This window comes from Theobroma cacao, chromosome 1 (genome assembly GCF_053813885.1).
Source record: "Theobroma cacao isolate CCN51 chromosome 1, ASM5381388v1, whole genome shotgun sequence".
Classification (NCBI taxonomy): Eukaryota; Viridiplantae; Streptophyta; class Magnoliopsida; order Malvales; family Malvaceae; genus Theobroma; species Theobroma cacao.
The window spans coordinates 9,858,942-10,003,120 of record NC_142639.1 but is presented as its reverse complement, the minus strand read 5'-3'; the positions used below and the strand labels follow the sequence as shown (position 1 = coordinate 10,003,120).

At 32.2% G+C, this 144,179-nt stretch overlaps 14 protein-coding genes, 1 long non-coding RNA gene and 1 other non-coding gene across 25 annotated transcripts in view; 9 read left to right on the top strand and 7 right to left on the bottom strand.

Moving 5' to 3' along the window:
• Nucleotides 1-1,628: 1,628 nt before the first annotated feature.
• On the top strand, nucleotides 1,629-6,544 carry LOC18612176 (putative receptor-like protein kinase At2g42960). The gene is made up of 8 exons (XM_007048815.3): nucleotides 1,629-2,115; nucleotides 2,665-3,408; nucleotides 3,496-3,600; nucleotides 3,788-3,910; nucleotides 4,216-4,386; nucleotides 4,475-4,604; nucleotides 4,745-4,954; nucleotides 5,918-6,544. Exons 2-8 carry the CDS (start codon nucleotides 2,744-2,746, stop codon nucleotides 6,038-6,040), a joined length of 1,527 nt encoding a protein of 508 aa, XP_007048877.3. The 5' UTR covers nucleotides 1,629-2,115; nucleotides 2,665-2,743; the 3' UTR covers nucleotides 6,041-6,544.
• A 2,245-nt stretch (nucleotides 6,545-8,789) lies between these two features.
• LOC18612175 (uncharacterized) lies at nucleotides 8,790-9,794 on the bottom strand. Its single transcript, XR_001927812.2, has 2 exons — nucleotides 9,297-9,794; nucleotides 8,790-9,090 (listed from the first exon to the last, which is right to left on the bottom strand). It is a non-coding gene; the product is annotated as an uncharacterized LOC18612175 (long non-coding RNA).
• Nucleotides 9,795-15,287: 5,493 nt separating this feature from the next.
• LOC18612173 (WRKY transcription factor 28-like) lies at nucleotides 15,288-17,956 on the bottom strand. Its single transcript, XM_007048811.3, has 3 exons — nucleotides 17,286-17,956; nucleotides 16,701-16,838; nucleotides 15,288-16,104 (listed from the first exon to the last, which is right to left on the bottom strand). Exons 1-3 carry the CDS (start codon nucleotides 17,735-17,737, stop codon nucleotides 15,744-15,746), a joined length of 951 nt encoding a protein of 316 aa, XP_007048873.3. The 5' UTR covers nucleotides 17,738-17,956; the 3' UTR covers nucleotides 15,288-15,743.
• A 10,291-nt stretch (nucleotides 17,957-28,247) lies between these two features.
• LOC18612172 (forkhead-associated domain protein) lies at nucleotides 28,248-39,428 on the top strand. Of its 7 annotated transcripts, none has more exons than XR_001930056.2 (7): nucleotides 28,248-28,473; nucleotides 28,781-28,980; nucleotides 30,498-30,970; nucleotides 31,111-31,186; nucleotides 35,812-35,944; nucleotides 38,645-38,743; nucleotides 39,239-39,428. XR_001930056.2 is itself a non-coding variant. In XM_018129977.2 (5 exons), exons 1-4 carry the CDS (start codon nucleotides 28,326-28,328, stop codon nucleotides 31,148-31,150), a joined length of 861 nt encoding a protein of 286 aa, XP_017985466.2. In that variant the 5' UTR covers nucleotides 28,248-28,325; the 3' UTR covers nucleotides 31,151-31,186; nucleotides 35,812-36,087. The 7 variants fall into 7 exon arrangements, 1 of the variants encoding a protein (XP_017985466.2); XR_016027104.1 differs by lacking the exon at nucleotides 39,239-39,428 and adding an exon at nucleotides 38,821-38,932; XR_001930055.2 differs by lacking the exon at nucleotides 38,645-38,743.
• Nucleotides 30,998-40,745, bottom strand: LOC18612171 (two pore potassium channel c-like). 3 transcript variants are annotated; one of them, XM_018129976.2, is made up of 2 exons: nucleotides 39,592-40,742; nucleotides 30,998-31,415 (listed from the first exon to the last, which is right to left on the bottom strand). In XM_018129976.2, exons 1-2 carry the CDS (start codon nucleotides 40,617-40,619, stop codon nucleotides 31,412-31,414), a joined length of 1,032 nt encoding a protein of 343 aa, XP_017985465.2. In that variant the 5' UTR covers nucleotides 40,620-40,742; the 3' UTR covers nucleotides 30,998-31,411. The 3 variants fall into 3 exon arrangements, with proteins under 3 accessions (XP_017985465.2, XP_088663615.1, XP_007048869.3); XM_088807489.1 differs by lacking the exon at nucleotides 30,998-31,415 and adding an exon at nucleotides 35,274-35,515 and having other exon boundaries at nucleotides 39,592-40,745; XM_007048807.3 differs by lacking the exon at nucleotides 30,998-31,415 and adding an exon at nucleotides 36,294-36,693 and having other exon boundaries at nucleotides 39,592-40,737.
• An 8,686-nt stretch (nucleotides 40,746-49,431) lies between these two features.
• Nucleotides 49,432-53,893, bottom strand: LOC18612169 (Magnesium transporter CorA-like family protein). Its single transcript, XM_018117234.2, has 7 exons — nucleotides 53,204-53,893; nucleotides 52,522-52,710; nucleotides 52,323-52,414; nucleotides 51,260-51,319; nucleotides 51,085-51,154; nucleotides 49,971-50,174; nucleotides 49,432-49,818 (listed from the first exon to the last, which is right to left on the bottom strand). Exons 1-7 carry the CDS (start codon nucleotides 53,891-53,893, stop codon nucleotides 49,432-49,434), a joined length of 1,692 nt encoding a protein of 563 aa, XP_017972723.2.
• Nucleotides 53,894-59,542: 5,649 nt separating this feature from the next.
• On the top strand, nucleotides 59,543-66,227 carry LOC18612168 (uncharacterized). 2 transcript variants are annotated; one of them, XM_007048804.3, is made up of 10 exons: nucleotides 59,543-59,903; nucleotides 60,507-60,550; nucleotides 60,650-60,767; nucleotides 60,862-60,979; nucleotides 61,314-61,978; nucleotides 63,252-63,585; nucleotides 63,666-63,918; nucleotides 64,360-64,518; nucleotides 65,088-65,525; nucleotides 65,636-66,227. In XM_007048804.3, exons 1-10 carry the CDS (start codon nucleotides 59,699-59,701, stop codon nucleotides 65,921-65,923), a joined length of 2,622 nt encoding a protein of 873 aa, XP_007048866.3. In that variant the 5' UTR covers nucleotides 59,543-59,698; the 3' UTR covers nucleotides 65,924-66,227. The 2 variants fall into 2 exon arrangements, with proteins under 2 accessions (XP_007048866.3, XP_088661738.1); XM_088805612.1 differs by lacking the exons at nucleotides 59,543-59,903; nucleotides 60,507-60,550 and having other exon boundaries at nucleotides 61,358-61,978.
• Nucleotides 66,228-66,575: 348 nt separating this feature from the next.
• Nucleotides 66,576-67,511, top strand: LOC18612167 (Putative AT-hook DNA-binding family protein). The gene has a single exon (XM_007048803.3). It carries the CDS (start codon nucleotides 66,576-66,578, stop codon nucleotides 67,347-67,349), a length of 774 nt encoding a protein of 257 aa, XP_007048865.1. The 3' UTR covers nucleotides 67,350-67,511.
• An 89-nt stretch (nucleotides 67,512-67,600) lies between these two features.
• LOC18612166 (Pentatricopeptide repeat (PPR-like) superfamily protein) lies at nucleotides 67,601-69,450 on the bottom strand. The gene has a single exon (XM_007048802.3). It carries the CDS (start codon nucleotides 69,382-69,384, stop codon nucleotides 67,768-67,770), a length of 1,617 nt encoding a protein of 538 aa, XP_007048864.3. The 5' UTR covers nucleotides 69,385-69,450; the 3' UTR covers nucleotides 67,601-67,767.
• Nucleotides 69,451-71,899: 2,449 nt separating this feature from the next.
• Nucleotides 71,900-74,744, top strand: LOC18612165 (uncharacterized). The gene is made up of 4 exons (XM_007048800.3): nucleotides 71,900-72,346; nucleotides 73,113-73,556; nucleotides 74,215-74,245; nucleotides 74,323-74,744. Exons 1-4 carry the CDS (start codon nucleotides 72,286-72,288, stop codon nucleotides 74,489-74,491), a joined length of 705 nt encoding a protein of 234 aa, XP_007048862.3. The 5' UTR covers nucleotides 71,900-72,285; the 3' UTR covers nucleotides 74,492-74,744.
• A 154-nt stretch (nucleotides 74,745-74,898) lies between these two features.
• LOC18612164 (Plant basic secretory protein (BSP) family protein) lies at nucleotides 74,899-76,246 on the top strand. The gene has a single exon (XM_007048799.3). The coding sequence runs from the start codon at nucleotides 75,054-75,056 to the stop codon at nucleotides 75,930-75,932; it is 879 nt and encodes a 292-aa protein (XP_007048861.3). The 5' UTR covers nucleotides 74,899-75,053; the 3' UTR covers nucleotides 75,933-76,246.
• Nucleotides 76,247-87,962: 11,716 nt separating this feature from the next.
• Nucleotides 87,963-90,321, bottom strand: GPAT1 (glycerol-3-phosphate acyltransferase 1). Its single transcript, XM_007048798.3, has 2 exons — nucleotides 89,440-90,321; nucleotides 87,963-88,974 (listed from the first exon to the last, which is right to left on the bottom strand). The coding sequence occupies exons 1-2, from the start codon at nucleotides 90,178-90,180 to the stop codon at nucleotides 88,093-88,095; spliced, it is 1,623 nt and encodes a 540-aa protein (XP_007048860.3). The 5' UTR covers nucleotides 90,181-90,321; the 3' UTR covers nucleotides 87,963-88,092.
• Nucleotides 90,322-94,996: 4,675 nt separating this feature from the next.
• On the top strand, nucleotides 94,997-100,731 carry LOC18612162 (Phosphoribosyltransferase family protein). Its single transcript, XM_007048795.3, has 7 exons — nucleotides 94,997-95,325; nucleotides 97,051-97,366; nucleotides 99,186-99,281; nucleotides 99,462-99,530; nucleotides 99,626-99,754; nucleotides 100,183-100,282; nucleotides 100,364-100,731. Exons 1-7 carry the CDS (start codon nucleotides 95,174-95,176, stop codon nucleotides 100,495-100,497), a joined length of 996 nt encoding a protein of 331 aa, XP_007048857.2. The 5' UTR covers nucleotides 94,997-95,173; the 3' UTR covers nucleotides 100,498-100,731.
• A 3,685-nt stretch (nucleotides 100,732-104,416) lies between these two features.
• On the bottom strand, nucleotides 104,417-112,094 carry ML2 (MEI2-like 2). The gene is given in 14 exon segments (XM_007048788.3): nucleotides 104,417-105,049; nucleotides 105,052-105,129; nucleotides 105,939-106,118; nucleotides 106,392-106,460; nucleotides 106,550-106,634; nucleotides 106,736-107,648; nucleotides 107,780-107,871; nucleotides 109,158-109,309; nucleotides 109,409-109,525; nucleotides 109,618-109,776; nucleotides 109,982-110,451; nucleotides 110,536-110,679; nucleotides 110,791-110,844; nucleotides 111,698-112,094. Coding segments are annotated over 13 exon segments (2,601 nt in total). The 5' UTR covers nucleotides 110,834-110,844; nucleotides 111,698-112,094; the 3' UTR covers nucleotides 104,417-104,950.
• Nucleotides 112,095-122,919: 10,825 nt separating this feature from the next.
• Nucleotides 122,920-123,012, top strand: LOC148764517 (small nucleolar RNA snoR8a). The gene has a single exon (XR_016024348.1). It is a non-coding gene; the product is annotated as a small nucleolar RNA snoR8a (small nucleolar RNA).
• A 19,683-nt stretch (nucleotides 123,013-142,695) lies between these two features.
• The window catches only part of MPK20 (MAP kinase 20), an 8,137-nt gene continuing 6,653 nt past the window's right edge, over nucleotides 142,696-144,179 (top strand). Inside the window, exon 1 of the mRNA XM_018129138.2 lies at nucleotides 142,696-143,319. Within this exon, the coding sequence (XP_017984627.1) occupies nucleotides 143,296-143,319 (24 nt within the window). The 5' untranslated portion in view covers nucleotides 142,696-143,295. The remainder of the gene's footprint in view (nucleotides 143,320-144,179) is intronic.

The window sequence follows — 144,179 nt, the reverse complement described above, 5'->3', positions numbered from 1 at the left end:
CTTTGAAATGACATGATTACCCTTGAGAACCGTTGCAAGAAAATCATTCAAAAACTCTAAAAAAATACTTTGTTTTGGCTGCTCAAAAGTCTCACGATTATTTTATTTATACTCGATAGAAATGGGCTTCTGAAGTATATCAACCAACTTTATGCAATGCAAATATTAATACTACTAGTATGACTGTCAATGCTTGTCAGGTTTAATTAGAGATTAGAGTTGATTTATAGTTTTGGATAAGATAGAAATAATTTGGACTTGCAGTACTAAAACAAATAATTTGGACCTATTGGAGAAATTTCATACTACCATGCCCTTTATTCCGAGGTTTCTTTGATGAAAGAAAGGGTGTTGAATTCAATACACCATGTGTCTTTGATAAATACAATCAACTCTTTTAGCTAACTTTTCTGTCAATCAATCAACCAAATATATTTTCCAATTCTAAATTTATTCTACATGGGATCTCATATGTAGTAAATCCATAATTGATGAACTCCGTTTTTTAATTAATAGTGATCTAATCTTCTTTCAATATCAAATATTTATATTGTTTTTTTTATTAAAAATAATAGTATTTTACTACGTATCTGAATCAGATATAAATTTATAAATTTTATTGGAATACTTTTTAAATTTTATTACCCACAAATAGTCAAAAAGGCAAATTATTAAATATTTTAAGATTTTTCTCTATCAAAGTACTACAAAACAAATTCATGATTATTACTAAAGAAAAAAAAGAAAGAAATTGAATTCATTAGAAAGAAACAAAGAACCGAGGATGCTTTTTCTCCCTTCAATTGTTTTTTAATATGTGCATTCAACAAAGTTTGGTTCTCGAAAGAAAGCAAGAATGGAAATGGAAGGCCGAGAGCATACAATCTTGGATTTGTTTGCGAAGGTCTAGATAGTTATAAATAAAGTTGAATTAAATGGCCCCAATGTAGCACCAATAAATGGCATCTTTTTCTGTTTCCCAGTGGAAAGTTGGGTTCCTACCAAATCTCAGTGAGATGTATTAGTTGAATGGTTGAAGATAGTGACTACTCTTGCAATCTAAATAAAAATATCTTTTGTTTTTGTGTTCAAATGACACTTATTTCATTTATTTATTAATAAAACATATATCTATATATGTGTGTGTATGTGTGTAAAACAACCTTACGAGTAAGTAACTTCAAATGAAATGCCAAAGAAGAAAATAATGACAAGTACAGTGGAGTTGTCTATGGATGGAAGGGTTGAATCGTACTCTACAAAGCCATTTTCATGACAGATGAAGACATGCTAATTACTTGCAAATGAAATTTTTTAAGAATTAAATGAATGGGAGACAGAAGGACAATTTGGTAAGTAGAGATTAAGCTTAGATTAAGTAGAGATCAAGGTAGGCTTAGATTTTTATTTTTAGGAATAGTTTTCCTGTGCCACTTTCCTCCAGTTGGATTTGGGTTGACTCTTCTTTTTCTTTTCTAATGATTTTCTATCCATTCCTCAATTTCTCTCTTTTTCTTTAACTTTCTTTAACATAAACTTTTGTGTGTGTTGTTCTATGCTTTCAGTGGAATTTTTTTTTCTTTACCCAGCTATAAATGCCCACCTTCCTTGTTCACGTCATTTTTGCTTTTCCTTTACTATTTTCTCTCTCTCTCTCTCTCTCTCTGGTTTCCTCCATTGCAAACTAAGCTTCCTTTCCAGCTTTCTCTCAAACACCCAAAGACCCACCAACCATTTTACCCACCTCTTCCCTTTTCTTTTTTCTTTTTTGCTTATATATGTAAGCTTCTATCTTTCTCTTTCTCTCTCTCTCTACATTTTTGCTTGAAAGATTAGATTTTTGTCTGGCCTTTTCTTGCCCATTTCTTTTTATCATTAGCTGAATTCTTTTTTTGGCCCACTTGGAAGGCCACAACCAAAAAAAAAAAAAAAAAAGGAAAAGGCTTCTACTTGTATACTACTCTTCTCTTTGCAATTGCAGCTATACCTCTTTTCAGGCCTTTGGGTTTTGTTCTGCATTGGCTTCTTATCTTTTGCTCATCGAGAGTCCCTCTTGGATGCTAAAATAAAAGGCTTTTTCTTTGCTTCTGTGAATGCTCAAGGAAGAAGATCAAGGTAAATGCTTTCTCTTTTTGAATTACTTTTTCTGTCTGTTACTTGGATCATAAGTGATGCTTTTTCACAAGTTATTCATTTTTCAATAGAAATGGTGTTCTTTTTTGGGGTGTATTTTTATCATGGAATGTTGAGTTTATTGTGAAATTTTTATTGGTCTGCCTTGTTTACAGAATGGTTTTTCTTGATTTGTCAAATGCATAAAAAGAGTTGTTTTTTTATTACTCAAGAAACTGTTAAAAAATGTCACGAACGTCATTACATGTGGTATCAGATTCTCGTGCTATTTTTTTTCCTTTTCTTTTTCATCTTTTTGGTTCTTGTAAGTGGGTGCAGATTAAGCCAAGAATCTTATGGAATTTATTATCTTTTTGGGTCTTCAGATTTGAGTGTAAGGATGGTTTTGATGAGCATGGATGAAATGTCAATCACATATAGCCTATTCTGCATAAAATTTGATAAAAAATGCATCTATGGACTTTGAAAATTATTAAACATGTTGCTCATTTTGATATGTTCGGTGTTAAATGACATGTTTCTGGTATGCAGATAGGAATGCATTAAAGTTTTGGTCCGGTGTACAAGAGACTACATACAATTTTGACTGTTAAAACCCAGAAGATCAGATATGTCATCTGAAGGCGCCTTAAATGCTGAATTATCAAAGAAGACATCATTTTTGGGTCTAAAACTTTGGGTTTTGATTGGTATATCTGTTGGGGCATTTATAGTGTTGATTCTTTGTATCTTATCTATATGGGTTACATTTCGAAGGAGATCCAGAAGATCAGTAGACAAGTTCCCACTTTCTCAAATACCAAATGTCTCAAAAGATATCAAGGTTGACAAGGTCGGGGTTCAGAGCTTCAATGATCATCCTGAAAGTTTATTCCTTTCTGTTCATGATAAATCAAGTGATAAAAATTCAGAGAAAATGCTAGCTCATTTGGGGGTAAGCAAATCGAGTGATCCTGATAATATCAGTCAATGTAGTTCCATTTACCATCATGAGAGAGGTTTTAGTTCCCATTCAGGGGAAGAAGGGAGCTCTGGAACGGTCCGAAAGCAGTCTGCATTGTCATATGGAGGACTAGTAACAGCCTCTCCCTTAGTTGGTCTGCCAGAAATTTCACATCTTGGGTGGGGTCACTGGTTTACTCTTAGGGATCTTGAGCTCGCCACAAATCGTTTCTCACCAGAGAATGTGCTTGGAGAGGGTGGATATGGGGTGGTTTACAGGGGCAGACTGATCAACGGAACTGAAGTAGCAGTAAAGAAGCTTCTTAATAATCTGTAAGGATATCTTCTGAGACACTATCTTAGATCTTTTAATGCATTTTTTATTTATTTTGTAGTAATATTGGTGAATTGGATCTGTAGGGGACAGGCAGAAAAAGAGTTTAGGGTTGAAGTGGAGGCCATTGGTCATGTTCGACATAAGAATCTTGTGCGGCTTCTGGGTTATTGCATAGAAGGAGTTCACAGGTGAAATTTGAATATGTTTCATCGATTTATTCGTCGATTTCATTGCAGTTTCACTTTTAACCATAATTGTGTATTAATATGTTAATGCATGCTAGGCTTTTCTCATCCTACCCCAGTCTTTATAGTTATTTGAGTTTGATTTGACTACAAATCAGATTATAACTTTAATTGCTGGTTGATTACATAGGATGCTGGTATATGAATATGTGAATAATGGTAACTTGGAACAATGGCTACATGGGGCAATGCGCCAGCATGGTACCCTTACTTGGGAGGCTCGCATGAAGGTTATTCTTGGTACTGCCAAGGCGTAAGTTCACTGTTCAAACTTGAAGCTTTTCTTTTTTTAATAATTTTTGTTGGATTTAAAAATTTTGAAGTGTGAATCATTAAATGCTTTTGTCATTCAAGTAAAATATAGGTTTTATTCAAATTCTAACCATTTAACTCTCTTCTCTGGTTAAAGTGAAAAACATTAGATATTTTATTATTGCTAGAAATATGTTTCATCTTCTGATTAGTATTTTAATTGACGCCAGAAATAATTGGAAAAAGTTATCATTTGCCTTAAAAAACTGAATGAGATGAAAAGCTGGTTTATATAATTGGTTGCAGGCTTGCTTATTTGCATGAAGCAATAGAACCGAAAGTTGTTCACCGGGACATAAAATCAAGTAACATCTTGATTGATGATGATTTCAATGCCAAGGTTTCTGATTTTGGACTGGCCAAGCTCTTGGGTTCGGGAGAGAGTCATATCACAACTAGAGTTATGGGGACATTTGGGTAATTCTAAATTCTAATTCTCTCCAGGAACAATCTGTCACTGTATCTGAGTATCTTCTGATTGAAATTTTTCTTATGTGAATTTCAGTTATGTGGCACCAGAGTATGCTAATACTGGGTTGTTAAATGAGAGGAGTGATATCTATAGCTTTGGTGTCCTCTTGCTTGAAGCTGTCACTGGAAGAGACCCTGTCGACTATGGGAGGCCAGCTAATGAGGTACTATTCAATTCAGACTAACACTGTTTCCATCAAACTCTCCGCTCTTTCCCTCTCACGGTGTTTAGTTCCTTCTGTTCATATAACTCAAGCTAATTTGTGCAAGAATTTCTCATCAGCACACCATATGCATATTGCAGGTCAACCTTGTTGAGTGGCTTAAGATGATGGTTGGAACAAGAAGAGCAGAGGAAGTAGTGGATCCAAATCTTGAAGTTAGACCCACAACACGTGCTCTCAAGCGTGCTCTTTTGGTGGCACTTAGATGCGTTGATCCTGATGCAGATAAGCGACCCAAAATGAGTCAGGTTGTACAAATGCTTGAAGCTGATGAATACCCATTTCGTGAGGTACAAGGATTCTATTTGGTGGTTGATTAATATTATTTTCATGTCTATTTCTTTATGGCTTCTTTTTTCATGAAATATTTGTGTAATAGGTGTAGTGCGTATCTTTGGCATTGAGGTGCAAATTTTAGTGCGTGAAATAGTTAGTTCTGTAGTCAGTATCTTTGGTACAGCATCAGTCCTTTGCATCCCCTGTCCTCCCTTCACTATTACATACTTTAAGGGAGAAATGAAAAGAACATAGGAGAATCCCACTAGGCAGAGAACCTGTGTTATCCTGAGTAGGTGCTGGTGGGGATAATCTCTATATTTGTTATTTTAGTTTAATAACCATGATATGATGCCTCAGCACAATTCGTGAAGTCTGTGAATTGTTTTTGATGTTATATGAATTTCCGATGCTCAAGCTTGTAGTCATATTCTCACATGACATTTAGTATGATCTGGTCTTTACTCTTATCTATTACTTTATTTCTCTTGAATGAGCACATCCTATCTTGTGAAACAAACAGTACGATTCTTTTGATTTGGAAACCTGATCCTATCTATAAAACAGACAGCTAGTACTATAAAGGCTTTCATAACTTTCTACCCGCTTGACTGATTCAACAAGAGGAAACATGAATCATTATATTATTTGTCATGTCTTTATCCTGTGGAGCTTTGTGGTCACGTCTGTACTCTGTTTAAAGTGAGATGATGATCATCTAGTGGAGATTTTTCCTTCAATGATAAACCAATAAATGACAAAATTATGTGGTTTTGAATGTCCTCGAACTTTTTCCCTAGCTTGTGTTGCCTTTTTTGTAGTTCCTTGAACCTTTCCCAAATTGGTCAAGATATTTCCATTCATTAACTGAGATATAAGGTTATGTTTCTTTTTAGCTTTTGCTTAGATTTCTATGATCATCATGCAACGAGTTCCATTGACAAAGCCCTGATATAGAATTCTAAAATCTTTTTCAGGACCGAAGGAACAGAAAGAGCCGTACAGCCAGCATGGAAATCGAATCAATGAAGGAATCAACCGATATGGAGAGCAAGGCAGGGGAATCACAGAGCAATGTGACTGAGACGACTCATAAGTAGGACTGACAAAGCATGACTTGGTGAATAATGGTGTCAATTTAAAGCTTTTCAGTAACCCATTGATACATGTACATCCCAAAGTTTGTTTGTTTTGGAGAAATTTCCTGCTTCCATGAGAGGAATCAGCTTGAAGATAGCCCATTAGGATTTTGAATTGCTGGCAGCTGTTTCTTTACTTTTTCCTTGGGCATGTCACACATTTGGTCACCGCATCAGGATGAAAAGCTGCTTTCAAGCAGATGAAAGGGTAACATCAGAAAGAGAAAGAGGGAGATAGGGGTTCTTGTTGTACAGGTGTGTCTCGGGGACCGGTGGGCTGTCTTTTATACTATTATATGATTATTGTTTTTTGTTTCTTTTTTTTTTCTTTTTTACCCCGGGGATTCAATTACTGTTCTTTGGATGGTAATTGAATTTATATTTTATATCACTTTTTTGCTTTTTTTTTTAATTTATTATTTTGTACCAACCATCAAAGTATTGAAGAATCAATGATCATTTTCATTTCCCTTTTTGCTCTTTATACAGCAAATGCCTTGCACTTTGTTTACCCTTTGTAATGATGCAAGAAAACCACTCCCACTGGCTTGGTTTCTCTTTACTTCACCTGGTCAAATTCTGTCTTAGAATTCATTTGCCATTATGATGCATTGTCCTCCTCAGAGCTTACAGTAATCAAGCAGTGGTCTTAATGAATTGACTTGCTGTATAAGATTTCCTTATTAGCTTTGATGATGCTTTTCTTGATCGCTGACCTCCCCACCGAAAGCGTATATATGAAAAAGAAGCAGACGTTAAGAATAGAAAACCTTTCGGAAGCTGAAACTTATATCAGACAATACACGGTGTTTCTTTAGTTATGGTAAAACGTCATTTTAGATTAGACTTAACGTTTTTAATTTAATGAAGTTAGATGGAATAGTTTGAATTGTAAAGTGTTCCATGTATGATGATGTTTGAATTATACCTTAAACCAGTTTCAGTTGAGTGGTCAAGTTGCCGTTTGCATTAAGCAATTACATTTTTCCTTTGGGGTGTGGTGTGCTACAATTCTCGCTTAGTGACCCTTTATCAAATTGAATAACTTTTTATCAAATTCAAATTTGGTTATAAAATATTTAATTTTATTTAATCGAATTAGATAATATAAAATATCCCCGATTATAAGAAAAATATCTTTTTTTTCCTTGGCTTCTAAGGTTAGTTTTCGAGCTCTCTTGTCAGGGCTCGTATGAAGCCAAGGAGCAGGGTTTTGTTGACATTTTTGACTTTGTTTGGATCCTGCAGTCTGGATTGGCACGTCGAATAACGTTGTCACTGTTGGTGCTTCTCACGTACATGGTAGAATGCGTTACATGTTGCATATCCGAATATTTTGATAAACAGTGATAAAATAAGTACATGTATTCTCTCCATTTAAAAGAGTCAAATTTAAATCCCATTCTCTAAAACAGAAGAATCAAACCGATCCTAATCATGGGAATTCTATTAAAAACCCATAATATTATATAAATATATAAATTTTAGAGGTACATAGTTCGTTGTATGCCTGCACTATCCTTTTATGATATTTATTATTAAAAAATTAGATATAAATCTTGTCAACTTTAAAGTTTAATTGGTGATGAACATTTAAGAGTCAGAATGTTACAAAATTTAATATTCCTTATATTATGAGTGCAAGGACATCAAATTTTGTTATATTCCTAAATTATCCTTCATCATTATTTATAATATATGTTTATATTATACTTAATTACATTACTTGGGCTTTTCTCATTTCTTAACACATGCATTTCTTTTTCTTATTTATCACCCTGTGATTTTTTCCGGTTTTAAAAAAGATTAAATCATTAATTTTTACTGAAAGAATTATATTTAAAGAGAGATGGGCCTCAGTAAGAATTAATGGTTTTATGGACAAACATAGAAGTCAGGATATCTATCACAGTGGATGTTGAGGTTGGACACAAGGGAAAAGGGTTAGAACATTGACTTGGACTGCTCCCCAAACGCTAGTAACTGCTTCAACATCTGTTAAACCCGCCCGGACAGCGCAGCTTTGGCCATTTGGGTTGAGTCTTATTCGTACGCCAATTCTCATCTGGGTCACAGTCGAACAATCACCCAGCTCTAACATATCCCTGGACCTGGACCAAGTTACCTCAATTTCTTTGTCTTTTTGACAAGCCAATAAGGATTTATTGAGCCAGATTATGTTCCAATAGATTTCAAAATCTTGCCTTTATTTTCTGGTCCCAATTGATTTCAAAATCTAACCATGCAGAGTTATGTGCCATGGATTGAAAAGAATTCTTTGGTTATTGAGTCTGATTCGAGGGTGGCAAGATGGGTTCTTGACAAACATAAAAGATCATGGAAATGGTGGAAAACCTTTCAAGCTGTTGACTTATTACGGGATGCTACAGAGTGTGCGCTGTTTTGGCGTGCCTGCAAATCAATTTGCTGATTCTTTAGCAAAACAAGGGGTGGACCGTAACCAATCATTCTTGGCGTGGCTGTAAAGGTAATGTAGGCTGGAAGAGCTACTGATCAAATGTGTATGGGTGCTATTGCAATGATATGTGTCTTGCAATGTGGCCGGTTGCTATATATTTGTAATGTCTATTCGGTTGGGTGGTTAAGACTGGAAATGTTATGTGGTGATCTGGGTGTTGATGAGGAACTGAGTTGTTGCATTAAGCTTAATGAACATTTCTGGGTGCCAAGAATACTGGAGAACAGAAACTGTGTTATATCCCTGTTTTCTAATTTCAACAAACTTGTATCAAATCAATAAAACTATTCACTTAACCAAAAACAAAATGAAAGAAAATTCAATTTGTGAAACGTATAAACATAGAGCTAAACTTGAAATCAACTAAAACCTAATATGACCAAAATCCTAAATAAAACCAACTCATCGCAACCTGCCCAATAGCCACCTCTGCTTACTTCCACAGTCCCATTCATATCTATCAAAATTTGGAGGTTTTGTCCAATCTAGCTCAGCCAACCTGGTGGTGGATGGCATCTGCACGTTTGTCTTACTTGCAGAAAGAAGCAAAACAAAAAATAAAAAGATTCATGTGGGATTTTAAAATGAAAGAAACAATATCAGTTGCGGGGCTTTACTTTTGATTAGCACAAAATATGCTCATCAAATCCGCTTGATAAACTCTTATTTATCAGATGATAATTAAGTCATATACCTATATGTGTGAAAGGCTTGGAAGAAGAAAAGGGGGCAACTCACCAACCGAGACTGCTTTGTTCCCTTGCTGGCGTTTTGGTTTTTGCTCTCTGTTCCAACTGAGCTGAGCAGGTATGTTTGATATCCTCCAGCTCTTTCCAAAGGAGCTGTGTAGTGGAGTTCTCCCAGAAGCAAGGCACCGTTCTCACATTGCAGCCTATGGAAGCTTGGTGGTCTTTCCTCATGGAGCCTGATAGTAAGCTGTTTCGAATGGTTGCTGTGAGGCTCTGAGTGTTTGGTCATGTTCGATGAGTACAAGGGCTTCTGGCGAATGATTTTTCCGAGCTTGCGTGAGGGGATAATGCTGTGTTGCAATGTTTAGGAATGCCGGGGGTTGTGTTCCTAAGTGATTGCCTTGCTTGCTTTTGAAGCTGTAATTTGTGTTGTATTTTAGGTGACACAGGTGTTTCTGATACTCTGCAGTGTCAGTGTTATGATCTGTTGTATGCTGAGTTCCGCACTAAGTCTGCAGCAATTTCATGGCTAAAGACTTCAATCGGTATTTTGATGTTCCTATTCAGCATACATACATACATATATATATATATATATATATATATATAATTCACTTTCAAAAAAAAAGAAGTCATATATCTATGTAATAACTTGGCTTCTTTTCGTTGAGAAATCAGAAAAAATTAACACAAGCAAACTTGTATAAATTGTCATTTTCTTTGGTAATGGAATTAAAATAGAATGAAATTAACATAGGGATTACAGATCCGGCTCTCCATCAATTAATTTTCTCTCCATTAATTCATAATGAAAAGTAATTGATAGAAAAGTAACGAAGGAGAGCCAAATCCAGTAATTACAATAATAGGACAACTAGACTGCCAGAACAGCATTAAGGGCTTGGAAATGTATTGGAAAGATGTTTATGCCTGAGAAGGAAAAGTCCAGGGAATATTGAACACGTATAGAGGTAGCATTCAATTAGATCCCATATCAGACATAAGGAAACAGCTGTAGTATGTAAGAAGAAACTACCATTGAATTAATTAATCACTGGTAGAAATAGGATTGCACCCCTCATAATTTCTTCCTAGGTGCTAGCAGGTTAAATTTTGCTGCTTGAGTTTTTTGGAGAGAAGCAAAAATGGATTGGTTTAGATATGGTCATGGGGTCATCTTCACCATTGCTACTCAATTTCTCTTGCTTGTTTTTCTGCTGTCGTCCAAACCTGTTGAGGCAGAGGATGACAAAACGCTTGTCCGAAAGATATGCAGCCAAACCTTGGAACCCAATGTTTGCTTGAATTGTATATCAGCAGATACTGGTAGGGGCACCAGTAACATTACAGACTTGACTTTTTCAGTCCTTTTTTGCATGTATTCTCAAGCAATCTATGCCCATCAGTGTGCAGACCACCTGTTCCAAAACACCGCAGCAGTCCAGCTCAAAAAATCATTCCAAGTTTGTAAAGACGTATTATTTTCAGCTTCCAACACCCTCTGGGATGGCCTAACCAAGCTGGAAGTTTCGGATTACAAGAATGCTCATCTTTCTGCAGGAATTGCGCATTTGGACCTGTTTCAATGTGTCTTTGCATTTAGAAGGTATGCTAATGTTCCCATCCCATCAGTGCTGCTAAATTACATGGTCCAAACCAAACGTCTATTTGATGTTGCTCAGTTTATGTTTCTCCTCATTTAATGAGTTAATAATGCTCTGTCTGGTTTAATAATTGTTGTAGTTGATGTCTTGTAGAGATATATATGAGCATTTGCCAGACTCAAAAATGTTTGAAAGCTGAATCTCTAATATAACATCAAATTTGCTAAAGATATTAAGTTTTCTGGTACTCTAAATCATCATCAATAGCTGTTAGAAAAATAGTACAAGAAAAAAGGAGAAGGCTTGAGACGTGCTGTAACATGCTGCAGACAATTTTAAATCCTTTCTTTGCAAGTAAATTAACAGAAACTAAATTTTTTCAAATTTCAAGAATAGATTGTCTATATGACCTTTACTTTAATTTGAAGACTCTAAAGGACATTTAAGTAGTCTTGGAGACTACTTACAAGAACAAAAAATGAGATACTAACAAATTTTTATTTTTAAAATATTTTGAATTTAAGATAAGTGACAATCTGTTTATCATGGATTAAGTATATAAACTATAAGTTTTTGTTTCAAAACTAAAAAACCTTGAGGATAAGGTTCTTGATGCACTATAAATAAGTGTAATTCATTGTGAACCATCATTACGGAAAGAAAGTTTTACATTTTGTTGATTTTATATCAGTAAAACAATTCATGACTCAGATGCAAATAGAATGTAAAGCACGTGTCTGTGATGCACTATTTCAACCATTTGATTCTAAGTTGAATTTTATGGGTCAAAATTCCAATAATTTTGAAAAGAATTAGAATTCTAACAATTCTACAAAATTCAAATCATTTGTACTGAAAGTTTCAAGATAGACCTTTAAGCAAAAAAAAAAGAAAAATATAAATTATTTCTACTGTGCAAAGAAAAGCCATATGATTAGTGAGTGCAAATCAAGGAAGGTAGAAAAGAATTTAGATTCTAAAAATTTTGAAAAAGCAAACATAGTAGAAGAGGGCTAAAATAATGCATCACGTATATGTGTTTTACATTCTATTTGCATCTAATTTATGAATTATTTTACTGATATAGAATCAACATAATGCAGAACTTTTTTTCTGTAATTATTGTAAGATTGAGACAGTTTAGAAAGAATTACATCTATTTGTAACACATTGGGAACTTTAACCTCAATGTCTTTTAGTTATGAAACCAAAACTTATGGTTCATATGATAAGTAGATTGTTTTAAGGACTCATTTTTCGTTCTTGTAAGTAGTCTCCAATGCTGTCTAAATTTCCTTTGGAGTCTTCAAATTAGAGTTAAGATCATATAGACAATTTGTCAAAGTGTTTAGGATATATCCACTACATATATCAATTCTTTACATTTTTTTTCCTTTATGCCTTTTGTGCATTAAAATCTTCATCAATTGGTTTTGGAAGTGCAATAAGAATCGGATTCAGAACATAATAAATCTTCAAGGCTGTGAGCAAAAAAAACATTTTATCTCTATAACGGATGAAATTGGTTCCATCAAACCAATCAAGTTTTATGAATTCTTGATTCATGAACTGAAATCTCGAATTTAGATTAGACTCCATTGAGAACAACTCTTTAAAAATTATTAGAAAAATACTATAAGAAAAAAAGAGAAAGGCTTGAGGCGTGTTTTAAAGAGTTGTTACCTACTATGGAGATTTGCAGATAAGGACTCTTTAAGATACAATAAGTCTATTGCATAATGCTTTTGAAAAATGAAGTCTGTCTTTGAAGTATATGTTCCTTTTATATACACTAAAAAATTGTATTTGTTGTTATTTCAACATATGTGTTTGTTTATATATATGTTGTGTTGCAATATACGTATCCACTAAACAATTTTCAATAATTGTATTTGTTAAAAACACTTGTCTTATTTTAAGAGTTATATTTAATCTTGAATAATCACATTTGAATAAAGCTTCAAATATTACAAACTACCTAACAATAGCAACTCCTCAACCAATAACCTCCAAAATAAATAAATAAAAGCTTTTATTCACTAAATTTTGTTGTTCTTGTTTCTAACTATTCCAAGCAAACAACCACTTTTGGGATCTGTTATACTAAATGCAGAGTGCTCATAAAACTTGAAGTTCAATGTGAATCTCAAGACTTGATTAATATGGAATAACAGTAACGGCAATAAAACAGATAAGTAGACGAACTTGTCACATAAATTTGATATTATATCAAACATCTAATCTAAAATCAATTGATAAAAATTGAAGAGATGTTGCTTGAAAATAAAACTAATCAACCTGAATAAGACTACTCAACAAACATATATAATTAGTGGAGGGAGAAAACTTCTTTTTTCTTGTTATATTGAACAGAAAACCGATATCGCTAAAGCTCAGGAACACAAAACCATAGTCTCAGGATCTTTGACAAGAGAAATAAGTTGAATCTGGTCCTCTTTTGTTTCTCTATCAAGTCTGAAACCTGCCTCTATAGTCATAGTTTTATGATTATTAATTTCATAATCAATGTCAACCGCATCAGGTTTAACTTTGGGCAAGTTGGCAGTTTCTGGGTTTGGAATTTGCAACTTTTAGCAACAGGTGGTACCTAAAAAATTTTTGTCAGGTTAGATATGAAAGTAATTTTAAAAAAAAAATTGTAATTTTCAAAAGAAAGCCTACACTTAAGTGTGAACAGTTTGAGAATTTATGTTCTTTTGTCCATTACTAGGAGGTGGTTTGGATCTCATGCAAATAATTTAATCCAACCTTTGTGTTTTTATATAGGGTATGAAAGGGTTTCTTTTGTACTTTAATCTATATTCTACCTATAATCTGATGAATGCCTTCCAAATGCTCATACTAAATAAAGGTGAGTTAGGTGGATGTCACTGGCCCTCTGACTTGAACAAATCTCTCAATATATCTATGCATTTGAACACTATATTTTTTTAGCAGATCACTAAACAGAATAACATAGTTTGAAAAAAGTCCACCCCAATAATTATTCTTCCCCTATCTTATTGAATTAATCAGTGTAAGAGACTAAGATGTCATTTTCTGTATATCTGTTATTAAAAACCAACATTTGAAAATGTTTTCTATAGGATTCTCATATGAAAAGATTGCTTATAATAATAAGAAACACCCAAAAGAAAAGAAAATCAATAAGAATGGGATCACTGTGTAGATCTAATCACTTTCCTTTTCATACAAAGCAGTTTCAAAACATCTTTTGCATCCATACAGATTAGTTCAGTTGGTAAGGAAAGAAGTCCTTTTTCTTTTTTGTCAATATTAGGGTTTGATTATTACATGAAGCGCTCTATAAGTAAAATCATCAATACGCATCACATTGATATAAGAGAATGTATCCTTAAAATCTCTCGGGGAAAGATTAAATTCAAACAAAACTTAAAAATACCCCAATGATATTAAAAAAAATATTAATCTTTTGTGCAGAATTCAAACTTTTTGTTGAAAATTTCAATTTCATTATCATGACCCTAAACTAATTACTATATATGAAAACATGCAGGTCTCTTAAATGCTTTAAAATGGTTGAATGGCTTCCTGTAAAGATAATCAACAAGCATGCAATACATACATGCATACATTAATTAAGCCCTTCTTAAATGGAGAGATATGGCTACCGGTTAGGTAGTGAGTGCCTTAACTACTCTAATATAAGAATCAATCATAGTAAATTAATTAAGCCAAATAGTATACAAGTATCGTTACATAGGCCTGCATTTAATTTTTTTTTTTTTCTGTTACAAGTCTAATTCTTACAGGCATTTAAAACTAAACAATGTTTGGTTATGGATTCCATTGATTAAGATGACTTTGTTTTTAGGTCAGAGCCTGTTAATTATTCTTGATTTGACTTCCATTCTTATACAAGAAATCAATACTTCATGGTGTAAACCAAACTTTCTATTCTTGGCTGTATTTATCAAGGAATAGGCATGCATGAAACAAGAAAGAACATAAGGTCGTGATTCAAATTAACCTATTAATTATCAAATCTTATTTTAATTTACAAAAAAAAATAGACTAAATTAATTAGTTGAAACTTCCATATGATGCTGATTTTATACATTTTTAATTGTATATACCTACATATTAATGCAAACTTTAATCAAATGGAAAGTTATTGATTAACCCTCTTTAAAATGTTGATAAACCAAACAAAAAAAATATATATGTCATGTTGAATCTTTTGAAGTCTTCAACAATTTACTTTGACAGACATGATAACACTTTTTCTCCATCTTCCCTGATAAGCCAAGGCTTGAAGTCAACTTTTCTCTCTCTTGTTTTTTCCCGCTTGATATTCAACACTTGCTATTATTATATGATCCTCATATGCATAGAAAGAGGATCAATTAAATGGAGAAGAAAAGCTAATTTTCAAGGTACTTGCTCTAAGAACATGAGATAATATGAAATTTATAGTACAAAAGAGAACAAAAAACAATCAATCTTCTCAAGAATTTCCAATGTTTCGACTTCATCTCTAGGCACATGAGTAAGCGACAACTATCACAATAATTGCAATTGCATATATAACAAAAAAAGCATAGACAAAATGGAGTCCCAAACTTCATACTTGGACCAATCCCATCTCCTCCATTAGAGCTTTGCATTTCCCATATTTGGGGGCCACATATATCACAACAGATTGATATTTCTTGAAGAGAATAGCCATCATTCAGCCTTTTGACGAAAGGAGAGTGCAGAGAAATTTGCAAGATGAAAAAAGAAAATGCTCAAACTCCAGCTAGTCAGAGATATTCATCAATGCTCTAAGTGAGCCATACTTGAATTAGTTCATTTATATATATATATATATATATATATATATATATGAAAGGACGGGGGAAAAGAGCTCATGGCGCCTGCCGGGTGAAGGAAGAAACTAAATCTTGTAACAAGCCATAATCAGGAACTTGAAGCTGCTGCTGGTGAGGAGCAAGGCCTTGATAGTGCAAAGAGTTAGTGTCTCCTCCTGGATTGCTTGTTGATGGAAGCAAATGACTTAGGAACTCATGAGGAAAGCTGGGACCCATTGATGCTGATGATGCCAGAATTGAAGGTGAAAGCACCCCAGCTGCATTGCCTCGGAGCGTTGCTGGGATGTGATGGTTATGCTGTCCTTCATATGTTGTGATCACGACTGATGGGTCTTGAAATGATCTTTCAACACGCTTCTTAACAGTACATTTTTGGCTGGTGCACCTGTAATAACTTCTGCAGTGGCCAAGCGATAGGAAGTGAAGATAGTGAGATCACAAAACATCTTGTTTATGTTAACATATAGTCGTAACATGTTAGCTTCTTTTTTGGGGTCAGAACCTAAGGTAACTTCTTCATTTCCTAGAAATCATTGCACAACAATGGAGTGATTTCTATGTGTAATCTATCGTCCTATATATGGAGCATACCTTGTAACCTTCATTATAAACAGTTATATATCCTTCAGTTTTTGCAAATAAATAAGTATCATTTTGATCAATAACATTTCAAAAGAATTTTCCCGAGTACTAAACTCACCAGTTATCGCAAATGATAACAGATGACAGATGAAATTTACTAGGAGTCTCGGACAAGGATGATTTGCATTTAAAGCAATTTGGACAAGATTATACTATCAAAACAGAATGATAATCATGTGTTGCATTAAACAGAATGATAATCATGTGTTGCTATAAACTTATATACTATATATATGTATGCACTGTTTATTTTGGCGTAAATATGCTAATTAATTAAGATATCAATCAAGAATTCAATCATTTGGACTAAATTAAGCGCAGAAATTTGAATAGATCAATCAATAGAACCACCTTGGATAAGGGCTATTCTTGACAGCTTTTTGCCCGTACTTCCTCCATCTGTATCCATCTTCAAGATGATCAATCTCACTCTTGGTGAGGAAGGCAAACCTTGGCTCTCGTTGCCGTTTCTCCTTTTTTGGTTTGTTCCTGAAAATTTAACACAATATACAACTAATTATGTCCGTAAAAGGGTAATCATGTATTAGGGTTTTGTAGCTTCTCAGTCTGTATTTCTTTTTTCTGGATCCCTTGCTAATCCCTAGAAATGGATGTAGCATTCAAACACTGCTGCTGGTCAAGGGAAAAGCTGATGATGATAATAAAAAAATATAACTTGAAATTCCTTCCACCAAAGGGCAGAGAAAATTTTTATTAATAATCTAAGTTGAAGAAACTGATCAAAGAAATATACGATGGATTTTATATTGAAACCATGAGCTAGTCCTCTCCAAGACTTTGAAAGTTTGTCAGAGAAAAAATGATAGTAGCTAGTACGAAACCTATTAATCCAAGAAGCCAGAAAAGAAAGCAAGTTCTGAAACCTCTCAACCTTTACCATGAATCAACAACCAAATAGAGCTTAAAATAACCTACACTTTCTTTGACTTGTCATCTCCATCTTCAGCCCCTTTTGGCTGCTTATCTTTCTTGCTCTTGCTTGAATCTTCATCAGCTGCTCCCTCGTTAGAAGAATAAGACACTGAGGAATTTGGGGTGGATGGGTTTTCAGTAATATTCCCTACTGAATTATCTGCAGTGCCAATTTTCTTGCAGTTACTGTCGTCGATCGGACTGACAACATCAGATGAAGAACAAGATATGTCAAAGGCTCTTGAAAAGGAGTTATAGTCGACGGAGCCATGTAAGCAGTCAGTGAAGCTCATGTAAGAAGGATCAAAGCCCTGAAAATTTTGGGTTGGAGCTGTTAGAGCTGCAGCAGCTTGGTTGTGCATAGAAGGATTGTCGTCAAAGAATGGAAAGGTCGATCGGTTGAATCCTTGGAAAGGATCATAATGATGTAGATCTTTCTTTTCATTTGACGACATAGAATTAATTACAATAACAAGAATGAAGCAACAAGATATAAAGATGAAGAAGAAGAAGAAGAAGAAGAAGGATAAACCACACTGAACCAAGTTCAAAAGAGAGAGAGAGAAGAAAAGGGGGCTTTGAGTTAGAAACTTTGTTTTATTTTATAAGACTAAGGAAGAGTGTAGTGTTAGATTTTTCTAGTGTTGTTGTTGTTGATTATGAGAGAGAGAGAGAGGGAGAGAGAGGGAAGGGGGCAGAGAGCTGTGAGGGAATAGATAGGTTTGGCTTTTTTCCACTCTTATTTAAGTCTTCACTTTTAAAAATCTAATTTAACAATCTTTTCATGGATCATTATAGCCTATTTGACTATTTACATATTTTCCTCTAAATAATTGAATGCTATCTTTCCCTCTAAATATATACTTTTTGTCAAAATTATCAACCTATCTCAATTTATGCAGAGAGCTGCACATTAATATGAGGAAAAAAATTTTATACTAAATAATTACATCTTTATACCCTTTTCTCACACCACTCTTTTCTTTTCTTGTTCTTTATTAGTTTTGATGTGTGCCAAAATAAAGGGGGAAAAAGGAAAAAAGAAAAGTCATCACAGCTCAACAAAAGCAATAAATTTCTACCCATTTGGAACATCATCAACCCACAAAGATACAATTATGCAATCTCTAAATATATATTTGAAGGGAATATTTCATATCTTCGTTTTCGTTTTACTTCTTTTTTCTTTATCTTTATTTGACTTTCATGAAAATTAAAAAAAAAGAACTTAGTATATATTTTATATTTACAATTTAAAAATGTTATAAAATTGACATTTCCTGATTTTCAATCCCAAAAAGTTTTTTAAAAAATCATGAAAACGATATTTAAAAATAATAAGAAAATATAAATGTATTATGTGTTCAAGTAAGTGAAAAAAATATAATTTTAGAAGATTAAAAAAATGGAATGGAGAGGTAACTATTCTTACCACAAATAGATTTAAAAGATCCTTTGAAAAACTATTGTTATGTATTTTAATTATCCATTAAATATGATTTTAAAGAGAGAATTAGTAAATTCAGTGATTGACCGGCAATATTATGTTGGCAGTCACAGTCAAGTAGATGTAGGAAATGGTCAACGTTCCAACTATGCGGTTTCTTTACATTGGAGGAAGAGGCTTACACGTGTCAGGGATTGGGCACCGCCCTTTGACCGTAGGTAGCACGTGGGAGATATTTCTGCAGCTTTTTTTCACACCTTTTGTTTAATTATTTTTGCGTCTGCACTTTTTCGTAATTACATTGGAAAAGAGTTACAGTGCAATTTTTTTTTTTAAGGTTGGAAATTCCCACATGGATTCAGTTACTTTGTTAAAATTTTATTAATAAAAATATAAAACAAACAAAATAAAAAGAGACATATACCTTGCCTCCCATTTTATATGAATAATGAAATAAATTTCACCTAATAAAGATATTATTTCACTTAAGTTACAGTGCAACTTAAGTCCGAAAAGATAAAAAAATTATTTTTAAAAATTAATATTATCACTATTATTATATATTTTTGGATCAAATGGTTATTTACGTTACCTTTTTATATTTAAGGTAGTCTAATATGTGCATTGTTTGGCTGTTGTTTTTTTTTTTTTACATTTTTCTGCTGAGTAGGCGATGACGTCATCTTTTGTTGATTTCAAGGGCACCGTTAACATCCGAATTTTATGGCAGACTTTTGGTGGATAAAAGCTTAGTCAAACATAACAAAGCATGCTTTTCTATCTTTCTTTGTTCCCATGTTGTTTTGGGTTATTATTGCTTTTAAGAATGTTTTGTTCCTCAATTTTCACTGTAATTTATTCATTCAGCATGCCATCTGCACATGCTCTAGGTTTTTGAGACAAGCATCCTAAATTTTATATTGATAATTTGCACGTGAAATATATATATATTTATATACATATACATGTAAAACGATAGTAATAATAAAGAAAACGCTTACTATATATAGCTAGTTCAGTTTAGGGTAAGTCTTTTGGTTATTAGGGAAAGCTAAAGACTTACCTCGGCATATCGTAGTCCATGACTTCTATCATTACAGCAGAAATATTTCTGACTTTTCAAACAAGAAAATTGGCATAGCTATATGTTTGATTTGGAACATGAATGCAAATGTAATACACGGTTAAGTATGATAAAATGCTTTGTGCTCCTCTATATATATATATTTCTCCCTCTACAATTAATTGAATCTCCCGACAAATTCTTAAAACATAAATTTGCTCATAAAGTAAACGAAAAATACAAAGAAATTAACATTCCAATAAATATTCCACCAATTCCTTGACACATAAGGAGTCAAACACAAAAGAAAGCCAACAACTTAACCCAAATTTCTGTTGCCGACGCCTCGATTAAGGAATCAATCTTTGTTTATTACATATACAAGTAAAAAAATTCCCAGCTAGCTCCAATGAGAAAGAATGTCGTCTCCCTTCCATTAATTTTTCGATGGCATGATTCGCATTTTTGTCTTACTAAGGAATATGATGTAATATCGAATCACCACTAGAATTATTTAAGCGTGGAAAAGGAACAACCTCTCCTTCGACAAAAGTCAAGGCACAGCAGTATATAGTGCCAAAAAAAAAAAAAGTGGCTAGTTGATGCATAAAAGCAGGTAATAACATGATGAGTATGTTTAGCCTGAAAAGAAGAGATCAACATTATTATACATTCTCTACAAATTAAAGCATTGTAGAGTACACCAAAGGACAACGTTAAGTAATCTGAAAAAGTAGTATCCGAAAGTAGGGAGATAGAAAGAGTGATATACACAAGGAGTAGATGACATCAACTTTAGAGGCAAAAATTGCATGTATCTCTACAGATGTGGACTGATCGAACTGTGCTACTTTTTTTTCGGACTGTTTAACGTTTTCCCACACAAAAATAAGTCCCCAAGGCCGGCCAATTGATAAGATGTACATTGTAGATTGTAGATGAGAGAGGGCCACGGAATAATGTGGAAATGATTTTTGATGTCAAAGATCTAATCATGAGATGGTCCGCGCACTTCTTTTATGAATTATGCATATATGGTACATCAGGTCCCTGTGGTACCAACAGGCTGCCCTCTCCCAACTAATAATAGAGCTGGCAAATTGAAAATAAACGAGGAAAAGCCTGCTTAAAGCTATGCTCCTAATGTTATATATTTGACTTGACCCAAAGGTTTCAAAAGTTTGCACGAAGAATTTAAATGTAATGATAACAATTAATGGTGCTTTTTAGTACACAAAATGATGAAAAAATAGGATAGATATATGTTATGACCAAGAAGAGGGAGAAAATCTATCAAATTAATCAATGTGTTTATGTGTGTGTGCCTGCATATTTGTCTCTTCTGAATATATAGTGCAATAAACAAGAACTTAAAACAAAACAGCATAATTAACATGCAAGGACCAAGTTACACTATTATATAATAAGTACATCGCCAATACATGTATGAATCTAACTCCCAAGAATTAATGAATTATGGATAATTAGTCACTATGCATAAAAGTTTAATTCAGCCTACCTAATGGAATATATATATACATGGCTTTTGAAATTATGGACATTTTGAAGTCAATAATTTGCAGAAAGTAATCACTCTGTTCACTTAAATTACTCTGCTTTATGTTTAATAAATCCATAGCCGATAATTACAACTTAATTTATTGCCAATCTATGTTCAAGTGAAATTAGGCTTGAGTGCTCTAATCTTCGAATTAATCATGGTGGTACATATTGAGTGTAGCTGGAATATTTGGTATACATAGGTGCGACTTTTCATATGGAGAATAGCAAAAATAAATATTAAAACCCCCACGGGTACGAGCGAGCTAGCTTGAGATTGCTGACCTCTTTGTTCCCCTCAAACCCAAAAAATAAATAAATAAAAGAGAAAGAAAGAACGAACCATGGTTACTGGCATTAATCGTTTATGGAAACGTTAGTCAGAGGAGAGCAGTTTTTTTGTTAGGTGCAGACAGTACGGTCAATGCTACAGTACTGACCATATATTGGCATTAATTCTGTAGACATAGGATGGTTAATTTAGCTTTTAAGAATTAATCTGAGTACTGCAATTTGTTTTTGGCACATTAATTTGTACATTCAGCGTTTGGAAAAAATGAATGCAGCACGACCTGATTGAGATGTCTGCGAAGAAAATATTGTATGACATGATTGCTCCACGTTTGTGCTCTATATCCACCCTTTCTTCCGCTTAAATATTTAACGATACAGTCATACACAGGAAAGTAGACCATGATTTGAACTTGGAATCTTTCGTAAGTCCAGCTAGCTAGCCTCTTAACGTTTTTTTTATGACTTCTCCTTCGATCATGAGGAAACAAGTTTCCATTGACAGCTGCATACATGTGTACAGAAAACTACTCTCCACGGCTCCACCTGACTATATATATATATATCTGTAAGGCTGCGGCTTTTGTGCTGTCGTAAGATGGCTGCTGCTGCGGCTTATATTCATTTTCAGCCTGCCATTGTTTCTTTGATATTCAAGTTTTCAAGTGTTGCACGCTTTCCTGTGACAAAAGGCAATTAATGTGAAACATACAGTTTTGTTTCTGAGTCGTCAAAGATAGCAGGCTGATAAACCTTGCAATTACAGCCGCATATATGCGGACTCTCTCTCTGTCTCTCTCTCTCCCTTTCCGTGCAGAAACATGTGATGCATGTATATGTGACATTGTTCTATATTTTTAGCCGTTGAGAATGGGAGATTTATATTGCACACAGCACACAGCACACACAAGGAAAATTGTTGTACTTCTTCTTATATAATGATAATTTCATGTTTCTACTTTCAATGATACGCAAAAACCACGTTTTCTCGAAAATTGTTATCATAAATAATGATTTTGCAATTCACTAATTTCTGTCCATATATTAAGTGCAAGAGCTTAACGAGACAAACGGCATGAGAGAACTTTTGGACAAAAAAATTTATCCTTATAGAAACTTTTTCTTTTTGTAAAAATCAACCCACAAAATAGATTGGAGTGATTCTAAAGTCAATAAACTCTTTATAATCAAAGATATTTTTTGGTATCACTTTGGTTGTTCAAGGCTTCTCTTGACTGTTCGCTATCGGATGTCTCTTTTTAACAGTACAATGAAAAATGTAACTGAGGCATGCAAACGTGAAAACACCCCTAAATCTTAGTGTCCTTTTATACCAAAAAAAAAAAAAAAAACAACAATCGGGAAAGGATGAAATCCAACCCCCAAACACTCTAGCAGTCGTCACACACACAAACACGCACTTTCTTTATTTTGAGAAAGGAGAATTTCAGTTCATTTCTCACTCAGTGAAGGAATACATGCACCTAACATTCCAACTTCCTTTTTGAGTGTTTTCTAACCATAAAACATCGAGTAGAATAAGTTTTTATACTTAAGTTAAGCTAAACCTTTAATAACTAATTAGGTCGACTGATAATTAGGCCCATTAGCATATTAAAGTACAAAAAAAAACCAAACTTGGACTGGGATATCATATCTAGGTTAATTAGTCAAGTAAATATGGTTTAATTAAGGAGTAGTTAGAAATCCTAAATTCAGTATATATATATGCTCTTTCTCTTGTACTAACTAGAATGAAAATAGAAAATATGACTTCACTAGTTAAGAAATCAATCGTATTAATTAGCTCATCTAATCATTACATATATATATATATATATATATTTACACACACACAAATACATATATATTGTCACCCATCTCTGTTGCAGAATATCATTTTGTACATATTCTTGTGCATGATTGTAATTTCTCATTGAAAAATTCCATTTGTTCTCTTTTCTTATTGATTTATGTCCATGTCAAGTTTGCATGCAGTTGATTTTATGTAAAGTTCAATTTCAAATGTGAAATTTTCCATGTTTTGAACCATTCTTGACTGCCTCTTTCAACCACTAAAGTGTAGTTTAGGCAAAGAGGGAGAATTTATTCAACCCAAAGCTTTTTCCAATATGTTTCGTTCAATCATCTGCTCCACCAATGCAATGAAGATATTATTCTTTTCTCATCAAGAGGATGAAAGGAGAGATAGTGACATTTCTGCAGATTATTGTATTTTATATATAGTGACTCACCAAATGCAACAACTTGGTGAGTTGACTGGTTCATGGTTTATTTATGCCCAGACATTGGAGGTAACAACGGTCAAATTTCACTTAAGAGATTTCTTAAGATGTTTTTCAAAAGGGAGCTGTTTCACTGCACACCATATGGAATATTTAATTCAGTTCAGGAATATTGGAAGAAAGAAAGAGAGATCCTGACATTGTCAAATTAATTATCTTATTTTAGGAATAACAGTCTAATTCTAAAGTATAGTTTAATTTTGCTCTTCGAAGAGAAGAGAAAGGTACAGCTTGACTTGGTTTCAATCTGTGCAACTAAAGATTTGATCAAGTTTCGTTTGATTTATGCTTTTTTTACTTGTTTTTTATTGGTGAGTGGTGACTAATTGAGTAACTTACCCTTTGATTTACTCATTAAATATTTCTTCTGCGAGATGTGTAACTATGGTATATGAGATAATTACGTGAAAAAATTATTACATGAATCTTTCCTATCACACCATTTATAAGATTGACAAATCAAGATATAGTACAATTAAAATTGATCACACTGAACACGTACGAGTTCATGTGTTTTTCATTAATTTGAAAATTATTTACCATATTATTAAAATTTGGAAAAAAGAAATCTTTTGCCCAAAACAACTAACAAAGGAAGTCATATAAGAGGAATTTTCCCAATTTTTTTTTATCAAATTATATACTTATGAAATTAGTCAAATAAAGTTAAATGTCATGGTAACCCCATTTCTCACCTTCTTAGAACCAATCAATGTGTAGAATGATCATTCGTTATAAGTTCATTTATTTTATTTATTAGCTCATGTGGTAAAGGCAAGTTAGGGGTGGAACAGACATCCTAGGTTGGAGTTAAAACACTCCCCCCTGTACTAAAAAAATTATTAGTATTATATTGTATAGGTATATGTATTGTCGTAAAAAAGAACAGGAGATGAAGGCATGGATTTCTCTAGACCTCTATTAATTTTCCATTAAAATATTCTCATATAAGTGACAGAACATGATAAATCCCTTACAAATAAACAGAGTTTAGGAAAGTGCTAATAAAAAGTGTATTTTAATAAAGATGTTCGTGGGTCGGGTTCGAGTTGCTTTCTGATCGAGCTATCGAGCCTTCCTTTTTATATGTTAAGCTTGAGTCAGCTCGATCCGTCCATTTACATATATTTGTTAAAATAATAAAATACTATTTTATATTAATATTTTTAAAATTAAAAATAAATAAATAAATATTATTAAATAATAAAATAATAGGCTTGGGTATGTAGCCCGGCTTGGACACCTCTGGGTAGGAGAAAATGTTCTTTTCTCTTCATTCAAAAAATAAATGAGATATTGAGATTAATCCTTTTTCCTTTAGCATGATTTCTCATATAATTTATTTACTCTATTAATTGGAATTTTCACCTCTTGATACATTTTGCATGTATGTCAAAAATTAAAACTTGGTCAAGAAAAGAGATGGAACAAAACTTAATGATTATGGCATAAATCATCATGAATTAGGAGGTTGTCCAAATCACATTTGTGATTTTGAGTATAGGTGGGCAAGTCTTTGATGGGAAATTTGTCACCATTACAGTTATAGTTGTATACGAGTCTCAGAAAATGACAGTTGCTGTTGAGTGTTATTATTACATCAAATGATGGGCTCAAACCCTCTTGAGGGGGTTCTTTTATGTGGACCCAAATCTTGATGGCCTCTGGCTACCAAATCTGCAGAGATACATGCATCGAAAGGAATAGCATATGCCAACATTGGAGGTTTGAGCTTGAATTAGGTATAGGTCTGATTGATAAGTGAAAGAAAATACAAAAAAGAAAAAAAAAAAAAGCTGAAAAGAAGCCTTTGGTGGGTCAAGACTCCATGACTACAACACTTATAGTTTTGTTTATATGTTTGGGTATTTCTTTCTCTCCTTTTGTTTCCACATTTAGTAACTACAAATGCAAGGGTTTGTTTCCAAAGGGTCATTCTTGAGTCTTGTCCTAAAGTGTGGCAGTGCAAAACATTAATTGCGGGATCCAGAGCTGCTTCCACAAAGAGATTGGGGTCTGCAAGCTTGTCCATTTGCATTATGACTGTTTTTTTTGGAAATGATTGATTGGATGGCTTCACGTTTTCATAATCTTAATCTGGGTGTTAATGTTTTCCAGAAGCCACCTAAGGATAACAATTACCAAATAAAGAATGTTACATCCTATTTAAAATAAATAAAATAACATGTTGAATAGTAAAATGAAGGTTTTGTTACTTATTAGATCCCAAAATGAGTAATTAACCCCTTTTTTTAGCAATTTTCTTGAGGTTGCTTGAGTAAGATATGTTTGATGCCTAGTTGTTGTCTTTGATGAGTTCTTCTACAAGGCAATAAGTTAAAAGTTAAAAATTGTTCATACTAGGAATATATATGCCCCCATGATGGTTGGGTCGACTTTGTAATATTTAATATACCTTAAGGTGAGAAATCAATATTGATATTTTGGTGAATACCTGTTCTTGGAGTATTGCAAGATGAGTGGGCTTTTGATACACTTGAAGTTGGCTTGAATATATGCTGCTTTAAGCTCTAGAGGAAGAGAGGAAAAGTCATGTTTGATTTGTTAAAGGCTGGCGCTAAATGCCATAAGCTTTATAACAGGCTTAGAGCTTGCTCAAGGTTACAAATGCAGAACTTGCAGCTGCAGGATCGATGGATGAGTGCTTAAGAGATAAGTCAAGCAATTTTTGTACAGAGGACAAGAGGTCTTCGATGGGTACTAATAGTGTAGTTGTATGCCTTTGTAAGCAACAAAGTTGGTCTGTGTAAAGATATATCTTTGTATTTAAGTTTTAATTATTTAAAAAAGACATTCTTGATTTTCAAAAGAACTTATAAATATCGATTGATTGAAATAAAATTTATGGAATATCGTATGTTTTGCACAAAATATTATAAAAAGTTGTAATTATGAGAACCTTATATTGCATGAAAGAATTATTTTTAAATAGTTCCAAATCAAAGTTTTATATAAAATAAAATGGATATTGATAAAATATAGAAACCGATACATGATTATGTTCTTAACTTATAAAATGAGTAATTCATCTCATAAATTGAACTATGAGGATACATGAACTAATATGTGGGTATTTGTTATAAGGATAAGTTCACTCAATATAACATGTCATTAAAATTTCATTTGGCATGTCACTTTGGTGTTTATGGAATAATTTATCATATGACAGTTGTGTAAGTGATCTTTATATATGAGATTATTAATTTATCTTACACGTGGAATGTTATGCTTTGATACAATATAAGGGGGTTCTAACCAAAGATATTTAAAAAGAGAAATGGATATCGGAAATAGCATGAAACACATCAAGATAACTCAATAATTAGTAAAAGATTAATCACTTTAAAAAAATACGGAAAAAAATATCTCAATGTAACTTGAATAGTAATATTTAATTCATGGAAATCCTTGATTAAGGCAGCTAGAGAAGTGGACAAAAGATTAGTTCATTGTCTAAATACAATTCCAATATTTAAAAGTTGGGATTGAATTACTTGTTCCCAAATAAAGAAAAAAGGTAAAACAAAATTAATGTAGCCCAAGAAAAAGTGGAACAGAATTAGCAATAATGGGTGAGTGATGGTGGCCCATCCAACAAGGCTGATGCGTTGTTTTATTCAATTTTGGCCCAAAATAATGTTGAGCGGCTTTGGGCCTTCTTCCTATAAACCGGCCCATTTTCCTCACAAAAATTACAGAATGTTTTACTTTGCCAGAAGAGGTTGATTATTGATCAAGTAGCCTACGGTATTTCGTATTGACTTGACAAAATAATGACATGACACTAAGGGGAAAAAAATACTTTTAAATTAATCATATTTATCATATTTTTTATTAGTATTTTTGCTTGATAGTTTTAACTAAAAAGTAAATGAAATTATAAATAATTACATAAAACAAAAAAATTAAGAGTATTGTAAGTTTTTTTTATTTGAGAGAAGAAATCCGAATTCAATTTTTTAAATAAAAGATAATATTACTTTATAAGCATTTTAAAAAATATTTTGGATGAATGGTTCAATTTGTAATGGAAAGTGCATTAGTCTAAAATTGACATTAATGATAAATTTAAAAAAAAATCTCAAAATCATATTTAACCTTTTAATTTTTCTATTTTCTATATTAATCATATTATAATTTATCTAACTTTTTATATGAAAAATGATTGAACATCGATATTAAAAAATTAAAATTTTTAATATAAGAGATATTAAAAAAAATCAATGCTTTCTTCTTAAAAAAGACCAATAAAAGATTATAGGACAGGGGACTAATCCCTTATCTCTTTTTTAAACATATTATTTCAATGTTTTATGGTAGGGAGTGAAAGTTGAGACGAAGAAGCAGCCAAGGCGATGACGAAATGTGCAGCAATGGTTGTAGTAGGTTACAGGCCCCTGCTGAGGCCCACATGCTTGGCTTCAACTTCCAAAATCAACACAGAGCAGCTTCGTTACCAGCTTGACCAACTACATGCCGAAGCTGAGACGACCCGAACCAAAGGTAACTACTGCTGTCCACTCTTCTTACCATTTTTCATCGAAACCACCATTACCCATTTCCCCTTTTACATTATTAGATTCATAACTCTATACCCATTTCAATTTAGAGCATTTTGACTTTGATAGTTGGTGTTTGAACATTAGTCGACAAACTAAATAAATGCAATTTCTCACGGGCTGAAAACAATTTAAGGGATTCCTGGGATCATATTGGAATAACTTTTGTAACTGGTTGTAATTGGGATTAATTTGATTGGTGAAGAATGAATGTAAGAAAATTTGAAGTTACTATGTCTTTGTTGATTCAGCTAGCAATGCTAGATTGAGGTTTTTGCGGTTATCAGAGGCAGCTGAAAAGCTTCGGCGCCAGGCTGCTGTTAGTATTCAGAGGGGAAGCGAAAATGAGGCAAGGGACCTGCTTTTTCAGAAGAAGAAGGTTCTGCAAGCGTTGGAAAAGTCTAAGAGTCGGATTGAGTTATTGGATAAGCTTTCTACAAAGTTTAATGAGGTATAATGAGATTGTACTTGATAATATTCTTGCTAATATAAAGAACAAAGAATTCAAACTAACATTTAAAAGATAAAAAGTATTAACTGATGAGTTTAGACAGTATCAGCAATAAATGCATTATTATTGTGAAAAGCTTAAAATAAGGCATTCCATTAACTAATTTCATGACAGTTGCTATGCGTCACGTGCAAACTTTATAAATGATACGGTGCATGGAGTTTCTGTTTATCCATTATGTTGAACAACCATAATTTCTATTTTTCACTTGCAAGAATTCAGTGAAATTATCCTTAAATATATTTTTTTAACTGTGTGTAGTAAAACATCAAAGTGTCTTGAAAGCTTCCATTTTTATTTATGGTTTTAATAGTTGTTTTATCTTCCCAAATTTGATATTGCTATTTTCTGATCAATAGAAACTTTGGGTTGAAATGTTTAAAATCAGTTAATTACAATTTTGTTCTTTTCCTCTGAGTAGTAGGGTGATACTGTAATATATTTCAAGAAACTGTAGATTACTTAAAACTTGAACCAATGTGGGATTAATGTTCTCCCCCCTTAATACTTAATAATATCAAATTTGTATCATAAATCTTATTGCATCATGGATAGCATTTCCACATAAAGGGGATATTGAATCTGCTTGAGGAGCTCAAATGATGGTTACCAATCTGTCTTTTCTTTGTTAGTCTGACTGTTTTACTTATCTAGTTCCACGTAATTTAAATGCATGACTTGCATATTTATGATTACAGTCATTGAAATTCAAGCCCACAATTGTTTTTTATTTTTTGATGGATTCCTCAAATTTTTAGTGTACCATATAGTCCAAATAAGCCATGATATTCTGATGCTGCTTATGCTACTGTTTTATGCAAAACTCAAGTGGTAATTGGAAAATGATGCTGGTATTGGTGGGTGCTGGTGACTATGGGATGTGTACCACTTACCCAAACATAAAATGCAAATTCTAAATTTACAAAAATTCTAAAGATACTTTCTCATCTCTTTCTGGTTACATGCTGTCTGAAATGTTCACTTCTTCTTAGTTCTTTCTGTTACATAAATGAACAGCTAATGGTCAATGGTTGGAAGTGTTATGTAAGATAAACACTTCATTTTACCTGTATTCTGCAAAACAAAAATTTGGTAGTTTCAGAAGTAGTTTGCTCTTGTCCTATGGAGCCATGCTAAGCACTCCCAGATATTATTAGCTGATATGTATATGTTATTTAAAGATCCATATACTTTACATCTTGTATGTAAACATAAGTTGCTGTTTTCTTATGGCTTTTGTTTCCATTTCCACCAGGAGTTGCCACTTATAAACTATTATTAATTGCTGCTCAAGGCTGTGATTTTCTGATTTTGATTCACTGTTAATGCAGTCAGTCACCCACAATATAGTTTGTTTTCTTTAAAAATATTCTCTATAAATTATGAGTTTCCTTTTTGTTGATCTTATTGAAGGGCTCAATGGTTTGAGCTGTATTAACAAGTCACCTTGATTCCAGGCAATAACTGTCAAAGAAACTCAACTAATTGGGAACATTGCGTCAGAGACAGAAATTGGTAGAGAAGATGATTCTACTCCAGTTTGGATTGTATCTCCAAAGGAGCGAACTGCAAATGATAAAATTCAGAATAAGGACATTGCTCATGATGCCCGAACACTCTGTGAAGATCAAAAGTTGCTGCTCCATACAGATGATCCGGTGGAGCAACCTGCCAATGAGGAGCTAGAGGAACATCAAGCATTTCCAAGTTTCAGTGCATTTAATGAAGACACTATAAATAGTAGCTTGGCAGCAATATCAACTTATGAGGACTTCTTGAAGCATTTGGAACAACAGCTCAAGAAAATTGAACAAGAACTTGTTACAGTATTGAATGTTTCGACATTGTTACTGGACGATGAGAAGCCAAAAAATTTGAAGGTGCAGCAAACAAGGGAACTTCTTGAGAGTATCCTTGACATAAGACAGAGGTAACATTTTAACTAACTTAAAAATTGGTGAAACTTCAATCCCTTTTCTGCTTTTTCAACTTTGAAACAATCAACAATAACAGCTTAGACATTTTATACCATAGATCATTGTTACATTTCTCAAACCTGTATCTTCACAGAATTACAAATATGAGGCAGACGAAGGTAGAGATCAGTTAAGGCTTCACTATATCTCAGTCAGGTTCCTACTACCAGGTGAGGGCATTTTTTTAGCAGAAATTATTTCATATAAGTAAAAGTTTCTACATTGCAAGTTAGCATTTGCTTTATGATAGTTATAGTTATTGCTGACAACAAAAGCACCAACTGCATCTGTGACCTTGTCTAGGCCAAATGTGGAACCCTTACATTGTACACTCTTTCTTCCATTTCTTTGGTGTTACTTGACAAAGATGATGAAATTTAACATGTGTTGTGATTTTACCTGAAAAAAAAGAAAAGGATGGGGGGGGGGGGGGGGGGGGGGTGGGGGTGTGGGGGGCACCAAAGTTAGAAGTTTTTTGTAGGCGGAGATCATATGCTTTATTTCCACAAAAACAAATAACAAAATATTTATTAGTGTTGACAAATGAACTCAAAGCTGCAACCTGATGTCGGACAGAGTGCCCTGCAATTTAGGAAAAGACTATGATGGGCGCTGGGGTTGCTCCAGCATGACCACTCCAACAGTCAAGTCAGTGCCCACAAACCAAAAATGACCATAAAAAGAGAAATTGGATAGTCTTTAGGGAGAGAGTTAGCCAGCAAGCTTGGGGATTGTTTGGTTGATCTGGATGATGCCATTTGTCTGAATTATAGTGAGAGACACAATCTGATTTGCCAGGGGACAAATAGTATTTGAGGGAGCCTCCTATTTGTCCCCTGGTGATGAGCTGTGGGAGAAGCACTTTGACAAATTTCTTTTTTAATTATTCAAAAAGATATTTTTTCTGAAGTTTCTAGCAAAATAGATCAAATATTGGTAAACAATAATTAAAAGCAAAATTTGTCGAAGTGCCGAAATGTCAGATTTCATGGCTGTTTGGATTTTGGCCTACTTTATACGCTTATAACTTACAACCTAGGTTGAATCCAGAGGTGTAAATTATACCAAAATGAAGGCTACATGTCATACTTCAACACGCAAATTTAAGTCAGAAACCAAGGTGGCCAAACACCCATTTTATTACTGATATGCCCAAAATTTACAAAATTATTACTGATATGCCCAAAATTTCTGGGTTTCATGGCCATTTGGCTGTCTTTAAAGCCTCTATTCTCTTAGCACATAAAGCCTCTAACTGAGCATTGAAACCAAAATAAAGACCACATTTCATACTACAAAAAGAACCAAAGAATTGGCAAAAAGAATCACCGGAAAGTGGTTTTGCTGCCACTCAAAGTTGAGGTTTCAAAACTGTTAAAAATCTATTTTCATAATATTCAAAAATTGATTTCTCCAATGTAAACCTAAATGAGAGGCCACAAAACCTAATAGGAAGATCTCAATGAGACCTTTCCATTGGTAACCGTCATGTCATCAGTATTGTCAGAAAGTCTATGAACACTAAACTAATTCATGGGTGTTATATTACAAAGCTAAAATAACTAAATCTAAAAGATTCTAAGACTAATCTTACCCTAATCTCAAGTCTAAAAAACTATTTTTCCAAAATTTAATTCTCCCTTTTCCTCTAGGGTTTCTTCTCTTTCCCCAAATTGTTTGTTTGCCAGGAAAAAGTGAATTTTTTTTTCCCTTTTTTTCTATTCTAAATACGGGCTTATTGGCTCTAGCCCAAATATCCATCTTGTGCCGGGAAGTACAAATTATGTTGTGGTCATATTGGAAATGAATGCTGTTTGCATTTAAAGCCATATAGTGACTAATGCTGTAGAAAAAGCAATTTTCATTTTGAATATTTTCCCGTGGTATCTCAATTTTGTCAAAGAGAAAGGTAACTACTACCCAGAATGTAGATATCCATGGCTTTTGACCTTAACACTTTACCTAATGATCAGGTACGTGTTTTTAAATGTGAGAGTTCCTACAGTCTAGACTAAAATCCAATCCAGTGTATCCATGGGCATCTCTTCCAATTGCTTAACAAAAGAGATAAGAAAATACTAGTTTGTGGTCTATGACAAATTTTTCAGCCACTTATCTTTTTCTCCCCTGCTCAAAACGTGTTTTTTTCTGGCAACAAACTCTGATGGAGTTCATATAAACCAAAACCATTCTGTGTACCAATATTTTAACTTTCCATACAACAAAGTTTTTGTTTAATTGTTGGCTTTGTCTCTGTAGCATACCACATAGTAAATAAAACAGTAGTTACAGTAGAAAGAAATAAAAATAAAAATCTCAGCATACAACATAAGGATATGGCAGCATGTGGGCCAAGAATCAAATACACGTTTATTAAATGTGTCAATATACGACACGACACGATTAATAATACGTTTAATACGATTAACACGTTTAACACGATTAAATAAAAATATTTATAATTAAATATAATTTTATTATTTAAATTTAAAATCTATAATTATAAAAATAATTATAACAAAAAAATAATAATAATAACATCAAATATAATAAAATTTAATATAAATAACATATATAAAATTCATTATCATATATAAGGTTAAAATACACATCAAATAATTATTAAAAATTATTTATATAAGGTTAAAATAGTCTTTAACTATTAATGTTTAATAGGTTATTAAACGTGTCATGTATACACATTTAAACACGTATACATGTTTAAACACGATAACACGATTAAGTAAACGTGTTTAAACGTGTTTTAAACATGTTTGTCTTGTCTGACACGTTAAGACACGAAAATTTTTGTGTCTTAATGTGTCAGACACGAAACACGTTAAGGGTAAACCCAAAACCTGTTTAACTCGTGTTTTCTTGTGTCGTGTCCAAAATTGCCGGGTCTACTCAGTAGCATACTCAACCACATTTGCTCTACTTATACTTCTACGCCTCCAACCATGTTAAATGCTTACAGTTGGTACATTCATAATTACATTGATTTGGATTGATTATGGTATATGAAGTTACTTGCTATTTTAATTATTGCACTTTTCACTAATTTGGAAATCAAATCTAAAATGATGCAGACTTCCTTATGTGAATAAATATACTGATCGATGAAGATCATCTGTCTTGAATCTTTGTCCTCCTAATAAAAGTTTCCACCTCAGCAAGCACCTTAACCCCAATCCAAGAAAGAAATAGAAAATTCCCATAATTATAGAACATCAATAATATTGAAAGAATTATGGAAAGAATATCAAAGTTTATTCTTCTTTTAATTGAAGTTCTTAAAAATAACCATCTTACGATTGTTTTTGGACAAACTAAAAGCTTTTGGAGGGATGTTTTACTAAAATTTTATCAAATGAAGATTTCTTACTGAACTTACCATTTTGTACACAAATTTATTTTCTTATATCCAATTCAAAGGTGAAAACCTTCTCTTAATATATTTTTAGTGATTGTCCACAAAAAAGAAAATTAAAAAAAAAAAGAGACAGAGAAAATTGTTGCCAAAATGATTTTGAAATGTTTCCAGCAATCATATTGATTCCTGCTTTGGCATGAATAACCTCATTTAAGGATAGTAGAAAAATGTTCAAATGATGATGTCTGCTGGGTGCATACAGTTCTGATAGTTTGTCTGCTAATAACAAACTGTTCAAAAGATGAATTGCACTGGCTGCATAACAATTCTGATTGTTTGTGGAAGGGACAATATAAATGTGAAAACTCTCAGGAGGGTTGGTCATACGTGTATGTAACAGTCCTAACCAAAAAATTCATAGAAACAGGCATATCAGATTAGTGGCAACTAGGACTAGACATTTCCATCTGGCAATCTAATGAATTTGAACTATTATCTGTTTGCCTGAATTATCTTTCCTCCATGCTTTTTTTTTTTTGGGGGGGGGGGGGGGGGTGTGGTGGGGGAGTGTTTTTCTTATTGTCTTTGAGAGTGGATTTGAAGTAGTTACCTTATTTCTCAGTAGAATATGTGGAAAACCATTTCATAATGATTGTAGTAACTAAAATCTTTTCTTGTCAATTTCTGAATCAGGATTAAAAGACAAAAGATAATACATATTTTATTGCCAACTTAGAAATCACAATAATAGGAATACCTCATTGTGTTGACAACTTAGAAATCATCAGAAAATTTCAAAATTACCTTGTAAAACACAACGGGAATATAGTTGGATGGTATGTAAAGTAAAGATATGAGTATAATTGCAACGACAAACCTATGCCAACATATTTCTGAAACAGGAAATAAAATCCATGAAGCTCTTCATTCACCATATCCATGTTTTTGTTCCTAAAAAGTGTTTCTGAAAGGACAAAATGGTAACCAGGCTGGCAGTTCAATTCTACTTCAATTTTGTCCAAATGGAGTTGCTAAATAAGACTTGAACTCCCCGAAGCAGCTACTGAAGAGAGAATTCAGTGGTCTGTGCTCTTTTCATTGTTCAACCTTCAGGATCATTAGGCTACTGGTAACAATAAAGGCTTCATAAGCTGCATGGACTTTGTCTAGGCTTAGCTTATCACACATGCAGTAGGACTTCCCTCTCTACTGCCCTCAGATTTTGTGATTAATGCTCCTCATGGAACCGTGATCAAAGTAAAATGAAAACCTTTAGTGGTCATTGTAGTTTCTATAATTTCATCTCTCATTTTATTTCAGCTATTATAACTGTTTCTTTTCTGATTTATGTTTGAGTTGTTGTTTCCTATAGCTAAACAATCTCTTTTAGCTGACACCTGCTATGACTATTTAAAATTGCAGTTACTAAAGAAAACTGAGGCTATCAGCATAAAGTTACTTAAAACTGAGACACAATTGGGACAAGTTGTCAATGGCTACTCTTTATTCACGATCATGATGTAAATATTTTGGGACAAGCAGAAGAAATCTCTTGGTGAGTTCCGCTGCATTTATGTTTCTGATTTCAAGCATGTGTGCTGGGGTTGTTTGAGTTCTGCTGTGGATGATGTCATATAAGTGATTATCCCTTTGGGTTTTATTACCTGTATTTTGTGCAAGGAAGCATCTTTTGGTGAATCATTGCTTTACATTACATATAGAACTAAAAGAACTCTTAAACCTGAGTAACATTAATCCATGGAATCACTGCAGTTTCATCATCAAGTTGACCTACTTTATGAATTTTTCTGCAACGAATATTTTATACTTTCTCTAGTACCAATTGAAATTAGACATCTTCTTTGTGAATTAGCAAAGGATAACAAATGACATAGAAGTAAAACTACTGAAGATCCCTTTGTTACCACTTGCAAAGAATTGCTCAAATTACTAAATTTTCAGCTAATATTCCACCTACAGGAAGGATGTAGCACTAACTTCTTGCTTCTATACAAGTTGAAAAAATGATCATGTACTATTTGTGGTTCTGCTTCTGTACAGTATGAAGAGATTGGCAATTAGGCCATCTCCATGTCAAGATCCAATCAAGAAATGATTCCTGCCTTTTTCCCTTTTAAAATATGGAAATGACATTACAGTCAATCACTATCCATGAGATCAGCAACTGTAATTTTGCCACAATTGCTATTGTCTAGTGCATCAAATTGGTTGCAGATCTGCAGGATGTCTTTCTCTGCTATCTTTCCCATCTCCTTGAGCTTGTAGATTACAAATTCAGATTTACTGCAACCATAAGAGTATTAAAATTATTTGATTTACATTTAGTAACTACCAATAAATTGTTGTAAATTAGGAACCTGACAATGCTAATGTGTTAGCAAGATGAGAGAAATGTCCAAGTGGCCAGAACAGATATGACACCTCAAACAGAAACCAAGGGAAGGAGAGCTGATAAGAGATGGTTGTTTCCTTCTTGGTTTGATTGAATTAAATTGTAAACATGATAATGCTATCTAATTCATGGTGATTTAGAAACTTCCCAGATCATTGTTACTTTCCTAATGTTTGAACTCACTGACCTGGTTATCATTCATTTCAATAGTTAGCTTATGGCAATTGATTTAAAATTAAATGGGGATAGTGTGCATCTGAGCCATGTTTTTTTTTTATCTGTCTTTTCTATTGGAATTGCTTAAAAATAATCTGGTTTATATGTTAGAACATTCCTGCATGCTCTTTACTCCAGCTTTGTTCCTGTCTACTGTTCATTGGAGTCTCTGCAGGTCTTTAATAAAACTCAAATGTACTGATTTACTCCACAAATAATATGTTAGGAATAAATTTTCTTTTGAAAGGCTCAAAACTTACAAATATCCAACAATATTATCAGGACCTATTATTATTACCTTCATAAAAAATTACAACATCTCTTTTGCCAAAATTGTTATATATTTCCCAGATGCCATGGAAGCATGAAGTAGAATTCTATAGATATGACACATGCCTCTATGTATCTATCTCGCTCTCTCTTTGTAGCCAAATATTGTTATAAGTTTCCAGATGTCATGGAAGCATGAAGTACCATTGTATGCATAAGAATTGCTGACTTCTGACATCTCTGGATCCATTTTTTATCAGCCCACTGCTAAAACAGAACAAAGGATCAACCTGGCAAAAGCCTAGAAGGTTGCATTGTTCTTCATAGGTTTAGGCTTTGGACTCCTCAGCCTTTTTCCTCCATTCCTATAAAATGTATTCCTTGCTATTAACGGGTTGAAAATATGCAGAAATTCAGGTTTTTCTGCAGTCGCATGTTGCGCTATCAGATTTCTTGCTAACGTCAACCTTTTGCAAGCTTGCAGTAGAAAATTTGACTGTGAACATTTGTGGATATAAAATAAGTGAAGTCCTCAACAATAATGACGCTTAATGAAAAGCTAAGTACCACACTGCCCTGTGCTTTATATGGATCCCATCCTAGATTATGATCATGACCTTTCCCTCCAATCTGATTCAAGTAACAACAGTTTGACCAGATAAACACTATATCTCCTTATGTTAGTCTTGCTCCTGCTGATCTTTGTTGCTCTTTCAATTATCAGAAGAGGTATTAATCATGCTGGTTCATTATACATATGAACTTCATTCATTCTAAACTGTCATGGCAGCAATTGAGGGAATCTTTATGACCATGAATTTTAATTTTTCTCCCTTCTTATTTAATGGCATTACTTAATGTGCTTTATATTGTATTTTATTCTATATTGGCTGATAAGAAGTGGCAAAGGTAGAGTGCGGCTGGCAGCCCCCCATCCCAAGCTTATGATAAATGTTGTTTAGTTCAACAACCTAAATTAAAGGGTAAATCATGTATAGCCCTCCAAAAATTATAAGATGGCCTGCTTTCATGAAAATTTTTAGCTGTTTACTCGTTTTTCAATCACTTTAGAACTCTTTCACTTAAGCACTATTGCATTCGAATTTAACTCATTAACTTTAGTATCGGTTTGCTTTTTGATCAATCAAATAAGTACATTGGGACAATTATTTTTGTTTCCTAATTTTTATTATAAACAATTTCTCTCTTATATTTGTTATCATTTTTTTTCCCCGTACGTAAGGTACTTAGGATTCTTATTGTCACACTTGAAAAAAATCCCTAGTTCTCTTATTCTGATATGCTTCTTTACTTGCACGTTGAAATATGCTTCTTTTGCAAATGACAAATTGATAGGACCCTATCTTGGTAGGCTGATAATTCCAAGTCTCACACAGATGATAGCAATGTATCATTAGGCTTCATCATTGTTATTAGGAACAGTCTCTGAAAGAGGTATGACCAAGTATTGTACTAATCTTTCAAATGCTTCATGAGTAAGGAGGGTATAAAACTGTTGATCATTTTCTTAGATCTTTGTTGGTGGAGAGATTTGAAATATGTTCCTTGGGAGTCTGTTGGGTTATGGTGAAAAACTAGTGGAAAGGAATGATATGCAAGGATTACTTGACTGTTTGGAGTTTGGTTGAAGTTTGCAGCTAATGTCAGTTGTTTATGTTTTCGTATGCTCTTTTGGTATATACCTGTGTACCATCAATGTACATAGATTTTATATCGTTTCTTTCTAAGATTGTCAATGAAGAACAATATAATTACTTTCTTTTGCCCCCAAAATATCTACAAGAATAACTGTGTAATAGTTTGCATATTCTTCAAGCCATCTTAAACATGTTAACGTGTCTTTTAGAATAATTATGATTTCTCCTATCTGAAAGTCTTAGCTCTCATTGTTCCGAGCATTTCTATGCATTCATGTTAAACTTGTTGTAGAATGGAGAATTGCTGCGGACATTCTCAACAAATGCAATGTACTTTCAAGACTGATGCCTTGAGAGCTCCTTCATCGTGTCAAAGATCAATTAAACCAAACAACTAAATGCAGAGTAGCACTTTGAATTAGCTCCCTTTTAGTATTAAACCCTTGATTGCTGGTATAAAGGAGCCAATTCTTTCTTGTTCATTACGCTGGGCTGGATCAATTCTTTGTAATATCATCCTATTTCCTGTCTGATGAATTAATAATCTATGAAAACCTAAAGGAAAACTATATATCCTGGATTTACCTAAAAAAACTAGAATAGATTGTTCAAAAGTGCAGATGAATGTTAAGAGATCATTAGTACCTGATGGATCCATCATTGTCAAGGTCTGCTGCAACCAAATCCCCCAGTGTCATCTTCTTCTGAAGAACCCACTTTGCAATTTTGCGATTCCTCCTGTCAATCCTAAGCTCTGTTAGGTATAAGAATGCCCTGGCAACAGCGAGTGTGCTTACTAGTAGCCAGAGGATTGCAAAACACCTCCCTGTTACTGTTCTGAAAGCGTAATCACCATAACCTACGGTGGTCACAGATGTAACAGAGAGATAAAAACTATTAACCCAGTCCAAGTTTTCCAGAAAATGCACTGCTATGGTCCCTATAGCGATGCAGATGACGACGACTGCAAGAGCCAGGCCTACTTTCATTCTTATTCTCATTCTTCCTTTTGCTTTATCTATCATGTATGTCTGAACCATTGTGTTGAATCGATTCTCATCGACTGTGCTCAGCAGAACTGCCTCTTGTCTATCACAAATGTAAGTAACCAATCCGTTTAGCAAAATATCAATGAATCCGAAACCAATCAATATAAAGAAGCAGGTGAAAAGCTTGGTAAAGGTTGTGTCCGGGACAATATCCCCATAGCCAATCGTGCAGAGAGTAACCACAATGAAGTACAAGGCATCTACAGGCTTGAAAGTCTCGGTGCCCTTGAAACTTGCACTAGCCATGTACATCAAAATACCAGTTAATATGTATAAAACCAGCCAAACGAAGGCTTGGCGGACAATGAAAGGTGCTGATTTTGACGACGGCCTCTGCTCACTGGAATCTTGAAAAGCTTCCCTAACATCAGTGAAAACAGATGGTGCAGAATACGAGCGACGAGTGATTTTTCTCTTCTTGTTCAAGTTGGCAATGAGGTTAACATAGGAGGAAGAATTCGGTGTAGTTATGATGGGGATAATGGCATCATTAGTGATGAGATGTGCGGTGGACTGGCGTCGTGCAGGGCCGAGATCAAGGTACCCGGGTGGAATCCTTATTGATGGCCGCCTGCTACACTCTTCCTCTTGTCCTGTCTTAGGGAGAAAAGGTTGATCCGTCATACTGATTGAATTTCTTACATGACATCAAAAGAGGGCTGCGACTCGTGTATGGGTCACAGTTGGCTTGTCCCTGACACAAGTATTGGAAGCTCCCGAACGTGAAATCTACTAGTCAAACCCATTTTAAACTCAACACAAGTTTGGTTTTCTTGGTTGTTCATCTAACAGTCATAAATGATTGGTTTTAGGGTTGGGCTGTAACTACTCACGGTTGGTTAACACTTTCACATGAAACATCCCATAGTTCCTGCAGATGTTTAGCTTTTGCCATAAAGAAAAAGGGCAATTTGTTGGTTATATGTGCTTTTCTTATTACACGGTTTGAAATCGATTCACCCTGTCTCTCAGAAAACAATTCAATTATTCAAACTTCAACTTTTAATTTAAAATATTCAAACCTTAAATATCGGGAAAAAAATATTATAAACTTTATAAGATAAGAGAACAATATTTTCCATTAGGTGGTTCAAAGTCATATATATTAAAAGTAATATTGTTGTATTAAGTTTTATAAGATTATACAATATTTAATAATTTTTTGGTCTTTTAATAGTGATAGAATTGGAATGTTTTAACTTGTTCGAGGTCTTTCCAAAATCCCTTAAACATCTCAATAATCTTTATAAGGCACTATTATCACACTAATATATATATATATATATATATAAAGATGCAGCGAATGAGATGAACTTAGTCTATTGTGTTATTTATGAATTATTAAGTTTAACTATTAAAATTATTTTGATGAATTTTTGGTGATTCCATTAGTGGACTTTTCTAGTCTTAAAATTTTGATAGTTTTGCTTGTAGAACCAATACTCCTTATAATGTGAACAAGATTTCTTTGGGTCACGCACAATAAATACATTAAAAATGTGCAACACAAGGCATTTTGTTTATTATTGGAAAAAGCATGTGACACAAGGCATTGACTAACTCTTTTCAATTTCCTTCTTTATGGTAAATACTAACTATTAATATGAAATAATAAATGCTCTCAAATGCCACTTTACACCATAATACCGAATCTGATTTAAATTTAATTTGAAAAACAGTAAAATAAGAACTAAAGGAAACATTATTTTATTATAAAATAAAATTATACACTCTTCATCTGTTTTATTTGTTTTTATTTGATTTTTTTACAGAGTTTAAAACAGAAAAAAATTGACTTTAGCATATTTATATTTACATTTAAAAAATTATAAATATGATGCTTCATGCTTTTTAATGTCAAAAAACTAATAAAAAAAACAATAATTTTAAAACGTAAAAAGAAGAATATTGGATATTTGAATTTTTTTTAAAAAAAACATAATTTTAGGAAGCTAAAAGAAATTAAATGTAAATGGAAGTGCTAAAAAGCAACCAGGACTAGCAGCAACAGGTGGACTTATTAGAGACAGCTCTGGATCATGGTTAACAGGATTCACCTATGAGATTGGTATTTCATTCTCTCTTACTACAGAGCTCTGGGCAATTTATCATGGATTGACGATATGTTGGTCTAAAAGTTATAAAAAAAGTACAAGAAGAAACAGATTCGCTTCAAACATTGCAAAAAATACATAACAAAAAAAATGCCCTACAGTCAAATATCTAATTATTGCAATCAATTAGACAGTTACTTAATAAGGAATGAGAATGCCACTTATCTCACATACATCGTGAAATCAATCAGTATATCGATTAAATGGTCACTGTAATGAGGATTTAAGTATAGGATTACAAGTTTATGATGTATTTCCTGTAAACATTTCTTACTTATTAATTACAGACTCTTTAAGTGTCTAGCGGTCTAGAATGTTATTTTAAATTAATTTAACAAAATTTTCCTTCATATAAAAAAAACAAATAAAAATAAGATTGAAGGAGTACATGCCTAGAAACTATTTAATTGGAGATTAGTCTTACATCAACCGAATCAGGGTTGGTTTGACTTAGTAGTTTTGGAGTCCATCAGCTGATTCACCAAACTGAATTGGATTTGGCCGCAACATGTCGGCAACAATAATTGCCACTCAATTTTCCATGTGCTTCGACTTTGTCAATCGTACAGGCCTTTATTTTATTTTATTATTTCCAAGGAAAATTCCGATTTAATTTTTTTTTGTTTATTAAGATCCTCAATATCCTGCCTCCAAAAAGAATAAGAAGACCTAGAGTAACAGTAAAACTGTCCATTACCTAGAAAAAGTCTATTAAGATTTTACTAAGAATTAGTGTTAATTAGATTTTTAATATAAAATTAATTACATGGTTTTGTTGAAAATATTTCTCAAAATATTCTTCCAATTATGAGATTTTAATACTCTTTCAATCCCATTTTTTTATCTTTTCTTTTTGAGATGTCTCAAAATAATTTTTTTTATTTTTAAACTCTTGATATTTTTTTTTGAATCGTTAAATGCTTATAGTATTACTCTAGTATATGATCAATTTAAGATTTATACGACCTTATCCTTTGACTTATCGTTAGTAGTTTCACTTCGATGTGAAATTTATGATTCTATCCATTAAGAACATATCTCTTCGATATGAGATTCATATGACTTTTCATAAAGACCATGACACTAAAACTTCAATTGGTGTAAAACATTTTGCTCATATTATGATTATGACCATGAATGTTTTCTTCACTTCGACGTAAATTCTAATCAGAGGACCGAATTGACCAAAATTGACCTCAAAGTCCAAATGGATATCCAATTGGTATAATCCACTAGGAAAGCCTCATATTGCTATTGAATCGATAATTTTGCCTTCACTTTGACCGAGCTAGGCAATGAAATTAGCCTGTCGGTTGCCTGATGACATATTCTTTCAAATCCGAAGATACCCTTTTCCTTTCTTTCATAGATGTGAAAAGTTAGCAGAAAGAAGTGTAATGTGAATGAAATATATCTGTACATGGACATTCCATATATAAATGATATACTATTATTAATTTTAATCCATATACTATATCATCATTCATGCCAAATTTATTGTGAGGCTAAACTCTTATACTTTTGAAAATCGCTTGTCCAAACAAGATTGTCGCAAGCTATGAGTTATACTTTCATCAGCAACGCTTTTGAAGGAATTTTGTTGTTTATTTATACCCGTCTTAAATTCTATAATGATTGCTTTAATGATTATATAGTTACGATTATGGCTTCTTAATATATAATTAATTTGTTCGTATTCTCTTGTTAAATTGACAATAGTGTATAAAAAATATTAAACAAAAGATTGTCATTGTATTTCGTAAGAAAAAAAATTAAGACAACAATCACTAGCTAGAAATAAAATAATAATTGAATAAAATTTAAATGACAATATTCTAAAGGCTACATAAACCAAGATATAAAATTAACATATAGTTCAAAAACTAAAGCTACCACATCATTAATTTGAAGGTAATTTAAAATCAATCGGTGGTAGGATCTAAGTATTAAGAGGTAGATATTTATCCTAAAGTTTGAATCGATAATGTTTTCTCACATTTTCATTTTTTATGTTGAAAAAATTAATATCTCGAGGATCAAGTGGCCGATAAATAGTAGCAATGAAATGATTATCGATAAACTATGTAGAATTAGATTCGGTTCAGAAAAATTCAAAATTGAAACAATTATGGTCTGACTATCATCCACAAACATTATATCTTCATCTATATTCTATACCTTATTTCCTCTAACAATTCACGTTTTTTATTATCCAAAACCAACTTGAAAATCTTTAAATTTGTAGGAAAATGAGCACAACAATGAAAGTCCTCAATATCAATATCAATATCAATTTCCTTTTTGATAAAGAATAGATCTCTCTTATATGCTTCAAAAAGATATGCTCAATCAACCTTAGACATGGCAACATGAGTATTTTCACCTTTGGTGATTTTAAATTGTTGTTGAGACTACGATTAACATCAAAAAGAGAGATTATCAAGCTTCGAGTTTTGATAGCATAAGCCAAATTTTTATAAAAAAATAACATCATTGAAAGTCGTTAGATCTTTATCCAAATATATCCAACTTCTTTGTCTGGGTTTGTATAAGGCTAATATGCATAAATATATGCAACTTCTCTGTCTGACTTTGTAGAAGGCTAATATGCATTTAAGATTCAAGATAACCACAACTATATAACTATTCGGATGCGATAAAAGGTTTGTTAACAAGATAACCTTATGAAGGTTATATTCGTGACCTACTTTCATTGGATTGGGAACGTCAATCTCAGGAAGATCAATTGTAATCTTATCCTTAAAAAGATTTAAGAGAGTTATGATCACGTTTTTATCCACAACGGCTAACCAACCATAAGAAGAACCACAAAATCTCTTGGTATGACATTTTAGTAACTTAATGTTATAGGTTTTTGTTTTGGCTTGTAGGCTACATAATTGTCGAACTCTGTTGCACATTCTCATTGGAATCAACAAGATTGGAAATAGATTAAGTGATGATCGCCCTTTTGAATCAAGAAAATCATTGAAAACGGAATGCCAATACTTACAAATTACACCAAGTCGAATCAGATTGTTGAGGATATTTAATTTGTCAAGAACCAAAAAAAGACAAAGTGTTGGAAAAATTTCTCAATCTACTTTAGCATTATCCATACTTTTCTAGATCAGCAAACGAAAAAAACAAGAAATTCTAATTTGAAAATAGGAAAAAACAAACACTTACCTAGCTTTGTATTTGATATGTTCTTGAGTTACCCAATTCTAGTAATGGTATTTAAATATACAGAAATTAGGTTTTTATATTATTGACATGGTAAGTCTCAAATTAGGAATTGACTTCAAGAGTTATAACACAACTGCATTATAATAATATAATTAAAAAATAAACAAACTTTAACTTTTATTTGAATTCTTAATAAAATTTTGTGGGCATTGAGAACTTTGAAAGCTGCATATTTCAATGACCTTGTTTTGCTTTGGACGTGTCAATATGGTTGAAGTCTTATGGGCCTGGAGCTCCAACTTCCTTGGATATGCGATAAAAAAATGGTTGATCATCATTATGGCTCATAATTAAGCTTGTCGAATGTCCATCTAATTTAGTTATTCCATGTCAGAATATTAATTTCATGCATGTTCAGCAACGTACCCTACATATCCATAATACATCAATTTCGAGTAGAACAAGAGAAAACGAGGTTCTTCATATTCACAATATATATATATATAGCATAAAAGATACATAAAGCTTGTTTGACTTGTTTTTTTTTTTTTTAATTTAAAAGTTAATATAAAATTTTTATAAAAAATAATAATTTTTAAAATTAAGTTAAATTTGTTTAATAAATTTCTTTTTATAAACTTTTTTTCTATAAATAAGTTGTTTGGTAAAATAATTTATATATATTTTAATTTTAGTTAAAATTACCATAAAAAGTATTTGATAAATAATTTTTTATTAATTATAAATTTTTTTGTTTACAATGAAAAAAGTTAACTTTATTTTTTTATTTATTTAAAATAAGTTTTTAGAAATATAAAAAGTATTTTTATATAAAATAAAATTTATAATTAATAATAAATCATATAATAATAAAAACGGATAATGTTGAAATTATTTATAATAGATAAAGACATTTTTGAAACAAAAAGAAAAATTCTCCCGAAAAAAATGCGTCTTTAAAAGAAAAAAAAAGCTCTTTTTTAGAGCTTTTTCTGAAACTTTTTTTTTTAAATTTTATTCTCTAAAAAAATTATTTTTTAAAAGAATTTCTCAAAATCCCTATTTTGTCTGATTTCTGATTTTAAAAATAAATAAATTGAAAAAAAGTCAAACCAAACATACGAATCACTAAAACTTTATTGCATAGAGCTCTTCTCTTGTTTTACACTTGAAGTAAAGCAGTTGGACAAATTAATTGCCAGTTGCTTTCAAAATATGAATCACTAAAACTTTATTAATAAATTTTTGTTGTACAACAATCCGAAGATTTAAGGATATCCTAAATAGAATGCCCCCACAAGGGCAAGCTTTTGTAATAATCTACATTAATCTCTAATTTTTTATAGTTAGTTACTTCAACCCTTAGGGTCAAGAGGGAAGGAGCTACCTGGTGCTTTTCTTCCTAGTTTGTTCCCCTGCCCACATCTAGTTGCCTCTGAAGCTGCAACTCCAAAAACAGGATGCAGCTCATGCATCATCAAATTTTCTTTAAAAAGAAGAGTTTAATCATTATAATCTTCAGAAACTGCTAAGTTGGAGCCAATCATCATTTCCAGTTTTATTTGCTGCTACATTTGATGCATCACTCGTCTCCAAATCTCCACCTCTCAACTGTCCAACACCATTATCGTCCCCATAAGGATCATCATCTTCATCTTCATCACTAGCTTCCATTGCTTCTCCATTCCATCCTTTAAAAGCACCATTATGGTCCAGGTCCCAATTTTCTTTTAGGCGAATAAAAGATTTTGCATTAGAGGTGACTAAAGGGTAATTATAAAACTAATCATATTATGTATATCAAGTTTTATAACTATAATAATAAAGAAAATTAAAAATTGAGGAGTAGAGGTCCGCCACCACTCGTCACTCTCTTGACTCCGCCCGATTCATATCGCTCACCGTGGGTATTGTCATCAGATTCCTCTTCCACACGATTATTATCAGGAGGATTCAATCATCATCATTTAATTGCTCCCTATTCTACCTCAAGAACTTTAATGTCCATATTAACCACTAAATTGCAACAAAACATATAATATCTGTTGTGTAACTACCATTCCTTCAATGTTTATAAGCTTTTGAAGAGATGGAATCCCCTGCATATCCAATCCGAGCTAAGTGCTCTGCGAATTGCAGCCGAACTAATTGAGTGAGAAAACGAGCTAATGCTTGCAGCAAATGCCCTCATTGATCAATGGGCTTACGATCATCTGACTTTGATTGAAAACGATCATTTTGTAGAAATGAGAAGGTTTTTTTTTTTTTTTTTGTTTCTTGATGTTTATGTATGCCCCTGATTCTATAATGACTACTGTAATTATGAATTATGGCTTTTTAATATATCGTTAATTAATTCGTGTTCTTTTGTTAAATTGACAATAGTGTATAGAAAATATTTTAAAAAAATATTGTCATTATATTTCATAAGAAGAAAAAGTTAATGCAACAGTGGTTAATTAAAAATAAGATAATAACTAAATAAAAAAATTAATATATAATTCAGAAACCAAATCCATTACATAATTGATTTCAACATAATTTAAATTCAACTTTTGGTTAGATCCAAATGTAAAGAGATAGATATCTGTGCAAATGTTTTAATTGGTAATGTTTTCCCACGTTTCCAACTTTCATGCTTAAAAAACCAATAACTTGAGGGCCAAGTGGCCAATAGATAGTAGCAATGAAATGATCATTTGTAAAATATATAGAATGAAGTTGGGTTTCAGGACAATCTAAAGTTGAAACAATGACGCTATGATTATCACCCACAAATGCTACATCTCCATCTACATTCTTTACCTCCTTTTCCTCTAACAATTCACCACTTTGATCATCCAAAACTAACTTGAAAATCTTGAAACTCTTAGGAAAATGAGCTCAACAATGATGGTCCTCAATATCAATGTCCTTTCTAGTAGACAGTTCTTACATCAACCAAAAACCATTTAGTTATTCCATGCATGTTCAACAACGTACCCTGCATGTCCATGCTACCACATCAATTTCAAGCACAACAAGAGAAAACGAGGTTCCTGCAGAACTTTTATAAGGAGAAGAACTACAATTCAGTTTCACAATTTATATACAGCATAGAAGATACGGTACAAGATATTGCATGAACTTCTTTTCTTGCTTTACACCTGAAGTATGTTTTGGAAGTGAAAAGAAAGGAATCTGCCGTGGGGGAGTTTTGAGTTGTTCAATGCACTGATAATCAACTTGTTTGTTAATCTTTATTGATCTGAGATTCTGAACAAACACAGTTTTCAAACTGATCTATAACCCAGGAAAGCAAAGATCAGTTAATTCACAAACAAAAGATACTGATTCAATGTCTATATCAAACTTGACTTTCTACTAGGGAACTCTCACTAGGTCATGAACTCATGGTGTTCAATGCCCTTCCAGTTCAACTACCTGCAATCAAGAGCTACATTTCCATGACTATGATGAAGACTTGTGGACCAACCAATTCATTCCACTAAACTTCTATGAGATAGATGAATAAAAGTATAGTTGTCATGTTAAAGAAAGATAGCCCAATGAAACAAACAAGTAGATTTCAAACAGTTTATTGAATTATGCTTTATTCTGTCAATCTAGAAGCTTAAAACAGATTAAACCAGTATGCACTGCATTAGACGTTGCCACCAGTACAAGATTACACGAAACTCTTCCAAACACACATCAACAATTTGAAATATGCATCTTTCATAATGCGCTGGGATCTACTGACTGTTATGCGAGAATCTGTACATAACGAAGACCTATGCAATTATCATGTCATGTTCCATGTTCCTTCCAACATATGAGCTGCACCTACTGATGCGCAGACGAAAGTAGACATTTTATAATAGGAAGTGTCAATCCATTGATAATGGTTTGTATCCTAGGCAGCAGTTAATAAAAGCGTGAGAAAATAGAAAACATAAAAATACTAAATGAGCTTTATACTGAATAGTAGTTTGAAATTAATATTACCATTGAAGACAACCATTTACCATTGGCATGTAATTGCATAAATTATGACATCATCCTAAGTTGTTTCATCCATTTTATGTACATGCCATACAAAAGCAGAATCATTTACTTTTAGTAGGTAAGAAACTTACTTGTAAAGGCAGCATTTAACCAATGAGGACATAACCTTCACCATTTGGAAGAATACTTGCAGTTTTAGGAGGCTTAATAGCCCGAGCAACACTTTTACGGACCTGTGCATGAGATTCTGCCTCTTTTTGGAATATACTAACCAGCTCTTGAAGCTCGAGCTTTCTCACCTCAACATCCTCATCAACGATTGGTTTCTTCAGCCCAAGATAGAGCAAACCAATGGCAATCAAAGCTACTCCTAGCAAGAAAAGGATACCAGAAAATAGAACAAATGCATATGGGGAAGCTTCATTTCCAGGTATTCCATCCACATTGATCCCAAAAAGTCCAGTGATGATGGAAAGAATTAGCCCACAGCCACCAAAAATTCCTAAATTATGTGTGACTGTGAGGCTTCTATCCTGGAATTAGCAGTAGCGAGAGTGAGGGAACCAGAATATAACATGCCCTCATTTCAAAATGCATTAGTAAAAGTAATAACCAAATAGAGCCTTAATGAACTATTGAGACAAAAAAAATTAAATTTTTTTTGTCTGGTCAAGAGAATGTAAACCTGCAACCATGCGCGAACTGTGCTCTGCATAACATCTTGAATTGTAAATAAGCGACCACGGACTGCTTCTTGCTCTGAAATCATTTCCCTTGTGCTCTTTCTTACCCCTTCCAGTAAGGCCCTTGTCGCATTTCCTCTCAAATATTGAAGAAGCTCAAACACAATCTCTTCTCGTGCATGGAGAGACCATTTCACTCTTATAACCTGCAGAACACAAGATAAAGATGGTTCTTTTTTTTTTTTTTTTGATAAACAGATAAAGACAGTTCCCACATGCAAAATGTGAGCACTAATGCATAAACCATGCAAAAATGCATAGCCATGACAATCCTATCCTATGGTTTAATCACTTGTCTAATTCAGTTATTTCAAAACCTCAGATTCTTGATCTATTATAATTATCATGTCTGCTTAACAAAAGACAATAAGTTGGTAAAAGATGTTCCTCATAGGAACATCTTTGCAAACCGTAACTCTGTTAGTTGTTTCAAAAAACAAAAATTTTCTCTTATTAGCCTTAATTTTCAGGGCCTGGGAAATGAGGTGTATAATGCTGTATTGGCATGACAAAAATGGTTCATGAAAATGGCCTACTTGGTGTTCCAATTTTATTTACTACTACAGTTTACCTTTAAGGCAGCAGAAAAATCCTAAAACAAAATTGTGGATAAATAAACTGTGTTCAATAAATTTAATATACACTGATATGTTACCTTGGAAATTCTTTTAAAGTTGCTGGATAATTGCTCAAGAGTAGTAACATGATCCCAGAGGAAAGAAATCCTGCCACTACTAGGTAGGATGCATACATGAAAATATTTATTTCAAGACAGTGCTTAATGTGCAACAAAGAAAGTCTAATCAAGTTTTGGTTGTTTCCCGATAGTAATTGAGGAAACTAATTCTCAGCCAGGCAATAATTTAAACAATTTAGTAGTCTTTGTGCAGTACCTTAGTATGAAGAATGCTTGCAGAACTGAAACTATCTAACTACACAATTGAAAAGCTAGTGCAAATAAAAATTCCTTTTAGCAGAGTAATGCTGTAAATTGGAACAATGTCACCATTTTCTAGGGTAAACTTAGAATTGTCTCCATGAACCAAATTGACCTACCTGGGTTGACAACCTTCTGATTTCTTGGTTCATAATTATCGTAAAAAGATGAAGATCCTCGTGATTTCTCCTGTTAATGTGTTAATTAACTGTTAAACGTATCATAAATAACAGTCAGAATGAAAACAAAACTCTTTCAATTAAGAAGACGAATCGCCAAAGTGCATAGAAACACCTGTCCATAAACTTTAACTCAACTTCATCTGCTTCACCAAATACTGATTTGCGAAATAACCTAAGATGTAAAATTACACAAAGAAAAAATCATAAGCTCATTCCAATGTCTGTGTGTCTCAGTTTGCTTGTGTGGTGGTATCCCCAGTCATGAGTTTAAAGTAAAGAAATTTTGTTTTCAGAGATATCAAATCGGTCAACCATTGATTTGATCATAAAGAAGTGCCAGAATTTTTTACAGACATAGACCACTGAAGGAGCAAAATTAAACTTAAAGAATAGGCATCAATAAAAGGATACTAATTAAAACACTTTTAAGCATTGATATATTGAAAAGAAATGACATTAAACCATCTGCAAATTCAAGGCAAGATTCATATGTAGCCCTATACCCACAGAATTGAAGCAGTACAAGATAACCACCAAATAAAATTTAAAGATTGCTATTCATCTTTCAGGGAAGTATTCAACGAACACAAACCAAAAGGATTTCAGGGGGAACTAAACATTTTTACAAAGTTCTATCTGCCTCTATGAAGCAGAAATGTGCATTGCCTAGTCCGATAGCTGTTAGCTTTATTCTAGGATTTTGACTTTTATTACTATAATTCAGAATGGCCCAAGCAATACTGCTTAGACATTCGCTTGTAGAGTGATGTTTTAAACTGATGACCAAAAGCTATAAAACTTTTTACTCATTATGAACAAACTTGATTTGATGTTTTCATGGACCAAAAACTCTGTTGACTTCATAAGAGAAACAAGCCAGAATGGAAAGGCATCTTCCAAACTAAGAAATTTCATTGAAGATTAAAATAGAAGGAGAGAAAGAGAATGCAGAACATATGACTGTTGGTCCATATAGTTGTCATAAAACTACATCTGTTGAATATGTTACAACAATGTCAAAATGTAAGACAAATACCATTCAAGAGTTTCTATTACTTCTTTTCGCAGATAGCTTATTCTCTAATTAAGGAATATGCAGGATAAATTTTATTTTCCAATAAGATGAGCTCCATAAATTGATAATTCATTTTATCAGAAGCAAAAAAGTTATTTACCTGTCATCCCATCTTGCAAGGCGACAAGTGAGATGTGCAATAACCTCATGGATAGTTCGTGGAATGTTAGTGCTTCCAGCAATAAGCATTTCCTGAAAAAATTACAACACCAGATCAAGTGACCAAATCCAGTCACAACAAGGTGGCATGCATTGTGCATTACTTTATTTGCAAGAATATGCAGGGTGCAAGAACAAACCTGAACTTCTGCAATACCTAAAACATTAATGTTCGACGCAGACCCTTTCACATGCAATGATGTTATTAAAAAGTTTTGTGCATGCCATGATCTTAGAACAACTGGGATGTCATCTTCATCAGCTAAAGGATCGCCGGCTGACTGTCCCAAGAGCTCAAATAACAGTCCACCAGCTACTATGACAGGAACCTGTCAATATATACAAAAAAGATAATTGGATTGAATTTGACCTCACTAAGGTTTAGCTCATCACAGCCTTTAAAAGAAAGGTATGTAACCATCTTTCTCACTAGGTGAAGATGAGTTACTTAGTTTGATGGATAAAATTGGCAGTCTTGCTTTACTGTTGCAGCATAAATTCACCCGGATAGAAACAAAAAACCATGCTTTGACAGTACTCGACGGGACCCAACAAAAAAAGTATATAAAATAATCCATTAAGGTTTAAGGTAAATTGGAATTAAGCATATACTGCCTTCTGCACCTAGTAAATATGTTCATTATAGGATCAGAACAACATCAGAATTCTAACAATTTCAAGTAATGAAGCTGTGCTCTTCCTTTGGGGCTAGTATTTCCTATAGATGAATGGTTAAAACCTATGATGCATTTAAAGAAAAGAAAAACAAAAAAGCTTAATCTCATTGCAGTGACAGAACACTCTTTACAATATTAACTGTACCTCATAAAGTAGGTGCTTCATACGCTCACTTATCAGCCTACTTTCGTCTAGCAAAGCATTACTAATAGCAGGATGCAGCCAGTGAGCATTACTTAACCATGCATTTACAGATGGGTGATCTGCAGCAACATGACACCACCAAGTCGGACCAACTGGCCTTTCCCAGTAAGGAGCTGCTAGATCTGCAACAGTGACATCATCTTCATTCTCTGTTAGCTCAATAGGCTGAGAGACCCATCCATCGTCAACTTGCAGCATCTGGACTAGTTCAGAAACTGTGTCCCAACCAATTGGTTTCCAATAAGTTCTTGGGACCTCTTCCCCAGGATTGAGATTCCTGCTACAGTTTTTTTCATTATCTTTAGCTGTGAGTGCGGACTCTGTTAAGGGTGCAGATTTAGCTAAATTGTTGGAAGTAACACTTTCGGTCAAAGAATTTGCCGGTTCATATGCGTAAATCTGCTTCCTAGATGCATCTTTTGAAGCATATTGTTTAGACCAGATCTTTGCACCAGAACTTTGCTGAACTGCTTTAGGTTGGCCATGAACATATTCAAAAGCACAAATAAGTCCATCAGTCCAAAGATCACCTCCTATTCCATTGTTTCGACTGGGATGATTTTTAGGATGATGGTGTTTCTTCCTTTCATTGCTCTCGGAAGCGTAATAATCATTACCCGGTGTATTCATATTTCATTTTCAGCTCTGCAAAACAAGTACCACAGAATGCCTCAGCATTCGAGTAACTGAAATCAAAATAATTAACATCATAAATTAACATTCCACTGAAATAGGTATTGGTTAGCACCTTTTTCCAACAGAGATGCACTCAAATAACACCATCAGTCACTCCATTAGTTTTTCACTAATTCTAGAGGCCAATCTTTCGTTTCTTAATAGTAATGATGAAAGCCACAGAAAGAAAGAGGTAAATATATACATTTTAATCAATCAGTTCATTCTTTTCTATTTATTTCATATCTCCAAAAGAAAAAAAGTAATTTAATTTTTTTCATTTAAGGAAGAAGGATTCAAACCAGCTCAACTACATGCAAATACCATAGAAATGCTCTGTTGCAAGAAAAGAAAAAGGCAATGTAATTTGAGATATGTGAAAAGGTTTATATCAAATATATTTATGTCTTAAATTTGTCATGATATAATATCCTTTAAATACTAAAAAAAACCCAGGCTCAGTCTAACGGTTCTCAACCTCTTTAAAAGGACTAAGATTTATGATTCAAATTGCTCTCACCCTTAAACTTCCTCATTCATATATATATAGACGCAAAAGATAATGAAAATCAAACAGCAGAGTAGATTATAATAAAAGAATAGTAATTCGAACAAAGATAAAACAATAAATGAAAAATATTATTAAAATCTGAATAACATGGAAAAACCATTGCTCAATATAAATAATAGGATGATAAAAATGTGTTTCAACAACTGAGAATCATATGATCAGCAGAAACAACTTTACCTGAATCTCTTTTTCAATGAAGGGATCGCTTTTTCCTTGAGGAAACCTTCAACGAGGTAATAAAAGCATATGGAAGAACAGAGTAAAAAGTGAAGCAGCAAAATATTTATATATGAAACGGTGTTTGAAATGCACCGCTGGTGAGGGTGGTGAGTGGTTAGATTGGCCGCTTGGCTACCGTTTTTGGCTTCAGCTTTGAGTTACAAATAAGGCACATCTCCATGCATGATTGTTGCACTGTTCACCCTGCAATGACACGTGGAAATGTTTTGTATACATTTTGTTATTCCTTAAATAGGAAAAAAAGAAGAAGACTATTTCCTTAAAACAAATCTAATAAAAGTTCAACGCACAGTTACTTTCGAGAATGACTTGTTTGCAGAATTTGAAATTTTAATTTAGAATTTTATAAATTTGAAATTTGAAAATAAAAGACGATAGTTTAATATATAGTTCAATAATAAATATATATCAAATTTAAATTTAAATTTATAAAAAATAAAATAAAATTTATATTTTAATATTAAAGGTTCAAATTTGAAGAAAGATGAAGAAATTTATGACGTACAATATATATATATATATATATATATATATATGAAGCAAAATTGAGAAAGGAGGGGTGGGGAGAGATGGGATTAGATAAGCGCATAATCTACGAATTATTTTTAAAATATTTTTTAAGTAGATTCATGTGTTTTGATACGTAAAAGTTATAATGTCCATACGAATTTTAATATTGAGTACAATATTAGATTCGGTTCAATATTTATGTAATCTTTCTTTCAATTAATATATAATTTTATCTATTTATATAATTATATGTCAATAAATTTAGAATTGTGCCAGAATTTAACAAGTGATTACCGATCTCATAAGTTTTGCACAAAAATCAATTAAAAATAAAAGGAGACAGCTAACTATTTAGTAATAATGAAATTTATCATATAAGGGACGAATAACTAATATTAGTGTGGGGAGTGGACAGAAGGGTAGGTTGGACAAGTGGCGAGGTGGGATCGTGATTCGTTGTAAACTTTTCAAGGATAAAGTCGATAAATGGAGGAAAACAGCTCAAATGGAAAGGAAAGGAATGACAATGGAGCGAGAAGCTTAGATACTTTTCCATGAATGAGATTCTCTTATTTCAAAGGCATGAATGACTTGATGTGATACGTTATCCGTTATGATTATTTTATATTAATATATTATATTAAATGATATTTGGGTGTGATGATATAAGTTTATAACATTTTTATTTTTCATGTTAATAGCGTATCAATGTTAAATTAATATAAAATAATAAATAGTATTTTAATTATTAATTATAATAATTTGTTTAATTTAAAATAAAAATATAAAAACTTTATTAAACGTAATAAAAATTAAATATTTATTTAATTTTTTAAAATAATTTAGAGATTTTTTTTAACATTATGCATATAGATTTTGATACTTAACGAAAGTATAATATAAATGTTATTGGTTGTAAAAAAAAAAAAAAGTTGCACCCATTTGCCCAGATGGTGTTTCACATTTAATCTGGTATTTGCCCAGGTGAGACGCAGTAGTTGTCTAACTGTGAGCCAACAGAGAAACACTTGTACGTGCCGTGGTGAAACTCTGCTTAAATATATTGCTTAGGTCACCCAAGCATTGTCATTGGTAATTTCTCAAATCATTTTTAACATTTTTTTTTGAATTTTTAAGATTTCCAACAATTAAAGTGCATTATTCAAGCGATACTAGGTATTATAAATGTTAATAAAATTTATCTAATATGTAAATAATAATTTTAATTATATTAAATAATTTTCATTAAATATTTTTTTAATTTAAGAATGTTAAATCATTTAAAGATTAAAAATTACAATAATTTCAATTATTTATATTTCAAACTTTATACGTTAGAAACATTTGTGTTTATATTAATAATATTAAATAATTTATAGCTTAACATTATAAAATTTTAATTATTTAATACGTCAAAATTTATACTTGATGTTAAAAATTTATATTTTAGAAACTTTTGTATTTTATAAATAATTATTATATAAAAAACTAAAAAATAAGTGTTCACATGCAACACAATTGATAACAGATACTAATTAAACAAAATCATTACAATTTGGAAAGGATATTTACATATTAACAAAATAATATTGATTATAGTTTTAACTTTTCATATCACTTTTTCTCACAATTTTGAACTGAGTACTGTATTACTCTTAAAACAGTAATATAATCATTCTTGGTGATTTAAGATTACCACCATATAAGATTGTGAGTTCTTAGTGGACGTAGTGATTTAATTATTGAATATATAAAACATCAAAAATTTCGAGAGTGATTATTTTATACCTAGTGGTAGATAGGTTATAGTAATAAGTTAATTCGATTTTGGATATTTCATAACCAGGGACGGAGGGTAAGTAAGAGATGAGAGGTCGTGACCCTTCAAAATTTTCAAAATATTTTATTCACTATATATTTTGTTTAATCAAGTGTGAAAAAAAATATATATATATATTGGAGTCATGACCCCCCAAATAATTATTATATATAATTTAATTCCTTTCAAAATAATTTGTTATTTAAGTCTTATTTAACTTTATCTTAATTTTTAGGTTTTTCTGCACTTCTTTCTATCACTTCTTTTTCTTTTTTGTCTTTTTATTTATCTTTTTGAAAAACATTCAATAAAATTTCATTAATTAATGGATATGTACAAAAGCTACCTCATTTTGGTAGTATTGCAGCAAAAACATATAACACATGTCATTAATATGAGATAGATTGCATATAATGAAACAAAACACACTTAAAGCCTAACAGTCTACCAATAGGAACAACCAAATTTCAGAGCCATTTCCTTTTGAAACACATAACTCCTAAACAATCTCTATACAAAGCTCTCTAGTTTACAAAAAATCTCAACAAGTATTGGATGTTATCCTTATTGGACAAACCTCACTCTAACTATACATCAATACCTAAAAAAAATCAATTCATTTCTTTAGTCTTGATTTACCGACTAGCACAGAAAATCTCTATCAATTTTCAAACCAACAATATAATGTATAAATACGAGTCTTGATGAGTTACACATGTTATAAAGCTGGAGTTCGCAAGTATTGCTTTTTTTTTTTTTGCTTGACTCTCTTCTTTATAATTCATTACTGAAACACATTTCATTCAAACATCGAAAATAACTTTCTTATAAAATTATTATAAATCTTTTTCCTTCTTATTCTTTTTAATTTACCTATTATATAAAATTATTATATATTATAAATGTTTTGCTTGTTGGTTAAGTTTAATATTTTAATTTAAAAATTTTTTAAACTTTATTTCTCTTCGTGCTTTCAACAAAATTGGCTAACTCTACCCCTACTCGTAACTGAATTAACCAAACTTATTTTTTAAACTAATCAAAACTGAACCAAACTACAATAATAATTGAAAAATTGAAAATTAAAGTAGTTCAATTAGTTTGATTCGATTTCTGAAAGTTTGATTCGATTTCTGAAAACCGAATTAGGAAAAGATAGTTTCAAATAATTACAGCATTTTGTTTTGCTAGTTTCAACAGGAGGGGAATTGATGCAAGTGCAAGTTGCACACTCCTTAAAAACCTTTTCAACCAAAGGTATACAAAAACTAAAACCCTATTTCCCAAGCTTGTAGTGAGAGGAGGAATTAATTTATCATCTTCTAAACCTTGTCTTGTTAAGGGAGAAAGGTAAAATGATGTGAGAAGGGTGAAGGCACAATGATGAGCTGATGCGAAAAGGGAGAAACTAGAAAATGAATTAAGAGGACTGTGAGTTTGTAATTGTGAGAGTAAAGACGAAAGAGGAGAGAATATGAGGAGTAGAGGACAGTAAAGCCAGTAGGCAGAGAAACTAAAAAAAAAAAAAGGTTTAGGGAGTTATTTCCCTTAAGAAAACTCTAAATTATCCTTATATTTAAATTCAGTTAATTCGGTTAGAAATTTTCTTAATCCAAATTGAACCAATTGAACCACAATAACCAAACCCTAATATCTAAATTAATTGGACAACCAAACTAACCAAATCAAAAAATATGTTTCATGAATTTCGTGGAAATAGGAGTAGTATACAAGTTTTTGTCTATATTACTTTTTGATGGAGAGAATATTTAGAAGAAAGAGTTTCAACTTGGAGTGGAACTTTCAATCTCAAGGGGTCAATGTCCCTTCAACCGGGAGAACTAAAGAATCAAATACAAATTTCAATTTTTTTTTAAAGAAAAATCACTATTTTTTCAATATTTTTCTGTGCCTGATTTTTTTTTTTTGGTGTTTGTAACCCTAAATTGAGATGACTAATATCATCAAAGCTTTTTTTTGGATAGTAAATTTTAAAAAAAATTTGTGAAGTAATTATAAGGGATTGGCAAAATTAAATAAAAATTTTCCGAAATCACACTTTCCATATCCAACACGACACACTCTTAGGGAAAAAATAAATAAATATAAATAAAAATTAAAAAAAAATCAAAACGGCAACATTTTTGGCAAAATGGCCACAGTTAAGTAAGGGCTTTTTAATCTCCCCACACCCGCCAACCCCTCCGCAGTCCCTGACCCTCCATTAAATATCATCAAACATCTAATTAAGGGACCTACAGCTTAATTGCAAGATGATCTTATCTAAAATGGACGGTGATAAAGCAGGTCGTGAGGGAAATAGGTAACAGGTATGTGAAAGTAAGATGAGAATTTAATACCACTGGAGGATTTTTATTCTGATTTTTATTTTACTAGGCACTCAAAATCAGTCTACAAAGGAAAGAAAAACCCCCCCAAATAATAATAATAAATAAATAAAAAAGAAAACTGCAAATTTCCCTCATTATATAAACATAACCAAATCTCCCACAACCAAAAACAAAAAGAAAAAAAAGAAGAGAGAAAAGGTGAGAATTCTTTTTTTCCTTTTTGTTTGTTTGTTTGGTTGATCTGATTAGCCGTAGATAGAGAAGGAGTGATGGGGAGTGATAGCAAGAGCAATGGTAGTGATGGCGGCGGCGGCGGTGGCGGTGGCGGAGGACAGATACCGGCTTCGGTAAAGAAAGTGGTGCAGGACCTCAAAGAGGTAGTTGGTAATAACTGTACGGACTCGGAGATCTACGCCGTCCTTAGAGACTGTAATATGGACCCTAACGAAGCCGTTCAACGCCTCCTCTCTCAAGGTTTTTCCCTCCTTTTACTTTTTCTCTTCTTATCTTTAATAATAATAAGAATATCTGTTTTCTCGGTGCTTGCTTTTGTGTTTGGTTACTCAGAAAACTGAAAAGAAATATAATGTAATAGGTTATTGCTTTTATTTTTTAAAAATAGAATGTTTTGTTATATTTATGTGGCAAAAGAATGCTTTTTCTTTTTAACAATTTGTTAGAATTTTTAGAAGTTATGAATTGAGTTGTTTTTTCGTTTCTTTTCCTTTCTCAATGCCTGCGTTTTTCTCCCAATATTTGTCTGTTTTAATTTTCTTTTTCAAATAATAGTTGATAACTTCTTGCTGTTTTAAGTTCTTTGACTGAAAAAGCTTCAAACTTTCAAAAAGAAAAATAGTTGTTCTTTGATGGCTGGAGATTTATTTATCCATTTATTTATATTTCTTGTGCATGATTCTTTCTAAGCAGCCAAATAACTGAAATTGATGTAATCTTATTCTATGCTTTTTCAACTATAATAGAAGAACAATGTCAAGTAAGCCTTTGACAATTTTTGGTGCTCTATTTAAATTTAAGGGATATTTAGTAAATTAATAATTATTTTTTTCAATTTTGTAGATACTTTTCATAAGGTGAAAAGCAGACGTGAAAGAAGAAAGGAGGTATTTCTTTTTTTTTTTTTATAATGATGTGCTCAGCCTTTTTCTCATCTTTTCCTTTTTGTTTTTAAATTCAATTTTGCTTATCTCTTGACATGTCAGATGAAAGAGACACAAGAACTAAAAAATCGAGCAAACAATGGGACTTCTAATCGTGGTGTTAGAGGTGGTAGTGAACATTCTTTTGGGTGGAGTGGATCAACTAAAATCAGCTCCAATGGTATGTTAAATAGAGTATGTATGCGTTGGTGATACTAGTGTAAAACTTTTTTTTTCTTGTTTTCTTCATATGGAAAATCTGTTCCCTGTTGCAGAACTTGGTAAAGCTGCATCCAGGAAAGAGAACGCTTCTGTTGCTTCTATTCCCTATTCAGCTTCTTCTACAATATGTGCAACGGGACAAACTTTGAATGAGCAGCCTTGCCCTCAAAGGTCGGATCTATGATGAAGAAAAATTGTTGCTTTTTCTATCATTTGTACTTCTCTGATTCTTAATTTTTTTTCTTTTTTAATGAATATAAATTGGTCCAGCTTATTGATAGTGTTATGTGCACAACTTTTTCAATTCCTTTCATCATATTTGTTTTTTGATGTGTGCTTGGCACTCATTTGTAGAATGCATGATACTCTGTTAGATTGCTTTTCTTCTTTTTCTGTTAATGCCTCTTTTTAAAACCAAAGGGTGCCATAATATGTGTACCTTGTTTAGTTTGCTGCTTGATGAAATTTTTATTCATCACTTTGAGCATCTTTAATTCTTCTGCAGCAATTCTTTTAATGCTGATAATAGAAGACAATCAATGGGAACAGGTGACATGATTGATTCATCTTTGCAACCGTCTCTCGGATCACAACCTACTAGGGTGGGGGCCACCTTAGGACATGTTACTATGGCTGATATTGTAAGAATGGGTCGGCCACAGAGCAAAGGCTCACAAATGCCATGTGAAACATCTTTTATCCCCCAAGATGCGGTTCTACCAAACTCAGCCATCTACCACATGAAGCCTTCCGATGCTACTTCACCTTCACAACCAGGAACACACCAAGATTTGCAGTCTTCAGATTTGGATATGACTTTTGAATCTGGAAAGAAATCTAGGCAGCATGATTTTGATAATGAATGGCCCGTGGTTGAACCAATAACAGCTTCTAGTGATATTGGTTCTACTATGTACTCAAATCAATCTTACTTATATAGTAACAGAGCTAATTTGTCTAATAACTGCTGGTCAGACAATATTCTAGTAACAGAGAGTGATGCTGCCAGGGAGAATCTTAGTTCTGATCAGACCAGCTCTGCTCAAGCATCTAGTAAACAAATATTTATGAATGGTTCTGAAGGAACACCTAAACATGATGATGACCTGTCTAAGAATAAGAATTCAAGTTCACCTGATTCTTATCGGCAAATCCATGAGCACCAGGAAGGTAAATTCTCATGTTCTAAGTTTGACTTTGTAGGACTTTCTATTTTCTTATTTGATTTTTAATTAAACCAATGACAGATTTTTGTAATATAAATTGCATGGGGCGCTATATAATAATCATGGATTCTGCTGATGCATATTTTGTACTTTGATGATTAATAGCTATTTAAAATGTCTATTGCAGTCTCAGTTAAAGTAAAGAATTTGGATCTCTTTACAAATTTCTCCAAGAGTTTCTTTTGCTTTGCATTGCAACAGTTATTATATATGCTATCATTTTATTCTCCATTTTTAGAATGTTCTATAGGTCCATTTTTAAATTTTTACTGCCTAGTAGAACATTGGTTGCATTCCCTCTGTCTCAAATTGAATATCCTCTTTTCCAATGGCAAAAAGTTTTAGGAATGGGTATATTTGTCCCTTTCTTTATACCTTTAACCCTTCAAGTATAATAAAAGTTAGAGGGGTCCACTTAAAGTTAGTGTATTAATGAAGGGTAACATTGGAGTCTTTTGTTTTCCAATGTGGAGATTATTTTGAGACAACCCAAAAAGGAAAGGTGGACATTCAATTTGAGATGGAGTATTTTTGTTGCTTTTTTTGGGAAAATGCTGAAATTTAGTTCTTTCTGATTAAAAGTAAGGAAGTTCGTTCAGACCAAAAAATGATTTTATAAAGTTATATGCTGTTTGATTTAAACTAACATTATGGCCCTTAGCCTGTAAATCCGTATGTAGAATGTATGCGCTTGTTATAGATACAGGACAAAGGAAGTAATAGATTGTTAAGTACTTAAGTTACGTTTGTCTTTCATCCTTTGTACAAAAAAACCTACAACAGTAAACAGTTTGCTGTTTTAATTTTATCATGTGTCTCTGATTTTGAAAGTACAGAAAAAGGGTTGTGCAGAGATGGTAAAAGAAGCTCCTATTATTCTTTGTGTCTTATATCCAGAAACCCAAAACTGGTATCGATAGTAGAACATTTCAAACTTGTTTATTCTGTTCTTCTTTGGGTGTGTTATTTGATTGGTTGATTGAGAAGTGGCCAAGGGAATTATAGCTCTTTTATATGTAGCTGTAGACTTTAAATTTCTCTAGCCTGAGAAATATAATTGCTTTTGAAAGTTGCTGCAGTCAGTGCAATTTAGGTGCACGAAACGCTTATGGATGGTTGATTATACCATGTTTGTTCTATTCATGCTATGCAGCAAGAAATTAAAGTTGAATATGTGTCGTGGTCTTTATATTTCATCCTTTGGTTTCCAATCTCAGGAATAGGTAGAGATTCTCATATATCTGTTCCAAATCCTACATCTTTGTCTGATGATGCCATCAAAGCTGCAGCATCAGCTGCAGTGAACTTACAACAACTAAGTTTAGGGAAGGAGCAACCAGCAGCAACTCCAACAGAGGAGAACTGTGGACTGGTGCTTCCAAATGATTTGCAAGTCTTTTCTGCTGACTGCTCGCATTTGAGCTTTGGTACCTACAAATCCGGCAAGAGTACAGCATTGTCCCAGCCACAAGCATCCAGTTCCTTGACAAAAGACTTGGAAGGGACCTTTACAGCTCCAAATGGTCCATCCTCTGTGCATTTAACCTCTAGGTATCCAGCTCTTTGCTTAGTTCCAGTTTTGGCCTCCTTGTTCATGGTAGTTCATGATATATGGATGTCTTTCTTTGCAGGGACACAGTAAATCTTGATGAAGAGCAGCTTGAATTTGCTTTTGATAATCATAGAGCAGCTGCAGCAGCCAAATCTTCACTAGCAGAGCTCAGGAAACTAGATATTCCTGATGCAGCAGCCCATGGGAATGATTTTGTCTTCCATTCATCTATACCTGGTTCTAGTTTCAAGAACATCCAACAATTAAGTTCTGCATTTCCTTCTGTGAATGCCCCAACTGCTAGGAATGTTTCTTCTTTGCCAAGTGAAGTGGTAAACAGCTTTTTCCATCTCGTTGCATTTATCACATGCGGGCAGCTCCTTCTCTGACTTTGCTGCTATGATAATTGTGGCCTTTGATGAAAAAAGGATATGTAATATTTGCTAGTGCATGCTGTTATACAAAATAGCTTTTAGTAGTAGTCCATGAAGATGTAAAACTTGAGAGCTATTTTCTTTGTTGCATTAAAATGTTTGGAATACCTAATAATTCATTGTCATCAGCTACCTTGCTTAATTAATATCGAGCACCTGGTTAATGCTCAATATGTCTTTGTCTTTAATGGCTACTTCATTCCTACAATAGCTTTTTACCCCTTGGTGTTTGTGTATGAAATATGGTTCTTGAACTTGTTTTTGCAATCACTTGTTGATTTATTTCTGATTTCAGTTTGTCTTGAACTTTGTACTGATATTGTGAATTTTGGGTACCAGCAATCATATTCGAACTCTATACCTAGCGAGTTATCGGCAGCGAGTATTCAGTCTTTAAAAGCAAGAGATTCTGCAGCATACCTTGCATCACAGTCAATTTCATCAAGATACTGCGCTTCTACATCATCAATGAAGAACCCAACTATATCCATGTCTGAGGTATGAAATCAATAATCTATTCCCCTGGGTGGCTCAAAAATTTTCAAGTTAGGTAAAATAGATTTTGGCAGTAACCATTGTAAAAAGGGCTTATCCTAGATTCTTACCTTTTTGTAGCTTGTTTAAGTGGGTAGATGAAAGTTATTGGCTTTTATCTTGTTGTAGGGAAAGTACTAAATCTGAATACTATGACTACAGCCATACAATGTTGGAATATTCCCGCCCTAGATTTTGCTCTGTTGAGCTGATTTACTTAAATGTAGGGAGAGGTATTGACTTAAAATCTTACAAATGAAGATCTTTAGACCTCTTATTGATCATATTATTTTTTTGCATGATTTGCTGGATCTTTTAATGTAAATCGGTGTTAAGTTTTGGATGAATTAGTGGCTGTCTTTTTTATTATTAGAAAGCCAATACATATCAAATTAATTTTGAATTGTGTGATGTTATTATGTCAATGTGTGGTGAATCTGGCATTACATTCCTGTTAAACTAGGATTTGAATGCCCTGTGCTACTTAAATGGACTTAAGAAATTTAATTATTTTAACTGGTCTGTTAATTCAGGTTTTAAATTCTGGAGCCTTGTCTGTTTCCCACCCATCCTTGCTGGCCCAGCATGGTGCCAACCTTGCTACTGGACCTGTACTAAAGGAGCATTTGTCAGCACATTCTTATTCTCAAACTGGCTACCCAGCCATACCTCAAAGCCATACATATTCACCATATGCTTTGCAACATGCATATCCAAATGGCAATGTGTTCCATGAATCTTTCTCAGGGATGAAGTACAATCTCCCACAGTACAGAAGTAATAGTATGAGCAGCTTGCCTTTGTCGGGTTCTTACACATCTGGTTATGAAAGTTTAGGGAATTCTACTGATATTCCTGGAAGTTTTCTTCACAATCTATCTGCTGGTCCAGCAGGCAGCAAAGTTGGCTATGATGACTTTTTACGCTCTCAGTACAGGGATGGAGGAGCTAATTTTAACTTACTTCAACAGGTAATAACAATAAGCATATTTGATGATATGATGCGTGGAATTTAATGCTTATTGCATGGACAATATAACTGTTTTCATTCTCAACTTTTATATCTTCTATGTGTTACCAGAATGATGGCTCTGCTGTATGGGATTATGTACATGGTTCAAGAACTACATCAACTATTCCACATAGTGCTTATTACAGTTTACAAGGACAGAATCACCAACTTGCTGGATATCATCAGGGCCAGCGACATTCACAGCTTCACGGATTTTTGGGGTATCCTGGCGTTTATAATTCTCAAGCAGGGATCACAAGAGAACAGCAGCAGCAAAATCTTGGTGATGTGATTTTAAATGGTTCTCAAGGCCCATCATCTAAGCAACTACCCCAAAATTGGCAGCGCAGGTACTAACGTCGTTTTATTTTTCTTTTTTGTTTTGCCTTGTTAGCAAGGCATTATAAGAGCGGCTGAGTAGGATGATAGTACAGTTTAATCAAAGATTTCAGTGTTTTTTTTATTCTTTTTTCTTTTTCGAGTGTTTTGGCGATGTCCAACTGTACATACTTAAAGGCGAAGTTGACTGGCAATGCGCTCTGCCTCAACAATGTATTCTATCTAATTTCGTGTTGGGGTATGATTGCTGTGCTTAGCAAGCTAGTGTGCTGATGTGATGTGTTTTTTTGATTGGCCGATTCATATATAGGTCCTTTTTTTACGAATGATCTTCTATTGGCAGCTCATGGATTAGTTATTTGATTTGATTAGTTACATTTGTTCCCTTTTACATCGAAGGTGTTTTAATAGTATTTATTTTTGCGCAAGCAGAAGTTTTGATGTGGGTATCTGTTGGGAAAGGCAATTAACATGAGGGAAGGGTCAGTTGGGGGTAGGCACTTGGAATACATGTAACTACTGTTAATTACAAGGTTGGTATCACTTAACCATCTCCTAACCTTCAATCATTCTTTCGGGTTCTCACAATAAAATTATTGATTGAAACCCACTACTTAAACGGACATTCGGGCACCAGTTTCTTCAAATCTCTATTGGATTAGGATTTTTAATGGGGGAAGGCACGGATTTGAGAGTAACCATGGATCAAAACCAAGAACAAGACAAGGGGAATCTCCATAGACCAGGCATTGATGCGATACTAATGGCCCCCAAAATCACCAAGGCAGTGACCCCAGTCTCTGCTGCTGAGGGTGAGAACATTAGGCGGCCTCGAGGGAGGCCAGCAGGCTCCAAAAACAAGCCGAAGCCACCCATTATCATTACTCGTGACAGTGCTAATGCGCTAAGAGCCCATGCACTGGAGGTGAGCTCAGGTTGTGATGTAAATGAGAGTTTAGCTAATTTTGCGAGGAGAAAGCAGCGTGGCATTTGCGTACTTAGCGGGAGCGGCTGTGTAACCAATGTTACACTCAGGCAACCGGCCTCCTCCGGTGCTATTGTTACTCTACATGGCCGGTATGAGATTCTCTCCTTGCTTGGATCAATCCTGCCCCCTCCAGCCCCACCCGGGATTACAGGGCTTACCATTTACCTGGCTGGAGCTCAGGGGCAGGTCGTGGGTGGAGGAGTAGTGGGTGCACTCATTGCTTCCGGTCCTGTTTTGGTCATGGCTGCATCCTTCATGAATGCCACCTTTGATCGTCTACCATTGGATGATGATGAAGTTGCAGCTGCTATGCCGAATCAATATCACCAGAATGCTCGGCACCATCACCTGGACATTTCTGATTTGTATGGGATGCCACAGAACTTGATCACCAATGGCACCATGCCTCCTGAGATATACTCTTGGGCACCGGGGCGAAACATGTCAAAAGCCTAACCTAACCTGATTAACAAGCAATTCTTTGGAGATTCTCACATCCTCCAAATATCATTATTTTAGTGTTACCATTTTATTAAGCTTTTCTACTTGCAGTATCTTCACATCCTCGGTAGCTGATCCATATGGAATCAGTGCTTCTTTTTCCTGTAGCGTCCATCAGCCAAGTACATCTTATTTCAGTGAAATAGTGTGACTTTAAATACATTGGATCCATAGTTACCGTGCAGTGCACATAAATACCAGTGGACTTAAGATAAATGCACAAACTATATTATTTCTATTTGTTTATCACAAATATAAACACAATCCCAAGAGAAAGATCATCAAACGGTGGGAACAATATGCATAAAAGGGCTCACTTTTGACAGGAATCAGCAATTTGTAATCCACAATATGGCGGCCAACAATGTAAGGCCTAGTTCCAAGTTTCCTTCAATTGTAACATGAGTTTCAACTCATTCAGTACAGAGTATATCTCCTTTGCTTGAGGGTGCAGCCTTCCACCAGATACAAACTCATGAACAACATCATTTACTTCAATCAGACTACACCCTGGTTCTTTCTGTAATTGCTTCTCTTTCATTGAAAGCCTTTGCTTGATTGCTTCCTCAAATTGCCTAGTTGCAGCATAAACGTTAGACATAAGTACATATCCAGAGCGTTCAGCTGGATCAAGTTCAATAACAAGCTTTGCTGCCCTTTTTGCCATCCCAACATTTCCATGCTTCCTGCAAGCTGAGAGCAAAGACCCCCATATAATGGCATCTTCATTAACGGGCATACTTCTTATCAGCTGTTCTGCCTCTTCAAGGAGTCCAGCATTACCTAGAACATCAACCATGCAACTATAGTGCTTAATGGTTGGTTTGATTTTGTATTTCTCCGTCATCAATGAGAAATAATATTTTGCTTTATCCACCATGCCTGCACTATTACAGGCCATTAGGACACCAATGAAAGTGACATGGTCTGGTTTAAGACTCAAAGACTCTAGCTTAGAAAACAATTGACGTGCTTCGTTTTCACATCCATTGGTAGCTAGGCCTAAGATCATTGAGTTCCAACACGATAACCCTTCCTTGGGAGATGTTGTAAAAACTTGTAGAGCCTTCTCAGCATTGCCACACTTGCAATACATGTCTATGATTGCAGTAACCACAATGCCATTCAACTCAAAATTTTGCTTTAGTATATAATCATGAATCCATTTTCCTTGTGTAATTGCTCCCAAGCAAGCACAAGCATTTAGCAAGCTGACCATTGTAAATTCACTAGGCCGAATATGCTCTTCTTGCATTTCTTGAAAAAGCTCCAATGCTTCCAAAAACCTACCATTCCTAACATAGCCACTAATCATTGAATTCCATGAAACAGTGTTTCTTGACACCATTTTATTAAACAGTCTTCTAGACTCATCAACCTCTCCGCATTTAGCAAGCCCTATAATCATGGAATTCCATGCAACAATGTCAAGTTCCATATGTTCTTCATCAAACATTCGCCAAGCTTCACTCAGAAGACCACAATTCGCATACATATAAATGATAGTGTTTCGTATAAATTGATCATAATCAAGACCCAGCTTTATAACTCTGCCATGAAGCTGTCTTCCGTCACACGCAAGACCAAGTTGAGCATAGGCCTTAAAGACTGAAGGATAGGTCAGCCTTTCTGGTTGTATAGAGGAACCCACTAACATGTCAATGAAAAGAGAGATTGCAATTTGCGGATTAGAGCTTTGAGAGAAGCCTCTAATGATAGTATTCCAAGTGAAGAGATTTGGGTTTTTGATTTGTGTAAAAACCAAGTAAGCATAGTTCATGTCACCTGCGGGAGATACACAGAAGGCCAGGACACGGCTAGCTGCTATGATGTCATTGACTAGGCGAGTTTTGATGAGTTGGGCATGAAGCTTTTTGAGGTCTTTCATGGAAGTGCAGTTGTTTTCCAGCAGGGAGAGGTATGGCTGATCTGATATAAATTTGGTTATGGAAGCTGGAGACGGTGTTAGGGAGCAAAAACATTGGACCATCACTTCCTATGCTTCTGGTTTCTTTTATTACGCTATCCACTTCTGGCAGAGAGGGTTAGCAGTGGAGGTGACTTGGCCAGTTTATTTTACATAAATTTTATCATTAAATATGCTGCATTGGTTGATTGGGCTTGGGTTAGAACAATGTAAGCCCAAAATCCAACCTCAAACAAAATTAGATGAAGTGAAAACTGGAGAAGGCATAGCAGAGTGTTGAAGTTGAAGGAAGGAGTAAAAACTAAAAAGGCAAAAATGAGAGTGACAAGTTAGGGCAACAGCTGTCTTTTGTTTGCCTGTTTGTTGTCTTGTTGTCTTCAAGTGGATAAAACGGCCGGATTTTTGGGCTTTACTTTGCTCAATCTTGACTTGCACTTGGAAATTTGTAGATTGTCTGTCTGGTTTTTTTAGATATCCTAAGAGACTTACTTACCCCAATAAAGCCATATGGCTCTTCCCAACTAATTTGAGAGACTTGCTCCTTTTCAGAATTAGGAACATTCACATTTTGAATACCCACATTATCACAATATCACGTGAAGCTTGACATACCGAGGCTTCAGGCCAATCAACCAAATTGGGAGATAAAGAAAGTTATAACCTCTTAAACACCTTGGATTCCCTCAGCATGCTCCCCTCCTTGCTTTGGGATATAAATTTTTATTGGAATCTTGGTTTATTGCAATTGGCAAAGAAAATTCAAATTCAAATAACGGTAAGTAAGACTTTTTGTTCCTCTTATATCAACCAAACCAAGAATCTTTTCCTTTGTTTCTTTTTTTTTTCCTTCTAGCCCATTCCTACTAAAGCCTAACTGATAGTAGCTATGGAATTCAATATATTCAAAAGAAAATCCATAGCCCTCAACAAATGCTTAATTTAATCCCATTTCTGACTCATGTCTAACAAAGTTAAGGCAATTCTGAGATGATGGACCAAAGATTCCAAGATCTGTCCACATAAAAAGTGTATTTTGAGATGGGTATTAGGCAATAATTAACATAACCACAATTATAGGTCTTGGCAAATTTTAATAATTTGTTGTCTCCATCAAACACATTCTTCATTTTCTTTTTTCTTTTTAACAATTAAGAAGTGGCTTTATTTGAGGTTCAAAACAAAGGGATCTATGAATTAGTAGTTTTTATTTTAAATACATAGGGTATCCAATTGGTCAAAAGTGCATTCCCATGGATGGGATTTTGGACGGTCCACTTTGAGAAGAACCATTCTCACCAATCTTGTTGCTTCATTAACCCATGGTCCCTCCTCCATTAATCCCTACTCTACATATGTTAATCATATATCAAAGGCTACTTCACATTACCTTTTGGTAAGTAGTAGAGGCAATTAAAAGCTAGAAAATATTAGAGGCCATAGTTTAATGTTTTTGATACTACTCTCATTCTAACTTGGAGAAATGCTATGGTGTAAGTGGTTGGTTCAGTGGATCAACCCATCAGAACCCCCATGCCTTGGCACAGGTCCTGTGGTTAACTCCCACCACCATTGCTCTTACTCAAGCTCACCAAGGTTTTATTCTTATAAACTTTTTTCTCATGTTTAATTTTCCATCAAATTCATTGTCATTAAATGTTTCACAAGTTATGATTGGTCAGTCCGTGGAAAACGTTTTTGGCCGGTCTAAATGGGACCTCCATTCAAAGTTAAACTGCTGTCATAATAATCCCTCCCTCCCCTGTTTGATAAGCAGAAGTTAACTGAAAGCTTGTTACTGGTGTTGATTACTAAAGAATGTTTGAATTTTTTTTTTTTTGTTCAGGATAAACATGGGAAAGCAGCTAAAGTTGGCTTGACCTTATGTTCACCACGCTTCTCAACATATGGAATCATTATCTGCGCTCAACATGGTGAAGTTAGAAAAACAAAACACATGACAGGATATTGTCACCAAAAAGAGTAAGAAGAATAAAGTATATTAAAAAGAGACAAATCTGCTTATGCAGTTGGAAGTCACACTCACACAACAACCCAACCAGAAAGACTTCCCCAAAACTCAATCCCCAAACCACAAACACAAGAAAAGGAAGGGAAACAGACAGGGAAAGAGAACTTGATTTTCCTTTTTAGTAGTTTGGGCACATCTTAATCTCATATGGGGAGGCTTGAGCAAACCCTTTCTTTCCCTTTTTCCCTTTTTCTTTCTTTTGGCTCTGGTTTCAGGTGGCAGCTCGACTGAGCATTCAAGCTGACTCCTAATTTGGAAGAATTTGAAACACATGACTTCAATTTATTCTGATCCAAGATCATAGATTTGCTGTTTAATACCCATTTTTCAATAATCAAAGGCAAGTTTGTTCAAATGTAAGGCCTTCATCATTGTACTATTATATATCAAAGAAAAATAAAACAAATGAGGCACATGACATGGCAAAAGACAAGCTTGTTCAAATACAAGGCTTTCATGATTTTATTAGTCTTATAAAACAGTGAAAGGAGACAAACATAAATAAGAGAAAGTGAAAGGCAAAACTGCATACATCACCACCATCATTACCATCATCACTTAGCAGCCCACATACCAAACCTAAATTGCAAAACAATTCTCTCTCTTTACTTCTTTTTTCAACCTTCCTTCTCACCTTTTCCCTCCTTTTGCCACCTTCTCTTGCTTGCCCCTTCCCACACTCCCCTCTCCTCATGTCCCTCCCTCAAGCTTCTCCCTTCTTTCTCTCTCTCTCTCACAATCACAAGAGTGCACTTGTCTTTCCAAATATATTTATATATACATGGCAAAGGGGTCCGAGATCTTCATTTTTTCCACAAGATCATTCATGCTTCTCTAGTTTATGATATCCTTGCTTTTCTTTGTCCCAACAACAGCAGAAAAACATTGAAGAATTGGGTTGAAGAAGAATCAAGAAGCTATAGGGCCTTATAGAAATGGATAGAAGGGAAATTTTCACCAAAATATTCCTCCTGTTCTGTCTCTTGCTCTGTCCAGGTGATGACTTGGTTTCTATTCTTTTCCTTCCATGTTCTTGGCTTCATCATTCTTTGCAAATCGGATTCTTCTTTACTGCCTCTCCCTCTTCTGGTTTATGAGGGTTCCACTAGTACCATATGATTTACTTTGTTCTTTCTCTGCAGGATTTGACATGTTAATTTTCATATCCATATTTCAAATTCACTATAACTTTGAATTATGGGAGCTCCCAGCTGTGAATTTGTCATTTCAAAATTAGTGATTGCAGTTGTTATCCTCTGTTTTATTCTCTGATTTCAAACCTTTATTTGCTTTACATGTTGGACATGGAATTTTCATAGCTTTCCCATGTGGGCAATACCTCTCTTTTTCAAAATCAGCACTGTTCTTTTTCTAGAAGGAAGTCTTTTCTGTTAGGATACAGTAGCCTCCTACTCATTGCCTGCTCCTTTCAAAATTTTAATCATTGTTCTTCAACTTTGGACATTACCCTTTACTTTTCTGTCATTAATTATTGCATACAAAAACAATCTAATCTAATCAAATCTTTGCTTGCTTGTCTTCCTAACGAAGCTCTTCCTTCAGTCTACCAAATGACTTGGTCTTCATCTCGATAGTGCTTTGCCTTAACGTGGTTTCAATTTCTATACCTTTTCTATGTTAGTGTTCATCAAGAGAACAATTTCTTTAATTTTAGTTCTCAATTCTTTCTGATTAGGTGATTAATTACCATAAAATAAGAAAGAGCTTAGAGCTAACCCCTTTTTTTTTAATCATGATTCAGGTCCAAGTGATGCTAGGAAGGTTGATATTTCCACTGACAAAAAGGACATTACCACTCCAATAACAACCGTCCCCACAATAATTCCCAGCATTCCCACTTCATCCGATCCAGTTTTGAATCCCAATTCGAACCCGGATTCGTCATCTCCGGTGACCATGACTCCGATGACGGTTCCAACTACAATGACATCCCCTGTATCTTCAGGGGGCAGCTGGTGTGTGGCTAGCCAGAGTGCATCCAAGACTGCATTACAAGTTGCTCTAGACTACGCCTGTGGCTACGGTGGTGCTGATTGTGCAGCAATTCAGACCGGAGGTGGCTGCTACAACCCCAACACTGTTCGTGATCATGCTTCTTACGCATTTAACAGCTATTACCAGAAGAATCCAGTTCCTAGTAGCTGTAATTTTGGAGGGACCGCTGTTACTACCAGCACAGATCCAAGTAAGTTACTGTCTTTTAACGTGTGTTTTCTGATAGGATCCGAGTTATCCCGACTAAATTAATGAGCTGGGCCTGGGTTGTCCATGCCCCCATACTCAGCCCAACTCTTCCATCAATAGTTGGCTTTGCTTTTATTTACTCCTATACTTGTTAAAAAATGACTCCCCAGCATATTCCCGTCATCAACTGTTCAAAAGCTCTAATTTAATCCCTAATTCCAGTGACAAAATTAATGTGTGGTTATAAAGTAGGTATATGATGGGGGGAGACTGAATAACTTTACTATCCCTTCACTATGTTTCAATGTTTAAGTAAAAAGAATTTTTTAAGTCCCTAAAAAAAATGTTAAAGTAAAAAGAGATGCATTAAATGACAGGTGTATGTATTTTTTATTTTAAAAAAATCATTTGAGAATGGAGTCTTGAACCTATGGTGCAATTAGTTTCAAATTTTGATGGAATTTAAATTCGGGTCCTCATTGTTTATATTTGGAATACATTGAATTCGGATCATGAAAGACTTGTCAATTGGATATTATCCATAAATATATATAATCTTAAGAAAGGTAAAAATGAGTATTTATGATGTATGAATTAGAAAATGTGCTACAAGTGGAGAATACTATTTCGAGACTTATTCAACTTGACCATGATCTCAGGTGGCGGGACATGTCAGTATCAATCCACAAGGTAAACTTTCCTATCCACACTTACCTACCTAATCGTTTATCATTTCATAAATCACTTGCCGTACGTTGGAATTGCAGCACAAGTTCTTCTGTCTTAAACACTACCAATTCAAATGGTTCACATGTTTTCGGTGCCGTGCCTTCACACCCATCTCCATCAGCTGCCGCCGCCACCAAATTGACCCGCTCGCCGCCGTTTCTTCCAGTGGCATGCCTCATTTTGTTGCTGGCTAGATTCTATCAATAGAACTAGATGAACAGATGAAAACCTCATTCATTTTTTTTATTTATTTCTGAAGCAATTCTCTCAGTTGCCACAAGGTTTTTGATTTTTCATGAAAACTAAGGTGAACCAACATTTTTCGGAGAAGTGCTAGCTAGTTGGCTTGACTGGAGGCATGAATCCCAGGAGATCGGTTTTGGTGTGTAGATAAGTTGTTTACTGATGTATCCGTAACATGTAGGAAAAGGAAATCAGGAAAGAAACATGTTTTAATTTTCAGTTTGTGTGCTTTTGTACTTGAAAACAGTTTAAAGTATAGCAATATATATTTCTTGCTTTTCACTGTTAAGAACAATGATATCCCATGTAGAAATATAGTTAAAGCCTATTCAGATTTGGAATTAGTCTCTTAATTAATGAGAACGGTTTAATTAATTATCAAAGAGATTAAGAAATGTAACTTGTTGGGAGAGTACAGTTGTCCGGCCAATCATTGTCCTCTATTTTAATTTGTGTTCCCATTAAATTGCTTAGCTTTTTGGCCGACCATTTCTCCATCAATTATAGCTCTTTTCTGCACCCCTTCATGGAGGACCATAGCCTTTCTCTACCTCTCTTAGCTTCCCCTGCCGCTGTCTCCTCCTCTGCCTCCGCCGCAGAGGATGATGGAAACGGTTCTTTCTCGTCGAGTTCCCGAATCATTCCCCGGTTTCTTTTGGTAATTTTCATTGGAACAGTCTCCATATGGGCAAGCCACGAAGCATCAAAAGGGTTCAACGTAACTGTAATCAACAATGACAAGGAGTCTCCAGCTGGGCAACGCTTTTCTCTGTTTTACGTATCAAATGATGAAGCCACACGGATCATCCTGAACACAAGCGCCGTGGTCGAAAACATTCTTTATCCAGACCCCAACCAAACCAAGAAGCCAGTTCACCATGTCATTCTCCAGCTTGCTAGCAAGAACTTGACGAGCAAAGTCATTGTAGACACAAGCAAAAGCAAAGAGTTTGTCTATACCATCAGTTTAAGTCCATCAATATTGGAAGGAAGCAATGTCAAGCATGATGTTATTTTCGCCATACAACGAGCCATGGCTCGGATATGGCTCTGGGATGGCGAGTCCAGGGCTCCACCTTGGCTCATAGATGGCATGGAAGAGTATATATGGATGCAGGCTGGATTTGATGGCCATGAGAAAGAAACATTACATCCAGGATTGGAATTATTCGGACCAGAACAGTTTTGTTTTCTTCTTTCTCAGGTTTGTTCCAACTCCAACAACCTCAGCTCGGGTTCTGGTGATGGGAAGGGCAAATCAGGTCGGCTTTGCTGGGAAGATAAGGACCCAAAAATTGTGGCACAGGCTTTCAGTTATCTTGAGCAGCAAAAGAAGGGGTATATTCGAGGATTGAATCAGATGCTTAGAGATCCGTGGACTGACAATCAGCCGTGCGAGCGATGAGCCAGATCCATTAATCGGGGGAACAGATTGGGTGAGCTTTTTAGCTGTCATTTTGTACAATTTCTAGTCCACATGGGGGGTCTATCGTTGGATTGGAACTGGATTTTATCATTATTTATGAACAAGAGGACAGGGGACACAGTCAAGGATGAGGATAATTATTTGCTGCTAGGAAATTAAACCATTATTCCTTTTTCTGATCACTATGTTTATTACAAATCAATTCTGCTCTTTGTTTCGATCATTTGCTGCTGCCTACGTATGTATAATTTTTTTTATAAGATTTCTATAGTCATTGCTATTCTCGAGTATAATGTGAATCTATTTACTATATATATATAAATTAAAAAAAAGGATATTGATGTTTACGTTTGATTTGTTAATTACTAAGTTCCAAATAAATAAATATATTGAGAGTGACAAATTTAGCTCTTGATGTTGTTTTCCTCACACAAGAAAGACATATAAGATGATTGACCTAAATCTCCACGTCAACAATATCTAAAATAAAGTCAAGTTGCTTTTTTTTATTTTGACAAAAAAAATCACTTATTCTAACAAAAAATCAATTATATATTTATAGATATGAATTTTTTTAACCCTTAAAGATAAGGTATTTTTAGAAATAATTTTTTTTAATTTTAATTATTTTTAATCAAGAGAAAAAAATTTAGGATAAATTGTGCTTAACGAAACCTCCTCATATTTATTGAAAAAAACATTGTTACATACCATATTGAAAACAAAATTATTACACATTATATTTTTTTTTATAATTACAAGAAACATACCAAACAAAATAACCCCAAAAAGCTAATTATCCAAATTTGAAGATTTTGGATAACATCTTTTTGTTTAAATCCATTTCACCCAACAATAATGTTGACATTGAATAACTTTTCAATACATCTTCTTTTCCATGTTAAATTCCTTTTTTATTTTAAATTTTATCTTTATTGTGAAAGTGTTTAACTCCGAAAGTTTATGTTTTGGTGAAATATAAAAATAGAGACCAAGTTACACGCTATTTTTAAAAATTATTGTTATTACATGCCATGTTTAAAAAAAACTAGTTACAATTGAAAAAATATTGTTACATGCTTTAACTCCAGAAGGTTATGTTGTAGTGAAATACAAATAAGCAAGTTACACGCCATGTTTAAAAAATATTATTGTTACATTATATTTAAAAATGCTTTGTTCTACACTGTTTTGGAAAAAAAATGTTCTTACAGACATGTATAAAAACATGTTGTTACATACCATACCATTACACACTTCAGCAAAAGATGTTATACACTAAAATGCCATTACACACTTCAGCAGAAGATGTTACACACCGAAACTTCAGTAGTAAATGTTACACGTCAAGGCCAAAGTTTCAACAATAGTTCTTACATGCCAAGGCCAAAGTTTCAATATCAGATATTACACATCAATATCAAAGTTTCAGCATCAAATATTACACATCAAAGTTTCATTTTTCCTACTGATGTCACATGCCAAGATATGAATCACTTTGTCATAAGTCAAGATATGTTTTACCAGACTTGAATCATTGAAAAACTCAACATCAATAAAACTAAAAACATGTTATTCATTATGCCATGCTATTTAGTCTATAAATCAACGATGATATGACGAGATGACTAAAGATAAACATAGACAGTTTTGTGAATGTAAACCAATAAATCTAAGAACATGTTAGTTACCATGTCATGCTCTTTGTACTGCAAATTGACAACGATATGGGAAGATGGTGAGAAATAGACAAAGAGATGGTGATAGTAGTAAAATTGAAGAGAGTTGGATGGCGAGAGAGAAAAATGAGGAGTACAGTAGAATGGAGAGCACAACAAATAGATGGGGAGAGAAAATTAGGAGTATTTAATTTACTAAAATAATTTTAAAGATATATTTATCAAGTCATGACAAAAAATTAAGTAAAAACCGTTAACTTTAGATTAAAGATTATTTTTAAAATAACTTCATCAGGTTGATTATTTCTCACAATTTGCTCTCTCTCTCTATATATATATATATATGAGACAAAATAGACGGAATTCTAATAGAAAGAAAGTGTAGGTACATGGTGTTAAGAATAGCAGCGTTGAAATTGCCGAAAAATCAAGGAACATACATCTTTGAACAGCTACATATTGTTGAAATAGTTAATTAATTGTTAACTTAAATTTTAAATATAAAATATAATAATTAACAATTAATTAATCAAACTACACCTCCGAAATTTAGACCTTTCATAATTATTTTATTAATATTTATTGTTATGTATTTTGGACATGAATACTTTTTTTTATTTATTTTAAATAACAATTATATCTGAAATGCAAATATTTTTAAATTATAAAATTAATTGTTCATAAATAGGATAGGATTATAATCAAAAGACAATTATATATAAAAGGGAAGTAATGTTCTAATTATATAAAATTGAAATTAATTTATAAATCATTTAATACTATTATAATTAACAAATATATCTTTTAGTGAAAATGATGCAATACAAGTACGATTCTTATTTACAATTTGGGCAATTATTTTTTATATTTATAGTAAAAAATTATTTTTAATAAAAGTGATTCGATACAATTAAAATTTTTACATATATATTTACAAATTAAATAAATTTTATTAATATTAATAAGAAATTTTATTTAAAATAATTATTTGAAAATGTAATGAGCAAATATGATTATTTCCATCAATCAAAAATTTTTTCAACATCCATAATTTTATATATATTATAAATTATTGGTTATAGATTATAAATTATAAATTATAAATAAAATCAGTGCCTACCTAATCCTTTTTTTTAAAAAAAAAAGCAAAATAGCAAGTGCAAATACATTTAATGATAAATAATAGAGGATGATATGACATGCTAACAAGTAATAATAGATGATGACATGACATGTGTAACATTCTGTCCCTTCGAATGTTAATTAAACTAAAGCAATATTAAAAATTTGAGAAGAATTGTGATCATTGATGATGCTGGGAAGCATAGGAGATTGAAGGAGAATATGCGAAATAAAAATAATATTTTATTAATAATAAAATAATATTAAAATAATGGTGGAGGTTGAATAAATAAATAAAATATTAAAAGGCAATTTGAAAGAGGTAGGTTCGGCCAAAGTGAGGGAGTGAGATATTTATGGATTGAAGAATTTTTATCATAGAAAAAATTACATGTGTGGAATGTAATACATGTATTATATAATAACTAGTGTGGTAAGTAAAAAAAAATACAAGAACTAAGGAAACTATTGCCACATGAAGGTAACATGACCGGTCACTATATGGCCTTATAATGTATGCAAGGACAACAGTTGCATGTGATCATTGTTGCAGGCAAGTGGGGGAAACATGTGGCCCCATGTAAAAAAAAAAAACTAATTAAATTAGACTTCAAAATCAGGCCTTTTTGATTGGAGAATTCGCCATGCATGGAAAGCAAGAAGGGAACCAATTTTAAAGGATGTTAAACATAGGAGACTCCGTCCATTACAACTCTGGGAATCTGTCATTCTGCATTGCTTGAAACCCGACCATTCCCAAACAAATTTTCAAGAATTTTGAACTGCGAATAATACCATGTAGGTGGGGAAGAGGCTACAAAAAAAAAAACAATTGATAAAGAAGGGAAAAGAGTAAAGTGTCTCCCCCCTTTTGAAGTTCAAGCTACTGTAACTTTGGTTTTCTCAACCGAGCTTATCAAACCATCTTTGAAGGATTATAGGCTCCACAATGGAATCTTGGGGTTGGGAAATTTGATAAAGAAGTAAGAGATTATTAGTTTTAGACATTATACTTAAAATTAATCAGTTAAAAGTTTTCAAATTATTTGTGCGTGGAAGCCATTGGTGCCTCGGGTTGAAAGCTTGCTGGAGATTGTGGTTAAGGTGGGGTTAAGCCATAAAGGTGAGAGACTTGGGCTCTATTTATTAAATATTTACTATATTTTGCAGCTAGTTGGAAGAGAATTTTTGGATGAGTGTGAGATTAACGGATTGTAATATAATAATTATTGTAAGGAAGTTGGGAAAGAAAAAGATGAGCTTGCTGGAAATTTGGATTTAATGTCTTGAATTCGAGGTTTAGGGTGGAATTATTGGGTTCTTGGAGGTAAGGAAAATGAATATAGTTAAGTGGTGTGTAATTTCAATGTTGAAATGCTAGTTAAAAGCTAGTAAGAAATGGTTGCTTATTGATTGATAAATGAGCTGGTAGTTGCCTTAGGTCGTGATTTTTGAATTTGGTTTTAAATGTTGGGATTAAATGCGGTTTAAATAATGGTCTGGTTTGCTGTAAGTATGATATAAATATTGGCTTTGATGCTAGCTAGGTAGGGCAATGATGAATTTAATTCTAGTTGATTGCTTAGTTTAACTATGGAGTTTGATTAATTGAATTAATATGTCTTGATTTAAAGGAGTAATGAAGGAAAGTGTTGAAAAAAAAAAATTTTCCGCTAGCATTGTGGTCGAATATCAAGGACAAGTTGGTAGAAATTTGAAGGTAAGAAAATAAATTGAAAATGGAGTTTTGGTGCTATAATGTTTGCTGTACAAATTATGTAATAGTTTAGTACTGAGCCTAGTATTGAGAAATGTCCTTGTGCATGCCACTAGTGAACAATTGAGTTGGAACCCCGGTTGTTGGAAGAAATCAACAAGGCTTGGGTGATGATGATGGATTGAATTATGCTAAGTCTCTCGACAGAAATAGAACAAGCTTAAGCTATGGAAAATTGGTATAATTGGTGAGAATTCCCACCAAAGAAGGTGAGTGGACAATTCCTTTTTAAAGTATTTATTGAATGGTGAATATGATATATTAAATATACTAGATATGCCCACTATTTAGATATTATTTAATTACATTGAGTTCCGACGTTTATATTGGGATTGCAATTGGGTTGCATGAGCTATTAGTGATTAGGAATGATTATTAAGCTCATTTTATTTGTGTTTTTTTTGTGGGCATATCAAAACTATTAAGTTGTTTACAAAATAGGAAACAAGCCTTTGAAACATGATGAGATTTTATAGTCTATTTTAAAGCATTCAAAATTGTATATATTACACCCCCATATAAGGGCCCTAGAGTGGTCGTTAATGAGTTTTCTAATCTGTCTTGGGGGCAATTTTCATGATGCTTAAGTGAATATTTTAACTATGCCATGCTCATTGATTTTCGTAAGTGAACTTTCTATTTTAATGTTCACTGATTTTATGATGAATTTGTTTATATATAGCTCATGGCGTTCATGATTTAAACATGCATACACGCCTTTTGATCTTATGATTGAATTGATTCTATGCAATTGAAATTCCTTTGGTTTATTTTCTTGGATAAACCTTACGAGTATAGGTCTTGTTACCACACCATATTTGTGTGGTCATTGTGCACCAAGTAGTGATTATTGATGATTGATAATTGATAAAAAAGGACTTGAAGTCCCGACTGATATTTGGTGGCGTGGGGAGTTCCCACGAGTAGGTAAAAGGAGACCTGAAAACTCGACTCATATTCGATGGCATGGAGAGTTCCCACGAGTAGGTAAAGAGGGACTTGAAACCCTAACTCATATTCGATGGCGTGGGGAGTTTCCATGAGTAGGTAAATGGAGACCTGAAGCTCCGACTTATATTTAGTGACATGGGAAGTTCCCACTAGTAGGTGTTGATGTTATTAATATCAGAGAGAGAGCTTACGAGTTATATTAGACCTACCCGATGATACCCTAATTGATATGTTTTTATTAATTAAGCATGCCATTACTATTATATTTGTTTGGGAAAATCGTGGCTTTCGTTTATCAGTTCACATGACATTCGGGAAATTACATTGTTTATAATTGCCATGGTTAATTGATTTTATCGAGCATGAGATTTTTACGCTGCAAAAGTAATTAAAAATTTTGAGATTTAAATTTAAGCATCTTATATTGATTTGCACATAATATATTAACTCTGTGCATAGTTTACCTTGTCATATATATTATTATTATGCTTTTATTAAAAGCTCTACCTTAATGCTTGTTTCCTTTCCTGTGCACTCACTGAGTATGAACGGCTTAACCCAACTAGTTGATATGGCAAATAAGTAAACTTTGAGGAGCAATCGTGGTGAGAGGACTTTAGGAGGTAATTGGTGTCTTATAGCCCTACCCTTGTGTCACTTCGTTGACTAGATGTCGAGTTGTCTACTGTTTAAAAGAGATGTTGCATTTTTAAAACTATTTTGGGTCAAGGCCTTTAGGTATTGTTTAATTAAATTTGAAGTTATGTTTTATAAAACATGTTGTGTAAGTACTTGGTATTTTCACTTTTAAAAAAAAAAGTACTTGGTATTTTCTTTTATGAAATCCTATGGTGATGAAGTATTAAAAATAGCTACATTGGCACATATCATTGTTAATGTGATAGGTGATATATAGGAAAGGAAATTACTAGGTAAGATAAAAATATTTAGAAAGTTTGCCAAGTCGTGTGAGCTAGCCTACATGACTTGTATGCCAGTAATGACTGTAGGTGAGGGTTGTTACAACATATTTATGTGACATGATGACATAGCTATATCACATTTTTCACCTTTCACATCACCTCCATGTTAACATTATATGGACATAAAATGATCATGGATATTTTGATTAATACCAATTAGTTAACTATTAGGTAGCGTTTGGCATGAAGGAAATGAGCGCACATTTCTTGCAATGTGCCCAGTTAAATTACATTGACATTTTTGTTTTGCAACAAACAACTATAATGTAATATTGCAATGCAATCACATTAAAACCAATATATGTAATGTGATTACAATTCAAAATCAATGCAATCAGATTATATTGCACTTTGCAATGTTATTAGACATTTTTGCCCTTCAAATTTTTTACTTTGTTAAAGACATTTTGCAATGTTGTAATTTAGTTTTTTTTTATATAAATTTCGAAGGATGTCTCTTTATTATTCTCAATAGCCGTTCTTTGTTGATAGTGGATGGTGTACTATCAACAAAATTTATATTATCTTTTAAAGAAAAAAAATTAAAATCAGATATATTATATAGGAAATTATATTAAGAAATGAAAATAAAATATATAAGATTATAATAAGAAATGAAAATAAAATATATGATATTAAAAATATATTTAAGATATGATATTATATAAAAATTAATAATAAAAAACACAAGCATATTAAACTTACATTTTAATAAATATGGGTGATTCTAGAAATTAATAGTACATTTTCAGTAAAGTATTTATAAACAAAACGCTGTAATATTATCTTCCCTACATTTTAATCATTACTTTGCTTATATATCAAACACCGTAATGTTATATTTCCTACAATCACATTATTTATAATCACATTGTTTACAATCATATTACATTGTATGGTACCAAACGCCACTTTAATTATAAGGATAGGAATGTCAACGGGTAGGGTACTCGAATCCAAACCCTATTAAAAATTAAATACTCTAGCCCTATTAACTACTCAAATAATTTAAATTACTACCCTAACCCTAACCCTAATACATTCCCACTACCCTATAATTACCCTGACCCATTTAAATACCCGATTAAATAAAAAAATGATTAAAATCTTCTTCATGGGTACCTAATTACCCAATTAACTTTTCTAATCTCATAACTTCCCTTTATATTTATATGTTATAAGTTTATATAAACAAAGATTTATATATTGCACCTGAGTATTTGGTTTATTGGTTGGTGTATGATCCCCTGCTTAAAAATCAGGGTTCTATATATACTATAATTAATAATTTTATGAGTTATAATTTTTGCAATGTTAATACAAAATAAAAAGTAAATATATTTATATTTAAAGTACATATACACACACATGCATACATAAAAAATATTTTAATATATAAAATAGTAATTATATTCCTTAGAAATTAACACAATATATAAACTATATATATTAAAAGACATTACAAGTTAATTAATAATAATAGTTTCATGAATTAATTTAATTAATTATAAGAATTTGTTCTTAATTTCATGAAATTAAAAAAAACATTTAGGTTCCAAAACTATTTTAATCTCAAAAGCTTTCTTTAAGTATATATATTATAAGATTATATAAATAATGATATATAAATTAAAATTAATAATTTTATAAGTCATAATTTTTTAATGTTAACACAAAATAGAAAGTAAATATATTTATATTAAAAGTATATATATATATATAATAGTAATTTTATTCTTTTATAATATGATATAATATTCAAATTATTTAAACATAATTAATAATCTAATAATTTTTTAATTTAAATATATTAATGTTATCATATAAATAATTAGAGTAATTATATTTTTTATATATTTGTTTAGTTTTTAACAAAAGAAAAATTACTTGTAAAATTGGTAAAAATTAAAATTTTTAACTTAATTATTAAAATAATAATAAAATATTTATAAATAGTAATCGAGTTCGAATAACAGGTACCGAAGGGGTGGTACCCGAACCCGATGTAATCGGATAGGGTACCCGTTGAGATCCCTATATAAGGATTTATTTAACTCAAAATAAAATATACGGAATGTAATAAAAAATAAAAAAATTTTAAATTTTTTTAAATAATTCAAAAACTTTTTTTAATGTTAAACTTAAATAATATATTTATATTCCCACAAGATCAACCAAGGCCTAAAATGCAGAGCCTAAAGCATTAGGGCCACTTAACTTAACTTAGTATATTATAGCCCGTTAAAATGAGGTTCATACTATTATGGGCTTGTGTCTGCGTCCTCTTTTCATCAATACTAATTAAGACTTAAGTCCTTTATATATTGTTCCTAAAAACACCACAGTTCAACATTTAGACACAACGACTAAAGCAATCTAATGACTTTCAGTAAGAGTGAGCATTCAGTTAAATAGGTTAATTCGTTTTAAAAAATACTATTAATCTATTTAACTGATTTTTCTTAAAAAATTGATCAAATTAATTTAAATATTTTAACCGACTTTAAATTAGCCAACTTTAATTGATTAAATCAATTTTAACTGATTTAGCCAAATTTTTTCATCAACTTTTTGAACTTTTTAATTTATTTAATAAATTTGTTGATATTAAACTAATCACAATTGCCAATCACAAGAACATATAAATTAACTAATATATATACTAATATAGTATATTGTTTATTTAATTAATATATTAATAAGTATACTATATAGTATACATATTATACTATATCATGACTAATTAGAGTATTAATAAGTATATTATGTATAGTGTACTAAGAAATATACTTTATAGTTTATAGTGACATTAACTCATTAAGTTATTAATATATTAATATATAGTATATTAATAAGTTATTATATTTATTTATTAACATAATTTATATTACTAGAGTATACTAATATTAATATAAGTTATACTATAGTAACATTAATATATTAATATTTTATTTTTTACATTAATTTTTGTAAAAATATTTTGCATTAACTTTACATTAATTTTTGTATGGTTATATTTATATAAATATTCAATAATATTATTTTCTAAATAAAATGTATTTTATTTTTTATTTTTAGATTGTTAAATCTAAGTCATTTATTCATATATAAGTATAAAAAAATGTGTGAGTTAATACATGTAAGAAAATCTCTCTTAATGATTAAATCTAACCCTACATTCATATATATATATATATATGTATATGTATATATAAAATTAATGTGAGTGCATACATGTAATAATAGTCTTTTCAATATACTTATTTCAAAATAGATTAATTCGATTAACCAACTTTAAAATTTTTTAATCAAATCAAACAGACAAAATTGATTTAATTGAATTTTTTAATCGAATTATCCAAATTAATCAAATTAACTGAAATCAAATTTATTTATTAAATTGATTAACTCAATTTTAACCGAATTTTGTTCACCTTTTAACTTTGGGTCATTTTTTTGATAGCTTTAAGACTTGATTGCAAAAAATTGGATGAGTCTTAAGACTAAAAGGGAGAGTGACCTTTGTCACCAAATTAAAGTCATAAGGCATCACATAGCGCTAACACTATCTTATAAATTAAATTAATGAGGATTTGAGTCCCACTTCGCCATTGACGACACTAATCCTAGAAAAAGAGAAAGGAGAGGTGCAGCCAGGTGAGGCGGCTGGCGTGCAGTTGAGAAAAGCTGTGGGTGAGAATTGAGAGGTAAAGATGGTATTGGATTTTTATGACAAGAAACTAAAGTATTGCATTTATCACGTCATTGATTGCAAGCACAGAGGATCTGGGCAATGGTGCACACAATTCAATGCTTGTGCAGGAAAGGGATAGTTGACTTCTCTTACCCCATTCCAACAGGAATTTCTACTTTATATGCTTTCAGCCAAGTATTATTGAATAGTGCCCCCACACAAATTTAATATCTTATTAGCTAATATATCCAGATGCAACCTGGATAACCACCATATGCACTGCATGACTTAGGTAGTATTGGAGTGTCAAGTTTGTGACTCTAACTTTTTTGTTTTTAATAACATCCAAATTTACTCTAATTATTATCATGAAAAATATTTTTGCACGAAATATTCTTTTATCATTAATTTTTTATTATTTGTAAGAACATTCGTATTCATTACTTAGGATTTCATTTGATTAACATTTTTATTTTTTACTTTTTGCTATTTATTTAAAATAAAAAATAAAATATTAACAAAACGAGTTTAAATTTAGAGAAAATTATAAAAATAACCTTTTTGATAAGAGCATTTCAAAAATAATCATCAAAATAAATTTAATAATTTTTAGCTATATTTAACCATGACTTGATAAAAATACCCTTAAAACTATTTCAAATAAATTAAATCATTCATCACAATTTCTCTCCTTCATACTTCAAATTTCTCTCTCTCACCATCCAACTCCTTCTAATTTTATCGAATTTTCTCTTCAGCATTTGTCTGCTATGCTCCTAATTTATCTTTCCCATGCTTTCAAGGCACAAATTAAGTGATAGTTTTGATGTGCTTGGGATGAGTGGCAATTTGAATCAATTTGAAATCTAGATACCAATAAAATCAAAATTTTAAAATTTATAAACTTAGAGTTCGATTTTTTGTCGAAATAGGTATTTTAGATAGGAAAATTTATATTTTGATTTATGAAAACATATTAAAAATACTTTAATAAGTGTTAAATTATATAAAAAAAAAACAAATGAACTAAAGAGAGTTGAGTGGATTTGAAATTTTAGTTCGTAAGTAACAACAATATTTTACTCATTGAAGTGTAACAAAATTTTTTTGAACATGGTGTATAATAACGATATTTTTTCAACATGACGTGTAATAATAATATTTTTCAACATAGCGTATAATATGTTTTTGTACATGACGTGTAATAATAATATTTTTTTTCAACATGACGTGCAACAATTTTTTTTAACCATGACATATAATATGTTTTTGTACATGACGTGTAACATGTTTTTGTAAATAACGTATAATAACAATATTTTTTTTTACCATGACTTGTAACATGGTTTTGTATATGACGTATAATAATAATATTTTTTCAACATGACGTGTAACATCGTGTAATGGTGTGTAACATTATTGAGGATAATTTTGTTTAACTTGACTAAAAATAGTTAAAATTATATAAAAAAATTATTTTTAAAAATATCTTTAAGGTTTATTTTTCAAAATGTCTCTAAATTTCTTCTTGTAACTATTTTCCATAATATCTTGGAAATAGTTTGCCCTTAAAACTGATCTTAAACATGCATGTAACAGGTATCTTTGTCTATAATAAACCAGCAAAGAGTTTGACAATTATTATAGAATTGAAGGATGATGTTACAATTAAATGGTGCCCACATATCAGTTGTACAGACCATGTTGCAATCTGCAGCTATCATAATTTAATATATAGAGATAAAATTCGAAACTCAATGGTGTAATAATCTGACAAAAAAAAAAAAAAAGAACCATATGATCTGTTACAAAAGCTGTATTGGCTGATTGGAGAGGAGACTGGAAAACAGGTGGGCAAAAATTTAAAGAACTGAAATAAGTGAATACCAATAGGGTGAAAGTGAGCAAATTAAATTCTGTTGTCAAGGGTATGTTAATTTCTCTTATTTTCATGGACAACCCCTTCATTGCCTGCTAGCATCAAGTACTTGTCTCTCCTTGTAAGGGTAGTACACTCAAATCCCAGAGCATCAGCCAGCTTTCTCTGAATATAATTTGCCACTTCAAAGCTAGACCTGCCCCCTGCACATGTAAACTCTTGAGGCACCTTCCCAAGGATTTGAACATGGTAGCTAGGTCTGGGGTTCATCAGAAAGAAGATAGGATCCAAGCATTTTAACCCACTTGCAGTTGTCCCGTAAAACATGCTTACATGTGCGTTTATGGCCACTGGGACTATCTCATCGGCTAGCTCAGCAAACAATGAGCTAAACCTTAACAAGTAAGGCTCTCTGCATGTGGTTCCTTCCGGGCACACTACCAAATCACCTTCACTGAGCAATTTTTGCATGGTTTCTCCATCTTGTTTCCTGTCCCTTGTCAACCTAACTGTTTTGATGGGAGCTATCAGTTCAGACATTTTGCTTAGACTATAAGTAACTGCAGTCAAAGGCTTGCATAATGCTGTGCTAAGGAAAACTGGGTCCAGAAGAGTTCTATGGGTACAAACATAAAGAACCCCTTTTTTATGTTGTGAATTTGATGAAGGGAAGCACCCTTGGAATTTCAGCTGTACACCACTCAGAGTAGCGCAGATAACAGCTAGCTTGTAAGGCAGGCAGATACCAACGAAAATCCTAAGAATGGAAAGAACTATTCCAAATGGAAGCCACAGGAACATTGAAAGAGTTGCAAATGGAGTTGGCAAGAAAGCTAGCCTCCCATCATGAAATATAAGAGGCTTCGGGTACTTGTCCCTTGGCATGAAACTGCTTAGATTGCTTTTGCCATCTTCCATGTTCACCACATAGGCTTCCTGTCGCAATCACAAAATTGGATGCAAACCCATTCATCAGTAGACAACTTTTGCTAAGTCTTTCAACTTTTACACAAGAAAGGAATTTGCACATGTCAAAGTCTTCAAGAAACTATGTCTTAGAAAAGAGGAAATTCTTTTAGGGGGTATCATTTACTTTGCCATCGAGTAGAGACCATACAAGCAAATTCAAAAGGTTTTTCCTTTTTTGAGAAAATAATCTTGGATCTTATAATGCAATTTCATAAACCAAATTCTCAAAGAAAGGTCTTCAGGTGGGGTTGCGTCTGTACTAGGTAGGTCTAATGTTAAATAATTTGCTACCCAAAATTGGAACAATTGCACAGTTGGATGTATTTCCCAATATATTCAATGACCATTATTCTACATATATCGTTCATTAATTGTTTTTCTTTTTTCAAATAATTCAACATTTTAAGTAAAAAGTTGAAGTAATAAGCATACCTTGCAAAGGGAGATAAAGTATTGGTCATGGAGGCTTGAACTTCCGAGGCCAACATCAGGCTTTTTATCTCCGAAGTGTTCCTTTAAAGCATTATGCTTTACAAGCAACCCGGAGCTGGACAACAAACCTGTGAATCGGTTCCCAACAGTGTGCAATTCGGTGCCTACAACACCACTAGCACTCATGTATTCGTGGAGAAATCCTTCCACCATTACTCTAGGTATACTTGTAAAGACAACCCTTGAACTTGTTTTAGACCAAACTTCATAGACTTGGAGATTTAGATTCTGGAGATAAAACTTTGGCAAAACAGCCCTGCCAACACTCTCGATGTCCTTCTTCCTAAGCCCACAAAAGGAAATAAAAATCATAATCCTCAACTTGAGCTCTGAGTCCAATACCCACAAAAAGGAGCATGATAAAAGCAACAGAAAGGCTCTCACAATGCTACCACCTTCAAAAGCAACTAGCATGAAGTAAGGAAAAAATGTGTCTGATCCTAACAAGACTCCATGGATATCACAGACCAATGTATCAAATCTTCTACTATTGCCTACATCACACTTGGTAACACTAGGGAACAAAGAAGCAGCTTGTTGCTGTGGTGGTGACCTAAGAGTTTGGTTCCTTAGAAAGAACCCGTAGTTTCTCATCTTCCTTGCAGCTCTATAACATGAGTTGGCCAGCAACTGGTACAAGACCCAGTCTGCTAGCTTCAGAAATACCACAGGGAAAACCATGGCTAATTTTCTGCTTGAGGGGCCAATGATATATTTCACCAAGGAAACTAGAAACAGCTCAGAGAGAGAAAGAGATGGCAAAAGAAACAGAGGCTTTGTCTAGAAGAGGAAGAAAGTAGGAAGGGTTTGTGTATGGAAGTGGAAGAAAAACAGAGAATATTTATAGGAGTCATTAAAGGGGGGTACTGAACATGGGAGAAGTTGACCACAGCGCATTTGGTTAGCCACACCGCTAGCATTGATTGCTCAATCAATCTTCTCCTGATCTTTTCCCTTCTTCATTGAACCTTTTAAAAATTATATTAATTTTACATTGATCTTTGTTGAGTTCCTTGAACTTGCTTCTATTTATGCATGAGCAGCAGCATTATTTTCCTCGGCTAAATAGTTAGGTTGGATTCTTGGTGACCGTCTTTCCAAGCTTTGGGTTTTTTTGTTTGAATATTTGATTCCTCTCTCCAACTAGTAGTCCTATTTTTATATTGGAATGTGTGCTTATACCATCAGCTTGGGCATCAAAAACTAGAGAACTTGGGTGGATTTCAATTTTCAAATCTATTCTTTTCCTCCACATGACCCATTCCCAAGTTAGATGGCCTGCATCATCCGATCGATTGACTTTTTTCAAGATTGTTTACAGGTCAAAATATTATCAGCAATTACAACTACTTTTTGCCATTGACTTTCCTTTAGGTATCATATACCTCTTGATGACCTTGTTCTGTGTGATTTTCTCTTTCCTTTTTTTAATTAAATATTATTAGTTATTACACATAGATAGATGGATATATTAGTTAACATTTTCGTCGTGGCCGTTAATTCTTCTCCCTGGATATTAAAGAGTTCATTTGATTGCTCATCACGTGAGATGAGTGGAAATAAAATAGTTGTATGTAATTGATTCTTAGAAGCCTAACTGGCTGTTGAGATCTAAACAGTATTTCAACCAAAAATTTATGACTATTTCTCCAATTACCAAGACGTTTCCTCAAGCCAGCTGCTATCGGCAGCCTGTTAGGCAAGGGCAGTGTGAAATAGCCACCAACTGTTTCAAGCATTGTTACATTCAATCTATCCTTTATGGAATGGGAAATTCTTTGAATTTTTTTTTTTTTGGCTAGTTTCGTTAGCATTTTTAGATCATGCAATTCTCGATTGTTAACAGGTTGGTGAACTTTCAATCATTTAATAGTGAATTTAATGAATGTACTCTGGGGGTTCATGACCTACCTTGGAGCATCATATATATCTAATAAGGGGAAAAAAACAAGTTGGAGAAGGGGATACATGAGCAACAACATCGTAGAATAGAAATGGATGGAAACAAAGAATTCTTAGCCAATGTATTTGAGTTAATCCCTTTGCATGTTGGCAATGATCGTTAGAGGATCCATTAATTACTTAGAAATTGTTTGAACTTAACTTTGTTGGGATTAAGCGTTATGATCATGCAATTCTCGTTAATTATGGAGTTGGTAAACCTTTCAATCATTTGATGTGGATGTTTCGATATAAATCATGCATGTTGAGTGCATGAAAACATAGGGAGATTCTGGAATTTATGGCACCATAAATGTGTTTCTTTTCTGGTCATGGAGAGCATGAGACAAGCAAAAGCCATGAAGCATTCGTGGGTTTGAATACTTCCTTTCTATATAACCCATCTAAAATTGAAAATATGTCTCAATAAAGCGTAGGGGAATGTTATGTGCATGTATTATTCATGCACACCACGCTTGAAAACTGCTACAAGATTAAGCTTGAGCATTATCCATTGATTGTGTGCTTATCTGATAAGCTCAATAAAATTATTGACTTTAACAAAAAAAAAAAAAAAACATGAGCCATATCTCGTGAGACTTTTATTTCTATTAATAATTTTAATTATCTTTTACAAAATTATTAGACTAAATAGGTTAGTTAAAAGCCTTATATTATGTCAACATGTTTCTCATTCTATTGCGTTTAATTTAACTCTTAACCAATTATTTATATTCAATTATATGAAATCCTTACATAGATTAAATCGACCAATTGAAATGGTCATAAGTGGAAAATGTCGGGGGATTCCAGATTCGGGCTTTGTTCAGCCCACCATGATCTTATTAGGCCACTACAGAATGCCCCATTACCTGCATATGTACTCCAGGACTTTATAAAGCCTCTTATTACCTTTCTATTCTTAGAAAAAAAAATTGAATTCTGTTTTTTTTTTTGAATAATAAAATATATGTTAACTTTAGGGAGAGCTACATGGCACCATACAATATTTAATGTGCCTTTATTCCAAAGGCATCAATTGCTGGACAGGGGTGCTAAAATAAAGTAAAAGTTCATGTTTCAGCTAAATGGATGGTTTATATTATATGTGCTCCATTGACCCATGTCCCACTTTGTTTTACTTTTGAAAACCAAAACCACAAGAATTTCAATTGCAAACATTTAATTTAAAATTTTTTTGGAGGATTAAAAAAAATAGACCCAATAATTTCGACTGAGAAAACCGATAAAAGTTATTTACGTTTGATTTATAATTGTATGAACTTTTGAGGAATATAAAAATGGAAAAAAAAAAGAGAAAATGTTACTATGAAGAAAGGAAATAAAATTTTAACTTCCATATATAATGAGTAATATAATTTTAATTTTATTTATGAAGCTTTTATATTTATATTGATGTTACCTTTTGAGTCATTTGATCGCATTGATTTAATTTTTATTTTTTTTAAAAAAAATGGATTGGTGTGGAAAAGGCATGTTTATAGCCTTTGATGATTATTCTTATCCAAAGTTACACCTCTTTTTCAAAGGAAAAGAGCCTGAAGCAGTGCTTAAAAGAATAATCAAATGGACAGCCATGGACCTTGACTTGAGTGTAGAAGGAGAAAAATTATTATTTAATTACGAGATGTCATATGTTTAAAATTAATAAATTGAAAAAAAAATCAAAGACAGGATTATTTTTCGTGAACTTGAGGATATAATTGAAGATAATCATATAATTAATTTATTGATTGAATCTTAAAGATATATAGTTGAACCAATAAAATTCACTTATAATTATATATATATCTGTTGAGATAAATTAAAGATAATATCTAAATTGGATCAATTAAAATTTACGTCATCCAATTTATTTACGAATAAATCAAGATAATTATAAACAATATTTAAATTTTACCAATTAAATTTATCTATTGGTCATTTAATTTATCTTTAACAATTATGATAATTTGAAGATAACATCAAAATTTGATTATTTAATTTATTTCTAAATAAATTAAGATAATCTTCGATTCATCAAAATTCAAAAACTCGAAATTTGACCAATCAAAAATTCATTTATGAGTCATTACGATTTATCTCTTTAAATTTTGATGAAAGTTTTTCATCTATAACTATAAATGCAGTTTTCATTTTACTTGGGAATTCAAAAGTTCAAATGAAAAAGATTTTTGAAACATGTGTTCAAGATCAAGTGCAATGCCAGTCTAAAACCCTTGAAGTTTTTTTGAAGAAAACCAAATCGTGTTCAAGATCAAATCCAAGTTTAGACCTTTAGAAATTCAAAAAAAAGATCTTTGAAGATTGTGTTCAAAATCAAGACCAAGTCTAAACCCTTGAAGATGAATTTTGAAGAAAATCAAGTCTGTTCAAGATTAAGTTCAAGTCTAGACCTATGAAGATGAAGTTATGAAGAAAGTCGTTGTTGGGCTCCAAATTTGTTCAAGATCCTCTACAAAGAAATTAATCAAAAGAATACAAGAGATTGTAGATTCACATAAATATTTGTAACTTGTCTCCAAATTTTCTACTCTAAATGAAATTTGTACACCCAAATTTTAGGGCAAAATTTTAGATTAAAAAATTTCTAGACAAATTATAAAAATTTATGTAAGTCTACAATCTCTTAATGAATTTCTTTGTATTTCGTCTTTTAAGGGTTATATTGACTTGATCTTAAATGAATATGGATAACGGTTTTTTTTTCAGAACTTTGTCTTCAAGGGTCTAATTTAAATCTTATCTTTAAATTATTTGAATTTTGATTGATGAAATTAAAATCTTATTTTTAGATTATCTTATTTAGAGTATTGGAAGATCATTATTTTTTTTTATAGATATGAAATTTTTACCTTAATAAGTTTTCTTAAGACCTATTTTATTAGAAGCACCCAATCCAGCAACACCTTTGTTGTCATTCATCACTTGGTCCGCCATCACTTTGAAGGTGCTTGATGTGGATAGAGCAGGTTGCATTCAGTTTAATAATCCTTTGTCATGGAATCATTACTCTCTTTCAAAAAAATTATCTTGATGAGTGGTGTAATACTCACATTTATAATCCGATGGTTTTCCATGTGCTTGATTCTAAATACTTGGATTTTATTTATTTCATTTGTTTTTTATTTTGTTTTAACTTGAAAAAGAGGATTTGAATTTGTTTTTTACATTAAGAGATTATATATCAATTAATGAGTCAAATATTTGAAAATTTATTTTTCATATTATATATAAAAGATTTTATTTTGATCAAACGAACTACTATATCAACTGACATAAATTTAGTATGATCAAACGAACCATTAAAATTTTATTTTGCTTGTTTGGGTGCCATTCTCATATTTCTTGCAATATCAACTCATATGTATTCACATTAATAATTAAATAATGTCCATTGTATCTAGTAAAAATTCAACAATTATAATATTTCTAAATTACTATGCATAAAAAAATAAATGAAAAAAAAAACTGACCATACCCTTTAAATATAAAGCACAAATTTAAAAAATTAACCATACCCAAAAACAAGGAACAGGGAAACGGAGCTCAAGAAAATAAAAATGTAAAGTAAAGAAAGGGCTGGCGGTCGCAGTCGACTCCTGTTCTCGGTTTTCCTTTAAAATCTTCGTCTCTCTATCTAAACTCTAAAGTCTCCTTCTTCTTTTTTGATTCTGAGAAGCTAAACAAGAGAAAACAAGGAAGAACAAAAATGGAGAACAACAACAACAACATGGGAGAGTTGAAGGCCCAGAATCAGAATAAGAAGCAAGTTCGTTTGTTTTACTGTATGGAATGTGAAGAGCTTGCCGCTAAAGTTGCTGCTCAATCCCAACTCATTACCCTTCAATCTATCAACTGGAGGTACTCCACCTGCATGAATTCATTCATGAATATCTTTATTCCTTTATGTTATGGATGATAAATTTCATGTTTTCTGTTCTTTGGGTTTTTTTTTTCTATTTTGCATTTTGTTTAAGGTGGGTTTTTTTTTCTTGCTTTTACTTTAATCTGTTTGTGGAAAACTTTACTCGTGAAATAGATAGTTGATAAAAAAAAATATGAAAACTAGAGTGTATGATCAGATTGGGGTGTTAGGATAAGTGGCAAAGAATTTCGTTAACTAAGTTGAACCACGGTATCTGTTCTTTTTCTTACTGTGAAGACAAATGAGAAAACTTATGTTTTTCATTTGAATGTGAAGTTAAATATTTTTTGCTTTTGCACTTTGTTTTTTGTCATTTTGTGAAATAATAATCAATTGCCTTGTGTGTTTCTTGCTGGGTTTTATATGCTACCATTGCAAATTTGCAGTTCATGCCATATTGCAAATTTAGTTCTAAGAACCTTGCTAAATGACATGCCAATGAATCATAAGCTTTGATTCAAGGGGGCTTGTTTGACAATGGAGCTTGGGAACTTCTTTGTCAAGCTTGTTTACTTTACTTGAAATAGCACTGTCCAAGTAAGCTATTTCTAAACCCACTCATAAGTTGGTCAACATCAACAATAGACCATGGCGTTCAGTACCCTGGAAAATGAGCTTGTATTGATGCTTTAACTCTATGGTTTTTGTTGAAAATTCAACTCTGTCTCAAGAGCACGTTAAGCTGTCTGTGTTCTTACTCTCAAGTCCTTCCACGAAACTGAGCCATCTAGTGATAGATGCACATCATCCTATCATTAAATCTCCTATAAGCTTGCTTGGAACTCCTTTACTTATGCCTTTTTGGTGACTCCAAATTCACTCCCCTCTTCAAAAAGCAAACACCCCTTACCTTTGCATCATTGAATTGTTTCATTTTTCAATTTCTTTTTGAGGCTAACAACAACATGCTATCGCCATTGGAGTCCTCACCATCAAAAGAATGTGTGTCATCCATGTGAAGATCTTGACATTCATCCACCTTACCTCAATTGAGTATCCTCTGGCAACAGCTTAAGCATTCCAAAAGATTTTTATATCTGCTATATGTTTTATTTACAACTCTTTTTGCAAATTTTGCATGTGGACTTACCATGAATTTTCTTGTTTTCTTTTATTGCTCAAGTCTGTATCATGGCCAAATTAAGAATATTAAAACATGTTTTGGGAGGGAGAGAAATAGAGATGGGGTGGGGGAGAGGGTATAAGGGAGTATTGGATTTTCAAGTTTATATTGGAATTTCAATACTGACTTGTAGTTTTCCATATTCAAACTTTTAACCCACATAAAAGATACAATTTAGTACTCCTGGTTAGGTTAATAAATTCACTCCTGATTAATGAGTTTGGCAATATGGAAGCAGGCTTGCATGCACATTTATGCAAAATATTTACAGTCAGTATCTGCTTTGCTAGTCTCTTACTCCTAGTATAATAACTATTGCATTCTACTCTAGATGTGAATGTTTAAATTTCTTGCCTTTCTCATTGTTAATAGCACAAAAATTTCCTTTAGAAGTTGCCAATTGATATGACAAATATATTTTGAGGTTTTTTGCTGCAGGCTTGCTTTAATTGTTGGCTGTATGATGTACATTTAATAGTTGCTTTAACAATGAGTATTCTTATATGAAGGAGAAATGATGAACTGCATTTATTTACAGGAATTTTGATGATGGATTTCCAAATCTTTTCATAAATAATGCACATGATATCCGAGGCCAGCATGTTGCCTTTCTTGCATCCTTCAGCTCCCCATCTGTCATTTTTGAACAGCTTTCTGTCATATACAATCTGCCACGATTGTTTGTTGCTTCCTTCACATTGGTGCTGCCATTCTTTCCAACTGGCTCCTTTGAGAGAATGGAAGAAGAAGGAGATGTAGCAACTGCATTTACCATGGCAAGGATTTTGTCAAATATTCCCATATCAAGAGGTGGTCCTACAAGTTTAGTCATTTACGACATCCATGCTCTGCAGGCTAGTTTTTCTTGCGATGAACATTTTATCATATCTATTCCTTTGCTATGATATTTATTTATTTTATAATCTCTGAAGCAGTTTATCAGATTTATCTGAAAAGTTCTGTTAGTCTTTTATCGTCAGCATGATGTTGATGAGAAGTACCTGGTTTTTAAAACTCTGGAACATGATAAGAATCTTATTTCTTAAAATCTCATTTTGGGTCTTTTGGTAGTATTTCCCTTCCTTTCTCATCTACCAAGATTTCTTAAATTCAGTTCTTCTGTTGTCCTTATTATACTAAATGTGATATAAAAATGTTGTAGCTTGAAATAAAATGGCATCAATTTTTTGGACAAGGCCATGCTAGAGTGGAGGTTAACAATTTCAGCAGTTTGTCATTATGATATATGTTCCTGTTATTTCAATTATTCTTAATTAGTTTGATCTGGAAAATATCTCGTCTTTGGGAATGTTTTATTAGAGGACACTGGGATGTAGGTTTATTACTAAATAGTCAGAGGGAGAAGGATTAAATGAAACTAATGTTCTATCCTAACATGTAAAGCTTTAGACTCACGACGCTTATAATGATGTTCAATAGTATTGTTTAAGTGTATTTATGTATTACATATAGCAAATATGCATGCATTGGTATAGAGAATGTGTATGCATTTTATTTCATTTAACTCAAGTTTATTTAAGCAGACATATGTTATAGGAAAAATATTGTCGGGTGAAGAAGCCTGCATTAGGTGAAGAATTTATTATTTTGAGGAAAGGTTGAAGTGAAATTCTGACTTTTGATGACCTTTGTTATCTCAGACCCAAGTTCTTCTCCAGTGTTTTTCTTTTTCCCCTTACTTTTGTAGAGCATGGCTTGGATTTTGTATGTGGGCCTTTTCTTGACATGGCCCAAATATTTTGTATTCAAAACTCATTACCACATAAAGTGTCTTGTGATAGGTCTTTCATGTGTGAGAGGGAAACTCGTTGGTTGTAGTCAAGACTTAGAGTTTGTGATGTTTGAGTATAAATCTTTGACAATCTCCACCTCTTCAGATTATAGTGAAATTTCTCATCATTACTGCACCTGGTCCAAAATATAAGGTGATAAGTGTAGACACAAAATCCTTTGGCCAACAAATAATGACCACAACAACTATTGATCAAATATTCACATTGTTGAATTTGGTAATTCAATGCAAGAATATTGTGGAAGATTCTGAAACAAACTAAGGATTTTTAACCTTGATGTTATCAGCATCAGGGTTCTTTGAACGCCATGGCCTAGGAAAGTGATAGATCTTTTTGTTCATTAACTAGACTAATAGTTTTTACCAAAAATTTATTTATAAGAGTTCTAAAGTAAATTGATATGGAGCATCAGGTCAACTAATACGTAATTGTTGTTTCCAAGTAAATTTGTGTACATGCTATTTAATGTGGATCTAATGAGCAATAATGCTATGGAGCTATACGTTCAACCATGATTATTTTGTGATTCAGTGGTTAAGTGACAAGGTTTCACTTGACATTTGGCTTGTAGTCTTCTCACCAACATAGTGGTTCTTAGAAACATGAGGATTCCTCTATTTCTTCTCATGATTTGACTTGTTCTGCAAAAGCAATATTAAAGTATTGGCTTGTGTTTTTGTTTACTTTTCTCAGTTTTTAGGCGTATGATCATGAAAATTCTTTTTAGGTATACTGTGTTGGTGATCTTGGTTAGCACTTGTTTGCAATAGTTATGTCCATCATAGATGCCTCAGTTATTGTTATTCTCTGTCTTGTAACAAAACCTGACAATTATTTGTTAATTTTCCTTATAATGCAGGAAAGATTTTATTTTGGAGACCATGTGTTGCCATTATTTGAGACTGGGATTCCTCTTCTAAAGCAACGCCTTCACCAGCTTCCTGACGCTGAAAAGGTAAATATATCACCTCATAATATTCTGTGGCAAAATATATTTTATATTGTGGCCATGCTGCTGGTCAGCATCATTTCAACATGATTTTCCCCTTAATGTTGTTATTATTCATTAGTTAGGAAATGATACCTTTTGCTAGGTTGTTACATTCTCTTCAATTAAATTGAATTCATTTTTCAGATAGTTGTTGCATTTCCGGATGATGGAGCTTGGAAACGATTTCACAAGCTGTTGGATCATTTTCCAATGGTCAGTTTGGACTCTTATCTAAATGAAGTTACCCTATATATTTTGTGCTCCGTTTATTATATGAAGATTGAAGGGACATGTTATCTGATTGGCAGGTTATCTGCACAAAGGTTCGTGAGGGTGACAAGAGGATAGTTCGGCTCAAGGAGGGAAATCCTGCTGGTTGTCATGTGGTGATAGTTGATGACTTAGTGCAATCTGGAGGCACTCTTATTGAATGCCAGGTAGTTCTAGTTTTTTTTTTAATTTATTTTCGGGGGGTGTTATAGGTGGCCAATAACCCCCTCTTCCTATGTTTACTTTGTCCTTTATTACATTATTGTGCTTTCAGAGGTAAGACAATTTGATGTTCATTTTTGCCCATCACAAAAAGTTCTTCAAGCTTATTACAAATTTCCAATGAATGTTTGTTTTTATTAATTCCTTCTAAGAGCAAATATTTGTATGAATTATTGGAAAAAAAATTCTTTTTCCCCTTTCAAAAGATTTTGATGGTCCTCTGTGTGTGTGTGTGTGTTATTATTATTTTGACTACTTAATGATCTCACAAGATCAAGAAGCTTGGTCGCATAATGGAGATTTCGCATATTGATATCCTTTTGGCCTTGAACTTGTATAATATGCCTTGTTCTTTCATGTGCTGTTGTTCCAGAAAGTTTTGGTAGCGCATGGTGCAGCAAAGGTTAGTGCTTATGTCACCCATGGTGTTTTTCCTAAGCGCTCCTGGGAGCGATTTACACCTAAGAATGATGGTAAGTACATCCACATTCTCATCTCTGAGTCTCTGTCTCAACTTGTGTTGGTGTTGATTGCTATTTGATTCCATTGTGCAGAAGGGTCAGAGAAGGGATTTGCCTTCTTTTGGATCACGGATTCTTGCCCACACACTGTCAAAGCCATAGGAAACAGAGCTCCTTTTGAAGTTCTGAGTCTTGCAGGATCCATTGCTGATGCTTTACAAATTTAAGGAGATATTACATATCAACTCTTTTCTCAGACAAGTCTGTAGATTTCTTTAAGCAGTCATCATTTTAATTTTAACTTTCTTCTCTCTATATAAAATTTCTCAACTCCAAAATTGCTAAAAATTATCTGTTAAGACTCTTGATTGAAGCACTACATGTGAGGCACACAAGTGCAACAAATTCTTCAAATTACAACAATACCAGCATAGAGAATAAATATTCTGCCGTTACAAAGATGAATCAGGCTATAGTATTATTGCAAACATGTTGCTATCTTGGGTTCTTTGTGGGCATGAAATCTTGATTACTCCTATGTATTACTTTCGACAATTTGTTCAATTTAATAACTACTATTTTATAGATTAAGAAGATAAATATAATAAAACTTTATAATTTTTAATAACACTCTCACTATTATGTCACTAACATTAAATTTATTTTCCAATTATATTCAACAAAATTAAATCGCATAGGCACAAAACTTAATTTGTTCAAACTTAAAACAAAATCATTGTTTGATGACAATGATCTATGATGGTTTCTAGTTCATCCCTTCTTTTCCTTTTTTGTATGGATGATGGATATTCATTTTGAGGATTATTTGCATTTTCAGGTGGGCATGAATTTTTTCTGCCCTTTTGCTTTTTTCCATGTGTTTTGTGGCTGAATTGTGTGGCCATTTAGGACCCAGGGGACTAGTTTTTTGTGGCTGATTGTTGTGACCCATTTGGTCTCTTTGTAACAGGGGATTAGCATCTGAAGGGTCTTTCTACACCCTCTCTGCTTTTTTCTGGCAACCCCCTTGCCAGCTCTATCAATAAAATGTTCATGCCCTTCAAAGAAATAAATAAATAAATAAAAGCTAAAAAAAAAAACAAAATAAAAGACAACTAACTCCCCAATGCCATCGTCATCTTTGGCAAGGCTATGGCGAACAGCTGCATTAGCAACGAAACCTAAGGAATCAATGATCCGAAATGGCATTCTTCTGCCAAAACACACGCTACTTCTCTTGCATTTAACTAACACTTCAACTCTAAGAAGTGCCCACAATCTCAGCAGTGGTTGGTTCCAAACTGTGGACAGAAGCACGACAAAGTGGGCAATGGCAACAGCCACTGATCTATGCAAAGTTTGTGGTATAAGTGATTGCACTTGGGAAGAACCCTACAGAGGGATCTTAATCCATGAACTCTTCCAAGCATATAACACAGTCGGTGCAATTAGATTCTCCGTTCTTGTAAATAACAATGATCCCAGCCAAAGTTGGTATTCCAGCCTGCTGCTTGTCCGGTTGCTGTCTTTGCATGGCCTGATGATGAGGTTGGGGATTGCTTGGTCTCCCAGTTACAATATGTTGGGGTGGACGATGTAGACCAAACATTCACCTCTGATCAGTTACAAGATGATTTTGCTCTGATATTCTTAGATTACAGAATATCATTACAAAATCCTCCCCAAAAGAGAAACCTCAAATCTATACAATCGATACAGCCCCCAGCTGCAGAAACACCCAAACCCTGGAGCTCATAATCACAAAACACTCTGCACATCCATAAGTATCCTAGCATCTTAAACCCGGGACAACAACCCCCAAAACAAGACAGCATCCCTGTTCAAAGTGCTGATCCTACGCAAACAAATCTGATCCCAAAAATAAAAGTGGATCCTGACAAAGAGAAAAAACAAGACCTGCACAATGGTCAGCACAATGCACCTGTACATTCAGCAGCTCTGCAAAAATCATCCAACAACCTCTATGCTCAAAGCACACAAAGACCAAAACCACAGTCACAAGATCTGAAAAGTCAGCCTTTCCCAACCAACATCAGGTATCAGAAAAATATTTCCCCCCGCAATACAAAAGCATCAACCAAATAGTTTTAATCGAAGACATTAAACAACTCACCCTGCCTTTGCACACCAGCTTTAGCATGGCTGTCAGCAAGCTGGTTACTCTCTCTAAATATGTGTCTAATCTCCCAACTCTTCACTTTCTTCTTCAGTCTTTCAACATGCAAAACCCATTTCCTGAGTAATTTCAGAGCCAGTGTTGTCCCCTAAACCTCCAAGAGTGAAAGCCACGCCCACAGTGTTACTGTGTCGTGTAGGAGCAGCGGCATACAAGTCACCGAATTTAGCAGAGACAATCCATGCAAATATCTGTTTAGGGAGGAGGGTGACATCATCCACGAGCTCTGAGAAAGTCGAGACTTGTACGCCAACGCCGTTTTCAACGGAGGCAGCGCCTGCTTTCAATTGTTTACCAGAAGAAGACATCATCATCACCTTTCCTATAGTTTTGATTTTCTTTTAACTCGTATCTTCACAAAATGGTTTCCAATACGATGAAGAGGCTATGATTTCTTTGCCACTTTCGATTATGATGGCAAAACTTTGATGTAATTTCTGAATCACCTTACGTAAACCAAATGAATTCTTTAATGTATCATCATGAGGGAACTTGGCTGCAGCAAAATTTCTTCATGTTTCATTATGTAGATCCTATATAGCATATCATGAATTCCTTAATGTATCATCGGCTAAGACAATTTACGAGTCATCAGCTCTTTTGGCCATTGACCCATTAAAAATTTTTCTCTTGCATCTCATATTCAGTCGTCCAAACATCACAAGTTTTTACTTCCAGAATTTCAATATGCACTATTACTAAACAAGTAACCAGGAAACCGAAAAACGGCCTCATTAAATTGTTTCTTGAGAGCCTCCGGCTGCTCTTTCAGAAGCTATGAGCCTGAGTGCTTCCCAGCATCATTAATTATTAGCCCTTGAGTTCCAAAAACAGGGTTGTGGATTAGACACACATAATAATATGTGAACAAATGCAGCCACTCACATGACCTGCACTCACTATAGAATTAGAAACAGAAAGCTTTGACTCTCCTGTCACCTGACTGATGAAAGCTCTACATTTGGTCAAATATTGTAGTATTACTATACAACAATCTGGCATTGAAATTTTCACTCCACATCTATTTGTATTCAAAATTTATAATTGTAGCAAATTTGATATATATTCTATACAATACCACATGCCATTTAATGCAATAAACTGGTTATTCCTATGCATTAAGTTCATACTATGTTGGTTTTGTTCCTACACAATATGTTCATATCAGGTAGATGAATTGATAATATACGCAAGGAAAAATTTTAAGCAATGATAAAACAAAATTTCCATTAACTCTATATTTATAGTGACTTTATTATATTATAAATAAGGTGCTTAACTATTTTAATTATATAGTATAGTATATACTAACCATTATTTCTATAATATAATAAATACTGTTATATTATTTTTAACCATAGAATAAAATAAATATGGTATAATATTAATCAGCGGTGATCATGGATTAAGATAGAAGCTAATTAAGTCAGGTTAGAAATTAATCAGGTGCAAGCAAAGAAGAAGGTTTTCGGGTCGTTGGAAATGGAATCTTTCTTCATTTCTCAAACAAATTTACGTTTGGGGTTAAAGGTTTTTAATGCCATGGTGATGGTGTGTAGGGTATGTTTTTGATGTGGTGGAAATGGTGTGTGAACATAAGGTTATTCTGCATCCCCTCGCCATGTTACATGGTGATATGTTCAAATTCAAACACCCAGTTTTTTTTTACATACTTTTTCCTTTCCTTTAGTTTTGAGGGAACAAACTGAGGAGTTTATTCTTGATTATTTTCTTGTCTGAAATTTTCATCAAGGAAGTAGAGTATAAGGATTAAAAGAGGAGTTTTCTTTCAGGAATATTTTATGAGAACTCCCAAGGCAGGCTTTGGATATTATGAGCAACTACATTATTGCCTCCCCTGCTAATATCATATTTTTTGCTGTACAGATACAGCAAGTATAAATAAAGAAACAATAGTGCATAAATGTGTTGGAGACAAACACACAAGATAAGAAGAAGGTTCAGAATATCTGTACAGACATAAATATTGAAAAATTCAAGTTTCAATACACATTTTCACAGACACTTTAGCACATTACAATGACAAGGATTGTAGGGTCTGTTTGTCTCCCTCCTATACAATTTATAAACAGCCCTGTACCTTGGATTCCCCAACAAAGATTTACATACAAACAAGTGACCATATCTGCAAATGGACATACATGACCAAGTAAAGAAATGTCAATGATAAAGAGAAAAAACCCCAGAGGAGACCCATGCACAGATTGGCGAGTATCACATACAGCTGCTATGAAACTTCAATTCTTAGCAGCATGCTCCGCCTTATTCTTCGACCCCTGGTTCAATAACAATTTCTTGCTCTACATATAAACAAAACACTTTCTGCCTCATTTAATTTTGACTTCTCTAGTGAATTATCATGGAGTGTCCATAACTGAAAAGCAGACACTGCACATGGCACAAGCATAACATACACCTGTTCATTCATTTCTCTTCCAACTTTATACACTAAAAACACCTATTTACTTGTCAGCACTCCTAGCCATTTTATCTCTAGCTAGGAGTAAGATTTCCAAATGCATTGTTAACTCTTCTCTGGCTTCTAATCCAGAAGGCCCTTTGGGCTCTCCAGCGAATCCCCAGAATAAGACCCATCTGGCTGACGAATACAGATGTTCAAATTGCTAGAGAGGAAAGGTTCCTGCAAGATCATGAGAATATAAATACAATAAACTCAGGATTTATACTGGTGTCCAGAGTACTTTAATGGCAATATGACCCTGATTAATCTCTCCATGCATTTTAGCAAGTTACCATTAATATCAATATAACTGAAGCAATGTTTAATACTTTGGCATTTTACTGTTGATATTGATGCGGGCACTTGGGCAGATAAGACCACAACTGGGGGTCAATCCTTTGCTCAGCTGTTTCACTCCATTCCTCACCAGAAAAAAAGAACAGGCTTTATACTTTTATAATGATTTGAAATATTTTCTCCCCAAATATAAGAGTACTCATGTTTTCAATTTGCTAATATCACAATCTTGCATAGGTATTTTGCCCTAGTCATAAATTCCCATGAGATATCAAGAATAAGTTAGAGAAGTTTTCCTTTTACTTCTATCCTTTTCTTTTTCTTGGCTGTCTATATGAATTGATTTCAGGTAACCCCATTTCTTCCAAGCACGTAAAACATAAAGTAGAGCAAGTAAGAGACAAGCTTACAAATTATTTTTACTTACACCTTATTTGCACTATTTTTCACCTGAGTTTCTACCAACATGCCTACATATGACTGAATTAGTGTGAATTAATGCACTACTATTTGCGCTATTCTCACCTGAGTTTCTACCAACATGTCAATATGACTGAATTAGCGTGAATTAATGCAATACTAGGGTTCATTTATCTAATCTATTGTTGACAAGGAATTCCACAGTACAACAAGAAAAAATTACTAGTAGATGCCCTCCAGCTCATATGAAAAACTTAACTGAAGTACACTACCTGATCACCAGTCGCTTGGCCCTCTGAATGGAACAGAATCGGTCGGCATCTCTTATCTTCATTCATCAAGCTTGAATTTTGGAAGTGTGCCACAAGGGCAGCCTTGCCCTGGATTCGAGCATATGCCAATGATGCAACCTTCTCGCTGTTGAACTTCTCCCATTTCTTTCCGTTAAAAGCCTGCAGAAATTTCCACAGCATTAACTCTTTTTCCTTTCAGTAAGAAAACACATGTATGAAAGTATGAAACTCTGAGATCCTTGTCTTATATGCCTAAGTTGCCATATGTAATCCCCTTGAAAACCAGAAAGGCAACTCCTAGTCCCATTTAATATAAATAACCAACTAATTTAGTTTTTTCTGTTTTACACTTACATGATGTTAAAAAAAACCATAAATCAATAACATATACTAATCTTTTGACACACTTAGCAATAGGACCACAGGCTGAACCTGGTAGAAGGAGACAATATGTGAAGGAGAGATCATATTGATGAAGGCATAACCTACATTGCACTTGTTCTGCAATCAGATAAGACAATTAAATCATCACCAACAATTTCAACTAGACATAACAATAAAACATGCCAAAGACCCCATCACAAAAATACCTTGAAATCAATTGGCAAGTAGAGAAAATCATAAGTGCCCCGGTGATTTTCGTCAATGGCAGCAAGTAGCATCTTTGAAGTATACCTAGAGAAATAGAATAAAAGCAGAAACCATTGAGAAAAACAGCATTTTATTTAAAACCTACAAGCATTGCAATTCTTCACCCTTCATCAAATTTGTCTTACTTGTTGGGGATATTTTTAATCATCAAAGTGGTCCTAGTATCTTCTCCACTCATAATTTTATCCAAATCAAGCTGATACTGCTTCTTGTTATCAATCTGGTTTCCATTATTTTCAACTCGCCGACTTCGACTGCGGTCAGCCAAACCTTCATTGCCAGCTGTTCCTTGTCCAGCATAAGAACCATTCCCAAGGAAAATAGGACTGTGCCTTGGCATTGACATCATTCTAAAACTAGGTGAACCATTTTCAGTTACACTTCCTGGGAGACCAACAGCAGCACCCATAGTTCCACGAGCACCAATATTCATCAATAAACTTCCATTGCTACGATTTAAACCTACACCAGCAAAGGAAACAGGACTCATAAAGGATGTTTCAGGTGACTCAGGGAGGTAGCTAAAATGCCTATCAAGATGCACACCGGAAGGAGCAGATCCCACATGATGGTGGTTACTTGAACCAAGAAAGGAGCTGTGTCGACTTGTGTATGGAAAACCCTGTCCACTTGGCCAAGCAGAACTAGCTCGCTCAGAGTAAGGAGTGGGACTTCCCCAAAGAAACTGAGGACCAGTCAATGTTCCAACACCGGTTGAACCTGAATTAGATTCACCAAAGGCAGAGACTGGTCCAGGACTTGCACTTAAGTCCTGCTCAGGGAAGGATCGAGAATGCTGGTAGGCCACTCCTTGTACTGCTCCAGCATTAGTAAATATCTGGTTTGTAAGGTTGGTCTTCGCTTGGTCCTTACCAATAGGTGCAATCTTTGGAGAATTAGGCACATGATGTGGGAGAATTGAAGCTAGCCCAGGCAAATTATTGTTATTTACAGGACTGAAAGATCCCAAACCCGGAGACTTACTAAAAGCATGCAAAGGATTATGCTCAACAGGACTGCCAAATTGTGCCCAGTTACCTGTCACGGCAATGCTTAATTCAGCTAATAATAGAAAATGAATTTTCAAACAGATGCATGATAATGAACTGATTGCATTGAGCACAACATTGCTGAGTACACATAAATTGAAGAGCATCTAGGATATTTACCCGGAGGAGAGTTCCCAACTGGAGAACCTACATGATGCCGAAAACTTCGAGCTTCATCTTGTTCCAGCTCCTGACTTAGCTGCTGCATCAAGCTAACAAAGACGGGATGTCAATTTTAATTTCTTTATACCAGGTTTCTTAATTAAAAATGAAACAAATCAAGAGAAATAAATTAATATGATTTGTGAAAAAAATAACTATCATGATTTCTGCCTAAACACTATTGTGACATGTAAAAAAATGCCTAGCAACCATGAGGTAGGGTTAAACGGTAGCAGAGTTCCTTTTTGGATGGACTGTCAAAGATATCAGGCTTGAAAATTTGCAAATATGCAAAAATGTTTCAAACACCCGAGAAAACAAGTGTAGAAAGTAACATGAAGCATAGAAAGTGTTTACGTGAAATTTGGTTAACTCAAATAAGAAAAATCAATTTAGCATGTTGCACAGTTGCCAGAAGCATTAAGCATTCTATGGAAAAGCATTTGTAAAAGTACTTGAGGAGAGCCACAACAATGGTACTGCCCCGTTCTCCATATTTGTTCAAGAATCAACGATTCCTGCTCACAGTTAATAATATACAATACTTCCACTTATTCTGTATTCCAATTTTTTTAACTTAAAACTCAGAAGGAAACTGTGATTTAAGGTGGAAAAATGGCTAAATGACTACATAGTTACTTAGATCAAAAGTTAAACCACATTCGTTGAAAAGGAGATATACAAGGGAGGAAAAAGCAAGCCTAGTAGATTGACTTGTGTAGAAAATATCAGAAACTTGGAGTCTAGCTTTCCATCTTTTGTCATGTTTCTCCCAACTTCAGAAGGATAAAATAAACAACTAAGATAAAAGAAGAAAAAAAGGCTTCCACCCCTATTCCCTTTTATGGTTTTGTTAACTAAACAGAAAGATGGTATCTTCTCTCCTAACTCCTATATATTCATGTTCATTCCAATTTTCTGTCCCACAAGACAAAAACAACATAATAGCATTAATGGCTCATATTAAGCACTTATGAAATTATATCCTGCTAAAGCTCATTTTGCAGAAACACTTAAAAAAATCAGAAGATACAGCATTCCACAACTTATAGTTTTGGAAGAAGCTAAAGAATCAACATTCATTATAATTCATAGACATGGCAAGAGTGCTGTTCTTCCAACAAAAAGATATTAGATGCATCAAAACAAAAGAATGCTCTGCAAGAAATCTTTTATGAAACATGTGTGAAATCAAAAGCAGCGACAGAAATCCTCTCATAGATCAATTAACTTCTTTTATGTGATCTGTGATTTCCATCTCTGGTTTATGGCAACAACCTGACAAACAAGACCCTGAACCAACATAAAACACAAAGAAGATAAAATTAATTCTTACTTTCGACGAGCCCCACCAGGGCGGCTAGGTTCAAGCTTTATGCGTTTCCCAGCTATGTCACTCCTATTCAACGCTCTAAGAGCTGCCTCTGCAGCTCTAACATCATAAAATTCTATGAACTTATGGTGTCGCTTGTGTGGTGTTTCCCTGATCTGCTTTTTTCACAACAAAAAATGTAATCAGTAAATGCTGCAGACATGTCAAAATGGCGATTGAAAGCAGTAAACGAACAAATTATGCAAAACTAATACCTCTTTCACCTCCCCATAAGCCCCAAAAATTTGGCGAAGGTCATCATTTGATACTGATGGATCCAAATTGAATACTACAAGAGTTCCCTGATTTATATCTTTCTCTGATGGGTTATCCTGGTATATTACAAGAGAAAAAATGCTTCTAAACTTGTTGATAGATCAACAATGTCTAACACAAACATAAAGCAAAATACACTACTCCAAACCTTGGGGATTGAGAAATGAATGTCCAGTTTTCTTCGCCTTAGTGGCTTATTTTGTAATGCACGCATTGCAGTGCGTGCAGCTCGAATATCATAATATGAAATCATTACAAAACCCCTATGCTTGCATGCAGTGTACAAAGTTCTGATATCTCCATATTGCTGCAAGAAAAGTAGGAATTTCAAGATAATAAGTATTAGCCTGGTATAATGAATATGAAAACCATTCTATGCACATAAATAAAGAAAAAAAAAAACGAAATAGTTCTTGGTCAAGTAACCAAGTAATAAAATGGTTATCAGCAGAGAGATCACATAAGCCAAAATACTAGCCAATATAAGTAAGATACAGACTACTATAGAATACCTCAAAGAGAGATCTCAATTCAGAGTCTTCAACATTACTATTGATATTTCGCACAAACAATGTTCTCGAAGGGTGCTCGCCATATGGGTGTTCCCCAGCCACTGTTCCCACACCATTTGGAAGAGGGTAATGACCAATCCCATTTGCAGGAACCCCATCAGATAGGTTCATCGTCGATATACCAATATTAAGGCTCTCTTGAGGATCAAAATCTAATTCCATTCCCCCTCCAGTACCGAAGACATCATATTCTTCCAAGTCTTCCAACTGACTAGGCAAGCCACTTAAATCGAAGTCATCCATTATGCCAGCAAGGAGCTCATCTTCATCATCAGGAAGTAAATTTCCAATGGCATTTGTTTCAGCACCTTCGAGTGGGTCCTTTCCTTCATTTTCACACTCTAGCTTATGTAAATTAGGTGAGTTATCATCAACAGAATGACCAGAATGCTCCACATCAGCAAAGTTCACTGCATTTTAGCAAAAGAAAACCTCAGTCCTATTCTACGTATGGCAACATATACAACATTGTCATATCAACAATTGACACATACATTTTTCATGAGGAAGGACAGGTAATGAGCTAGAAAACAAGCTTGCATCACTTGATGAATGATATGTCTCAGTTCCACGTGGGATTCCCCATGCACCAGTTTCCCACTTCCTAGAGATGTTGACTGAAGGAATATTAGATGGACCTATAATACAAGAATGACTGATCAAGATCTGGCAACAATATATAAGCAAAGATGAATAAGATCATATGCATTTGTAACCTAGATTAAACCAGATGGTGAAAGAAGCAATACCTTCAGATTGGCTTGATATCAGACCTTTTGACTGTTGCTCCATTCAATCACTTTCTGTAGACAAAGAATTTAACATATTAACTATCACAATACCGTACTGAGGACTAATTCAGCATTTGAAACAGTGATTATGCAGAAACCCAAGAATAGCATGGCAACTCAGAAAGAATTCACTAAATTAACAAGTTCATAACGAATTCCAAAACATACATCAGTTCCTAAAAAGCAATACAAGTAACTGAAAGCCACCATAATGTCCAAAAGCCGAAACACATGAAATTTATGATTCCAGTTTCATAATCATTTTCCTACCATTAAACCACAATAGTTCCATCACAACTTGATCACACAACTTTTATCGTAAATTCTGGTTACTAGAATTCACTTTCGAGTAGCCAATCATGCAATGATTCTCTATAGATAACAAAAACACAAATAAAGCAAGCAAATGGTCAAGATCAGACAGAAAATGAAAAGGGTATCTACAGGGCAAGCTCTAAAGAGCCGATAATTATGATCAAACAACAGTAGCAGTAAAACATTGCATCAATAAGTCAACACCCCAAAAAAAATGAAATGTGAAAATTGTGTGAAAGAAAATATAAATTTGCACTTCAATAAAAAAAAATATTTATCGAAACACAACAGCTCAACAAGAACTTTACTTAGTAACAAGTCAACAACTTTCTAAGCTCAGAAACAAAATCAAGCCCTTTTCAGTAGTTTACCAGAAATATTTCTCTCAACATCACTCACTATTTTTTTTTTTTTTTGCACTAGTAAATTATTGATATTTAACCAAAATATTAAAATAAATAAATAAATAGACAATTACCACCAACGAAAAGGAAATTACCAGGGAAGAAATAAACAGGAAAGTAGGAAAAAAAAATCAAAACAGAGATACCTTTTAGAAGAAAATGGTATGTAAGACAGTAGTTAAAGATAGTCCATTGAAGAAGTAAACTGGACTGGGCTGATTCCAAATAGAGTTTTTGTCTTTGATCACCCAAAATTATATATACAAAAACGGAAGGGGAAAGAGAAAGTGAAAGAAAGAGAGAGAGTTTCGTAGAAGCAGAGATATTTCTTTCTTATACTCTTCCACTTCCTTCTCTCTCGCCGGGAAACTAGAAAAAAAAAAAAAAAAAAAAACCTAAACAAAGAGCATTAAAAAAAAACACCCCAAAACAGAAATAAGAAAAAAAAAAGTACTACTCCATATTAAAGAGAAAGTGAGAGAAAATTTATTAGAGAGACAAAGAAGAAAATGATTGGAGGGAAAGAAAAATATAATTGAAAAAAAAAACAGAGTTTTCTCAGGTACTCTGTTTTTGTCTTAAAAAAACGTAATAAAAGATTCTGCTAAATTTGAATTTTGTTTGGCGTCCGTTGACACATAGCCCACACAAGACACAACACAACTACTAAGTTTAAAAAAAAACTTAAAAAAAGGGGATAATTATGTTATTGTGTTTACCCTTTATATTCCGTTTTATTACGACTTTGCCGTGGTTCTGTCTGACGATGTGGCGTGGAATTATTCGTTCAAGGATCGTTGTTGTAATGGTGTTCCAAAGTAATTCTCATAGAATCCAATCAGAATGCTCCATGACATCAAGCCGCTGGCTCCAGATACTCGTGGAGATGCAGCAGTGGTGGGATTTTACATTGGAGGTAGGGGGCTTGGGTGGGGGGTGAATATAGGCGATTAATTGTGCATTTGTACTTACGTTGGTGGCGGGGACCAATGACGTTGTCTTGCGTCGGTAAACGTGATTAGATTCAGCTGCTCTCTCGTAGGATACTCTCGAGCAGAATGTAGTCTAATGAGATGACGCCACGTTCGCGCAGTTTCAAACGGGACCTACCAATTTGTGGGGGGGCACTTCGAGATTTTTCCTTTCCAAGACCAAAGAACAAATCTGATGATCTAATCCACATCTGATCACATCACTCCAATCATAAGATTAATACGCAATATGTTACAAACCCAATTTTTTATTTCAAAACATTGTTATGGTATCTTCCTTTTCCATAATTAATTTATTTATTTAAGAAACTTATTATAAAATATAACTTTAAAAAAACAACTATAAGAAAAAGTAAAGAGAAAGTATAATTTAAAAGATTAATATCTTACTTGAGAGTGAGTCTATAAATAAAGTTAGAGTCTTATTTATAGGTTAATAATTCTTTATTTAGATAAATCTTACAAAATAAATATAATACTTAAGGGATTTGATTTGGATAGATTAAATCTATATTTAAATTTAGATATACATAATCAAATATAATAATTCATATTAAATTACAATTCTATGTCTACGCTATTTAGCCTATATGGACTACTTTGTCTGAAATCTTGAACCTTGACATAATGGATATTCACATATATAATCATAACGCTCTTCCTTCAATGTCCATTATATTAAGAATATATCTTGTTAAAATTTTATTAAGAAAAAATCTCGTGAAAAAAATTTAAATGAATGAAAAATAATACATAATTCTTTTCAAGAATACGCTTAAAAATTATGTCTCTTTAAAAACCTTACCACAAAAAACCAGTGGAAAAAACTTTGATAAAGAAAAAAAGTATACTATATATTTTACTTCCATGATTACTGCATTATTTAAGATCTTTAAAACGACACATTTCAATCTTTTGTACTAACTTTTCAAATGTTGCAGTAAAAAGCCCTTTGGTGAATAAATCGGTTAGATTGTCTTTTAAGTGAATTTGTTAAACACTAATATCACCCTTTTTTTTTTAAATCATAAGTAAAGAATTTTGACGAAATGTGTTTTATCCTATCAAATTTAATATATCCTTTCTTTAATTAAGTTACGCAAACTGTATTATCTTCATATAACGTTGTTAGAATTTCCTTTTTGATTGACAATCCACACATTTCTCGAATATGTTGAATTATAGATTTTAACCAATCACATTTACAGCTTGCCTTATGAATTGCTAAATTTTTTGTATGGTCAAAAGAAGTAACAACTATTATTTGTTTTACAAAGTACTATAAAATAGTCGTATCTCTACATGTGAATAAGTAACTTATCCGAGATCGAGCCTCATGTAAATCAAATAAATATCTTGGATTCACATAACCAATTAAATTTGATTTTGATATATTTGAGTAATATAAACACAGGTCTATTGTTTCTCAAAGATATCGAAATATATGTTTAATTCTATTATAATATCATTAAATTGGTGAAAAACTATATCTTGCTAATAAATTTACAACAAATGAGATATCAAGTTGTTTATAGCTAACAAGATACATTAGTACTCCAATAACATTAAGATATGGTACTTTACGATCAAAAAGTTCTTCATCATCCTCACGAGGTTGAAAAGGTTCTTTTTTACATGTAGTAATCGTACAACCATTGATGAACTCAATAGATTTGTTTTATCCATCTAGAATCGTTTTAACACTTTTACTAAATAATTTAATTGATGGATAAAAATTTCATTTGTCAAGTGTTCAATCTGAAGATCTAAACAAAACCTTGTTTTTCTAAAGTCTTTCATCTCAAATTCTTTTTTTTAAGTAACCCACGACTTTTGATGACTCTTAAAGAGTTTCAATAATATTTAGATTATCAACATAAATAGCAATTATGACTAATTCAAATCCAATTTTTTTTATAAAACACATTGACATATAAGATCATTTTTATAACTTTTTATAACAAATCTATAACCTTATATAAAAAGAAGTCCTAACGAGACTCTAAAAATTGGCCATGTTGAGGTTTTAGGAAGCAAGTTGTGAAGCTACAACTGGCTCCCAAAATTTGCCACATGGAGGCTAGAAGAAGGGAATTATGATATGTTTGGTGGGTACGCTACCCGCCCAAGGATAATAGGTTGTGTGTTTTAGTTTAGGCTTTGCTTAGGCGACCACATGCTCGATGCTTTTAGAATTCCCTTGAGTCATTTTCTTATGCATGCCCATATGGGTAAATGTTTGCTTTCCCCATGTCCCTTTGTTTTCGGACTGACGTGAGAGTCTTTGGGGTCCTCCAGATTTAGACCTAGCCGCTCACATATGTGGCTTGCATAAGTGTCGTGTTTGGGTATTTAGTGTTGCCTTCTCCACATCCATCATCGACTTGCTATCATCCTTGCTCTTTAACTTTTGGGTTTTTTGAAGTTTTTCCTAGAAGTGAGCAAATTCGATTGCAGGTCGGTTTCGGTCGATTTTTCTTAAAATCGACCAAAATTTTCCACCAAATTAATCGACCGAACCACACCCCCCCCAAAATCGATTCGGTCCATTTTTGGAATAGGCTGGTCAATCGGTTACGGTGCGATTTTTTTAGACTGTGGGCTTAGTTTGATTTGGGCTTGGGCTGTGAAGGTTTCATGAAATTGACTTGGGCTGTGAAGGTTGACGTGGGTCGTAAAAGATCCATAAATTTAACTTGGGCTGTGAAGAATCCATGGGCTAATAATGGTCTTGCTAATAATGATTAAAGATCCATAGGCAGCAAATGATTAACAATCCATGGCCAAACACAATGACATTAATTTGTTTATTCTCTTATTTTTCCTTGAGTACTAATAGTAATTCAAGGATAGAATATTGTCACTTTCTAAAGCAAGGCAAATCAAATTTTAAAACAATGATATTTTTTTGTATATAAATCACAAATATTTCTACTTTTGACATAGTTAGATAATTTGATTCTTTTTTTGGTTTGACATAAGCCTTTTTTATATAATTTGCTACAAAAAGTTATTTTAAGTCTTCTTTTTGACCTATTTATTTATTTTTCAAATGATTAATAATATTAATCTTCATGCAATAAATAAGCATTAATCTTTATAGAACAAATAAACATTAGTTTAAAAAGGTTCTATAATTAAATATGATCTCAAGGAAATTAACATTAATCTTCATACAATAAATAAACAAAGAAGAGTTTCACAACTTAAAGCTTAATGACATAAATTACTAAATTTCAAAATATGAATCTCCAAGGCTCCAACTTCAAATTTTAATGATTTTGCAGAACATGCTCCTAAAAAGATTAAAAGCAAATATATAATTAGTGTAAATTTTTGTAGTAAGATAACTTAAATGAATTATAAATAACATATAAATATTGCATAATACCAAATGATAACATTACCTGAAAATGTTAATCCGACTCAGGCTCAGACTCAGCTATTGTCTCCAACGCAATAGTAGTCAACTATAAAAAATAAAATAACAAATATGGTAAATTAATTTTTGACAAATCAAATAAATTAAATTATAAATAAAACTATAAAAGGAAATAAAATAGTTACCAAAATCAAGTTTATCAAGCTCGTCGAGATCATCTTCAATCAAATCCAGATCACCACGTGTCTTTCCACGTAACCAATCTTGAGCACAAATTAGTGCTTGCACAACCTTAGGAGTCAAAGAACTCCTATATGCATCAAGCACACATCCACCGATACTAAAAGCAGATTTCGAAGCAACTGTTGATACGGGAACAACCAAAACATCACGATCAAGAGCAGCAAGTATAGGAAACCTAAACTAATTAAGTTTCCACCACATGAGAACATTAAACTCATCATCATCGAAACCCTCATCATCCACAGGCTCAGATAAATATTTCTCCAATTTCGTTTTTCAGTTCTTTTGATCCAGTGTTTAATTGGTGCTTCTTGAACCTATCCAATCTTTTTTTAGTCTGTTCTGTGTCCTTGCCAATCAAAGTCGAAACAACATTGTCATTACAACCACCACTAGTGCCTTGACCCATGGACGTTAGACACTCTTGACCACTTTCCCCAACATCACGAGCTGAAGGTTGTAACATATTTCTATAACAACGAAACAACTCATCCATTGTTTGTGTCACCAAAGAAAACATCATTGAAGCTTGAGTTGGAGGATACATGTCTAGCAAAGTGAATTCAACATAAGAAAGCTTTTTCCTCGAATCAAGTATAGCAACAATAAATAACACCAAATTCATTTTCTCCACATTCCCCCAATACTTGTCATATTTCTCTTTCATCCTAATTGCCATAAACTGTAAATCAACATTATCACCATTTTGCCATTCAATCAAAGTCGTATACACATCAGAAATGGAATCCAAAGAAGAATTAGCAGTTATTTAAGATATGCCTGAAACACTCAAAGTTAAATCATAAAATTCCCTCAAAAAACGAGAAATCCTTCTAACATTTGCCCAATCTCTATCATCGGACACCCCATCTCCCGACCTTATGAGCTCATAATATGTAGCCATTATCACATAATTCAAATGATGCAAACGCCCTATGAAATTTCAAAGTTGTATCCAACATAAAAAAAGTATAATTCCATCTAGTGTTCACATCTAAACACAATAAACACTTGCTCTCAACTCTTGCACTAACAGCACACTCCTTAAACTTGATTAATCTAGTAAGGGATTGTCTAATATATCTCACTGCCTCTCTAACACGATCAATTAAGGTATTCATAATCTTCAATCCATCATAGACCACAAGATTCACAATATGAGCAATGCGTCTCACATGAAAAAATCTAACCCCTAAAATACTAGTTCCAGCAACATTATATTTTTTCTTCAAATGCCCTACTGCAACATCATTTGAACTAGCATTATCAATAATGATAGAAAAAATCTTTTAGATCCCCCAATTCCCCAAACATTTACTAATTGCCTTACACATGGCCTCACCTTTGTGACTAGTGATCGGACAAAAATTTAAAATTTTTTTATGCAACTTCCAATCATTATCAATAAAATGGGCAGTTAGACACATATAATTAATTTTTTAAATCAAAGTCCATATGTCAGTGGTGAGACACATTCTACCAGGACATGATCTTAACAATCTTCTCATTCGAGTTTTTTTCATCACTATAAACCTTATAGCAATCCCTAGCAACAGTCCATCGTGAAGGTATACGAAATCTAGGACATGCTTCGTTTATGTGTCTCTTATATCCATCATTTTCCACAACTTAAAAGGTAATTCATATAAAATAATCATCTCAACTAAACTCCTCCTAACTGCCTCTTGATCAAACTTCTAACTACCCAACCCATCCCCTCCCGAAGCAAAAACTAATTTCATCTGCCTTTTCTCTTCACTATCACGCACCAATTTCATCTTCGGATAAACTTTAATATGATTTTTCAAAGAAGATGTTCCATTCTTTTTTGTATCAGCACACAATTCTTTACCACAATGAGAACATTTAGCTTTCTTATTACCTTTCTTATTAACAAATTTGATGAAGTGATCCCACACGACCGATGTAGATTGAGACAGCTCCCTTTGCTTCCGCACCTTGCTTACAACTTCACACGTTTTGTTGGGGTCGGTAGAACTAGCAGTAATATGAGGTGTAAATGTTGATGGTGTTGGTGTCTCATTAATTGCGAAATTTGTTTCCTCATTAGTTGACATCTACAAAAAAAAAATAATATCAAAAAATTAATTTCAATATTTAATTCTAACATATTGCCAATCATTTTAATTAAAAATCCAAATAATAATTCTAAGTTGCCAACCCTGTGAAACACATGCATTTCAAGTCTTCAACTACCAGTTGCCAGCATCATTTTAAGTTGAGAAATTTCAAGTTGAGAAATCATTCTAAGCTATTGGATTCGTACCTACCATTAAAGGAACAAGTTGAGAAATTTCAATCAAATGATGTGCCAAATTTTAATTCTTTCATTTACTTGTCCAAGAGAGTTTCTGCAGTGTACAGCAAACAGCACTCACGGAAGCAAGAATCGAAATAGCAAGCTTAATGGAATAAAATTAATTTTTCAAGCAGAAAACAACATATCATACTCATAATCTCTAAAATATTTTCTCTTAAACTTTCTCTCTCTGCTAATTTTCACAAAATAACTTAAAAAAAAAACTATGGTTTACCTTGCAATGGCAGCAATTTTGACTGAAAAACACCAATAATAGCAACTGAGAAGCACAAGTATGGTTGTATGAGACAACTGCTAGCTTAGGGTTCAGTTGGAGAGGCCGGAGGCAGAAAGGGAAAGGAGAAAATAGGGGGCTATCGGGGGAAAGGGAGAAAATATGAGAGTTAGGGTCTGCAGAAGTGCAAAGCTGGTTTAGGGTCTTTTGAAGGAAATTTTACACTTTTACCCTTATGGGGGGAGAAAAGGAAAGTGTTTAATGAGGGGCATTTTTGTGCTTTCACCCTCAATGAAAACTAAGGCACTCATCGCCCGGTTATTCGGTAAGCTCAGGGGGGAAAGAGTCCCCCCCGAGGGCCGAGTCGATCAGCCGACGAGACAGATCGGCATGACCGACTGTTGCTATTGCAACCGTCTGTTGTAATCGTCGGTTACAAAAATCGACAATCGCAGTCGATTGCTCGGTTGCAACCGACCACGCACACTCTTAGTTTTTCCTGTATTTTTCAATCTTACTTTTTTTTTCGAACTTTGGTTTCATTCATTTTCCCTTGACTCCTCATGTTTCTCCATATTTGGGAGAAAAAGCACATTAGAAACTTGGAAAACTAAAAAACAAAATATAGGCAGAAATTGAGGAAACAAAAGACAACCTTTTTTTTTTCCGTTTATCGTCTTTTGATTGGCTCGCGTTGTGTGCTCAAGTCACCAACTTGGGTTTTTAAGGTGGAAACGACTTCTCAACTTTCAAGTGCTTGACATTTCGTCATGAGTTTCTAAAATTCTTTTTTGGAGGTAAACTCATGTTTTCTTTTTTGTTAATTTTATATTTTTGATGTACTTTCAATATGGGTTCATGGATTTATATCTTTTATTTAATTTTGAGACCCATTTCTCATCTAGGTTTTATTGGTTTATGTTTAAAAAGGTTTTATCTTTCCTTAATTCAATGGACTAATATATTGTGTATATGTTTTACTTGTTCCCAAGATTTATTTATTTTCTGTTTTTTTGGTGTTCGAATTTAGAGGAGTTATTGATGGTTTTAATTGTTTCGTATATATGGTTTTATTTTTCATTCAACAAATGTGTTTAAGACAACCAATGAGAGTCTGGTTTGAATAGTTGATATATATATATATATATAAAGGAAAACAATTTGTTGTTTTGTTAAGTAAGTTGTAAACCAACTAAATCAATCCATGATGTGATTCACATTGAAGCAAAGCAAAGGAAAACAAGACTGCATCCTTAGGATTAGACAATTAGACTTTGGCGTAAAAAAGGAAGAGCAATTCCTCTTTTAGCAACATTTTATCTCAATTTCAATCACAGGTTTCAAGTGGTACACTTGGTGTTAAGGTCTGCACATGGATTAATGGATTTCTTCTAGATAAATTAGGCTTTGTAATTTTTACAACAAATACATCCTTGGAGACAAATATGGCAAAAAAAGACCATTTCATTAATTTAAAGAGCTAAATACAGTACCATTTAAAGTCTAAACAATGTACACAATGGACTGACCATTTAACAAAACAGCAGTGCCAGTGCTATTGTGTTTGAGTTTCTAAGGAAAAAAGGAACCAGAATAGCTTTGTTTATCTGCTCCTATCTAGGTTCCAGTTTGTTAGAAGGTAAATGTATGTAGAATTTGCAAATTATTTTTATGAATCTAGAAACTGTTTTAATTCTGCATCTGTAAGGTCTGTATACTTTTGTAATTTTGTTTGATGTATATGAAGAATGAGGAAAGAATCAGTTGAAATAACTATGTAAAGTTGTCCTTTGTTTGAAGTTATTTGAAAGATGAGAAATTTATCTTTGTGAAATTTTTGACTTACTGTTGATTAAATTTGTCTTAAAAAGACAAACAAATTTACCTTACTATTATTTGTAGGTTCTTTTTTTTATTCTTTTTTCCTTATTTGCGTATGGGGAAATTTGATCAGACAAAGGATTAAAGAGTACATTAAAATGTATTATATTGGGTTTAAGCTAGCTATTTGTTATTTTCATTGTGGTTATTAAAATATTCGATAACAAAATGGGTAGTGTTTTTTTGCACCTCTGTTATTGGTATTTTGGTTTTTAGTGTGGATTTTTTTATTTCTTATATTTGTCATATTATTTTATTTTTCTACCCTTTTATTCTTCATTCATTTTATTATTGGTTTCTTTGTCATTTTTTCTTTTACATAAAACTTGGATCAAGCAATTAATTATCCAGGTGACGTTAACTTTCGCATAGGATTGTGTTTTGAGTTTATCATTATGCCTTACAAAGTAACCGTATGGATTTTTAAATTTAATTCTTTCTATTTTTTAGATATACGTGTTTCATGTTTTGTTTTATCATCAAATTATATTTGCTTTGTTTGTAAATCATTATTATGCTTTTGACATCCAAATTTTTTTAGTTAAATTCACTGCTTTATGTGGTTTAAAAGATGTCCATGTCTTCCGCCTACTCTATTTACATGCATATGTTACAATTGTTGATTAACCTTTTTTTCCTTAAGTTTGTTTTTGTTTAGATTTTGATTTTTTTGTATTTTTTGGGTAATTTTTTTTACTTGTGTTTTCAAGGGTTTATCTTGCTTCCATTTTAGGGTTTCGTGGTTTCTAAGTGTTTAATGGGTGGGGTTATAATCTATTGTTTTTATGTGGGGTTTATGCTTTGTGTTGAAGAAATGAAGAAAGTTGGGATTTTTGAGAGGTGGGATTTTGGTGTTTTCTCATGTTTTTTCGCTAATGGAAGGTGGATTGTGCATTGTTTGGTTTGTTGGTTTCGTGTTTTGTGTTGGAAAAGTAAAGAAAATTAGGATTTTGGGAGCTAGGCTTAGGTTGATTTTGTTTATTTTGCTATTGGAAATTGTTCGCACTATTTGGTTTACTGGTTTTGATTTTTTAAGTAATGATGTTGTTTGGTTATTGGGAAAAGGAAGTAAATTAAAGCAATTTAAGATATTTAATAATGTATGGGCTTTGTTTTATTTACCCTTTGTAGAAATCTACCATTATATTTGAATCTTTGTCTGGTTGATTAGAGGTTTTAATCTTTGATTTGCATATCTTAGATCTGCATAAATGTAAAGCTTGCCAATTGAAATTTTGTTAGAAATGCAAGATATTTTGTTGCCATTTGATTTTTAGGAATGAAGCAATGTATGTCATTAGATATGGCTTCACTTTTGATTTATATTTGCTTTATGATCATCCTTTTATCTCAAAATTTCAAATATTTACCATCAAAAAACTCATTGAAACTAAAATTACATAGGTATTTATAACTAAACTAAGACCGTAATAAAATGTAAAATATGAAATATAACCCCAACACCTGAATATTTTGAAATTAAATACAATATTAATGAATATAAGGTCAAAATACCTATCCAATTCTTGTATTTTTTAATTTTATTCAATTTAATCCATATACTCAAAATCGAAGTAATTTAATCCCTTGATTTTAGAAATTGTGTCAATTTAGTCCCTCTCCCTAACGTCATTCAAGTTTGTCATTAAATGATGACGTCAGTGATGACATCATCATTGACTTCAACGTTAAACATGTCATTTTTTATGATGTGGCATGCCACGTGGCATTATACGATGACATGGCAGTGCTGATGTGGCATTGACATGCTGCATGTCAATGTCACGTGGCAGTTCAAAAAAAAAATTTAATTCTGTCATGTCCTAGGGATTAAATTGAATAAAAATATATAGTACAGGGACTGAATTGAACAAAATTGAGATGTTGAGGAACTAAATTGAAAAAAAATTAAAAAATATAAATCTTTAAGTAGATTATTGATATGCTTATTAATAAGCCAAATATTTAAGTATAAAAGATTTATGGTGTTAAAAATATATATAAATATTTTTTACTTAATTATTTGATTATAGAATATGTAAATTTTTTTTTTTTACGAAAATTAAGTTTGAATTCTCCTTCTATAAAAACAATTTTGAAAAAATTTTATACCTAAAGTAAAATTTAGATGAATAATTTGTATTACGTTAAAATAAAATAATATAAAATGACTAAATAAATTCTTTTTTCTTCTATTTATAATAGTATAAAAGTTTGAAATTTATTTAACTTAGTTTTTAACTTGAGCCAAATTCAAATTAGTAAAATATGTTGATTTAGTTTTTTCTTTTTAAAAAATGAAGAACAGAGATATGGAGTTAGCAATGATTATAAAAATAATTCCTAATTCTGACTTGCTTAATTTAGATATGATAAATCTCTTATTACAATCATAGAATCTGAGCTCCACCCTTTTTAATTTTTTATTTATTTTTTATATGTTTATTTTGTTTAATATTTCAAGTTATATTTTTTAAGTTGAAATTTCTTAGATTAAAGACTGCATTTATGGTTGATAAAGTTCAATATAACTGTAAATATTTGTATCATTTTATTTTATTAATAAATCTTTCATAGATCTAAATTAATAATTTAAATTTAAATTTAGCAAAATTTGATTGTGATATTTGAATTTAAATAAAATCGTTTTATAAGAAATTTTCAGTAATTTAAATAAAATGTAAATTAGGTAAAAGTTGAATAATTTTAAAAGAATATGTATTTATAAATTGTGAAAGTTGTAACTAAATCAACATATTGTGCTAATTTGAGTAAATTTAAATAAAAGGTAAATTGGGTAAAAGTTGAGTAATTTCAAAAAAATGTGTATTTGTAAATTGTGAAAGTTATAACTAAATCAATATATTTAGTCATTTTATATTATTTTATTTTAACGTAATGCAAGTTATTCATTTAAATTTGATTTTAGATATGAACTTTTTTCAAAAAATTTTTTATAGAAGAAGAATTCAAACTTAATTTTTGTAAAAAAGTTAAATTAATTTACATATTTTGGAATCAAATAATCAAGTAAGAATATATATTTTAACACCATAAACCTTTTACACTTAAATATTTAGCTTATTAATAAGCATATCAATAACCTACTTAAAGATTAATATTTTTCAAATATTTTTTTAATTTAGTCCCTCAACATCTCAATTATGTTCAATTTAGTCTCTATATTATATATTTTTGTTCAATTTAGTCCCTATGACGTGGCAAAATTTTTCTTTAGCATTTTTTTGATCTACCACGACAGCACACTCCACGTCATCATATAGCGCCACGTGGCATTGTCACATCATTATCTCAATATCACATCATCAAAATGTGACACATCAGCGTTAACGTCATCCTTTAACGGTAAAATTAGATGTTGTTAGGAGGAAGGCCTAAATTGACGCAATTTTCAAAATCAAGAAACTAAATTGCTTCGATTTTGAGTATAGGGATTAAATTTGATAAAATTAAAAAGTACAAGGACTGGATAAGTCTTTTGACCATTAATATAACCTAAAACTAGCCTGAATATTTGTAAAAATTGAATTCAGACTCATTAATTTTAAAATAAAGCTGACATATTTCCATGCTTCATGAGTTTGCTTTGAGGATGAAAAAATACTTATACAGGATTTTAAAGAATTTAACTGTTTTTAAGAGAGAAAGGTGTGTGTACTTAAAATACAAATATGGAAAGGTATATTGGATATAAATTCAAATGGATTTGTAATTTGACCTTGAATGTTTAGTTTATCAGACTTTTCCATCATATTGCCATTAAGAAGTTCTATTTCTAATTGAGTTTTCTTTGCAGCATCCACATTATTACTTGGATGATTATCATGTAAGTATCAACCTTAGCTTTATTTATTTCTTCTCAACAATATGCTATCTTCTATGAGATTGCTCCTAGATTATTTCCAATTCATGTTTTTAAAATGAGATTTTGTACCATATAATTCACTCCTATTGCTAAAAATTCTGAACTCTTAATATTTTGTTGTAGAAGTAAATGGGACATCTTTTTATTTATTTATTCAATCCAAGATCATTTACTATATTTCCAAACTAGTATCTAGTTTATGTTATTACTCTATGGTCAAAGTGGTTAGTAGAAGTACTATTGAAGAGCATTCTCATACTTTTTGACTATTGCTTTTGTCCTCCTCTCATTTTCTCAAGAGATTCTTACAAGGGCTATATTGATTTTTGTTATGAATGTCATAAAGCTTATATTGATTTTTGTTTTTGTGCTTTCATATTTCTTTTTTTGTTGTGCTAACACAAGTTCCAATTTCCAGCTTCTGTTTAGGCAGCTTTAAGTATACCATTTTTATCTTTTTTTTCTCCTTATTTTATTTTTTTCCCATTCTATTTATTCTTTGCTTTGCTTTCCAAGACCTGTAATGCTTCGTTCACTAAAGATTATTATATATTAAAAAATAGTTTTGATCTATCATGACGTGTAACAAAACAAGCACCAACTCACCAAATTTCAACTATGACATAAGAGTTTAACGATTCAAAACCTAGATAACTTGAAAAGCTTTTCTACTTCATTTTTCGACGCAAAAACAATAAAACACATGCCCCATGATTGATTCATGAATATCATATCCGCATTTTCCTTTATGAATTCTTTCAATTTTGAATGTTGTTTTATTATTGATATTTTATTTGGATATCTATCTCATTGTATATGGCTTTGGCCTTGATATGAAATCCCAACGTAGTCTTGTTGAATGTAGAAATGGGATAATTCACATTACTAACCCAAAATTTCTTTATAATCATATAATGACTACTTTTTGTACATTACTCTTTCATTTCATTGATTATTTAACGTTTTATTCCTTTTTTATAGTTATTCAGCCGTTAAAAAAATATTTTTCTTATTGCTGACCTTAGAAGTTGATCTTATTCACTTTTTCTCTTGCAAAGGATAATCCAAAACAACCCAATAATCAAAAATAACCTTATTGGAGAGTTCTTGCCTACTCCTTGATACCAGTAAATGTTGGAATTTGATTAACAGTTATAACCTACGTTGCCCTCTATTTTTTGTGTACAGGAAGCTTAACAAATTCCAACACTCTAATGATAACTTTTGTATATGACTACTACTTCTACCACCATAAAAACCTGTAAAAACGCAACAACAAATCATGATCTTAATTTTGCTTATACCCATTACCTTTTGGTAAAATGGGTAAGAATGAATGTATAAGAATGTAAACAAGTGTGAAATATTCTTTCAATTTGTACTCAAACCAGTATCAACTTTTATGTAAATATTATTAAATGAACAATTTGTTCAAAGTTTTCTATCTGACCTGAATGAAATACATAGGGCCAATTCTAGTATTCACTAAGGCAATTATACTACATTTGAATTACCTTAATCTATATACATATTCATTCAATTTGATAGAATAAATTCCTTGGAAATTGTTTGCTTCAAGCAACTTCAATCTTTTAGGGATTTTTATATACATATTAATATCAAACAAACCATACAAATAAGTTGTATCTACATTTATTATACGCATTTCAATCTTCTCATGTATTGTCAAACTAATTAAATATAAAATTGTAATTGCATCCATCATAAAAAAAAATGTCTCTTCATAATCAATATCTAGTCTTCGGGTAAAAGTTAGTGCAACAAGCTGCGCTTTATATCTTATAATTTCATTTTTCTCATTTTATTATAACACGAATACACATTTATATCCCACTAGTTTTACACCTTTGGTGTACAGACTACAAGTCAAAAACTTAATATTTTGAAAGTGAATTCAATTCCACCTTAATTGCATCTTTCCACATTACCCAACCATTTCTATATTTATATTCTTCAACAGATATAGGTTCAAGATCCTCATTTTCTTCCATAATATTAACTGTTACATTATATGCAAAAATATCGTCTATGTTTATTTCATTTCGATTCCATCTTTTCCCCTCATGATATAATTTATCGAAATCTCTTCATTTTCAATAAATTCAGGTACTTGAATTTTTTTCGAAAGTTTATCAATTATGTCAGGGGTCTCTTATGGAGTTTTTCTTTCCTCTTTCTGGTCATTTTGTATATTTGCTCCTTTTCTTTTTTAAGGATTTTATATTTGAAACTGATTGATAGTTCATGCTTTTAGTATGCCTTGTCGTATAGGGACATTAATTTTAGTTGGAGCTTTTGTAACTACTATAAAATATTTAGTATTTATCTTTAAGTTAGTAAATACATTTGGTAACTTATTTGTTATATTTTGTAAATAAATTATCTTTTAAATTTCAAGTTCACATTGATTTCTGTAAGGATCAAAACTAGATAACAATAATGCATTTCAAGAAATTTTTTTTTAGCTACTTATTTTCTCCCTTAATGTTGGAAAATCTGTTTTATCAAAACAACAATCAATAAACCTTGCCGTAAATAAATCTCCTGTTAATGGTTCTAAATAGTTAATTATTGATAAAGATTTGTATCCAATATATATTCCTAATCTCCTTTAAGGACTCATTTTTGTGCTTTGTGGTGGGGTATTTGGACAAATACTACACATCAAAAAATTCTTAGATAAGAAATATTTGATTTCTGACCATAAACCAATTGTTTAGAAGAGAATTTATAGTAACTCGTTGGTATGATGTGTACAAGTACTACTACATGCAAGATGACCTACTCCCAAGTAAAAGTGGAGAGTTTAGTTTTCATAAACAATGACCTTACAATTAGTTGAAAATATTTAATAAATGATTCTACTGGATCATTCTATGTATAAAAATGAGCAACAAGTTGTGAAATAGTTATTCCAACTAATATGCAATATTTATTAAAAGCTTAAAATGTAATTTCACTAACATTGTCAAGATGAATAGTCTTTATTGCATAATTAGGAAATGTGCTCTCAAACAAATGGTTTAGACAAGTAATCTTGCAAATGTCAAATTACAAGTTAACAATAAGCACACATATGACTATCTAGTCGATGCATTGATTAAAATTATAAAATATCTTATGCGTTCATATGATGGATGTATGGGTCTAAAAATTTAAGGGATTTAGTCATAAGTTTAGTTGGTAATGGTCTTATAATTATTTTGCCTTGATAGCAAATAAAACATGAGAATTTATCATATTGGAAAATCTTTTGGTTTTTGAATGGATGATCACATGAATTTTCAATAAATTTTGGCATTATTATTAATCTGGGACGACCCAATAGCTCATGCAAAACTTTAAAATCATTAGTAAACTTCTGATTTATTGTAACATGAATTTCAATCATTCTAATATCTATCTAGTACAATCTAGATGAATATTCATATTTTTTAAAATAAAATAAGATATAAATATAGTAAGAAACTTGCATGTTAACATAAAATAATATTAGATATATAATTCACTATTAAAAGACATAATAAAAACATATCATTTAAATATAATAAGAACATATAAAAACATCTTCATGATAAAATTATATTAAAACATACCAACAAATTATTTAAGAAATTTCATTCTTGAACATTTTAATCACTAATCACATGATCAGTTCCTTCTTTAGGGTGGACAAAAAAACCAACATCTAGATATGTTATATCAACTTGATCATGGTTAAAATAATCTTCAACAAAATTTGTTTCGATATTTTTCTTTCTTTTATCTTTCAGTAATACTTGATAAAGTTCAACAAGATGTTTCGACATATGATAGGTATATCGTCAATGGCTTTTCATGCTCATTGATGGTAGACATTTCTAATTCCTTTTATTTTATTCGCTTTTGTCTTTTTCTTATATCTCTTCACTACTCATCCATTTTTTGTAAATAAAGATATCGATCCACTTTTAGTGAGTAAAGGGATGGATTAATGGGCAAAGTTATCGATCTACTTCTGGTGGGCAAAGTTATCTATCCATTTCTAGTAGGCAAAGGTATCCGTTCATTTTTTGTGGACAAAATGTATTCATTCACTTCTGGTGAACAAAAAGCATTCATCCACTTCTGGTGGACAAAAGTATCCATCCTATTCTGGTGGATAAAGGTATCAATTGCTAAATGTATTCAACCTTTTCTAGTTAAATGTATTCATCCACTTCTGGTGGTTTAATATATTCTCATTATCAAAAAATAATTAGTGTAACCACCATAATTGTAATTATTATATTGACCTCTTCTACGTCCATGACCATAATTATTAAATGATGTCGCAATTGACAAGTTTATGATTTTACATTAGTCACTGGTTATTTTGCTCAAGTCATAAAAACACATGAAATCCAAAACAAAATGTATATTCAAATTATCCAAAATATAGTATTTTCTACTTGTTACAAAATATATATCATCCAAAGTTAATTTCATATATTCAATTTAAAAATGTCTTATACAAAATCTCATAGTATCAAAAATAGATTTACATATGTTGAGTAAAATTATAGTTGGAATTCAACAAATAAATCATATAAATATCATATATATTTTCATGCTCAATCCCAATTTAATAAATTAAGAGACAAAATATAATAAATACTACATGATAGCAAAATTCACATTAAGATTGATATTTAGAGAATGAAAACATAAAAGAGATATCAAGTCACTTACTTAATTTGTTAAAACCAAAAATCAAAGACCAACCATTGAAATACTTTTAAATCCTGAAGATGATGAAAACTAAATCATATCAAAATTTAAGAGATTATAGAATCATGTTGATAATGTATTACTAAAGATGATGAAAATTAAATAATACCAAAACTTGAGATATTAAAAAATCGTGCTGATAGCATATTATGAAAATATAACTTGAAGGAACAATTATAAGAGAAAGTATTTAGAGATAGTAAGAAAGTATTTAGAGATAGTAAGAAAATTTTACGTAAATAGAATTTACAAGAAAAAGATAATGCTTAAAGGATTTGATTTGAATGAATTAAATCCTAATCTTAATTCAATCTAATTTACATCTAAATCTAGATATACATAATCAAATATAAGAGTTCACATCAAATTATACTTCTATGCCTGGCTTGTTGGGTTGTTTGGCCTATTTGAACTACCTAGTCTGAAATCTTAGACCATGAAATAATGGATATTCACATACATATTTATAAAAAAACTAAATAAGTTTTTACAAGTAATAAATTTTTGGGTAAAATACATTAACCTATTCAACTTTTGACCATAATTTTACATAAGTCTATTAGTTTTCAAAATGAACAATCCGGCCCAAAAGAATATTTTCGATGGATTCATAAGTCTTATCGTTTGTCAACCGTCAATGTTTCTATTAGTTTGATGACGTGATAATATGTTTAAGACAAATTTACCCTTCATTAATTTAAAAAATTACTACTATATAAATTATAATTTTTCATTTTTAAAATTTTTTTCTCATTTTCAAAAAAAAATTCTTTCCACTCGACCACCCACAACTGATGGCACTCCCCTACCCCCAAGGGAGCATCGGTGCTATCATGAAGTGCTCAATCGAGGCTCCATTGAGCTCCACAAAGGAGTGCATGATGCTCCCCAAGGGAGATTAGGGAGATCCGACCAAATTTGGCATTCCATGGCCAAATCTGACCACATGGGTGGTTAATCGATGTAAATGAGCACCGCCAATCGGTTCGAGAGAAAAGAAAAAGTAAAGAAAAAGACATTTTAGATCTTTCATATTTAGGCATTAATACCATTTACACATTGAAGAGAGCAGTGTATTTTACCTTAAATTTTTAATTATACTAGGCCTTTGATGGAATGAATTGAGTAAAGGAAATTCATTTGGACCTGACTTTATTTGACCCAAGCTCACCAACAAGCCATTATCCTTTCTTCCCCTTCTCTTTTTTCCTTTTTTTTTTTTTTTGTCTTTTCATTCCCCTTAAAACTATACCATTTTAATCTTAAAAACCTACAACATTCTCTAATAAGCACGTTTAATATCTATTATTTTTTATTTATTTTCATCTATTTAATTTTGTAAATTAACCAATTTCATTTATCTTAATTAAGCACATAAAAATGAATCAAAATAAGGCATAAACGGATAGAAAAACATACCACACCATAATGCACTTTTTGGGCTAGGTTTTAGTTTCTGGGCCAAATCAAATTATCCTACCCAAGGGTGAAATTCATTTGGGCCATATTTGGACATGGGCAGCCCACCTCTTCATGCCTTCAAATAAAGTAGTATGCATAAAATGTGTCCAACATGACAAATTTTCTTTGACATAAATCTCTAAATTATTTTAAAAAATACCTTAAAATTCCCAAAACACTTTTTTTTCTGAGAGAAGAAAAAAGGTCATTTATAATTTTGCTCGTAATTGTTTCCTACGTAAGCATTTTTTTATCTTCTTCGTACTTATCATTACTCTTTTAAATTTTAAATGTCATCATAACTCTTTTAATTATATTTATTTAATGTTATATAATATCAATATAAATTATTCAATACTATTATAATTAAAAAACATTTTTAGTACAAGTCATTCTATTCAATTAAAATGTTTATTTACAAGTTGAATAAATTTTATTTAATAATATAAAAGTATCTAAAGTACTATGTTTTTGATAAAAGACATTTGATACAATTAAAATCGTGTATATTTACAAATTAAATAAATCTTCTTTATATTAATAATAAAATATAAATAATTTAAAAATATAATAAATAAATATGACCATTTTCATCAATTTAAAAAGTTCTTCAATATATTATATATATATATATATCCATCGTGCCGAAGCCACTAGCCACAAAACTTCACGTGTTGATTATAAACTAAAGAGAGAGGAAAAGCCTTCCGTTGTTGAGTTGGCATACGTCTTTGGGATTTTGTCCGTTAGGTGCAACCGACGGTGAGCGGGGACCACCTCAAAGTGGGAAGGGGAGGGGGAAGGGTCCTACTTTAATTTCTTGCGGTCACTTTGGTCAAGCAAACTTTGAGGTGGCCACGTGGTATACAGAAGTAGAGTATATACTTGTGTTGGAGGCTCAGGATATCCCATCCCCCTCTCCTCGTGTCTTCTCTACTCCATGCGCCCCTCTAGCGTTTCCGTATGTATACTTCCCCCCTCATATACGTATTTGTATTTTGACAAAAGATAGGGGCATATCAGTCATTTCATTGATAACTTTTTTACTTCTTTTTATCCCTTTCATGCTACGGATCCGTGCGGCAAATGACCAACCTAGATCGATAATAAATTTAGAAGGTGGAAGGAGTTGGCGTGCATTTGCCTTGTTTCGGTAATTTCAGTATTCTTAGTACATGGAATGTAACTTTATACAAGGATACACGTAAAATTCTTAATTTCATCTCATCTAATATATATTTTTTATAATTTAAATTTGAGACTCTCCAGTTAATTAATTTTTCATCTAAAACCTTAAGATTTTTGCAATATAATATAATACAAGTGCTTTTCATCCGTAGCTGTTAATTATACTGAACGCAACCATCTTTAATTTGTAAAGAAAATAAATTTGCAAATTTCATTTTCTCTCTCGCTATTGCCATTGAAAACTAAAATTGCACTTTTTTATCCATACATAGGCCTATTTATTGTAACTGAGAACAGAAAATAAAAAATATATATAAATATAAAATATTTTATGAATTATCAAAAAAATATATAATTTGTGTGAAATGTATTAGGCTCGAAAATTTAACAATAAGTTACTGTCTTTATAACACATAAACTCTTTTCTCAGCTAGGACCAATAATTTAACAATGAGTTAAAAGAACAAAATGGAAAAAACAAAAGAAATAAGCCCCGAATATCTAACCTAATAACTTAATTAAGTATAATTTAAATATCTAATTGGGTCATTATCAGCATGCATAATCGTGGAGTTCACGTTCTTTCACTTATAATTAATTTGGGTTTGCATACAAGTCTGCCTTTATGAGCAATAACTTATTTTAATCGATTTGCAAAGTATAATAAATTTATCCAGATAAAAAAAAAAAGACCTCGTTTTAAAGTAAAGTTTGATTAGATTGAGATTTTACAAGTCATCACTTCAATTATATAATCTAATCTTCTTCTTCTTTTTTTATTTCTTTCTTTAACCCTTGAAAAATAACAGTAATTAATGTGGAATGTGAGCGCTAAATGGATTTGGTCAATCAAACTAGAGTGGGTGGATGAGGCAGCTCCTCCACTGAGCCAGCGGGTCATGTGACCCTATGATTCGAACATTGAAAGGCATGAGGAGGCAGAGGTGGCCTCCAATGTCTGTGGAAACTTGGACGCTAAGCTGACAACAATAACCAGACTTAACCTATTCCACAACATCGAAATGACTGAGTCTTCCAACATTTAATTCAATTAAAATTATATATGTTATCTTTTTAAGATAATTGAGTTTGAATCTCTCCATTTAATTAGATTAAAAAATAGAATTTACTCTAGTCAAGTGAGATAAAATTAGGGACGGATCGAGTTAACTAAATTTCGTTGGAGGATTATCGATGAAAAAGAATAAGAGTTAAAAATTTTTAGTATTAATACGTTGAACTTAACCAACGATCAAAAAATTCATAATAGATCATAATTTTATATAACATGTAAATAAAAAAAATTTACAATAATTTTTTAGAAAAGTTGTACTTGACAATGTTTTTTAAATTTAAATTCATCAATTATTGAGTATGCATTAAAAAAGCTAATAATGTCTTTCTTAATATAAACAATTAAATTATGTAAAAGAAACTCATCATCTATTTTATTCCGAAATCTTATTTTTACAATTTTCATTGTTGAAAATATCCAAAGTAGTACAGTCAATACTTAATATTTTTATTTTATTTTTATTTAAATTTAAAATACTAAACATAAAATTATAATGTATGAAATATAAATAGCTAAATACGATATACAATATTTTACTATAATTAAATATATAAATACTTAAATAATATAAATAAAAAGAAGATAAAAAAAATTTAACTCCTCTTAATTTTACACTATGATGGTGAGTGGTTTTCATCTTTCTTTATCTAAACTTACAAACTCATAAATTTTTTTGAAAAATAAAGTGGGGTTTAGTGGTGAGTTAACTTTCAAAGAGATTCAATGAATTTCTTAACTTTCAAAGAGAAAAAGAAAAACAAAGAGAAATAAAGGTGTGGAGCAACTTAAATTAGGATAAAATTGAGTAAGAATTGTAAAGTCAGTTTTATTTTTTTGTTTATATTAATTATTAAATAAAAAACTATTTTAAAAGACATTAAAAGAATATAATAAATAAAAATTTTCAATAATTTTAAAAAATTATTAAAAATATATAGAATAAGACCCCCATGCATCCATTATCCTCCGCCTCTAGAAAAAACCACTTTGGCAAAAAGTAAACTTGACAATATAGGTTTTGTGGGCAATAGAGCTCTCATGTTTTTGTAAAAAATTTCAAAGAAGTCTTCAATTAAAAGTTTGGAAAATTGTGTTAGCTCAGTATTCTTTTTTGTCTTTTTTTTGGAAAAGTTAGCTCAATATCCTTCAGAAGCGAAAAAGAAAACAGTTTTATTCATCAATCAATGGTAAAGCCATATGTCAAGCAGCCTCTCGCATGTGTTGCTGATTCCCTTGTGTTGCCAATACCAGCAGCAACACAGTATTTTCCATTGGCTTTTTGTTTCTTTCAACCTTGTTGAAACAAAATTAATAGAAGCTAGCACATGATGACCCAACTTCTCCAAACATAATTATTATGCTAAATGAATAACATTGCAATATGTTTTCCTTTCGTTGGGAAAAAAATATCGAAGCAACGGTCTAGCTGCAACATAGTACTTGGTGGGGTCACTTGATCCGTTGAAATGTAAGATTCTTTCATAATATATATGAGTTAATGTAATAGAGTGAATCCTAAATTGATCCCATTGAAAAAAAGCTTAAGACTCATTATATAATATAAAAAATGGGTCAATATAATTATAATGTAATATATATAGTTAATTATAGAAAGTAGGGATATATATTTGGCTTTTATTCAAAGAAAAAAACTAGCCAAAGTAGGGATAAAATATGAAAACTTGTCATAATTACTAGTGTAAGAGAATATCTTTACATTGAATTTTTTTTATCAAGCATAAAAAAAATCCACAATTAGAACCGCCATCCTCACATAAATTGATGAGGAAATTAGTTAAATTTCCTTTTTTTAAAACTAAAGGTTAGGCATGAATCCAAAAGAGAGTTAAAATTGTTGAAGATCCCTCTTACCTTTTCTTTATTTCTTTTAAATAAAGGAACTAAATGATTGAATGATAGTGACAAAGTATCTACTTTCTTATAGGCAAGTTTCGCCCTTTGGCTCCTTCCCATCTGTAACTAGGATTAAAAAAATATAAAAGAAATTTGAATATTTGATTGCTCAGTTCTTTTTCGTTACATATATTTTAAATTACATAATGGGAGGTAATTTTTTTTTCATTAATTTCACAATCGTGTGGTGAACATACTAACAAGTTTAGTAAGAAATGTAATCTATATAATATAAATTTAAATAATCTTTTATTGACATATTGATAAACTTGTTTTTGATCCGTCTAATTTTAACCTAAACTTGATTTTATATAAATTCTTTAATACATAATAAAATGAATCAAGAAAAAAATATTAGATCCGAAATCTTCAAAATGGAGATATAAAACTTTTAATTACTAAGTGCTCCTTAAGTAATCAATTCTTTGACTTTAGGACTAATTTCTTTTGTTTTAAATTTATCACCGCCGTGGGGTGGATACACCAACAAGTAAAGTGAGAAAGGGAATTTTATTTGATATATAAATAAAGAAAACCACGTGAAACTTGGGAACTCTTTTGTGAAAGCAATTTGCTTTGTTGGGAAAAATGGAAAAGGGGGATGAAACAACTTGCTTTTCACTAAATCTTTAATTGAATTGGTTAATAATGGGATGACTTCATTTTCCACATGTTATTGATAAATTAATGTTCATGCCATTGTGTGGACAAAATTTAATTATTAATTTGATGGAATCCACGTCAGATTTCAAATTAATTGATCAATTGATATTTTTCTCACGGACGGCTAAATGTATGAATCCTGCTTTTACATTTATTGATTCCTCTCACCCTAATCTGCCTTCAATGCTGACAAGGAAACATGTTAATTACCAATAAAATTAAACAACTAAATACCATTCGATGCAATTCAACTTTTGATTTAAATGGAATTTTTATAACTTGAAATGTTAATGAAAAAGATTTATTGCTGAATTATTAATATTCATGGGAAGTGACCTATATCTATATAAGGGTCACCGGTGGGACTTACAGGGGAGAGAGGTTGAGGATCGAAAGGGGTATACGAGATGGAAGGGTGTTCCGGAAAAGAGAAAGAACACCGAACAAGTTTTTAAGAAAGTACCCTCAGAAATAAAAGATTTATTATAGTTAAGGGTGAGCAAATAGATGAATTGGATAGCTTGATCCACTATACTTAAAGATCAAATGGACCAATCATTTTTAAAAATTCGATCAAAATCAACTAAATATAATTAAAGATCAAACCGACCAAAAATAGAATTAATTTAGTTGGTCCGATTTTAAACCAATAGATCAAAATTTTATCACTTTTTTTTACAAATTATAATATTAAAACTTATAAACTTTATCCATAATTATATATATATGAAATTAATGATATAACTTATATGTTATAATATTTTATATCAAAATTTGTAAAAATAATAACTAATTATAAACAATATGTTATAAAATTTAAGATGAGAGCTAATAAACTTATTAAGTGTAATCATATAAATAAAATTTATTATAAGTTACAGTAATGCTTATATATAAATTAAATATATGTATATATATAATATATTACATTATTATATATATATATATAATTAATGATACAAATTATATGTTAAAATGTTTTATATAATCATATAAATAGAGTCTATTATAAGTTATAGTAATGCTTATGTATAAATTAAATATATGTATATATAATATATGACTTTATTATATATATAATTAATGGCATAACTTATATGTTATAATGTTTTATATCAAAGTTTGTATAAATAATAACTAATTATAAACAATATGTTATAAAATCTAAGGTAATAACTAATAAAGTTATTAAATATAATCATATAAATAAAGTTTATTATAAATTATAGTAATACTTATGTATATGTATATATAATATATTTATACAATTATATATATATTCATACAATTTTATATTACGAAACATTACTAAAGTGTAATAATTATAACATATTAATATATAGGATATTTACTATCATATATTATAATAGTAACATATAACTTATATCATTTAAAATATATAATTTGTAATTTTATATTAATACAAATTTATAAATAAATAAATAAATATATATAACTAATATTAAGTTACTATGATTATGATTTGTATACGTACGTACAATATCTTAATATGTTTTAAATATTTTATTAATTAAGTTCACTATCAATTCTTCTTAATATATAAAAAAATATTATATATATGACTATATATATAAATATATAAAAAATTAGTTTGGTTTTTTGAGTGGATTGGTTCAAAAATTTTAAAACCGAGAACCGACCAAAAAACCAATTAGATCAAATATTTTGAACTAATTAATCCAATGGATCAATTAGACTGAACCATTTTATCCAAATCACATTTGATTTGGGTGGGTAATTGGTTTGGATTAATTTTGCTCACCCTTAATTATAGTTTTAGATGAACTACATTGATGCATATAAACGAATTTCAACAATTCTTTTAAATTCAATTTTTAGCGTATAGGGACAGGTAAAGGAAGGGGCTATGGTTCAATTCAAGTCTTGAATTGACTTGATAATTTAAAATGTGATTCGTTGACACAAAACAATTATTGATAAATTCAACAATTATTGTTTGTGTGTCTTAATCAAATCGTATAAATATAAAATATTAAAAGTTAATTAAAATAATTATAAATGCGACATGATTAATCAAATATGTCACAATTTTAAATACATATATAGATATGTTTATGAAACGTATAATACAACACGATACCTCTAACATGTTAACTAAATGTGTCGAATTTAATTTCTTACGATATGACACGATTTTTAATATGTTAAATAATTAACATGATTAAAATTTTAAATATAATTAACATGATTAAATTAAAATGCATACAAAATTACAAATAAAATATACTCCACCATCATTATCAATCATAATAAAATTATAACAAATCAACCATCATCAACTACAATAAATCAGGAGATGGGAAGACCAGGAGATGCCAAGACCCGAGATGGGAAGACCAGGAGATGCCAAGACCCGAGATGGGAAGTGGGAGGAAAGGGACGAAGTGAGTTGATCCATCGAAGCAGTTGGAGAATGGAGAAGCCGAGATGGCTGGTGTAGTGGAGCTGTCGTGCTAGTGGGTGGCAGTGGCAAGGTGGGACAATAGGTGCGGCGGTGTAAGGGGTGTAATATTAGAAATGAGTTGGCTGGGGTTAAGGTGGGAATTCATATATAAGAGAAACGTCCAAAAGAGTAGGGTTTGAAGAAAATTGAGTATTTATATGGATTTTAAACGAGTCATAATTGGATCATAAATGGGTTAGGTAGACTTGTTAACACAAATAATTAAACAGGTACTGAGTTGTGCAAGCACATGATAATATAATTAACTAATCACGTCTTAAATGGGTTGAAAGAATTTGACACAATTAAGAGATGAATATTTTGTGTCTAAATGATGTTGACATGATGAATATATGAAACAAGATTATCATAAATCTAAACCTACTTAACTCTAAGTCGTTTTATTGTATTATGTCCAAAATCACTAAGTCTAACCATTCCTTTATAAGACAAAAATGATTGTATCATAATTATGCAAATTGATACTTTTAACGGTATATGATATATTTATATATGTTTAATTAATTTTGTTAATAGGTTAACTCACATTATATAACCCGTTTAAACTAATCTATTAAATTATTAATATTATAATGCGTAAAATAAATTTTTATGCATATTTAAATGAATTAACATTATCGTATCTAAACAATTCAATTATAGTTAAGTACATTAATTATGAATTGTCTTGTAATCGGTGTAATAAACGCATCATGTTCATGTTCGTGTACAATACAAATTCAATTCTTCAATAGAGAGTAACATTCAGCTTTCTTTCGCAACATAATGATAAAAAATAATAATTATTATTATTATTTATTTTGCTCAAAGGAAACTAGAAAATGTGTAAGTGTACTAGAAAAGTATCTTAATAGTTGTATCAAACTGTTAAAGCCGAAGCAACCTAACAAAAGAGTTAAAAACTGAGTATTGCCTAAATTAGGGACAGAATGGGCTTACATATAGGAACAAGGGGTGCTACCCTTGTGCATTCTGCCATTGGACTGGAAAAAAGGAAAAAAACAGTAAACAAAGTTATATATATGAGAAAATTACCTTCTAGATTTAATAATATTGAAGATATTGAGGATAAAAGTTAAACCAATCTTGATGGAATTAGGTGAGTTATCCAAAATCAATTTAATCCAATTTGAGTTGAGTTGATATTAAAAAAGTGAAAATATACTTTGATAACTATGTGTTCAACTTTATCAAATAGCACTACTTATTATTAGAGATGAAAAAGAATACTAACAAGAGCCAAAATTACTATTCTATTAAATTGAGAATTTTTAAATTTATTACTTTACTTTTTCTATATTGATATTTTGTGCAATTTTATCACTAATTGGATGAAAAAGTAATGTTCCATTGGATTTTGTTAATGTGAAAAAAAATCAAACTAACTAAAATTTTTTAAATGTCAAATAAGGATGATATCGATAATTAAATAAAAAAATAAATAATTTGATTTTTTTGGTATAAAATGCTAACAAATCCAAGAATTTAATGCAACTCATCAATTTTCTAATTTTTTTAAACAAATGCCACGTCATCATTTCCCTATTTATGTGACATGCATGATTAAGGTCATTAACTTCAAATGGAGCTGTTTAATCATTCCTAAAATCCTTAGATTCTTAATTATGATGAATGATAAATGATAGTTTACCCAACAATTATACCTACTCTCTTCAATATTGTATTAATGTAATTCAGTTTATGTATTGCTTCTATTCATTGTGGTCTCTCTTGTTGTGAACGAATTTTATCATTTTTGTTTCCTCGTCTAAAAATTTTGCCAAAGCTGATCTTCTCCATACATTATTGGTAATTGTGTCATTAATTAATTACGATACAAGTTAATCCCATGAGAGGAACAATGTGAACTCTTGGACACTTCAGCAATTCCCCAATGAAAATTTCTACAAACCCTTTGTTTTGTTTTGGTAAAAGGAAATTATTTTCTTATCTTTTAATAAAAAATCACGAGTCTAGAGATCAATAATATTATTATCTTCTTTGTCGACATATTACTTTTAAATATAATAATAATAATAATAATATTCAATTTCTAATTTTCTCTCCACAATTAACAAATGGTAAAAAAAAAAAACCAAAATTATATGACTTAATAAAGTCAATTAAGGTTGGATAAAACGTCCAAGTTGGAAAACAAAGTTGGTTGTGTGGGTGATTGTCAGGCACCGACTACATTATTATATTCCTTTTTTTTTTATTTGTGTTGTATGGCCACAAGAAAAGTTATAAACTAAGGCTATTTTTTTATTTATTTAGGCTCATTTGATTATTACTTTTATTGTTTATTTTATAGGATTTATTATAAATAATAAAGTGCATTCTTTTACTTTTATATGAATTAATTATTTTATAATTTATGTTACATTTTAATTAATTAATTAATTATAAGTTAGTTTCTATTTTTGCTTTTGTTTCATAACAACTACTTAATAAAAAAATTAACAAAACCATATAAACGGAATGTAATATTTTTTTTCAAATTTATTCATTTAGTATTTATTTGTTGTTTGTTTCTAAATTACCTTTAATTAAACCTCCACGCGTTTCACAAGAAAACCAAGTCTCGATACACGCGCCCGCCCTTTCCATCATTTAACACGTGAGGCACGTTTTATGATAGGTTATTTCTGGTTGAAAAGAAAAACATTTTCCAGTGAGAGAAAACAAAATAATTAAAATTTTAAAGTAGATCTAAAATTCAAATCATAAAAAAAATAAAGTGATATTTATTATTAGATTATTAAAGTTTTCATTAATAGTCAAATAATTCTTAAGATATAATATATGTAGCATTCACATAATTAGTACATTTAGCAATAAACTAAATAAATCAAAATAATAATGATGATTATGTTGATGAGGGTGATGGTAGTTTAAACAATCAAAGAACCGACACTTGAACACATAAAGATGAAATTTATATAAGATATAATTTGAATATATAATTTATTAATTACTATACTAAGATTTTACTAAAAAAAAAGTGAACATTATGATAAAAGTTCTATCTTTCTTTTGAAATGAAATTGCATATGCAAATAAAATTAAATAAATTTTAATATATATGATATAATTTTTTTAAAATATTAATAATTATAAAGATAAATACAAATACAACATGATTTAAACATATCAAGATCTTAAATTCGGATATGTTTATTAACCTATTTCACAATGCTACACACTTAACGTATTTATTAAATGAATTGACTTAAATTTTATACGATACTAATAAACACGATTAAAATATTAACGTAATTAATATGATTAAGTTAAATACAACTAAAATATAATTCTATTATTTAGATTTAAAACTAATAATTATAAAAATAATTATAAAAGAATAATAATATCGGTCAAGTGTGTAAAAAATTTTCTGATAAATCCATTAATATCAACACAACTATAATAAAATTTAAGATTAATAATATCCATAATTTATATCATTATAATAAAATTCACCTTCATCATCATCATCATCATCATCAATCATGATAAAATCAAACAAGTTAAATGAATCTTAAACGTATTAAGTGAATTTAAAAGATTTATAGTACGGAATTTTTGTATTTTAAATGTATTGCCACGATTGGTGCAAGAAACATTATTACCCTAAATCTAAATTTACTTAATTTCGTATCCTATTTGTATTGTGTTAATGCATCGCATTCAATATTAAATTGGGAAGTCTGAGCTTGACCACAAACGTGTTCAGCTTATTAGAGCTTTGAACTTTGCTATCAAGTCAAGTTTGACTTGAGATATTAAAATCTTGAATGTGAATGAAATTTTTTTAATCATCTTAGAATTACTAATTATTAATAAAAAAGTCAATTAATTTGTACTCGTTATGGTTATGACATAAAAGGAATTATTATAATGAAGTAGTAATTTTTCTCGAATTTGATAAGAATAAGTATATTAAATAAAAAACATTTTTAGAATATTATAAAGGTGAAGTTGTAACAATGTTACTAGCAAATTAGATAAAACATATATGGTATTTGATGCTAGTATATTTATTTTCATTTTAGATAATAATTAAATACTATACCAACAAATTGTTAATTTTTTTTATAGAGATTACACCAACAAATCATAATTGTTAACTTGGATTTTAATTAAAAAAATTAATAGCAAAATATGAATTCATCGATTTCATCATCCGCAGCTACGTCAACCAAAATGTACGATGCTAACGTGCCAACGCCTAGACTCTACACCCTCCTCCAGGTGGTCCCATCTCATTAATTTCCACGTGGATACATGACGTGTCAAAAATTCTCACGCAGGAATAGAGACACCTATACCTAACACTCAAGTTTGGAGGAAATAACAAAAACGTAAAAATGGAATCCCCTAAACAGAACCTTCGAGCCTTTCCCCAAAATGCACTCTATTTCTCTCACCTCCCAAAGAAACACGCCTCAAAAAGTCACTGTATTTACAGCATCTGCCACTGGCGTGCACAGATACACATTTAGTACGTAAAAAATACCGTATCAGAATTTTCCAAAAAAAAACAAGGGAAGAGATACGGTATTGGATAAGCAACATCCCCTCTCTATATATCCCTAGATTCATGCCACAATAAAACCCCTGTTATTATTATTATTATTATTAGTAATTTTCTTTTCTCTGTCTCTATCTCTTTCCCTTTCTCTTCCTCTTCCTCTTCCCTTTCTGTCGGTGTTCAGATCTTGCAGCTTCTACACTCTTCATTCACGGATTTCACATTTTTTTTATTTAAAAAAAAATTTTGGGTGTTCTTTCAAGAAGAGAAAAAAAAGTAGAATTTTGAGTTATTGATTAAGTTTTGAAGACTTGAAGGGAAAGGAAAAAGAAGAAAGAAAAATGGGAGAAGAGTTGTTAAAACTGAATTATCAAAGAGTTTTTGTGAGAGTTGCTTTTTTATGGTAGTTGAATTGAAATTGCTGTGGTAAAGAAAAAAGAGGAAGAAGAAGAAGAAGAAGAAGAAGACGAAGGAAGAGAGTGTATGAAGGATTTGGTTTGGATTTTATTATGTTGGAGAAATCGGTGGGATTATGGACTTGTGATCCGGAGTCGGGGAAGATGGGGCAAATGTGGTTGATTTCTTAGATTTTTTCACTTTGTTTATTTCAACTGGTTCTTTCTTTTGATTAGTTTTTATTATCTGTTTCTTGGCGATCTTCATTGGGATTTAAATTTGGAAACTTTTTCACAGAATGCAGCAAGATCACCGAAAGAAGGTGATTTTCATTTACTCTTTTATTTTGGAGCTTATCTTTCTTTATCTTTAGTACTGGTTGATGATAAAATAGTAATTCTAATTATCGAAAAGTATTTGTGCCCAAATTGAGCTGGTGAGGGGTGGTGTTGGGTAGTTAGGTAAGAAGACGAAATATGGGATATTGTTGTTTTCTTTGGGTGTTTTGTTGTGTGGGAAATGTTGGAGATATTTTGTCCTTGAAGGAATGAATTTGTTTTAGATATTTTCTTCTTTGGTTGAACAAGTAATACTTAGGCTATTAAATTTCTTCCCGTAATGCGTTTCGAATATGGGGGAGGGCATAACTTTTAATGCCAATTTTGATTTGGATAAGTGAGTTTCATTCTTATTCTGGAATGCTATCCCTTGAAATAAAAGCGTTTACACTTCTCTCTGATCTTATTTCAGCCCTGTTTTGTTTATTTTCTTATATCAAAAGATTTTCTTTTCTTCCCAAATTATTTCTCTTCTTCTTCAGTTTCTCTGCGTCTGTATTTCTTAGCTTATCTTCCTTCAGGCTTTGATTTTCTGGATAGTGCATAAAATATATGCAAAGTAGGGAATTGGAATCCCTTATTGTTGTTTTAGCCCAAAAGATGGATTTTCTTTCCAACCTGTTTGCTATGCTGACAGTCTGAAACTTGATTATTTACAAAAGAATAACAGTACTATCCAACCCGATTGTTATCTTTTTTCTTTTCCTTTTTTTAAAATTTGTAGAATTTTTATTTGTCTTCTTTTTTTATCTTGAAGATCAGTTGCCTCTGTGGTTTTAAAGTAATTGCTTAGCTTATGCATTTAAAGTCTGTATGATCATATAGTTTTTGGAAAGAAGAAAAT

Coding starts and splice junctions, on each gene's coding strand:
- LOC18612171 (XM_007048807.3), bottom strand. CDS start 40,619: ATGACGGATCAACCTTTTCTCCCTAAGACAGGACAAGAGGAAGAGTGT. Junction 36,694..39,591: donor GACAATGATGGATCCATCAG/GTACTAATGATC, acceptor TTATGGTTGCAG/TAAATCTGAATTTGTAATCT.
- LOC18612162 (XM_007048795.3), top strand. CDS start 95,174: ATGGAGAACAACAACAACAACATGGGAGAGTTGAAGGCCCAGAATCAG. Junction 99,531..99,625: donor TGTTGGATCATTTTCCAATG/GTCAGTTTGGAC, acceptor TCTGATTGGCAG/GTTATCTGCACAAAGGTTCG. Junction 99,755..100,182: donor GCACTCTTATTGAATGCCAG/GTAGTTCTAGTT, acceptor CTGTTGTTCCAG/AAAGTTTTGGTAGCGCATGG.
- LOC18612168 (XM_007048804.3), top strand. CDS start 59,699: ATGGGGAGTGATAGCAAGAGCAATGGTAGTGATGGCGGCGGCGGCGGT. Junction 60,551..60,649: donor GACGTGAAAGAAGAAAGGAG/GTATTTCTTTTT, acceptor TTGACATGTCAG/ATGAAAGAGACACAAGAACT. Junction 60,768..60,861: donor AACTAAAATCAGCTCCAATG/GTATGTTAAATA, acceptor TCCCTGTTGCAG/AACTTGGTAAAGCTGCATCC.
- LOC18612167 (XM_007048803.3), top strand. CDS start 66,576: ATGGGGGAAGGCACGGATTTGAGAGTAACCATGGATCAAAACCAAGAA.
- LOC18612172 (XM_018129977.2), top strand. CDS start 28,326: ATGACGAAATGTGCAGCAATGGTTGTAGTAGGTTACAGGCCCCTGCTG. Junction 28,981..30,497: donor TTTCTACAAAGTTTAATGAG/GTATAATGAGAT, acceptor CCTTGATTCCAG/GCAATAACTGTCAAAGAAAC. Junction 30,971..31,110: donor ATCCTTGACATAAGACAGAG/GTAACATTTTAA, acceptor GTATCTTCACAG/AATTACAAATATGAGGCAGA.
- LOC18612173 (XM_007048811.3), bottom strand. CDS start 17,737: ATGTCGTCAAATGAAAAGAAAGATCTACATCATTATGATCCTTTCCAA. Junction 16,839..17,285: donor GATGACAAGTCAAAGAAAGT/GTAGGTTATTTT, acceptor TTAAATTTTCAG/GAACAAACCAAAAAAGGAGA. Junction 16,105..16,700: donor AAGAATAGCCCTTATCCAAG/GTGGTTCTATTG, acceptor TGGCCACTGCAG/AAGTTATTACAGGTGCACCA.
- LOC18612166 (XM_007048802.3), bottom strand. CDS start 69,384: ATGGTCCAATGTTTTTGCTCCCTAACACCGTCTCCAGCTTCCATAACC.
- LOC18612164 (XM_007048799.3), top strand. CDS start 75,054: ATGGAGGACCATAGCCTTTCTCTACCTCTCTTAGCTTCCCCTGCCGCT.
- LOC18612176 (XM_007048815.3), top strand. CDS start 2,744: ATGTCATCTGAAGGCGCCTTAAATGCTGAATTATCAAAGAAGACATCA. Junction 3,911..4,215: donor ATTCTTGGTACTGCCAAGGC/GTAAGTTCACTG, acceptor AATTGGTTGCAG/GCTTGCTTATTTGCATGAAG. Junction 4,387..4,474: donor AGAGTTATGGGGACATTTGG/GTAATTCTAAAT, acceptor TGTGAATTTCAG/TTATGTGGCACCAGAGTATG.
- LOC18612169 (XM_018117234.2), bottom strand. CDS start 53,893: ATGAATACACCGGGTAATGATTATTACGCTTCCGAGAGCAATGAAAGG. Junction 52,415..52,521: donor TAGGTATTGCAGAAGTTCAG/GTTTGTTCTTGC, acceptor TAATTTTTTCAG/GAAATGCTTATTGCTGGAAG. Junction 51,320..52,322: donor CTTGCAAGATGGGATGACAG/GTAAATAACTTT, acceptor TTTACATCTTAG/GTTATTTCGCAAATCAGTAT.
- LOC18612165 (XM_007048800.3), top strand. CDS start 72,286: ATGGATAGAAGGGAAATTTTCACCAAAATATTCCTCCTGTTCTGTCTC. Junction 73,557..74,214: donor TACTACCAGCACAGATCCAA/GTAAGTTACTGT, acceptor CCATGATCTCAG/GTGGCGGGACATGTCAGTAT. Junction 74,246..74,322: donor TGTCAGTATCAATCCACAAG/GTAAACTTTCCT, acceptor TTGGAATTGCAG/CACAAGTTCTTCTGTCTTAA.
- GPAT1 (XM_007048798.3), bottom strand. CDS start 90,180: ATGGTTTTCCCTGTGGTATTTCTGAAGCTAGCAGACTGGGTCTTGTAC. Junction 88,975..89,439: donor ACTTTATCTCCCTTTGCAAG/GTATGCTTATTA, acceptor TGATTGCGACAG/GAAGCCTATGTGGTGAACAT.